This window comes from Drosophila busckii, chromosome 3L, assembly GCF_011750605.1.
Source record: "Drosophila busckii strain San Diego stock center, stock number 13000-0081.31 chromosome 3L, ASM1175060v1, whole genome shotgun sequence".
Taxonomy (NCBI): Eukaryota; Metazoa; Arthropoda; class Insecta; order Diptera; family Drosophilidae; genus Drosophila; species Drosophila busckii.
Window position 1 is genome coordinate 11429943 of NC_046606.1, and position 101491 is coordinate 11531433.

Consider the following 101491-nt stretch of genomic DNA (forward strand, 5'->3'; position numbering starts at 1 on the left):
GATTTGCTTTATTCAAATTTGACTTTTACATTAAAAATTAATTTAGTTTTTTAGTATAATCAATCAAATGAAAAATGATTCCAAAAAATACATATCAATTATTTATTCTACTTTTTCTGTCTGAGTTACATCTTATGAAGCTTAAAATAATAGCTACGCTCTTGATTGAATTCAATTCGGTTTTCTTAGAGCAACTGAATTGCCCTAGGATTTGCTTTTCTTTCAGCATTGTGGGGTGTAATAAAGAAATCAATTGGTCAAAGCAAAATGCACGCACTTTTGATCTTTTGCTTCTTTGCTGGCCAACGCCTAATTGAATTGTAGAAAATAAAAAAATGCCATTGTGGAAAAAGGACACTTAAAGTTCTATGAGAAAGTAAGACTGCAATAAAAGTTGCTGTAGCTGTAGCTGGAGTTGGAGTATAACAACAATGATGCTTTTGTATGAGCCACAAGACGGAAGTTACATTATGTGACTCTCTTTCTCTGTCTGCTTGTTTAAATGAAAAGGAAGCAATAAAATAATTTTTTTAGAACTGCAAGCAGAATATTTGTAGCGCTTCCGGAGCCAAATTGGAGAGAAAGCAAACGGACTAAAATAAATGCCTGAGCCCGTAGACTGTGCTGCCATCTTCAGCGACAACAACAAGAGCACTGCATGTCCACCTACAACGGCCAGAGTCCTGGGCCATTACAAAGGCAGGCAGCGACAACACAGGCAACATTAAAACAAACTATAAAATGCAATCGATCTAAATGGTATAAACCGGAAAAGAGGAATGTGCCATTGTATAATGGAAATGGTTTTTTCTATTCACTTATTTCTTAGCTGCCCCCGCCCCTACACTCTTCAAGAAAATTGCATAGAGCAGCAGCAGCAGAGAAATAAAGGCAAAGTAATTCGTTTTGCAGGACGACGAAATGAAAAACTGTGATATTGATAAATGCGATATTAATGGCAAAACGCTGAGGGAATTTAAAAGTTTAAGCTCGCTTTGTTGCTGCTCCCAGCCACATCAGCTCGCTTGGCTTAGCGTGAAAAAAATGACTTTGATTTATACGCGGTTTAAAGCTTCATTAATCATAGCAGCTTGCGAATTTGTTAGCTCAAGCACACAAAACATATTGAGCTAAGAATATATCAAATGCTTGCTAGATAATTACCAAGTGGGTATACAAAGTGGGCATGCCAAACAATAATGTTCAGATATAGCTTGAGTAATTGTGCTTTATTACATAAATTTAAAAGTTTTTAGCCATGGCGCTAGCTTAACTACAATCTAAAATAAACTATATTTTCTTTGCTTATGATGTTGCATTCTTGTTATGCTCTATACTTTAATATAAACTTTATAAGCGCAATTCACATAAAAAAAACTAAAGCGCTTTCAACTTTTGCTATGCTTATCTCTATTGGCCCCTATATCTACGCAAAACTCATATCCGTTGGTCGCATTAAGCGAGCAAATCTCTTTGACATAGCTCGTATGTTAACAAAACTTGGGGCCAGCCACTCCCACTGCTTACGCCCCGGCAATTTTGTTTACGCCAGCAAGCCAACAAGTCTGTGAAGTTGCCCAATTTACCACAAAAGGTCACACAGCAGCAACAACAGCAGCAGCAGCAGCAGGCAAAAGGCAAAGAAAAAAGAAAGTCACAGTCGACTTAGTAAATCTAAGAGTTTGCCAACAATAATCTGACATAATGTTTCAATTATGCGTCGTTTAGCATTATGGACGACGCTATATATGAATTGGCCCCAAACCAACCGCAAAACGAGCAGCAAGCAACATTAGCAGAATGTAGGCGCAACCGTAGCCACCACCCCCACGCAATCAGCCCTTGGAGCATTAGAGCAGACGCAACATTTGAAGAGCTAAGCAAATCTTACTAAAATAAACATTTTAGCATTAAATTTACATAGGGCGGTTGGGCGGCGCTACTTACGCGACATTTTCATAAACAGTCAACTTCATATAAATATGTAAACAAGACTGTGCGCATATAACTCTACAAGTAAATATGTCTGTATATAGCACTTGATGTGTTTTCATGTATTTGCATAAACATTAGCAAAACAAATTTACACCCCCACCAACTCAAGTTTTTAAGGCACTACCCCTACAAAAAAGCTTCAATTGCGCCACCAACATATGCAAACAAACCACAACAACAACAATAAAAAAAATTTAGCAAAAAGTATATGCAAAATAAAAAGAGAGATTTTTTTGAAACCAAAAGCAGCAGCGTATGAGCGTAAAGATACCCTATAATAATTTGTAGTTGAGTTTGATATGCTTAAGTTGCTTTGAGTGCTTATAAATTTATACATTTTATGCATTCATTTTAATGATTTTTTGAGCTGCCTATATACCCTATAGAGCTGATTTTGCTGTCAATGCTAAAGAAATAAATGCAGGCAGCAGCGTAAGTAAATGAAGTTAGAGCCAGCGCTGGCAGCGGAAGTCTTTAGGCCAACGTCAAACCCAAAAGACGGAAGCGGAAGTGCGTGCCAAGCGAAGTGCGAATGAGAAACAGCTAACAGCACTGGCAAAAAAAGTTTCTATATATATATGCTAAATCAGCCAAAAATGCTTATAATCATTTCTACATAGATGATGATGATGATGATGAGCTTTATGATAATACTGATGCTGATGTAGTGCATAATGTAGAACGAGAAATAAAATTGTTCAACTTGTCTGTCTGCCGTCTGTTTGTCTCTCTGTCTGTTTGTTTGCTTGCTTCCTTGCTGTGTTATTCTTTGCAAGTTTAGCGCTACTTCGTGCAACATTTTTGTGGCACTTTGGCGCCCAAAACTTGGAGCCAAATGACAGCAAATATGCGTTTTATTGAATTTTATGTGCTCGACGCGCTCGTAGCAGGCAAAAGCCTTGGCTAAGCATAACATTCTGTTTCCTTTTCGTCTTTGGGGGCAATGGCATATAAATTTGTTGGCCTTCGCCTTAGACTTGGCCTTAAGCTTGTTGGCTGCCAAGTGAGCGTGAAATATGCAACGCCAGCTGCTTGAATTGGGCCAGAGACTTTACTATTGAACTTGAAGTCGCCGCAACTCAACCAAAGTGTCAAGCAATTTGTTCTTGAAATTAAGTTGACACGAGAATTAGAAACTAATAAATGCCACACAAAACCACAAAAACCAATTTGCAATGTCTCAAAATTCCATGTACATAAATTAATCAGGCAGCCAAGATAATTGCAAATCCTTTTTGCACTAACAACAACATCATAACAATAATAGTAATAAAATTCAGCAAGCAACGGAAGCGTAAACAACAAAATGTTGAAGCTGCTGCTGCTGTGAAAATTGAGAAAATCAAAAAGCTGAGGCAAAATTTAATTGGCGTTTAACCTTTAATGAAATTTTGAACAAACGCCTAACGAAATAAATTGCTAAGGGATTTCAGATTCAATCAACGTCCAGGCTACTTGAGGCAACAAGCAACACAACAACAACAAATCGAAAGGGCTTGGCTCATGTTTATCTTAATATACATAGATAGATATTTTTTGCACATGCTGCTGTGTATTTGGGCCAAAGGATAACAAAAAGTATTTGTGCGCCAAAGGCCACGAAAAATAAACAAAAACATGCTTAGTGCCTTTATACCTTCAAGGATAGTTCCCATGCCCAGCAAGGAAAACAAAAAAGGCTTAGACAAGTCTCTGTTGTGGCTGCAATCATTTTTGATTGTAGCATTGATTTCAGTTTCAGTTTGGCTTGCCCAAACTCCCCCAAGGATATTGTGCTGCTAACTGAAACGTGCTTAGCTGCATATTTTGATTTTCAAATTGCTTTTGCTACACTCTCGAGTATACACTTTATATAAAGTAGTATATATTTTAGCCGCTTAGATATAATTTACACACACTTTGACTAATCGCAGCAGCCACAACGAACTTTGATGCCTGCACATAAATCAAACAACAATTTGCTAGACACACACAAGAGGGTTAAGGATTTTATGGCATAGAGCAAATTAGCTGCCCTATCAACAGGTGTCTAACCCTAACAGCTGTGCCCATGACCAGCCTCAATTCTTAGCCATATTTTTTAATGTAGGCAGCGGACACACACATTAAACCAAACTTTATATCTTTTAGTTTTTTTATGGCGACGCTGATGCTTATCGCAGTTGAGAACCTTTTGCTGGAAATATTTTTGGTCGTATAACTAATTTTAATAATAAAACCGCGCGTCTGTCAAAATCTAATGGATTTTGTTTTCTTCTTCGGTATGCTGCGATAGAAATCTTTGGGAATGACAACTTGTGGGTAGTTTATGAAGGGTTGCTCTACGGTTTTAAAAGGAAACCAAGCCTTAGATCAGCTGTGAGTCATAACCGAAATTCAAAGAACTGTTGGCAGGTGAGAAATATGTTTTATTCAAAATATATATATGACAAAGATTTGCATCAGCTACAGCTTTGTATTGCTGCATATTTATTCAACAAATTTGCACGTGTTTTGTTTCGTTTTGCTGCGTTAGTAAACCAATTAAATTGAATTTAATTCAATTCAACTAAAATTCCCAGTTGGGTCTTTACTTATTCTTTTGTGCGCCATCGTTCGCTTAGTGTGCGATTATTTAATTTCAGCTATTAATGCTGTGAACTCCCCAGTTAATAACAGAACACACAGCTCTGGCTTCGGCTTCGGCTTCATGGGCGATGCCAGTTAGTCAATGCTTATTGATGTTTAGTTGCTGTCGTTGTTGCCATTCGAGCTCTCAGGCATTATTTCACTTGCGTTTTTCCGCTTTTAGCTTTTGTTTACTTTTACGCTTGCCGCACACAAAAGCCCCAAAGCCCCCAACACCCAACAGCAGCAAAGGAAAGAGCAAAACACAAAAAAAAAAACACTCAGCCACAGAGACGTACCGCAGATCCAACCCCCACCCCAAATACTTCAAACCCCTATATACCGTTAACATTGAATAAGCCGCACTATGTTTGCGTATTTGTATTGCTGTTTATATGCTGTATTTGAACTGTATAGCATACCCTAGAATTGTATATGAAATTCAATTTTAAACAACAAATTAACTAAAACTTTATAAATTTAAATTTCTTTTGCATGCTTTTGCTTAAATATTTATTCAAGTTCGCTCTGCAGTTTCAACTGCTTGCTAATTTATTACATTTCTATTTACAGGGTATTCTAGAGACTTTGTTTAGTTACGCACTAAAGCTTGTCTAGCTTGTTTTTGGTGTTTGTATTTGGTGTTTTTCTTGTCTTTTACTTTATTTTGTGCCACTCTCTTTATATATTTTTTTTTACTTTGTGCGGCTCCTCCTGCGAATCCCTTGACAATGCAATAAATTGCGCAAAAATTGGAAAAATAGAATTTTAGCCGCACCAACGACAACAATAACAGCCAACGAGTCCTCTGGCTTTATGGATGGGCGGTATGGGTAATATGGAGGGGATCTGGGGCATGCGGCATGTCGCACGCAATTCCGAGCACTGCGTGCTCCATTCCGCTGGCCCCCTTGGGCGGTATACCCGAATAGCAAAAACAACAACAAGAGAAGCAGCAGCAATAGCAACGGAAATCAAGTGCTAAGCTTCCCACAACGCAATCAATTGATTTCTATTGTTTTGTTAAAATGTCGTGTTGTTCAACCGCCCCCACCCCCCACTCTCCACGCTCCACCCTCCTTACTAAACTGTTGTTGTTTTCATTTGCCGTCTCCCTTGCTAACTATGCTCCTCTCGCTCTTTCATTGTAGTTATTTCACTTTGTGGCATTTTTATAAATTGCTTTGTTGTGGTCTTTATTGAAATTTTTGAGGTTACTTTTGTGATTGTTGCTTTTTGGCCAGCTACCAAACTGTCCCAATATACAAAACACACACACACACACACATACATACATACACTACCTACCAATATAAGTGTACATTATTTTTGTTGATTTGTTGCTGCTGTTTTTGCTACTACTGTAGATCAACGTCTGTCGTCCATTTGCGTATTCTGTTTTTATGGTCTTTAGTTATTTGCTGAAATATTCATGAGCTTTTCTTTTTGCTTTGTTTGTGTAGCAAATGTTATGCATTCTTTCAAATTTATTGTCCAGTTGTCCAGCTGACCGCCACTTTGAATACTTGATAATTTATAGTTTCGTCCTTTTCCGGTGCTGTACATGCAATATTTTTTATTTGCCATACTTTCAAACATTTTTGCCCATTGAACTTGCATATTTGTTTATATTTAAATATGCTTGTTGCAAATAGTTTTATGTTCACAGATTTACAGCTTGTAAATGTTTGCCACTTACTTGAAATTAAATTCAATAAATTAGAAATGAATGATTTGATATTGTAAAAATTATATGCGCATTCTATATGGGAAATTGCTTAATGTTTTTTAATAAATTCATAACTAATTAATGCATTTAGCGAAGGTCTCAATGTGATAATTGTTAATAATCTCATAACAGTTTAACAAACACCATGTCAAAGGTTATTTACTGGAACCAAAGCTTGTTTGCTTTTTGCTAGAAATCTCACAGGATTTACTAAATAAAGTTGAAGGATACCTGAACAATTTAGAAGCAAATGGTTAGATACACAGGTTAAGGTAAATAGTTGTCTCAATAAATTGTCCAAATGCCGCTTACGAAGGTTTAAGGCTTTTCTAAATAATCCAACATAATATCCTACTATAAACATTAAACTCATTAACTAAAATAAGTTTAGAGAAATTCACATTCACAAAAATATATCATAGCAGCTTATAAATATAGAAAAATACTCTGAGTTATATAGAACTTTGTGCTTTAAAAATATTTACATCACACCTAATAAAAGTTTACTTATAAATATACAAACTAAACGATTTTAATGCTTACAAAAAACGTTTTAACTAAAGTAAGTATTTCGCCTGAAGAATGCAACAAGTCAAGTCATAATAGTACCCAACTTATATTCTATATATTTATTTGTATGCCGATCAGCAGACAATACCACAAATTGCTGACTCAATCAAGAATTCAACACGCTACCCCGCTGAATAGATCGCATAAAGACGCAACATTACAACGATTATCTGTTAAAGAAGAAATCGTCTCAGACATAAAGCATAGCCAAGTTCTATAGAAAATCAAAGACAATTGGCACAGGAGACAGCAGCGAAGGTGAACAGAGAACGTCATGATTATGGCAAATTTTTGGGAATCCTTTGTGGGCAGTTTAGACGCACGCTGGACAGACAACAATGTCAATTGTTTTGGAAACGTATTGAAAATCAACGACTGCAAAATCCTTAATGTCACGGCAAGCGGGGAGTTTGCTCTTTTTACGAGCTGCCTGCTGTCCAGGGGGTTTCAAAACTGTAGGCAAGTTTCACAAATTAGAGAGAGAGTGGAAACAATGAAGCGATTTCGCCGAGGGCGGTCCAGAGTTTTAGGCTCTTGGGTTTTTATCTCTCTCTCTCTGCTGGTTTTTCACTTTTATATGTGACGCGCGCAACTTGCAGTGCCTTGTTGTATCCTTGTTGTTGTCCTGTCGCCGCGATAACTGGCAGCTGTATGTTTGATATTTGTCCAGCGACTCCTTGGGCGCTGATGTCTTATTTGGCTGCCGTCTGGCAGCTTCCCTGGTAGCATTTCCTAATAAAATTGAGTAAAGAAAAGAAGATGAAAACCTTTTGCGCAATGTTTGTTTGTCTAGGCTGCCGTTGCCGTTGCTGTTGCCTTTGCTGTAGGTGGTTACTAATTGGGTTATTGTCAATATTTGATAAGATTAGTTCTACCCAATTTGCAGCTGCTGCTTTGGCCGTACCCAACTCTAAACTAATCCAACAGGCAACAACATTTATTTAAGTCTACAGTAGTAGTAGTGGCTTGTTATCCTGGCTGCATTATTTAAATTCGTTAAGTAGACGCATTAAATCCGAATATCTATGCATGCGCTTGAGGCCCACCTACAGTCAAAGAGCCAGAGCGCTCTGGCGCCAGCAAGCCGCGCTCTGGTCGTTGTCATAATTTAAATCGCGCCACGCGTAAGCCTCATGCTCCCGGATAAATATGGTAAACTATGCCCCGACCCATCCCGGCCGCACTTTGTTGCCAGCCATAATTTTCCGCTTTATGCATGAGAATGAGCATTAGACAAAAGGCGAAAAACACTAAAAACACAAAAAACGAATCGAATGGGGCTTACTCACCCGTTTTAACGATTATGCAACCTGCTCTCGCACCTTGCATACAAAATCGAAATTTTACCTGTTGATAAACTCAGGCGCTCAGGCTCAGGACTTGCTGCTGTGAGCGGAAGGCTGCGACAATGTTATACGCTAATTGAGCACAAAAACATTTTTCTCCAACAATAGTTTTATGTTAATGACATTACACTGCACAACAAGTAACGCTTACATTTGAGTGCAGCATAAATATATTTTAAAGTAAAAGGCAGACAGCTTCAATTTTATTTGTATAGCATTTTGTCTATAACTTGTAGTTTAGTGTATTGGCGCTTACACACACGTGTCGCGTTTATAACAAAAAAAAACTCAGTCCTTCCATATTGTGCGCTTCTCTCATTTTCAGCGCCTTTTGACAGTTTTATGTGCTTCTACCCCGCGCTCTGCTAGTTTGGTTTAAATGCCTTTAGAAATTATAATTATGCATAATTATAATTTTGATGTTTTTTAATAATATGCATTTTCCGCATGGCATTTTACAGGCTCGAAATTCTTGGAAGCCGCGCCAACGGAAATCGCTGGCGACAAGCCGACACTCTATTCCAGCCCTTGGCCCCATGTGATGCTCGGTGGTTCGTCTGTGTTGCATGCTTGTCATTTTATAACAATTTATGCATTCCTGTTTTTAGTGGTAATTTGATTTTGATTTGGGAATTTTAATTAACAAACATGTTGTTGGACGCTCGAGCGCATTGCATTTTTGATGAAATATTATTATAGACGTGGGGGCTACTAGGGGAGCCCACAAAGCGACTTCAATTCGTCATGGGACTTGAATATAAAATAAAATATTAAACATTATGATTTTATGGCATTTGGCATTTGTAATTGAGCTAAAAGAGTGAAAGATTTGTTGATTGCAATGCAAACTCAAGCTTATAATTATAGATGGTTCATATATTGATCGTTAATGCGTTAATGATTGACTTTTAGCTATAGGATTTGAGTGCAGATCGATTACAAATACCAATTGACATTTAATAATAATGCCATGTATTAAGAAATTGAGGTACAAACTAGTTTATGATATAAGACATAATAAGAAGAAAGTTATCATTAAAGCTTGTCGAATGTAGCCAGCGCTCCAAATTCACAATATCAATAGCTAAGATAAGCTACATCAACTATAATAACTATTATAACAACTCTCTTAAAAACCTTTTTAGGAATATCGGTTGGTTACATGAATGATTGAACTTATGCTAAGATTATGATTTATTTAATTTAAAGAAGCAAGTTTAAAGATGCATACACATTATTTAAGTCCGCACAATGAGCTCTGCGCTTAGCAAAAAGATTTCATTTTCCATATTCAATAGTTATTTTCAGCACAATAGTCTGAGTACTTGCTGTGCGGACAGCGGAACTCACGGCTTACATTACAGGAATTTCCAAAGAGAGAAACAGATATGAAAAACTCAATTAAGATGCGCTCGAGAGCCACTGAATGAGGCCAGAAGCCGACAACTGGCGGAAATTTGCAAAAAAGATCAATTTTCTGGGAAGGGGCATTGTGAAAGCCAAGCGCACATTTTAACAGGATAAGATGCGTTTAAGCAAATGAACACACAAGTAAGCCGAGCAGAGAAAGAGCCGATGCAGAGTCACAGTGAGAGTGAGAGAGCGAACAAAGCAAAAGGAGCAACTACAAACTGCATTGATGTGCCGGCAGTGCATTGAAGTGGGACAAAGCACACAAAAGGCACAAGGGTCCAAAGAAACTGACAAAGCACTTGGCCAGCGGCGAAATGGTCAACTGGCCAAGGTACCACAAAGGCAAACGGCAAACGGCAAAACCAAAGCAGCTGGCTGCTAAAAAGATGCTCAGCGAGAGATTAATAGAAATTGGTGGGCACAGAGCAGCAACAACAGTAACAATGGGATGAACACCAACCGAGCCCGAGCCAAAAATATGTAATCTCTATGCCTGAAATTTAAAAACGGAAGCTGCTTCTTAGCCAAACGGTTAAATTTTTAATTCCATTTGCTTTATACATTTTATTTGCAGACCCTACCACGAAATGCGCAGCAAATGCAATAAATGTGACGCACAGCTGATGCTGGCTGGAGGCCAATATCCTAGCATCCTGCCGGCACTTTTTCAACTTTTGGCAAAGTATTTAGTGCGCCATTTCATGCTGGCATAAAACAAAAAAGTAAACTATTTACAACTTGCTTTCAGTCGGTCGCTCAAACAGAACTGTTGACACTTTCAGCTGTCTGGTCCTGGCCTGTCCACCACCCATTGTCCTGCTGATGTCCTGGTGCTAATATGTTAAACAGCAGGTTGTCCAGCGCAGTTGTCATTGTCGGCGCACTTTAACAGTTTTTCACACATTGCGATTGCAACTCAATTTGCAATCCAGCAGCGCTTAGCCAGAAAAAATGCGGCACATTGCAAGTATGTGGGAAAGTTTTAAACTCAAAACATAAATCCTCTAAGGTACCCCAAGCACTTGACCCACATCCTGCATTATCAGGCAGTAATCTAAACAAATTCTTAGCTCAATCAAAATGCTGTCATCTGTAATCGATATCTTGAGGATCAATGAGGCATCCTTCAACATAAACAAACAATTTTACGCTAGATTGAATATTGTAAAGAAGAAATTATACAAGACGCAGCTGTCTTAACAGATGTGGGCTCCATTCAGCTGCACTTCTATTATAGTTTCAATATCAAATTGCGTAGCCAGTATACAATATTAAAATTCCTTGCTGGAATTATAATGACAAAATGTCATAATAGTAGTTATTAAGTTATTATTGATGAAAAGTTAACTTATTTATGAACATCAGATAGCCAAACAAAATTTGGAGCAAGTGTTGGTCAAGTCTTTATTTGTTTACATTTTGTACTCCCAAACTTCATTGCAAAACAGTCCGTTTTTAGCTCCTCAGTTATTCATGCAATTTAAACATTACATGCATTGAATACATCGAACTGCATACTAGGATATCCAGGATTGCACAAAAATTGGATTTTCATTATTGTCTGCAATGATTTTGTACAGGGCTGTCTCTCTGTCAGGTTGCTGTCTCTGCTAATTGTTCATCTTGAAAGCATGCAACATTTTTATGCAATAATACTGTTGCATATCACCAAGGGCTGCCAAGCACTGGCAATCCTCTATAGAAGAGTGGCTGTAGCTCGGCTGCATCAGGATCATTTGCAATATTTTTGGTTTCCGGCACTCACAAGACGAGACTCTATCGGTTACCATCAAAAAAGTATGGGGTTATTACAATATCCATTAACGTTAAGATATTCAGCCTCGGCGAGCGAACAAGGTGGCCAAAACTACAAAATGTGCCTTTTCTCCAGATCTACAAGGACGATCTGGATGTCCTTTTGCAGAAAGATATTCCCTTTAAAGAGGAATCATTTGACACTAGCTTCATCCTGCTCCTGGCAAGGACTTCGGAACTATGGCCTATTTTCTGTATACGATAAAAACTGTTTTCCTCGGCTCCTGTAAGGATATTCGTCCGTTAAGTAGTATATCCTGAATACTATCAATGAGCACTACTTATACACCAAAGTACATCCTTGTGATCCTTATAGTTTCCGAGAAATGGAGCACTTTGTGTTTTTGGGCCAATTTTTGCGACTAACCCCCCTTAAATTTTTTTCAAATTATTATTTTTTTCTGCAATCATGGAATATCCTGGTATGCAATTAAACATATTCGATGCCCTGGATCACAAAAATGCATGTCCTGTTGCAATAGGAAAGCATAACAGATAAGCAGGAGCTAAAAAAGGACATATATGTATAATATATGTAAATAAAAAGACTTAAACAACGAACTTGCTAAGTGTACCTCAAGTCTGTCATAGCCTTGTGTTTAAAATCAGCAGTTCCAGTCCACTTGAATTTATTAGCCTGTAGACGTTGGCCAATCTGAAAAGTATTCTAATTAATATTTGTGAAATGGGTCGCCGTAAGTCAAAACGCAAGACGCAAAACGCAAGCGTAAACTTATACAAAACCTGGAAAAGCATTTCAAATCTCCATTTTGTAATCATGAACGTTCTTGCAATGTTGTTCAAACCATTATCTCCTTATCAGAACCCATAGATGTTTATAATGATTGGATTAACATAGTTCTTTGTTGCTGCTCAGTTATACTCTGTCTACACTGTAATAAAATATATATTTATAAATTAGTGAACATTTTATAATATATTATTCATATATTATTTATATTTTACCTGCGTCCACTGTTTTTTTCCCGCAGGTCCTAAAAGTAAACAAACCACTATCGGATATCGAAGCTCCGCCACACTCATTCGATATTTACACTTATAATCGACGACGTTGCCAATGTGTCGTAGAATTTCCAAATTAAATGCCACTCAAAGCTTACTCAATTATCGAATTTTTCCGCACAAATTCAAACATCTAGGACAAAACAAGCATTATTAATATATAAATATATATATTGTATACAGTAAAAAATACAAGTAATGTTTAATCATTACAAAAAATACAATTATGTATAATAATAATAATAGTAACAAATATTATTTGGATTTGTACAAAATCTATAATAATATAATGGTTATGATATTAATATAAACTAATATAATAGTAACAAACGATATTTGGCAGTAAAAACTATGTATAATTATATAAACATAAGCAAATTGTATAATTATATAATAATAATAATGTTTGTTTGTGGTTTTAAATGAACAGCTGTGCAATATAAATTTAATTTGATGACTTTAAGAATTTAGTGTAAAAGAAATGTTTATCCAATGCTTATTGGCAATCAATCAAAAAATAAATGATTGTAAATACAAATAACTAAAGATAATTTCAGAGTCCTTTGTAACAAAAGAGCTATCATTGTTATGGGCTGATGATGCTTAGTCCAGATGTATTCTGTGACTCTCAAGAATGTTGTCCACGTGCAGCGCAAGCACAATCTGCTGTAAATTAAAATAGAAAAATAATTATGATTTTTGATAAGAAAAAAGATGTAGATGTAGATTAATAGCTCTGTTGTACAACAAAAGATTGTGGTGTACATTAACACCAACAACAAAAGGTTTTATTGATGTATAAAATTTCAATTAGAATAACAACAATAAGAAATTCAAAGATTGTTATTGTTTTATTGAATAAGAATAAAGCGGCAGCATTGATTTTCGTACCATAACTATATTTGGACTCTCGCGAGCTTATTAAGCTATAAAGCACTTAAGTCTGATTATTTGTGGCTAAGCTACAGCTTTTCAAAGTTTGAAATTAATTGAACAAAGCACTGAATTGAATAACTTGATTGATTTGCAATAATATAAACACAAGTATTTGCTTAATTGTAAATTTAAAATGCATGCTAATTTAGCATTTTACTTTGCATTCAATGAAGCTGGCAATAATTTACGCAAACGTAATTTAAATTATGTTTGCCTCAAAGCACGCAGCATGAATGAATTTTGCTACAGCGAGCTTCCCACACACACACATACATACATTAAATAGATGGCATTGCCGGCGTCATCGTTGGCTTTTGTTTTTGTTTGTTGTTGTTGTTTTTTTAAGCTAACACGTTACACAAATGCCTACCAAGCACTTACTGGCGGACAGACAGAGGGAGAGCGGGCGTGAGGTAGACAAAGGGCCTTGACAAACATTTGAGGCATGCAACAGGTGGCATGCGAATAGCGCTAAGAGTAAGAGCACGAGAGATTGCAAATTTTGATGCGCAGTCGCAGTGAGTAATATTTAAATGCGAATGCCACACCACACAGTGTGGCACGTTTAGAGGCGTCGCGTCGCACAATGCAGCTGTTGTCACACTATCTTTTTGGTCACAGCGTGAATGTGTGAAATGCTCTCACTCTCACTCTCTTTCGCTCTCTGTTGCTCTACCTGTCTATGTTGCTCTCTTACCCGCTGCGCTGTTTGAATCTGAGTGAGCCATGCTGACGACATAGCGCACGGCTTGCAAAATATTTTTGTTATTGTTCGTTTGTCAGCGTCTGCAGCAGGACACGCGCGTAGCCAAAGCTTCCGCGCTAGTGAGTGTGTGTATGTGTAAGCGTGGCATGCCACAGCTTTAAAATAATCAAAGTAATTGTGTAGCATACAAAGCGGAAATTGCACATACGGCAATCAATAAAACGAATGCCAAAAGGCGCTACAAGAAAATGAATACAAGTGAGTGCAGAGGTCCTTAAAATAGCAAACGCAAGCCTTGCGAAAAAGTTCTCTACACTTGTGTGAGTGTGTACATGTGCTTGCAAGTGTGTATGTGTGTGTGTGTATCTGTGAGTACTCGTTAGTATCTATTGTGTGGCAATGTTTTCAAATTTTTACGCTGACACTGCAGCCAAGCTAAAAGATACAAAAAGTGAGACCCTTAACTGTGTGTGTGTGTGTAGTCTTCAATGAACATTTGTGTGTGTGTGTGTATTTACTACGTCAGCTTTTCCCACATACATATTTATTTACAATAAACGCCCATAAAGCTTTAAAAATTATCAAAAATCGAACCAAGTTATTGATACCAGAAAGATAAGAAATTCGATTTTATTTATAGTTGCCAGCCACTCCTTTTTTATTTGTTTATCTATGCATGGATTCTAAGACCCAAAACTAACAAACATATGACGCTAAACACACAAGTAGTAAAAGCTTTGTTCATGTTATAGAATGTACTATAATTAGTCTGATTAAAGTGGGAATGCAATATGTTGCAACAGTTTTAATTCAAATTGCATGTCAAATGTGGGTGTGGGTGTTTAATATAAGCCATAGCTTTAAGCTAACATGCAATGTTTTGGCTTTGGCGTAGGTCATAATTAAAAGCACGAACTTGTATTGTATTTCAAGCAATTAAAAACCCATCTGCTGTATCTATTATAAGCACATTTGCTGCCAAAAAAAATTTGAATAAAAATAAAACTAAATGCAAAAACGGCGACCTCGAGTCTAAGTTATCTTTTGTGCATAATTTGTTAATCTTAAATCAGCGAAGCAGCAAACAAAATCTTTGGCTAAGCAATTTTCATGAGCAGTTGTTCATGCTATAAATATTTTGAGGAAAAGTCTTAAATTGTATATAAATATAAACAAATGCTAAGGTATTTTGATTAGCGCAAATAAATCATAAATATATAAATAGCTAAAATTTAAGCTGTAAACGGTTATGCATAATTATTTTTAACATTATCCATTGATTAACGTCAAAACAAATTGCTTTTTTTATTAAGTTTTCTGCCTTGGGCTTAGCGCGTCAAAATTTATTGAGTCAGAGCTAAAGTCGTGATTTATACAAAAGCTGCAGTGCATAGCCATTGGATAATCAATCTTTGTTGTAGCAATTTGACGAAAACAATAATGCAAACAACAATTAGGCAGGCTAAGCTTAATCAAGGCTATAAAATACTCTTTAAAATGTAATTTTAGAAATGCTATAAAACATTATTTTTAAACATATACATAGTACACAACTGTTTTTAACAATATACCCGCTAAAAATTGTAACCCAGGGTATTTGTATATGATCATAAAAAAATATGCTGATGCCAGCGACGGCAATGAAGTTGCAATATTCGAATGCAAATCAATATACATTGTCTCAGCACCTTTTGGAGGTAGCAAATGCAATCATACCCGGCACACAACCTTTCCGTCACTGCTGAATCCCACCACGTTGCGATAGCCCCAGCGTGATTAGCTTGATGAGCGTGTCCATCGCTAGGCGCTCTGCCTCTCTCTGTCTCTCGTGTTGGCTATTTATTTTCCATTCGGTTTGGCAAGCAACCGTATACCCCCATAATATTTGTATTTCTGTATCTTAGCGTAGCGCTTACGGTTCGGATCGGATCGGTCGCTCGCGCTGTTTTTTTCGTTAGTCGCTGCGATCTATTTCAATTTATGTCAATTTTCATTAGTGTGCTAAATTAATATAATAAACAAACTGAATTTAAGTTGTCGCTAATCATAATGTATTTTTTTAGTTTTTTATCGTATGTGCATGTAAATTTAATTTGTCGCAGCGCCAAAACGTTTAGTTCTTTAGGTCAATAAATAGATAGGTATATAAATTTATATATAAATGATTTTGTGTGTTTAGTTTAAAGTGAAATTTCAAAAGACTTTCGTTTCGAATTTATTAAGCCGCAACATTACGTACTGAATATACAAATATATTATTTTTAAACACAACGGTTATTGCGTGTACTCCAAATGCCCTCTGTTTATAATATAAACATATGACATTTGCTCACCAATTTTAATTGCAACTAAATATATACTTGCACGCTAATTAAATGCTAATTATAAAAACTATAAATAAACCAAAAGTTTACTGCTAAACTTAATTTGAATTTGTTAGTGCTGTAAAGGATTTGACACAATAAATACTAAGCACAAAAAATACTATAATTAGGATCTGCAAATAGTGTTGCTAAACGTTGCATTGACGACAGCTGACATGCGGGCCAAAATTCAAGTTCAAGTTCAACCTAATGAAATTCACTTTCGATTTCATTTCGCAGCTAAATTAATGTGCAAGTGAGTTGATTTATTTAAAATCAACAAACACGATCTGCAGTCATGGCCGACAAGCGTCCGCTGTTGTTGCAGCTGAGCGACAACGAAAACGATGCGGACGACAAGGAATCGGAGGCTGCGATGGCAACGAACTTCAAATTGAAACCACATGTTACTCCCACACTGATCAGCTGTTACTTCAGGCAGCTGCTGCTGCGGCGCAAACTTTGGCTGTGCCTGCTTATGATGTCCATATGCTTTTACTTTCTACTAGGACCCGCAGATATTCTGGAACTACAATATGATAATGCTATTGTGGCCGTACATCATCAGTCCAATGCGCTGGATATGGAAGGTGAGCTTGAAAGGCGATTAGTAGAATTTTCTACGTATATGAGCTTAGTAAGCAAAATTCTTTGGAATTTGTTTGTGCTATAAACTGTTTATTTGTGGTAAATAAACAATTGATTTCTTTAGTTTACTGGGAACTTATGCAGCTGCATGGCATGCAAGTAGATATAGATATGTATAGTCCGAATGCCATCATAACTTATCTTATCTCCTATGCTAAGCGTTGAATTTATTATATTTATGTGATTAATGTCAATTATAAGCTGCCAACGAAAACAAAAAAAAGTACAAAATTTTGTGTTATCTCTGTTTCCACATGTAAATTGAGAACATGCCAATGAGTTTAATTATTTTAATGTTATTACTAATATATATCAGGGCCAGCGTAATTGTTTGTTATCAATATGCATGTCTAAAATTAGTCTGTATACATATGTATATTTCCTATTTTGCATGAATTTAATATAAAAGTCAAGTGTGTGCTATCAAATTCTTGTATTATTAAGCTTCTCTAACAAATAATTATTTTTAAACTTCCTTTGTGCGTTTTTAATGTTAGATATGAAATTGAAGCTTGATAACAAATCTATTAGGTTTTGATTTTTTGGCAACTTTGTGACTTGATAAGAGCACAAAGCGGAAAATAACTTAACAACGCTTTCATATCTTTTCATTTTAATAAAAAAACATGAAAACAACAGATTTCCGGTACTAAATATAAAATTTTCTTAGTTTGTTACAAACTAAGGAAGTAGATAAGTAAATCTCACATCTCACTCCTTGCTATTAGTATTTTTTCTATTTATTCTTTAACTTTTGCATGCTCGTTTTGTCTATTTTGTTTTTCTTTCTTGTTTTTCTTGTTCTTACACTGCTCTGCAGCGCTATTCTCAACCATGCATGCTATGGCTGTTTGGCGCTGAAGGATCTGCATGCACCAAGGACCATGGCAAGCATTGACAAGCAAACATCACACACCAAACCCACACGCCTACAACTGCTCAGCTTGTTTAACCAAACATTAGTCTCTTCCAATCGCAGTTATTCGTCTATACGCAATCACTGCAATCGTCGATTTGATCCTTAAATAGCGTGACGAGTCATGTCCATTTCAAAGCGCGAAAGTACTAAGCCTGCAGAAGTATTCAGTTGAGAAGCTACGCTAAGCGCTGAAAAGTCCAGCGTATGCTGCTTGGCCATGACCCAAGCGGCCAGCTATAAGTGGGCACTTGATTGACTGTTGCTACATGGGCATACAGCGTGTGAGCGAGAACAATGTCAGCTACACATCCTGCGAGCGTTTGAAGAGCAGCGTACAGCTGTCCAACAGCACGGACAACATCATAGTCAAGTGCCTGAATGAGGAGGAGCAGATCTATGTGAATGGCTATGCTACTATACCGGAGCGCTGGCAGCTACGCGAACGCCTAAGTCAGTGGAGCAAAATGGATGCGCCACAGCAGCGTGTGCCCAGCGTGCTGCTCATTGGCATCGATAGCATATCCAGAGTGAATCTAATACGCGCTATGCCCAAAACGGCGCAGTATCTATATGACAATGATTGGTTTGAGCTGGCGGGCTACAATAAGGTGAGTTGCTAGCTAACAAAGTTAAGATTTGCTCAACTATTTTGCTTGCAGATCGATGACAATACGTTTCCCAATATTATGGCGCTAATGACGGGCTACAATCTGAGCAGCGCCATGCAGCACTGCAGTCCCTATCGCGTCGATGGCCTGGACAACTGCTCGTTTCTATGGAAGCAGTATCAGCAGCATGGCTATGCCACTGCCTATGGCGAGGATGCAGTTAAAATCAACACATTTAATTACTTGAAAAAGGGCTTCAAGCAGCCACCAGTGGATTACTATTTGCGTCCGTATTTGACGGCAGCAGAGAAGCTGCTGGGCGGCAATGTGCTGCTGGGCCTGCCACATTGCGTTGGCTTTGAAACGGAGGCGGAGCATGTGTACAACTATGCGCTGGAGTTTGCGCGCAGATATCGCAATGACAGCTACTTTGGCTTCTTCTGGACGAATACGCACAGCCACAGCGACATTTCGCAAAGCAGCTCCATGGACGACTATCTGAAGGAGTATTTGGGCAAGCTGGTCGCGCAGGGCACCATGGAGCACAGCATAGTGGTGTTCTTTAGCGATCATGGACTGCGCTTTGGACCCACACGCAACACCTGGTCGGGGCATTATGAGGAGCGCTTGCCTTTTCTATTCATTTGGCTGCCCAAGTATTTGCGTCAAAGCCATCCGGAATTTGTAGACGCCTTGCAACTGAATCGTAATCGCTTGACCACGCCCTATGATCTGCATTTGACGCTCAAGCACTTTCTGGCGCTATCCGGACGCGCTGGCAGTCTGGCAGACATGGGCCCAGCGCAGGATTGTCCGCAATGTCAGTCGCTGTTGTTGCCTGTGCCGTTGTCACGCAGCTGCCGGGATGTTGCCATTTCGGATCATTGGTGCACCTGCTGGAGCTATGATCATGTCTACAAAAACTCCAAGACTGTGCGCCAGCTGGCCAAGTATGTTGTGCACTATCTGAACGACTATGTGACCAGCTTTCGCAATGGCAGCTTTGCACATTTTTGCATGCCGCTGAGCCTGCAAAGCATGAGCAGCGCTTATAAAGCGCATGCCAATCCCATGGATCCTGCGCACATTAAAGTCTATCGCCTCATATTTTATACCAGTCCTAATAAGGCGCTCTACGAGGCTACAGTGCGTCACAATGAGAAACTGCCGGGTGAGCAGGGCATGCAGGTCACAGGCTCTGTCAGTCGACTCAATATGTATAATGGCGAGGCGAACTGCCTGGGAGACTTTTCGATTAGAAAGTATTGCTTTTGTCGTCAGCAGAAATAGTAGCTATAGTTCTCTCTCGCACACACACTCTCTTTGTGTCTCTCTCTTGCTCTTTCTCCCCTCAAGTGCCGTTATATAGATATAGTAGTTGTTATACTCGTACTTAGTGTTTTAGTAGCTTTAACATTGCCAGCAGCAATAACGTGATAATCTTTACTTACATACATATTAAATATATATATATATCTAGTATATATCTAGTATTTTATATAGCTTGTATACATAAATAGTATAAACAAACATATGGAAATACTTTACTTTAACTACTCACGCAGTTACTTTAAGCTCGCGTTTAGGCTTTTGTATTACTTCAACTTCAATATATATAAATTTATATAGCATAACTCTGACAATTATCAATGCCAAGTCCTAACTTAATCTTAACTCAAGCTAACATATTATGTGTCATTGCTAAGTCTGAGCTAAATTTGTTTTGTTATTAAGATTGTTTAGAGTCTAAACATATCGCAAATAATAAATTCATTTTGTTATATTTCAAACACAACATTTGTTTTAAATTCAGGGAATAGCTTAAATTTAAAGTATTTACGAATCCTTTACAGATTCCAGGTTCCAACAAAGATTGTTCCTTTTTCAAAATGTGCAATTGTGTAATTTTTACTTATGCTGTAGTAGCTAAAAAGAAAAGAATTAAATTTGTTTCAAAAATAAATTGAACTAAAAAAAAGTTTGAATTGGTTAATGTTGGAATGACAAAGGTAAGTATACAACGGATAGTTATTTTGGAATATTAGACATTTATTCATATGCATTTTTCCTAAATCTATTTTAATGGATGGTTGTTAGTTTGGATTATTTAAAATAATTCATGATTACCTGTATGTTTCTACTGCAGGTCGTGTGTAGACATTAAGATAATTGCTTCAATTCAGAATTTTAAACATTATAATTTAATAGTTATGTTGTTAAAAAAAATTGTTTATCTATACTTTTTATAATTATTTACATGAATAGTTGGCTGGATGAATTATTTTTGTGTTGGCTTAACGGAAATTTAAATCAACATGCAGGCGAATATTTTAAAATGGGATCTTATCTCAATTTAGTTTGTGTTCACTTTTCGCACGAGTCTGCGCACATTTAGTCGTTTACAAGGTAATCGCTCATACTGCCAGCTCACAACCTTCTCTCTGAAGTCAAAGAGCGACAACATATTCTTGAGTGATTTGAAAAATTTGGTTAATTGACTTAGACGCTGCAGACCTACAGGATCATCTGGTAATGGCTGGATCTCAAGACGCACCTCCTTATAGTCGGCACGATCAACAATGAAGGAGAAATGACCCTTCAGATCACACATATAGGTCGGCTTATCTGCGCGTGTTGTGAGGTATTCTTTAGTTTCCTGCAGCTGTTGTGTAAAAAACTTTAGCTGCGGATTGCGTTTAAATTTGCGTTCACTCCAGGTGTTCACAGAGGCGGTAATAAGCCAGGTATAATGGCGTGACTTGCAATCGTGCTTCAGCGGCTGTTCCTTATCAACGCGTTTCATTTTTATGCCATATATGTCACCAACGATATCCTTGATAGCAGAAAAATAGCACTCAGTCCAAAAATAAGTCAGTGGCAGCTTTCTAGCGTCGGGAAAATGCGTTAAGAATTCTTCATTCAATATGCTAACTTCCTTATTAGAGGGTCTGAGAGTGTGTGCAAGCTTGCTCATCGCTTGTAGATCTAAGTGGCCAGAACCAACTTCCGAAGATGTTGATTCGCTTGCGCTAGCTGAAGCATCTGTGGTTGGTGGGCACTCTGCAGTTGCATTTGCATTTGCATCTACATTTACATTTGGTGTATTGGACATTTTTTTGCGCTTGGCTTGATCTTGACGCTTGTCCTGTAATATTTGCTCCGGCAAGCCAAATAACAAATATTCATAGAGATCCACGTTCTCTCCCAGCTCGCCACATTCATTCTTGCAAGCCGAGGTAGCCAGGTCTACGCAGTATTTAAAGTACGTCAAATTTGTGGGTGCTATCGACTGGGCCACATTGTACTGCAGCTCAAAGGGATCCTGCACGCAGATATCACGCTTATATTTAATAGGATCTGGCGTCACGCCTGTAGCCACCTTGATCTGCTGCATCTGCGCTTCATACTCAGGAAAGCCGCCAACCGTCTCAATAGCCTCGGGCAGTTTCAATTCTTGCGCAATGTAAGGACTCAACAACTTGTCGGTAAAATCCATGTCACTGTAAAACGCAAAGAAAGCCGCTATAAGATCATAGGCAGTGAGTTTCTTAGGCAAGCCTGGAATGCGTTTTAAATCGTAGACAAAATTGACACCATCCACTTGATGTGCAGCACAATTCACTTGCAGCTTCTTGATGGCAGGCAGATATCCTTGCTTTTGCAGTGCATAGATAATGAGTACTATTAGACAATAGCTAGTCATGCTGCCTGAGCCCACAATTCGTAATTTCTTTGTCCAAATCTTTAGAAACAGGCAGAGCTGGCGTATGCGCACATCGAAATTCATTAATGCGGCTACAAATCGTGAATTATAGGTGCTGTTTGGGCTGCATACGTTGATATCTATAGTGATCCAAGAAGCAACATGCCGGAAACGTATAATAGGTACGCGTGCATTTCGAATGGCAAAAACATTTGTAAAATGGCTCGGGGTTCGACGCACATATGCCAGAATCGCGTTATAAAAGCCACGATTTCCAAGTGGCGGAGACAAGTCATCGGGCATAAGCTCCAGATATAGATCGATGTCGCTGTCTGCAAAGCAAATATGTTAATATTATAAACAATTAGAGACAGTTGGCACATACTTTTTAACGCCAATCCGGTAACCAGTGAGCCAAAAGGATAGACCTTAACACGTCCCGCAAGGCGACGCTCCAGCATGTCGCGCACTTCATAATATACATCGGCCAGTTTATTGCAATCCATGGAGTAATACTTTAGTATTTCATACAGCTCCTGACCTTCCTTTGCCTTTTGAAGTACTTTATTTAGCTCGCGCCGTTGATTATGCATATTTTCGCTGGCAAAGTGTCGGGAGATGGCATTGAAGCAAACGCGTTCTTTTTTAGGAGCTTTGCCCATATGCATGAGCAACTCGTGCGCCAGGCACTCCTGCAGATTTTCAAATGCTGCCCCGCACACAGCGCAGGGCACCCAGTCCGCTCGATCATTTTCCAAATTGTCACCCATATCTGTAAAAAGTAAATTTTTAAGAATAATTAACACACATAACACACGCGTACGTAAAACAATTTATTGGCAGTTTACACAAATACTACATTATCAGGAGCGAAGCTAAGATAAGCATTTGCCACTGCGTTTGTCATAAACATTTTTAAAATATTTTGAGCTAATAACTCCATTGAGGCCTTCACATAAAATGACATTATTGCTGGAGCGATAGAGCGGTATGTTGTCTGCCAGCAGCTGCGGCACATTCAAATAAATCAACAGTTGACAATTGCTGCGAAAGCCACTCAACACTTTGGCACCATCATTCGGCAACAGAGCAAAGTGAATATGGTTTCTAGTCATGCGCTTTAGTCCCTCCTTTTGTATAGCCCCCCAGTGTTTATAATAGGTGCCATGCACTACTGCAACGCCTGCAAGCTCATTCATGCTCTCAATGCGCGCCAAACAAGCCTCGGTCTTCACCACTTCCATCGAATGGCCTTGATTGGCTCGGATTTCAAGCTCATTTGTTGCTGGATTGCAACGAAGAGTATAACGCTGCTTGGCATCTTTTTCTACCAATTCACTCAACTTTGCGACATTATATTTTCCAGCAAATCGTGGATGCTGTAAAATATCTGCTACACAAACAAACCCATCTGCTTGTATGCGAAATCCTTCGCTTTGCGCTCCGTGACGCAAAAGCCACAACAGCTGCTTTGACAGCTGTAAATCGTTGCTATTTTGATACATTAACACAAATTGCAAATGTCACTCACTTGTTGGTAATTTGTTGTTTTGTTTTTTGGTGGCGCAAAGAAATTTTTAATGCATAGTTGTGAAATTGTAGTCAAAATTCGTAGCTCAGATGCTGCAGAAGTATCGAAACAATAATAATCGTATCGATGGCTAACCAAATTAATCGAAGCTTTCGATGCCCCGCTTATTTTAACTTTTACAGTCACTTAATGCTTAGCGTTTGCCATTTTCTTATCCCTAGGGGACTTAACTTCTATAGTAAAGAGTATTAGCACACAAATCCTCATTCTAAATTTAATTTTTAAATGTCAGCGCTACCCGCTAAATTTCGATACTTTTGTAGCACAAGCACACTGTCATCCACGCGTACATAAGCCACATTAGGTTTGCAAATTGTTTTCTATTATTAAAAATTATGCGTTTACTTGTACTTTATGGCAGTCAAACTGGAACAGCTCAGGATGTGGCGGAGCAAATATGGCGAGAATCGCGTCAGTGGGGCTGCCAGGGACCCGTGCTGTCATTCGAGGATTATAACATACAACAGCTGATCGAGGAGCGACTGGTGGTTTTTGTGGTGGCCACCACCGGTGATGGCGTGGAGACCGACAACATGAAACAAGCTTGGCGTTTTCTGCTGAAACGTAGCCTGCCAAGCAACTCATTGCAGGGTCTGCAATTTGCCTGTCTAGGCCTGGGCGACTCCAGTTACCCAAAGTTCAACTATGCAGCTAAGAAGTTGCATAAGCGGCTGCTTAATCTAGGAGCCACATCTATAACTCCGCTAGGATTATGTGATGATCAGCATGACTATGGACATTTGGGCACATCGCTGTCCTGGACAAAGGAGTTGTGGCAAACACTGAGCGGTAGCTTGGGCCTAAGACAACAGGAGCGGTCTGTGGAGGTAAATCGCTGGGAGTTGCAGGTGCTTGAGAATGATGAGTTAAAAGTACTAGAGCAGCGTCTGCTGTGGACACAAAAGCAGCCAGCACATGTTTTGAAATTAAACAAAAATATAAGAACAACAGCTGAAGAGCATTTTCAAGATGTGCGTCTACTGCAGCTAAGTTTTGATAAAGACGTGAATTGGCAACCAGGCGAAGTGCTAGACGTGCAGCCACAGAACAGTAAAGAGCGTGTGGAAGAATTCTTTAATTTGTTTAAGGAGCATCATCTAGGGTACAATGACAGCACTTTGGTAAAAGTGAAAAGCGCTCATGAGGATTTGCCGCTGCCTGAGGCATACGCATCACCATTAACACTACAACAGGCAGCCACATACGTATGGGACCTGAGCGCCAAGCCGCGTCAAAGATTCCTCGAAGTACTTGCTAAGAACTGTAATGATGAGATGGAGAGCGAGAAGTTGTTAGAGCTCTGCACAGCTGAGGGACTGGATGATTTGATAGCTTACATAAATAGACCACGTCGCACTTTGCTAGAACTGCTGCAAGACTTTCCACATGCCACTTCCAAGCTGACGCTGCAACAGCTTTTTGAAATGATGCCGTTAATACAAGCGCGTAGCTTCTCCATAGCCTCCTGCTGCTCCAGTGGTACCTTGGATTTGCTTGTAGCTGTAGTAAATTATAAAACAATTATGCAAGCACCGCGTCTGGGCTTGTGCTCCAATTGGCTGAAGCATTTGCAACATGGCACAGAAGTTCATGGACTTATCAAGCCTGGTACGATGAGTTGGCCGAAAAACCCGGAGACTCCACTTATAATGATTGGTCCAGGCACTGGCATTGCACCTTTCCGCAGCATTATCCAAGAGCGCCGACAACAGCGTGAAGCTGGCGAAAAAATTGGACCACTTGTAGTGTTCTTTGGCTGTCGCAGCAGACATAAGGATTATCACTTTGAACAGGACTTTAAGGCTTGGCAGTCAGAGCGTATTATTGAACTGAATGTAGCTTTCTCCAGAGATCAGGATAGTAAAGTCTACGTGCAGCATTTAATACAAGGGCAGGCAACGCGTCTAGCACAGTTGATAAAGGAGCAGCAGGCTTATGTTTATGTGGCAGGCAGCTCCAATGATATGCCCAAGGCGGTGAGAGAAGCTTTTATTGAAGCTTTAGCTGGCGATGCCTTATACTTGGAGCAGATGATTAAAGAGCGACGCTATCAGGAGGAAACTTGGGCATAAAAGAGGCTACAATATTTTTGATTGGACGGATGTTTTTTACATTAAATTAAATTTAGGTGAACAATAGCTTTTTGTATAAATTAATAAAATACTTGTTTTGTACATAAAAAGTTACTAAAAATAACTGCACTTTATATTAAAAGTCCTCCAGGAGTTTATCCGAAGAAGTGCGGCAGAAAGGACAGTAACCCTTCTGCAGGACTTGCAGCTCAAAGTCCTCGGCATAAAATAGCTACAAAGTTCAATATAAATATAAAACATATATTTCAATTTTAATAATCTTACCAGCAAACATTCCGAGCAGTATGTCACTTGCAAATCGGGCAATATATTTCTATAATAAATATTGCGTATATGCTTATTCTGTCGCTTGAGTATGAGCACATGATTGGGATCAATAGCACGCAGAGCATTGCGATCTAAGCTTAAAGGCAGTGCGCTGGCTACATCCTCATTGAAAGGATCCGCTTCGGCAGCATTTTTGGCGGGCGCCAATAACAAACGCTCTGCCTCCGCATCAGCTATGTCCACCTCGGGATAGAATTGTACTAAAGGCAAAATTTCTAAAAGACAAAAGTATTTTTAATCAAAATCAACTATTGCCTAGCTGTTCTACATACCAAAAGAAACAAAGGAAAATATGTAATCCTGTCTGCATGTCGGACAGCAGTTGTTATTCAAATGTTGACTATAGTTGGAGCACTTGTAGCAAAGCGGCAGCAGCTCCTCGGGATCATTAAAGCCGCTTTTGCAGGCCTTGCTGCTTAAAAAATTGAGCTGTAAATGAAAAAAAATACTAAAAATGTATAACAAACATTTTGCAGCAAAACAAACTTACATCAATTTGTTCCTGCACACCAGCTGGTGGTTTGAGTGACTGTAGTCGCTTATTAACCAGCAGACAAAGCTTGTTGGCCTGTAGCAGCTTGGCCTGTTTGGCCAATGTGAATAGCACAGCACTAGGATTAACAAAATATAAGTTTAATATAAACTAGACTAGATTAGGTTAACCTACAACATGCTGACGCCTTTGGGCGCGCCCTTATTTTCCACTTCATTGAAGATAAAACGACTGACATTGAAGAGACTGACGGGCGAGTGCGTGGTAAAGGGCTCCTTCATATAATTGTAGATAACGCTATAAGCATAGTAGACCTTAGCTATACGCAAATGATTTTTGTACTCGTGTAAATGATGATCAATAGGATTTTGTTCACTGTTAAGCAAGATAATGAATTATTAATAAAATTGATTTATGAAACAAACATAAACCTACGACTTTTCATGATAGATATCCAAATATTGCTTGGCCAGCAGCCAGTAAAAGTAGCTGGCGTCCAAATAACGCTCCTCAGCTATGGCAGCATTGCTTAGCTGTTTTAACAGACGATTGGCATCCTTAGTGCGACCCGCTTTTAGATAAGCTGGAGAGCAAAAGGAGAGATATTCAGCTGCATATTAAGGAAATGTTCTGGCTTACCCTGATGCGCTTCAATAAACTTATCCGTTTCGGCCAGCCACTGGGCATGCTGATAGTGCACAGACGGCAGCAATTCCGGCAAAGCCTCTGCCAAACGAAACGCCTCCGGCCAGTCGCGCACTTCCACATGCAGCTGCACCACCTGCGCTTCATCGCCCAGCTTCTTGAACATCCCTGCTGCCAGCGGCAAGGCTTTCAACGTTTTTAGATTTTGCGCCACCGATACCAAAGCATCGCGCTCGCTGAGACTCAAACGTCGGCCAATATCGTACAAGCTGCAATAGAAATTAGACAATTAATATTTGCATATAATTATTTACGCTGTTAGCTTACACATCCGCCCAGCCCTGCTCGGCTACAATATCAATGGCCTTTTGATGCTCGCCGGCGGATAGTAGCAGCTCAGCCGCTGCGCGTGGCTCCTTGACAGAGTAAGCCCACTCGGCACGCTTGCGCACCAGTTCACGCTTATCCTGTTCACTGCCATCTTTGAGATACTCTTGCGCCAAATCAAACATGCGCAGATCCGTATACATTTCCAACGCTTTTTGTGTCTGCGCACCTTTGAGAAAGAGACGCGCTGCTTCCTTGAAGTTGCCAGCAAAGGCGCAAGTCTCTCCCAGCAGCACCTCCTTGGGCGCAGCGCTGCGTTGCTGCTGCTCGCGCAGTTCACTGATGAGCTGCAGCCAAGGCAAATTGCGCACCTTGACATAAGCATCGCGGGCAATGTTGATGTGCATTGCCTCCAAGGCAGATTGGGCTAGACCTTCCCAGTCGCTGCTGGTGACGCCCAGACAGGCTACCTGATACGCTTCCCTAAAGCATAAGTTAAAGCAATTAAATTAAATTATTTATATATACTTATTTTATACATACTCAAACAGTCCTGCCTCGATGAACTGCCACATGGTAGCGCCCAAGGCCAAGGGCGTGTTGTGCATTATATTGCCGCGCAGACAAAAGGCAGTTGCGCCACAGAGACCCACCACTACGCCATGCATGTTCTGTGGTGATCTGGGTGGTAGGTTGCCCACGCGCACGCTCAAGCCGCCCGTGGTGTGCGTATAACAAAGCATGCTATCCAAATGTGTGTTCCAGGTAACGCTGTTAACGCCCGTATCTTGATAGAGTATGTTGTCGTTGAATAGATCACGCACCACCAGACGCCCAACATCATCCACTACTGCAATCTTGCTGCGATTGGCATTGATATCCAGGCAACGCACCGCTGACACCGCTGTGGTTATAAGCAGCGGCAAGGCATTGTGCAGAAATATGCGAAACACCTGGCCATTCTTTAGGCCCACCATAAGACCTTCGCGTCCTGGCGGACCGCCTGTTACTTTGATATAACGAATAAATGAATCCATTAGCCACTCGCGCTGCAGTTCACCAGCAAAGTCCAAGCACTGCAAGCGCTTCTCCTGGCAGAGCACTATATTCAAGCCGCAGACCACAAGCAGACTGCAGTCAAACTTTTGTTGTATCTTCTCCTTGACTTTATAGTGCATGGGCTGATCCTCTGTCGAGCTTAGCTCATATAGCACCACGCGCTCCGGCAGCTGCACAGCCAGTCTGTTTCTATAGATGGCAATCTTTTGCACCAGATCGCGACACTTAATACGCACCTTTTGTCCCGTCATCAAATGCTGTATTATGACATCGCACATGTTCTCGCGAAAGGCATAACGTTCCCGATACAGAGCGTGCACTGTGCTGGACGCTATATTAAAGCATACTAGTGTGCCATCCTGGCAGCCCAATGCATATGATTGCCCACTCGGATGCAGCGCCACTGACCAAATCCAGGAGTCGAAGGTATCGCCTAGCGTGCCCAAGCGCACGCCTTCACGCGTGAAAAACTGCAACTGGCCCGTGCAGCCGCCAACAACAAGGAATTCGCCATTGGGAAAATACTGCATGCAAAGCGGATCGAACCCCAGTGCACGCTCCTTGCCTATCATCTGTCCGCTGAGCGTGTGAAACGACAAGGTCTGACCCCAATCCGCTACTGCTATGGTATCCAGAGCGCCTGCGCCAGTCGCTGGACAGCACTGCACACTAAACACAGAGCAGCTGGCACCTCCAGGACGATCAATGCGACTCTTCTCCTCGCCTAGCTTATTGCGTATGGATATAGCACCATTGGCCAGACCCAACACTAAATATTGCCCATCATTTGTCCAGGCGCAGCCATTTACACGTGAGCCTATTTTATACTTTTGCACTGCCTTCTGATCCGCCGACCAAAAGGCAAAATCCGAACTGGAGCAGCTGGCCAAATGATGCGATACAGGATTAAAGCTCATGCATTGTATAGAATCGCCGTGTCTATTCAAATAGATTAATTAATAATTGCTAGGCTATAGTTTGTCTCTTTACTTACGAATACTTAAGCAACCCCTCTAGCTGTGGTGACCATACTATTACCATTTTATCGGCTGCGCCGCTGGCGAAACGTTTGCCATCCTTGGCATAGGCCACTGCATTTACTATATCCTTGTGCGCCTTCAGCGTATTCAGCAGTGATCCATCGTGTGGATTATAAATAAGCAATCTGTCACCTGCTGCCACCACCAATTGGCTGCCATCAGGTGAGTAGCAAAGACTATGCACACTGTAAATAACGCCGAGAATGCCAATTGTAATGCAACAGGTGTCTGCAAATTATTAACTTGATACTGCACCTGGTACTCTCATCTTTGGCATTTTGAAAATCAATGCGCTCCAACCATTTGAGCACGCCACGCATTTTTCAACTTTTAAATGCTCTGCATAGTCGGCTAATTTTCGTTTATTATTAACAATTTGTTTGGACCAAAACAATAAGCGTCGCCATGGCAACAGGCGGAAAGTATCGACAACAGCATGGCAACAGGCTTGTTATCGATATACCAAGCATAACATACAAAAGCTCGTAGCTATACACATATTTTGTTCTTTCTTTAAATAAGAATATATTTAAGTTTTTTCAGCAATATTTGTAGTGTTAATTTTTCACATAGGCTCCTGCAGGCGATAACAATCCGATGCTATCTTCCATTTGTCATTCTCGGCTGTAACAACGAAATTTTGTTGAAAGTTCCGTACTGGCTGGTCAAGGAATTTCACAGTGCCTCCAGTCATAATGAGATATGTTGTCTGAGAGCCCACAGCGCCGTCTAAAATAGGCTGTGCATCCAATGTAGTCATCTGATGCTGCGATTGCGGCAACTCAAGAAAGAATCGCTCTATGATTTCGCGTCCTTTCGCGCCATTTCCATTCCAGCTTAATGTAGCGCTGTCTATGTATAAGCGACCCAATTGATGCCGGCGATTGTCCAGAGAGGCGTAGTACAGGCGCGTAAACTCCTCCGCCGTGCGGCAAGCAGATTCTACCTTAGTCTTTAGTTCGGAGTTCATTAGACTTGTATGAAATCGCCCAGCACCACGACAATAAAAATGTTGCTTGTTGCAAGTATGGCAGCTCCATGCATAAACAGCTGTTTTCTTATTGGTGTTTAAAGTATGGCAACTCCACGCATTTATTGATTTTTATTAAAAGCCAGACGATGAATAATTTAGATAGTTCGCTGCAAGCGCACAACAAATTAGAAAAAGAAACTACAAATTTGGTGCTACTCAAAGATCGCGTAGATAAGTATCATGATTTATCAACACAAATGTCCAGCATACTCACCATATTCGAGAAGCGCTTGGGCAACTTGGAACAAACCATACTGCCCGTGTATCAGGAAACAGAACAACTGCAAAAGCGACAACAGAGTAAGTAAATAGAAATAGATAGTAAGCATTATACAGCTTACTAAACGCCCACTTCAACACAGATCTGGAAGCCACGCTTAATTGTCTGGAGAGCGTGCTCTCGCATTATGATGTGTCACAGGAGGTGTGTCAGCTGATTCATCAGGGACCCGTTGAGGGTAACATTGCTGTATTCCTAGATGCGCTGGCCAAGCTGCGCGCTGCTATGGATTACTTTCTGCACAACAACTCCCAAAGCGTTGAGCTAGAGAATGTCACTAGCTTATTCAATACCGGCTGTGAGGGTCTCAATCAACACTACAGCATGCTGCTGAAGAAGCATAGCGCGCCTTTAAAACCCGTGGAGCTGCTGGACTTGATTTATATTGAAGACGATTCGTCAAGTGATGAGTTTACCTCGTTTCGGCAGCTGTCGCAGAGCACCAGAGAAGAATTATTTACAATATCACATTGGCTGGAACAGAATTTAAGAGAATACACACACATCTATGCTACGGAGCGTGGAGAAGTTGTTTTACGCTCGCTGCAGCTGCTAAAAGATCATCAAAAGAGCAGCAGCTGGGGCACTGAAGCGCTGGTGAGTAGACAATTTACATATATCCTTAATTTAATTAGTAGAGTTGCTCAACGCGCTGCAATCGCATCATAGTCCAAAAGCAACTCTGCTCATATATAACGGAGCTTTTCCCACACCCAAAAACAAACTGTAATTGTCGCCATAGTTTTCTATAAAGAAAAAGAGCGTCTTGTAATTGTAACACGTTTGTTCGTTCGTCAAAAGTTAAAGAAAAAAAAGTTTATAAAATGGAATTTACAACTCCAAAAAAGTTGCCTTACCAGTCTCCCTTTGGCTGTAAGCGCACACCTACAAAGAATTTGTGTATTAGCCCCATAAATGTTCGCTGCTCGACCCCTATAAGCGACCTGCGCTCCCCAAATATGTCGCCCATCAAGAATGATCGTAAGATGAACAATATCACGTCATTGACGTTCAAGAAGCCCAATAACTTCAGGGATAAAAAGAAACAGGAAAAAAAGCAAACACCAATCGTTAAGATCAACGATTGTGATGCTCAACTTGAGTTGAGTGACATAAGCATGGATATGACTGATGCCAACGACAGCTTGGACAGTTCGCAGTGCAGAGAGTTGCGTCGCCGCTCGATAGCGCAAACCAATCACAGCTATTTGATTAATCATGCTAGCACTGTCGAGGAAGTGCTGCTGCGTTTGGGTCTGGAGCGCTACCGTGATGTGTTTAAAAGGGCGCAAGTTGATTTCGTTGACATTGTGTGCATGGATTCGGAGGATCTGCTGCGTTTGGGCTTGTGCAAGATGGATTGCAAGCGTATCATGGATGCCTTTAATGACATTTAAATTTTTTCTTGTAACCTAAGGCGCGCAGCAGGCTGGCGCTTTGTCTAATTATTTTAACAATTTATAACAATTTCAAAAGAATTTTATTATTTGTAGTAACTATGTTTTATGTTTAATAAATTGTATGCCTAACTTTGAATTATTTTTTTTATTTTAGTTAGTTTTTTAATTTTAATTTGAATTTTATAGCGACCAAGACACAGTGGACGACAAAATGAGCCCAAGAAAAACACCTCAGCGCGCCTACAACAAATGTAATAGTGTTTAAAATAAAACAAAAAATGAAATATTAATTTTTATAAACTATTGCAGCTTTGAAAAGAAGGCAAATAAATTATATTTACGCGCTACACAGACCATAGAGCAGTCCACTGGTTTTTCTATTAAGAAAGCCTCTTCGCACTCGGATCACTTGACCTCTGAGGATTTGCTTGATGGCGATCAGGAGCTGGACAAGTATTTGGTTATGCTGTTGGGTCTGCAGCGTCTGCTCAACTGGGAGCGCGCCATTATGCGCGATATTATACCACCGTCCAAGCATAATGAAGTTTTTGCCAGACTGGCCTACAATGCCATAGAGCTGGTGGTCAAGGATGCAGAGTCCATAACGCAACGCATACTGCGCTGCATTTCACGCAAGGAGTGGACCTCTGCATTGGGCATTTTCTCTGCGCTGAAGCGCGTCATATTGCTACAGCCCGACATGGAGCGCACCTATGATACGGCACAGCGGGAACAGCTGACGAAAGTGCTCAACAAATTGCAGCAAACAGGCGCTAAGGCGCTGGAACATTTTCTGGATGTGGTCAAGGGTGAATCGAGCACAAATATTGTAGGCCAAAGCAATGTGCCCAAGGATGCGACCGTGCATGAGCTTACGTCCAATACAATTTGGTTTATCGAGCATTTATATGAGCACTTTGATGTCATTGGCGCCATCTTGGCGCAGGATGTGCTCTACTCCACACAACTAGACACTATACTGATGAAAAAGGCGCTGCCTGGCGAGGAGCGCAACAAGGCGCTGCTAGCTATTTACATAAGTAAGCTGCTCAAAGAATTAAACCAATATTATTTTCTATTAATTGCTTGACATTGCAGAGAAAGCCTTGGCGGAGCTGAATCTTTCGATTATGAACAAATGCGAGCAGTATAACGATCAGGCAACGAAGCATCTATTTCGTCTTAATAACATACACTATATACTCAAGTCGCTGCAGCGTTCAACGCTCATTGATTTAGTCACCTTGGCTGAGCCAGAGTGCGAGCATAGCTATTTGGAAATGATACGAGAGCTGAAGACAAGCTATCAGAAGACCTGGTCCAAAATGCTAGCAGGCATTTACTCGCTGGACGAGCTGCCGAAGCCTGTGGCAGGCAAGGTTAAGGATAAGGATCGCAGTGTGCTCAAGGAGCGCTTCTCGGTGCGTGCATTAAGTACTATATAGTATTACTATAATTTCTAGTTCTTAATTCCCACACAGAATTTCAACAAGGACTTTGAGGAAGCCTGCAAGATCCAACGTGGCATTAGCATACCCGATGTTATATTGCGTGAGGGCATCAAACGCGACAATGCGGAGCACATACTGCCCGCTTACACTCGTTTCTATGAAATGTAATTATTCGATGCTACAACTAACCATTTTTTTAATAACACACATTTATTTTACTGTGCAGATACGCTTCGGTGCAGTTCAGCAAGAATCCGGACAAGTATGTCAAGTATAGGCCGCATGAGATAAATGCCATGCTGAGTAAATTGTTTGATGATTCCGCTTAGAGTTCAGCCCTAGTTATAGTTATTTAATAAATCAAAATGCAAATTGCGGCAGGATAAGGATGGCAGTGTGCTCAAAGAGCGTTACACGGTGTGTGCATTAAGTACTATATAGTATTACTATAATTTCTAGTTCTTAATTCCCACACAGAATTTCAACAAAGACTTTGAGGAAGCCTGCAAGATGGAAAACATTATTCATAGCATAAACCAGCCTAGTTATAGTTTTATAATAAATACCGAAATGTATAAAATGCAAATTGCGGCAGGATAAGGATAGTAGTGTACTCAAGTAGCGCTTCTAGGTGTGTGCATTAAGTACTATATAGTTAACTATAATTTCTAGTTCTTAATTCCCACACAGAATTTCAACAAGGACTTTGAGGAAGCCTGCAAGATCATCAAACGCAACAATGTGGAGCACATACAATCGTATGTAATTATTCAATGCTACAATTAAGCATTTTTTTTAATAAATGTACTAATATTTCTTTGCAGAACAAGTATACGCCGCATAAGCTGAGTAAATTGTTTGGCGATTCCGATTAAAGTTCAATGCGCTCGGCTTTTTAATTCCAACACAATAAATATGGGAAACATTATTCATAGCATAAACTAGCCTAGTTATAGTTATATAATAAATGCCAAAATGTAAAAAAATGCAAATTGCGGCACACATTTCCATACTTAATTAATAGAGATAGTTGGTCGATGGCGTCTCCGGTTTGCGGCCACAGGCGCCGTAGTGTTGCACAATCACTGTGCTATTGGTGCGACAATTCTCAATGTCCAGGAAGCAGTCGTTCAAATAGGTCTTGTGATCGCTGCCGCAGACAGGCTCAAACTCACGCGGACAGATGCGTGCACAGCCCTTGAACTGGAAGGCGGCAAGGCAACGCTTCAGCGGCACGACAAACACATGCTTGCCACAATTCTCCTTGCGCATATGACACTCCGACTTGTAGAACTTGTTATCCGAGCCGCAGACAAAGCTCGGCGGCTGTCCATCGCAATCCGATTCACAGTCCAGCGGTGAGCGCGCAATTCTTCAAGGAAACGGGCACCACACGCAGATTGCAAGTGCGTCGCTTGAACTCACACATGGAAGCAAAGGTGTTGCCATCCGAGCCACAAACGGGCTGCTGCTCCAGATCAGCGCGTGTGCAGGCATCGCCGCAATCCTTGACAGGCGTATTCAGATCTGTGCAAGGACCAATATGCGCCAGATTCACACCGCGTCTAGTGATAAGCAAAAGTATTAAGTTTCATATTCAATTTGTATGCTGCAAATACTTACAGACAAGTGGCATGCGCCAGCTCGCATTCATTGTTATAGGTCTTGGCATCGGTGCCGCAGAGCTTATCCTTGCGTCGCGAACTGAAGATGGAGCCAAACAAATTGTTAAAGTCCTTGCAGGGCGGCAGCTGCTTGCAGCGACTCAAGCGATTCTTGCACTTGTCCATGCTTAACTTCTGTATGGACTTGCGTTGTGGCCTGGAAGCAAAAGCAATAAATTGTTTAACTTTCCCATTTGATTTATTTACAACATTAAGCGAAGTTAGGCTCATCTTAGATAGCTTGTAAATTCAGTTTCATTTGCTAGAGACTTTCACATGAAATTAGCAGCCATAAATTTAAGCAAAACTTTTAATTTCATTGCCGAAATTAAAAATGTGTGAAAATTATAAAAAAAAAAAATGAAAGGTTATAGCCTTAAATGGACTAAAGAAAGTGTTTTGCTAAATTGCTTGGCCATAAACAGTGAGAGGAAGTTAGAGCTTAAAGATGGACAATAGGTTTATTGTTATTAATTTAATAGTTTACAAATATGCAAACATATGCCTGCAATTTATTTGATTTAATATTTTTTATAGAATCTGCGAACTTTACTCACCCACAGTTGAGCATCTTGAGCTCACAGAGCGAGGAGTAAATGTTGCCATCGCTGCCGCAAACATATTGTGAGCTGGCGTCTGCCTCCGTTTTGGGGCACTCGGTGGGGCAGGTTTCGGTCGTCTGGCTGCCATGACGCTCTTGGGTTATGCAGAAGGACAGCGGCACCTCGAACACGTGCTTGCCACAATTGGTGGAGCGCATTTTGCAGGGACTGGCGTAGAGGCGACCATCTGAGCCGCATGTGGGTCTTGCCACACGCCAGCAGGACTCGCGGCACATGCGCGTCGACTGGCAGTGCTTGCGACTGGTCTTGACCACGCCCTGGCCGCAGGTGTGCAGCTTCATTTCGCACGTGGAGTTGTAGACATTGCCATCGGAGGCACAAATGGGTCCATCCTTGGGCGCGCTGTTACAGTCCACGGGACAGGATTCACGCTGTGCGCTGGTATTGCTGCAAGGACCCACATGCGAGAGCTTAACAGCGGTCAGACCCACGCGGCACGATTGCACGCGCAGCATGCAGCGATTCAGATACGTGCGTCCATCCGTGCCACAAACCGGATCCTTCTCCGTGCTGCAGCGATGCTTGCAGTCCGAGCCCTTGGAACGCTCGCAGCCATCGCGCACATCCTTAACCAAAGAGACGCCATTGCGTGCACAAGTTTTCTTGCGCAGCTCACAGAGATTGGCATAGATCAAACCATCCTGCGGCACACCAGGCTCAGCGCCCACTGTTACGCTGGGTGGACAGGAGCGTGGACAGCTGTTGCTGCTGCCAGCAGCGGCGCTGGCACTAGCGCGATGCTGACGTCCTACACCCAATGCCAGCTGCTGCTCCGCCTCCTCATGCAGCAGATTCTCCAGCGCTGCAGTTGCTGCTGCTGGCGCTTGATACAACGTGGCCGATAGCTCTGGCTGCGCATCCTGGCGATAGTTAATGACCAGTGAATCTGGCGCTGCATCCGCATTGCGATAACGTATGACCGCCGGCTGTGCTGGCAGCTTAATAATCTTTATGGGCGAGTCTGTTACGGCGCCTGCAAACGAACAGAGAGAGAGTGAGAAAAATTTGAGTGCGAACTGAGTTCAGCTGGGAGCGAGATTCTAGCTGAGATCAATGTGTGCTCTTATGCGGAAGACTCGCCGCTAGGCATTGAGTTTAGGGATTAGTAGACGAGCAAGCGTGTGGAGCATTTTGCGCAGTTTGTTGCTGCTTCATCTACTCCCTTCCTCTCTGAGAGTAGCAACTGTTGGTCACATATTTCAGCTTTTATATTTAAAGCTGTCAGTCATTAAAAAATAAGCTAAGAAAAATCATTATAACTATTTGAAAATGTTAAAATTTAAAAATATATAAAATAATTTGACATTTTTTCAAGAACTTGCCTTAATATAAAATAAGTTTCAACATTATTTAGTTGCTCAAAAGTCTAAACAATTTAAATTATTAAATCTATGATCTTTGGAATTTTGTTGTTTCTCTTCAGCTTTACTTGATTATACTCTGGGCTATATATGTATAAACGATTCCCAAATGTTAACAACATTTAATAAATACCCCTGTTAATTTAAACTTTTATATATTTGGCATAGAACTAACTACAAATGTCCATAATCTAAATGCATTCTTTATTAAACTTAATGGAACCTGCTCTAAAAGCTTTAATTGCAGCTCATCAAATATAAACCACTCACAATCTTTAATGGCGCTCTGACACTGGCTCAACCCACACCACACACAGACATATACAATTAATATACTGTAACTATCAGCGACCTCCATCTATAATTGCTCCAGCTAATCCTCAAGACTGAAAACGAAAAAACTGCAAGTGAAATTTTCATACTAATTGTCTAGCAAGACGCAGAGTCTCAGTCTCAAGCCGAAAATTTGTGCCTTGTGTCGTTTTGTTTGCAAAGAAAGCTGCTGCATAGTTAAAGTGTAAAGTAGGAGGGGGAGGGGGTATATAGCCAAGAAGGGGGACTCGTTGTTGTTGATGTAGAAAATCTATTAGCGCGCTTGAAGCTGCTGCGATTGTTTGCCTGCGATTATTTAAACCCACGTTCATTATTTCAATTTGTGTGTGCGCAGCGTAAAAAAAAAAAACAAAAATCAACTAAGAGAGAGATAAATGCCAAGTCCGCCACTTGCAGTTGGTTCATACAGTAGATTTAATGGTCACAAGTAGAGAAAATTAAGCGGCGTTAGAAATTAATACAGACATCAGGCCCAGCCAGGCAGCCAGCACTTAGTTCATAAGACCCTCGCCAAAAGTCATAGCCATAGTCTAGCTCCCCTCTCCTCCACTCTCTTATGCGCAGTGAATTGTTGCTGCACATTCCACAGCAGTAGAGCAACCATGACACTGCTCCTGCCTATCGGATGCCATCAATTGCAAAATAAAAAAAAGAAAAATAACAAAATAAAAGTGCATAACGTATAATTTTGAAAAGTGGAAAAAAGCAAAAGCAACAACACAATGCTGGGCCGGCTTAGGCCGCCTCTGTGCGGCTGCCAGACATGATATGTGTCTATGTGTGTGTGTGTGCCCCCACATGAAATGTTACTGCACAGTGGGCTTAAAGTGGCTAATAAATTAAAGGATGGCAATGGCAGCGCTAAAAGATTTAGGATGCTGTAAAAAAGAAAGCGAGAGTCACAAGCTTATAAAATTAACATTTGAAAGATGACACTAAAAGAATTATATTTGACAAATAAAATAGCAGAGAGAGTACATTAACAACAACAATAAAAAGTCTGCTAGACTAGCTAAAACATTTGAAAATTATGAACTTTTTTATATAGAATTTCAGATAGTAGATCATATCTGCTAGTCTTGAGCACTTTAGTATCTGATGTAAGCAGATTTCTTAGATAAGGAAAAACATTTTTAAGCTTTTTTCAGCTAAGTGCATAATAAATAATTTTAGCAGATTTATTAAAGCTCAGAAACAAAGTTATACCTGAATTTTGCAATCTGAAAATCAAGCAGTCATTAGCGACTTCACGCCATTATAAAGTCTTTTTTATATAGATTCATATCTCTGAACAATTAACAGTGAAAACGTTTGGTCATGTCCAAGAATTACTCATAAATTAAACAATGTCATGATCTTTAAATCGACTACAAAGCAGCAGCTGCTGCTAAGGAATGTTCAATTTCAATTAAGTAACAATCGATGTCGAAGCAACAAATAAATCTTATGATATTTTCACAGTTTATGGTTTTTTTTTTACGGGTCAAGTATTTTAATGATGCGACCTCATAAAGCAATCAACCAAATCATTTGCTGCTCTCTTTTTCGCTGGCGTGCATTCCTTTAATTTGTAGCCATACCCACTGACTACCATGACACTGTAAATCTCCTGACTACACAGATACACACACACACACACACACATACACAACTACGAGAGCAAGTTTAATGAATTTATTTGAATGTTGGACAAATTGTGCACGACGCACAAATTTACGAGCTTGTTGTGCCAGCCCCGCCGCTGAAAGGGGGCGACCAGTTGCTCCATGGGAAGAGTAGGAGTTTTAACATGGGCACATGCCACAAGAGAGCTACAGCTTAAAAAAAACATAAGAGAGAGACAAACTGCTGGCGGGGGGTCATCAGAGTAGCACTGATGTGTGTCAGTTTAACATTCACTTTAGACTTTATATGCGAAGTACCTTAGGAATTAATTACAACCGCCTCTGTTGGCCTTTCTAGCGCCGCACAGCTGTTGGTCTTTGATCTTAAATGCTAGAGATGGTAACATGGCTAAGACTAGTCAAAAAATATATATATAAAAATGTATTATAAAGTTTTGATAAATACACTCGAAATTATTTAGAAATTCAGCGATATATTAACATTTGAATTAGTGAACAGCAAATCTCAATGGGTCAAGTTTCTATGCTAAGAGTTATAAAGATTTAATAGCTTTGAATAACTCTATAAAAATTGAATGCTTAAACCCGTATATAGAAAAAATTATTGTAAAACTATTAATGTTAAATTAACAAAAGGCAAAAATAATTGACATTTGATTAAACCAAGGCAAATCAACTTATAGTTACTTTATTTATTTATCGTGCATCTAACCACAAAGCAAAAATAAATGTCATTTGGTTAAACCATATTAAAAAGTAAATGTCTGTTCACACTTAACTTTATTTAAATGAGCACTCTAGCTATAAATAAAACCGATTTAGAAAACATTTTTTAATTTTTATGTAAGCTTTTAATAGCTTAAGGTATGCTTGATTCAATACATATTAAAATTAATGTAAATGACAAATCAATTTAAAGTTTATACCATTTATGTGCAGCCAATTTGTCTAGCTAACTGGTAGCACAAAACAGCTAACAACTGTTAATAATTTGGGCTAACAAGCTTGGCTCTTTCTTTTATTGCGCTCGCTCTATTATATGCAAGTTGAATGTAGTTTTTTTTTTATTATTGTAGTACAATTAGTCACACTGCCATCTCTATTAGCCGTACTTAAAGCATTGTCTAGCAGCTGGCACGCATGGTTAGTTAACTTGGCCCGCTTTGGGGGGGTACATGGGGCTAGTAGCTAAGACTTACCATTAGTAAGCGTTGCCGTTAGCATAAATGCCAGCAATGAGCTTGTGAACAGCTGGCGCTGTAGCTTCAGGCTTAGGCCATAGATGGGATATAACAACAGCAACATCATTTTCACTGGCGGCCCAAACTGCAGCACTTTCCTGCCTAGACAAAAGTACTTTGTGTACGTGTGTGTGTGTGCGTGACGCTTTCGCTCGTTAACAATTGAAATAGTAGCAGTTGCTGTTGCTGTTGTTGGCGCTTCTCAAGTTCAGATCAGAGCGAGACTTCACGACTTGAACTTGGAAGAAAGTTAATTTTTCGTAGTATTTTTTTTGCTTTTAGCCTAAAACGCTGATTGCTTAGAATTAGTGCAGTGCGTTAAAGCTCGCATTAACTAACGGTTGCTGCGGTTAACGCGCATTTGCAACGCTTTTTATATTTTTTATTTTGGTGCGCGGTAATTAAGATTTGGTTCGCTTTTGGTAGCGCAATTAAGCAAAGTTCCTACTCTGACGGCTGTTTGACCTCTCTCTTTGCACAATATAAAGCATAATTTCTTTTTTATCGCTCGCTTCCTTTTATGTACTTTTTTGCACGTTACTTTAATTCAATTTCAATTACGGATTGCTGCTGGCTTTTGAAGTTGTTGCTGTTGCTGCTTCTTTACCACGATTACCGTTTGTTCTGCGGTTATCTTTTGCACACAAGCAGTCGCTTTTATGGGGCGGTCACTTTAGTTCTTTTTTTGTTGCTTAGTTCGTTACTCCGGCCACCGTTTTGAATTTGTTATTCTTATTTTATTTTATTTTAGTTTTTTTTTATATGATGCGCGCTCGTTGAGTTTCGCATGCGAAGTGATCGTGGGGCACACTGCTGATGTTTGACGTTGACGCTTACTGCGACTGCATTATTTATTGTATGTGCTATTGTTGTTGCTGCTGCTGCGGCTGCTGTGTGCTGATGAATGAATCGCACTCACACACTCACACTTATGCGCGCGCGCTTTGATTTTTCTACACATTCATAAAAAATTATACGCTTTTGATTGTTATTGTTGCACACGGCTGCAGCAGTTGTGTTTTTTTTTATTTTTTATTCTTCACTTCAGCTTCCAGCTTCAATTTCTGTGTTGCGACGACGCTACTGCGACTCCGACTCCGACCGAGAGAAAGGTTTGAATGACACTCACACTCGAATTTGCAATGCCATTTATATATGAGTGAAAGGCAGTCGCAGCGCAGTTGCGGCGCTGCTTGCGTCTCGCGGGCGCCGCACAGTGGTCAAGCTTGAAGTGGACAATAATTATGCTAATGTTGTGCTGCAAATAAATTGAGCTAGCAAAATAAAATAATGCAGCATTATAATAATAAATATACTAAAAATACAATTAAGCTTCAACAGTTAATAAAAATATGACTAATAAAAAACACGATTTAAACAACTTTTTTATTTGCTTATAATTTTAAAGGAAATAATTTTTTCAGCGCTTTTCTTGCATTTCTCGTTTCTCGTTCTCATCCCACAGTGCATTGGAGGCATTGTGGTTGCGCTTAGGCCATTGATTAAATGGAGTTGTCGGTATTTAAAATAACAACTTGGTCATGTTGTCTGCAACCTAATCGGTTTTGCGTACAAATTTAATTTGCCAAAAGTGGCAGCAAAATGCAGCTAAAAAGGCGAAAACGCATTTGAAATTATAACACACACAACGCACACAGAGCATAAAGGCAAAACCAGAGGAGACCGTCGATGGTTTGGCTAAGCTAAGCTAGGCTAGGCCATGGCACGATCCGATTCCGTTGCTGTTGCTGTAGCTGCTGCCGCTACCGATGCCGTAGAAAGTCGTAGTCGATACCCCAAAGCCGCAGACGCTTTGACTAGGCTGGAAGCTGTTGTGTTTATAGACTTGTCGACTTTTAAGCCATAAATTTTACGCCTGAGTGGCGTTGCGAATAAGGGTCACACACATACACACACGTGCATCCATAGATGAGCTAGTGAAGCTTCCATGCATGAGCTTTTGGCGGACGCTCGCGTGCATAAAGAAAATTGAGTAGTCCGCTCTGTTGCTCTCTCTCTCTTCCGATCTTCCGCTTTTCCACTCTCGCCGCTGCAGCAGCAGCTGCCTCCTCCTCCTCCCCCCCTGGGCAGCTTAAAAAGAGGTCAGTAAGTGAATGTTTACAGTTAGTTTTTGGGCATGTTGGCTGCAAAATGCATTTGACAGCCATGACACAGCCGTTCAGCATTAGTTCTGGGCGGCCGCTGCTTGGGAAAATTAATTAAAAGAAAGCCAGCGTCTAAGCCAAAAAAAAAAACCTTTGGCAAATGGCCGCCATGCGCAATTTCTTTTTGGCCAAAACCAAGATTTGATGTCGCTGCGGCTGCCAATAAAAATGGAAAGTGAAAATTGTAGCTGCCTACTGCCAAATGCATATTAAAAACACTACCAGCAACCGCGGCAGGCAACAGCAACAACAGCAATAAAATGATAGAAGCTGGCAACATACATGGCAATAACCAGCGCACCTGTTCTGCAAGTCGTGCGAGTTTTCTAATCACAGCCTTGGCCGCCACTAAGAAAATAGCATAAGTATTATATAAAAGTGATCATAGAGTACTGCTGTAGCAGTAGTACTACCTACTGTTCCAAGCGGAAATTATATGGCGCGAATGAAAATCAAAAGTGGCTGTTATGGCTGGCATTTGTGAAAAGTCCATGAAATACCAATTTACAAATTGATGAGCAAAAGCTGATAGGCTATTTGCGCATATGTGGTTATTTGCTGCTTTTCACCATTTGCAGCGGTAGCATTGTTATGCTAATTTAAGCATCACTATTGTAGGCACAACTTCTTATCACATTTCAAAATGTAACAGTCGTGCCAAGAAAGTTTATCAATACTGTCAGCCAGCACAACATTTTACAGCACTAATCAAATGTATGCTGGCACTTCGATAGTTGTTGCTTACAAAAACGATTATTATTTTATAATTCACTTTAAGTTAAACAAGCCGTTATTATATTTACTAACTTATATTTACAAAGAAAATAAATTGTATTTATATTGTAAAAAATACCAAGTATCGATACTCTTATCAGCATGCCTCCGCTTATTAACAGGATGTGAAATATTTTATAATATTTTGTATTTAAATACAGTACCGGCAACATAATTACATTAAAATAATATTATTTTTAATTAAAACCTTTGAGTTCTTGCAAAATAGTCACAAAAACACAAAGTAAACACATTTAAAGTAACGACAATAAGTCGTTGAGCACATTGTAACTGCTACAACAACGTGATTTTGGAATACTTTCGAGTAAATATCGTTACACCACTAAAACGCACACACACAGCCACACACTCATTGAAAAAGTCGGAGAATTGTGTGGAAAATTTAATTCGTCTATAAATCAAATGCGAAACGCGTAAATACTGCAAATGCAGACGTCTAAAGTGAAAACCAAAGTGTAAGCCTGCATTTTGAAACGCGCGCAGGCAGTTTTCGCAGGGCTAGAAGTACATGTTGTCGTTGTCGCTGCCCCTGCCCCGTTGTCGTTGTCGTCGTTGTGTGTGTGTGTGTGCGTGTGAAGAGTGAAACCTACAGCTTTACTCCCCAAACCAAGAGCAACAACAACAGCAGCACCAGCAGCAGCAGCAATAATAGCAGTTGCAGCAGCCGCCGCAACAATATCAGGCAACAGTGTTGAGACTAAAGATGGCGACAAGTCGCACCAGTCGCATACAACAACCAAAAATTTTCCCATCAATATTTTCCAAACTGCACGGTGCCATCTCGGAGGCATGCGTCTCACAGCGTCTGTCCACGGACAAGAAAACGCTCGAGAAAACATGGAAGCTGATGGACAAGGTGGTCAAGCTGTGCCAACAGCCCAAAATGAATCTAAAGAACAGTCCACCCTTCATACTGGACATACTGCCGGATACGTATCAGCGTTTGCGTCTTATCTACTCCAAGAACGAAGATCAAATGCATCTGCTGCACGCCAACGAGCACTTCAATGTGTTTATCAACAATCTAATGCGAAAATGCAAGCAGGCCATTAAACTTTTCAAGGAAGGCAAAGAGAAGATGTTTGATGAGAACTCACACTATCGTCGAAATTTAACCAAACTCAGTTTGGTCTTCTCACACATGCTCAGCGAACTGAAGGCAATATTTCCAAATGGTGTGTTCGCTGGCGATCAATTTCGAATTACCAAAGCGGATGCGGCTGATTTTTGGAAAAGCAATTTTGGCAACAGGTAACTGGGGTAGAGTTGAGGTTTCTGGTTTAATTAATTAAACAGCAGTTACACTTATATAGAATTGTTGAAACATTACTTAACTGGTGTATTTGATTTGTAAATTTGCAGCACATTGGTGCCTTGGAAGATCTTTCGTCAGGAGCTCAATAAAGTGCATCCCATTTCATCCGGTCTGGAGGCAATGGCACTAAAGACCACCATCGATTTAACATGCAACGATTATATATCAAATTTTGAATTTGATGTATTTACGCGTCTCTTCCAGCCTTGGGTGACACTGCTACGCAATTGGCAGATACTAGCAGTAACCCATCCTGGTTATGTTGCCTTTCTAACTTACGATGAGGTCAAAGCGCGTTTACAACGTTATATACACAAAGCTGGCAGCTATGTGTTTCGCTTAAGCTGCACGCGTCTGGGGCAGTGGGCCATAGGCTATGTGACGGCAGATGGAGAGATTCTGCAGACGATACCACAAAACAAATCGTTATGCCAGGCGCTGCTCGATGGGCATCGGTGAGTGGCCACAAACTTTATACTATAACTAACTATATTTAACGTTTGTTTACTTTATGCAACAGCGAGGGGTTTTACCTATATCCCGATGGTCAGGCGTATAATCCAGATCTATCATCGGCAGTGCAAAGCCCCACCGAGGATCACATTACTGTTACACAAGAGCAATACGAGCTGTACTGTGAAATGGGTCAGTTGGTTTGAACTTAAGCTGCATGAACTTCAATTAATCGCTGGATTTGGCTTTACTTTTTATAGGCAGCACCTTTCAGCTTTGCAAAATCTGCGCTGAGAACGATAAGGACATACGCATAGAGCCCTGCGGTCATTTATTATGCACGCCCTGTCTGACATCCTGGCAGGTGGACTCGGAGGGAGTGGTAAGTGTCGTCAATGATTTATAACAATTACACATGGCTTATGCACTTTAATTTAACGCAGGGCTGTCCCTTTTGTCGCGCCGAAATCAAAGGCACCGAGCAAATTGTTGTGGATGCATTCGATCCACGCAAGCAACACAATCGCAATGCAACTAATGGACGGCAACTGCAGCAGGATGATGATGATACTGAGGTATAGTTATTGAGCAGACAAAATAATAAAGCCTTGTTAAGACGCCTGCCCTGCGCGGCCTACGCGTCGAACAAAAACAATTTTTCTCCATGATATTGACAGTACCATCTTATATCATCATGACCTATATATTAATGACTAAGAAATGTAGTATATATAGAATATAAAACTCTACGAGCCACGGGATAAGTAATGAGCCCATATGAGAGAGTTATTTCCCTGGCCTTTGTTTTATAAGTTTAAAAAGCGCATTTTACAATAATGTTTTTATATTTACCGCGACACAGTATATTTAAATATATCTAAGTAGAGCAAAAATAACAAATACGTACAACAATACTACTAAGCACTACATGACGACACACACAAATAAGATAGCATACGGTCAAGCTGAAGCTTTGACAGACGGAAAGAAGCTCAAAAAGCTATGCGCCACAACACAATCAACGGTTATATTTGTTATTTGACGCATATCACGTATAGACACAGTGTCACAGGCTCACATTATGAGTATACGATCTACTCCTATATACAGTGCTGCGTGCGGATGTGGTCAGTGTTTTGGTGTGTTCGTGTGGCATTGTCCAATTAGATCAGATGCCTGCGAGATGTGCTTGTCGCGCTTCAGCTACATTTGAGACACACGCTCATATCGAGGCTTTGCGTAGCATACAACATAGCTGCTCATTTAGAATCACTTTAATCAATATAATATTATATTATACTTCAAAAGTAAAATATAGTAAAGTCTCATATATAAAGTTAGCTAATGTATTAGAAAATGTCAATTAGACTGAAGTCATGATAAATTTATTGGAGAGAGAGTATTACTATATATATATATTAATCACACCAGTATAATGCAGACTTTTAATTAAACTAAATAGCCAAAACTTAAATATATTGAGTTTATATTATAGTGCTAATAGTTAGACTAAGCAACTTAGTAATAATTTTGTTCTATATATTAGAGATGTAATACTATTTGTGTTGTATACACATCGACTCTCTAATTATACGCTCTTGACTCAACAAGCAACAAAAACGCAAAAAAAAATGAGGCATAACACATTCATATTTATGTGATGTTTAATCTGAAACTTGATCTCTCTTAGTCTCTAAGTTAATAACTAAACTAACTTGGAACTGTGCATAAAATTACATCTTAATTATAAGCAAGTATTGCAACGACTGTGCCGGATGTGGTGAAGAGAGCGCACTTTTTTAGTACTTATAATATTTATAGAGTCATTTAGTTTTATGTTTGTAAAAAAAAAAAATCATGAAATTATAAGAAATGAAAATCAAATTGTCTGAGCCTACTCAACTGTATTTCCCACCCACGCAAACTCCCACTACCCACACGCCCAACTTATCCCGCGCCACGTTGAAAACCTTTTAGTTTATGTTTATTTTGATATTTCCAAAGATATATTTAGTTGATTGTGCGTGTTTTTTTAGTTTTTTGTATTTTTTTTAGTTATTTTTTTATAATTTGTTTACGGTTCGATTTTCAAACAATTTGCTGCCTTAAGACTGTAATTTATTAATATAAAAACGTAATTTAGCTGTATGTTTTAGCTATAAACAATAGTTAGTTGTCACAAGCCTAGGCCAGAATTTATATAGCATTACCTGAAAAGAAAAAAAACAAACATTTTGATTATAATTTTTGTGTGCGTATGTGTTTTGTTTATTAAATGTTTGCGTGTGTTAATATATATTTCCTTAATAAGCATAAATGCAGCATATATATAATATATTTTATATGTATTATTTACAAAAAAACAAAACAAAATATTAGCAATTAGTTAAAACACTTTTTTGATTTAACGAAAAATATATATTATATATATGTATAAATCTTTTTATAAATATTGTTTTTTTTATTATTTGTTTCTTTGCTGCTGTGGCGCGCTCACACATACACATTTATTTATGTTTTTCTTTGCTGTGCTGTTAATATAACTTTTATATTTTAGTTGCTGTTGTGCATGTCCAACAATACGGCATGAATTTGCAAATTTAAATGTTTTCTCTTTTCGCTGAAACACTGACTCTGAATTCTGCAGGACATGGGCGACTTCAACATAGCGACCAGCTCGCTGCATGCGCTCAGCAGCAGCTGCAGCGCTGCGACAGAGAAGCACAGTCCGCACACATCGCCGCGTCTGGGCAGGCGCAGCACCACGCCCAGCCTGATGGCGGTGCAGAATGATCTCTATGCTGGCACCGGGACCACCGCTAAGCTTACCCAGCAGCAGCAGCATAGGCAGCACAACACAGCAGCAGCCAACAGCGCCGCCTGCTGCCAGCGTGCTAAGCAATGGCTGCAGCAGCAACAACAACAGCAGCAGCAGTAGCAGCAGCAGCAGCAACAGCAACGCTACACAGAAGAGCAGCAATCGCATGAGTGCGCCGCTTATGGGCGCCGCCAGCTATGTGCAGAAGCTGCCGCAGAAAATTGATGGCAGCAGCGTGGGCTCTGCCAGCGTCGACAGCAGCAGCAGCGTCAGCAGCTATGCCATACTTCAAAATCTGCAGGAAGTTGCAACGCCCAGTCAAGCAGCAGCAGCTGCAGCAGCGCCGCCGCTGCCGCCACGCAAATCACCTGGAGTGGATACGCCGCTTAAGCCCAGCGCTAGCAAAAGCATAGACAACATACAGTGCAGCCTGGATAATGTGCCACCGCTTACAACAGCGCCGCCTATACCGCCGCATGTGAGCAGCAGCGTTGATACTTTAGCCGAGGATCTGATGCGACAGCAGCGCATTGCCAGCAGCAATAATTCACCTGTGCTATCGCTGCTGGATGAGCTGCAAGTCGAAGTGGGTCCAGCTGAAACTATAAGCGGTGTCATCGATACACGCCCATTGGAGGCGCGCCTGCCCAAAGTTACACAAGATGCCGCCAGCTCGCATTATACGCAGCTCTGCACTACAACGACAAGCGCTGCAGCTTTGCAGCAGCTCGCCAATGGCAAAAGGCCAACAGCCACGCCCACAGTTACGCCACTAGCAACGCCCACAGCAGCAACCACACACCAGCAGCAGCAGCAGCAACATCAACCCTTGCTCTATGCCAACGTAACGATCAATCAAAAAGACTGCGGCTCTGTGCCCTATGAGAATATCAATCTGGAGTATATAGCCAGACTTATGAATGCTGGCTATTCCAAGGAGAATGCTATAACTGCTCTGGGCATATCACGCAACAACATCGAAATGGCTGGCGATATATTGCGCGAGTTTGTCTCCAAGAATAGCGCCTAAGTGCCACGCCTGCCCCGCCCCCCAAAAAGCCCCTAACCCGCCATGTGTGATCCCTTGTTAAAAAGTAAAAAATACGATAAAGCTAAGGCAACTTATAAACATTTAGTAAAAGCTGTTGTCGATACCAAAACAAACAAACAAAAACCAAAAAATAACAAAAAGTCAAAAACTTCAATTTCATTAAGCGCTCTCTTTCTCTCTCTCTCTCCCACATACACTCGCTCGATTTATATAGCAAAGTGCTGCAAAGCGAATTGTAACTAGTTCGGTAACTAGTTCGTTGCTTTGCAGCGCTTTTATATATTAACTATATATATATACATATATACTTTCGTATTTCGCTTTAAGAGCACTAATACTTCATCTAGAGTTACGCTAAATTAGCCTGCCCCAAATCCACATTAATCTTCTTACACTTGGCGTAGCCAGAGCACAAGCAATTAGGCATTAAAAATTAAATTTAAATTTTTAAAAATTCAATCGGTTCTAACTACGTATATATATTTATATATAGCAGCAAAAAACAAACGTTTATATAAATTTCTCGCTCTTATTATATATAAAGTAAAAAATACAAAAAAAAAAAAATTATGCACAAACCCATTGATAACAGTTTATAGCCTCTACATAGTTTAAGAACTACTAATTCTTCCTAAAAAAAAATTAAAAATTTTAAATATTAACAACAACAATTTTCCCACCCACTCCCCCCAAAAATGAATTATACAATAGTTACAAGCATATTTCACAATTCATAAAAGACATATAACATATATAACAAGCTCATCTATATAGCAGCAGCAGCGGTGCATCGGCTCAATATATAAGCTCACAATATATAGTATACATATATATTTTATATTTAACTACAATAAAAACAAAGCATTGTATTGTTGCCTTTAAAGCTCAACTTCCGAGTTATTTATACCGTTCAATAAACCAGAACAAAACACCAAATAAGCAATTGCGATACTAACATCTAATCCGATGCACTATCAAAAGTTTACCTCGATTTTTTATACAAAACTCAGTGTTTTTTGTAATAGTATATTTGTAAGTTTATGCAAGAGATCAGACAAATATATTATATTAAAATCAATTTGTATTAGTATTAAAAAAAAAACATACACACACATATTGGTAACAACCCTTTCTACTGAATTTATATAAAAAGCAAATAATCGGTTTTTAAAATTCAAAGCAAACACAACAGACAAAATGTTCTTTAAGCTCCCCCTACACGCAATTTTTTCGACATATAAGCGATATATACGATACGATATAATATATTATAGACGATATAATCAACAACGTAACAGAAGCAAAAGCTACAATACCAGAAGGAAATGAACTTACAAATCAATAAAACCAAAAAACAAATTCAAAGCAAGCGTAAACTTTTAAGTATCTTATGATTAGCACAGTACATAACCTCACAAAAACAAAAAAACAAAATCAACTAAATATTTATGAAATATTTATACATCTTAAGCAACAACAAAAACATCAGCGCTTAATCATACGATATAGCTATAGTTAGTTATCATAGAAGCGCAAAGTCAATAAGCAAACAAATCAAGCAGTCGATTTTTATAAGGACGATTCGATTGATTGAGAGCGTAGTGTGGCAAGCAGTTGAAATATATAGAAGCATATATACTATATATATATGATACCATACCGTAGTCAGTCATGTCATGTAACCCGAAACAATTCTAAGCAGATATAAATTATTCTTATAAATAAAATAAAAAACAAAAAAGAAACCAAAAAAAAAATAAGTGTTTGAAATTTACTATAAAACAAAATTAATATAATTCCTTATTAACGCCGAAAATATACTAACATAATATTATAATTATATAGCTCACCTGACTTTGCTGTAACTTTCAAACCTTTTCATTAAAATCACCAAATTTTTTTGCTTTATTGAAATATGTATTTATTTTTTATTATTTGACTTATATAGTTTGCGTTTTTCTTGATTTTTTTTGTTGTTTTCTTTCCTTTTTTGTATTCAAGCACATATGTATGTATTTTTTTTAGGTTTTGTGTAATTTTTTTTTTTGTTGCATTTTTTGTATTTTTACGATTTTTTTTTGTAATGTTTTATATTTTATAAATAAGGATTAGTTGTTGCTGTTTCTGTTCTGTGTGTATGTGTGTGTGTGTCTGTGTGCAAGCAGCTAAACTAGCTCAATTCAGCCCAAGACGAACTATATCGTATATGTTATGTGTATATAGTCGTACAATATCGTTATACATTAAGTTTAAGTTACTATTATGTTTGCTCTTTGTTGTTGTTGTGTTGCTTAGTGTGTTGTTGTTGTTGTTGTTGTTTTTGTATAACATGGCTATAGTTAGGACGTACTGATCCCAAATGTTTTTTTCATATTATGTTTTTCTCTTAGTAATTGAAATTCATAAATTTGTTTTCACAATATTTGCTCTTTGTTATCGACACGCTCTCTTAAGATTGTTTTTAATATATTTTGTTTTTTTTGTTGCCTATAATATATATATCTTTATATATATATATATATATATAATTTAATATTTAAAAATACATGTTTAAAAATTTGAAGATTCTCTCTCTGTTAATCAGCATCAATATATTTCCTAATGGGCAACCTTCTTAATTAGATTTTTAAAACTCCAATTGTTATTACATTGTTTTTGTTGTTTATAAATTTTGTGTGTTAGTTACAAAAGTTTAATGTTGTGTGTGTGTGTTTATAAATAAATATGCTTGTGTGGGTGTGTGTGTGTGTATGCCTATATAATACATATAAGTTAATGCAACCCACGTTTGAATGCAGCAAACTAAAAAATTCGTGAAAACTAAACAACAACATATATCAATAGTTTATATAATATACAGTTATATATAGTAGCTATATATACTCGTAGAGTCTGTTTTGGTGTTTTAAAACAAAAAATTCAAGACTTTTGTTTTGTTTTATAAATACTTTCCATTCATATTTTGTTAGCGAATTTTTAAAAAGAACAATTGCAAGTATATAGAAGCATATAGAATTCGGTATGTATAATTAGTTGAAGTATATATATATATATAGAATTTCGTTGCCATTGCTTCATATATATATAATTTATATATAGTATTTAGTAGCGTAAACTAAAGTTTTGAAGAAAAATATATAGTATAGTATACGTATACGAAATTTGGTTTTTTGCAGTGTTCTTTGAAATAATTTATGCAGCATGCTAAGTACATAATATAGTTTTATATACTCTGCTTCACACTCAGTTAATATTTAGCTAGTATTTTAGTCTTCACACACTACTGTACGCTGCAGTTTAGTTGAAAAGTTTTGGGAAATTTCAATACCAATGCGGTTTTAATCTCGCACAGCAAAAAGTAATATTTGTTTTGTTTAATAACTATATATATAAACTTTATCGTTTTTTTTTTGTTGTTAGTAGGAGGGCGTTGGTAATTTGTTTATCAGACACATAGAAATTGTTGTTTTTTTTGCCTTTAAATATTATGCATAATAATTATTTAATATGTGGTATGGTATGTGTTATTATTATTATCATTTTCCAATAGTTCAATTTTTTGTTTTGTTTAGTACTTAATAAATGTATTTATATATATAATTGTTTTTGCGATAATATGTAATTGTTTAAAGTTGTGTGTGTGTGTGTGTGTGTTTTGTAGTTTTGCCTCTGCCGTTTGATTGGTAATTGCTAAGCCTTGCGTACAAGCATATATATATATATATATATATATATATGCATATATGTTAGCTATAGTATGCATTGTGCATTGTCTTTGTTTACTTGTATGGGCATCACTCCATCAAATTGCCTGCAAAATATAACAATAAGTTGAATTGTTTAAAACAAAATTGTTGCTAGCCGCTTGCCTGGAATGCGTGGATGGCGCGCCAGCACGGAGAAGCCTTTGCCTTGCGGTCCCTTGGGCGCACGCATGAGTATTAAACGCGGTACTCCATCATCGCCATTGAGCTTGAGGCGCGAGATCAGACGATCGGGTCGATCGTTTATTTTTAAAACATTACAAGCCGAAGATTTGCCATTGCGCTGCAGCAACGAAAAACCAAAAGTTAATAAATAAAAATGCATATCAAACGTTTGTGCTTACCTGATTGGTAACCACAGAGAACTCCACTGTATCGCCTGGATGCAGCGCCACGGTGCTGCCTTGCACTTCAGACATATGGAAGAACAACTTTTTGCCATCTTCGACTTCGAAATTGAGAAAACCAAACTGCCCTTTGATCGAATCCACTGTAGCGCGTTTCTTTAGACGCACAGCATTCACCTCGGCCGCACGTCCGCTCTCATCAATGCGAAATCTAACCAAGTCGCCCTTTTGCAACAAATCGCGTTTGTTCACCAAGCTGGTAATGCCAAACTCATGCTGCGATATGCAGGTAGTGCGCAGCTCATCTTGTATTTCAATTAGTCCTGCATACTCCTGCTGCTCCGGGTTGATGCAGCGCAGCGGACGCGCTACAACGCCGTTGTGCACATTCTCCAGCAGCGCTGGCTGCGGTATTGAATTCTTGGGCAGCGTGCGCACATTTTCCGCAGGCAAGCAATTGCCTGACACAGAAGTATTGCCATTGGGTGCCAGCGTATATTCCACCTCCTGGCCCAGCTCCAGCCAGTTGGGATTGCCTTGATAGTTGCTAAAGTGAAAGAACACTTCTTCGTCGTGCGAAATGGTTTCAATAAAACCAAAGTTCTCTTTGATAACCGCTATAAAGCCGCGATACAGTTGACCTGTTGGCTCGGCGCTTGCATGATTATTATTCTCCAGCTTAAAGTCATCCAGATGTGAGATTTGTTGAGAGTTGCTGGTGCTGCTGTTGCTGCTGCTGCCGCCGCTGGGACTGCCATGCATTATGTAGCCATTTTGCAATGGGCTGCTGGCTATGCCATTCGAGAGTAAAACTTGTGCATCGTTTGAGTTGAGATTGAGGCCTGCTACTTGTGCTTGTTGCGTTGCGTTTTGTTGATTCAACAGCTGCTGCTGCTGCTGCTGTTGTTGTTGTTGCTGTTGTTGCTGCAGCGACACTTGCTGCACATTGACGGCTATAAATTCCTTATTACGTTTGACCTGCAATAGCAAATGTGCTATTATCGTTGCTTATAAGTTTGCTATGCTATCTGCTTACCATATAAATATCGAAGCGCACACGCTCGCCAATTCTTGGTGGTTTTTCGCAGTCTTTAAGAAAATACATAATAGTCTTTTTAGCATCGCCATGCTCATAGGTGATGACGCCACCCTCAACACGATCCTGAGATTTAATGGGACTCTTGGGCGCCTCGCGTGTTACGCAGCCTGCAAAACAAAAGTTACAAAAGTTATGGGCACTCGTCATACACTCCACTCACCTTCAATTGCGCTAGCCATGAGCGTTTCAAATTGGACTGAATTTGCTGGCAAATGTTGTATGCGTATGGCCTGCAAACGTGAATTATTATACGCCAGTCCAGGCTCCTGTATAACCGTAAACTCCACCTCATCGTTTACCTCGATTTCGCGGCTCTGAAAATGCAGCTTAAATTAGTTTACATTTACATGAGTGCAAACTGCAAACTCACCGTATCAAGCACCTCGGTGAAATGAAAAAATAATCTCGCCTGACGCTCAACGCAGCGCAGAAAGCCAAAACCTTCTTTAAGCGATGCGATGGTGCCCTGTTCACGCTTCTCGCCCGACACTTTGAAGGTTTCATCCAGCAGCGCTATGGAAGTCGCACGCTGCAGCTGATCGCGCCTATCGGTGGCCAGCAGAAACTGCACCCAATCGCCATGACGCAGCGTAAAGTCACCCTTCTGATCCTTATCGCCAAAGGGCACCTCCACTTCCGAATAATCCGCAGCACGATAGCGTATGCGTCCCGGCAACGGATCATTATTCTGACGCACAGCATTGTTGCGGTCCAGCGACTTGAGCACTTGTCCCTTGTAAATGGTGCTGTCCACATCTTCGAATATAACCGAACCAGGTGGCAAGCGTGTTATATTGCAGGCATATTCACGTCCCTGCGGCGGCACAGACGTGGACGAGCGTGTTTGTATAGTAAACTCAACATCATCGCCAGGACGCAGCTCTACGTTGCCTTCGGCTTCGGAGAAATGAAAGAAGATTTCCTTTACAACATCGGCGCGCTCTATAAAGCCAAACGATTCCTTCATGGAGCATACCACGCCACGATATTTAACAGGCTGCGCTGGATTCTCCAGACGTATGTGGCAAGCGCCCAGGTTGCCTCTGTTAGGTTAGAAAAACAAATTTAATGTTGCTGTTCAGCTTTCTCTTTTGCTGTTGCTGTGCGCTCACCTTTGGTTCGTTGCAATTTGAAAGCTAACCTTGTCGCCAGCACGCAAATTAACATTGCCCTCGACATCATCTTTGGTATAGGGTAAGAAGAAGCATTCACCGCGATTCTCATAGCTAATGCGTCCCGTAGTTTCGCTTGAGCTTAGCACATTGTTGGCGCTATCGGTGCGCAGCTCGGTGGTCACGGTGCCTGTGACGCGCTCCTCGGAGAGCACAACCTCTGGTGCTATCTTGGATACTTGACTGGCAATCGGTTTGCCAGTGCGACGATCATAGGTCATTTCGAATTCAACTGGATCGCCAATCTTCAAATGATCAATGTTGCCGCTAAATTGCGAGAAATGAAAGAAGAGACGCGCCTGACGCTCGCAGCACTGAATAAAGCCATAAGAATGCTTAAAGGGAAAATTAATTAGAAATTAGCATATGCGTGCAAGTGGCGTGTGTGTGTGTGTGTGGCACGCACCAGTAGCTTTTCAATAATGCCCGTTTCACGTGTAGTCTGACTAGGATCAGCTGAGGCTGCGGCCGAAGAGTTGCTCGACTGTGAGCCATAAATGGATGAGCTGCCGACGCTATTGTTGAGCACGCTGTTGGATTGAAAGACACCAATTTGTGGCGGATTTTGTATAATATCATTGACCTCATTGGCATCAAACATGCCAATGCTTTGATGATGATGTTGCTGCTGTTGTTGTTGCTGCTGCTGCTGCTGTTGTTGTTGTTGCTGCTGATGATGTAGCTGTTGTTGCTGCTGCTGCTGTTGTTGTTGATGATGATGTTGCTGCTGCTGTTGTTGCTGCTGCTGCTGTTGTTGCATATGTTGCTGCTGCTGCTGCTGTTGATGATGAAGCGAATGCTGCTGCTGCTGCTGCGCTGCATCGGCATTTGCAACGTTGGCGTCAGCGGCGGTTGCAGGCCCAACGTGGCGGAGTCCAGCGTGAATGTGCCAATGGTTGGAAAGGTTGTCGGTATGTTCAAGTTGCGTATGGCAGTCATATCAAAGCACGTCATGTCGTAGATTTCTGCAATTTCATAAGCTAAACATTAAAAAAGAAAATACAATTGATTGGTTAGTTCAAGCAATCTAATTACAGTTACTAATTGGGCCTAAATTGTTTTAAAAAATTAAAATACAACATAAATTTGTGTATAGGTTTGTGTTGAAACAAAAATAAATTGCTAAATAATTTGGAACTAATAAAAGTGCAGTTTATAAATATAAAATGCATGCATTGGATTTAACTGTCAAACTTACAATTACATAAAATTTGTTAATTTAATTGTGCATTGATTATTATGTCAACACTAATGTGTCCTAAATAGTTTTTTAAAATGTCTTGATTAAAATACAACTAAAATTTGTAAGCTATTGTTTTGTATGAAATAATATAAAACTAATAAAAGGTATAGACTACAATTTCTAAATGGTCAAACTCAACTGTTTTTGATTAGTATGTCAAAATTATTTTTAAACATTATGCATATTTAATTTAATATATTTTTTTTTAATATTTTTTTATAAGAGGTTGTTGCTTACCTTCGCCAGTGCGATATCCTTTGGATTGCGTATTCATGTTGCTTTTTTAGTTTAATTCACTTGCTTTGCTTGGAGTTGTTGTTGTAATTAAGGTTTTTGTTTTAGTGAAGAGTATAAGAAATGCTTTTAGTAGCGACTAGCACAAGAAGACTGGTACTTGTTGTTGTTGTTGTTATTGGTTCGGTATAATTTCTATTGATGATCAAGAGAGCGCGTCGCGTATTCCAGAACAAAGAAGAACAATTGGAACTACTACAAGAGTTTAGTTGAATTTATTTTTTTACTGGCGAATTATATATTTTTTTTTCGTTTTTTATGTTTTATATCAAAGAGAAAAAACTAAGCATAAATACGTATTTATTTTTTTTTTTTGTTTTTAGTTTTTTGTGTATATATATTTTGGCTAACACTGGCACAAGAGGCACTGAAATTCCTTGTCTTCGAAGTTGTTGTTTTTTTTTTGTTAATTTAAAAATAAGTTCAAAATGATAAAACCACAAACTTGATTTTGTTTTTTTTATTGCTGCACTTTATTGTTTTTTGTTTTTGGTGAGTGTTTGTGTAAAAATGCCGACAATTATATTGCTGTTTGTTTAACGTTTATTGTTATGTTTTTTTTTTGTAAGTTGAGAAAAATGCATTCACTGCAGCCGTTGTTGTTGCTTAAATTGTTTGTTTGTTTGTTTTTTTTTTTTAATTTTTTTTGTTTAGTTTTACTAGAAAAATACACTGGGCGCTTTTTACGAAATACTTTTCAATTGTTGTATTATATTTGTTATTAAGTTTGAGGATTTTTTGTAGGAGTAGAGGGCGTGTTTAATATGTTTGTTTGCTTTTGGTTTGCTATAATATACATTTATTTTAATAGATATATATATATATAGAGATATATATATTTGTAGGCAATCGTTGTGGTTTTTAGGAAGTATTAGTGATTTATTTATAAGTTTAATAAGTTGATTTACTTTATTTGTTTGCTTTTGGGCAGCCAGACACACCGTAAGCTCAGCTCGCTCCCTCTCTCTTCGCTTCTCTTTTGCTATCGCTCTCAGTGGCTGTTTGAAGCGCAGCTTTAAAGCCAGGGCCGCCTTTTGGGCTAATTCGCTGTATGTTGTTGTTGTTGTTGCTGTTTGTTGCTATTACTTTTCGTTTACACGTTTTGTATATTTATTATTGCTGCTTCGTTTACTATGAACTATGCACATAATATGAGTTATTTTGTTTATATAATATATAGATACTCTTTAATTGTTTTTCTTTTGCATTTTTACTATGTTGAACTTTAAGCCTAAGGTTTTTTTTTTTGTTTTTTTTTTCTTTTTACTTTTCAATATATAATATATATTTTGAATGCGCTTGTTGTTTTTGTTTAAAGTCTTTTTTTAACCTACGGTTGGTTTTATTTTGTTGTTTTTGTATTGTTACTTATGGGTTTTCATTATTTTTTGTTTAACTTACTTAAAGTTTATAATAATAATATATAATATACTATAGTATATATGTATCGAAGTCCTTTAAGATATCACGAATTTGTTTCAATGTTTTTATCTTTTAATTTGCATTTGCTCTTATATATAGTATAAAGTTGTTGTTGTTGTTTAAGATGTTCGTTTGTTTTTTTTACTATTGTTAAAAATTACAGTGTTTTTGTTTTTTATTTATACTTTAGAGATTTTTTTTCGCTTTTTTGTTGTTTTTTAATTATTTAAATTTATAAATTTACAGTAATTATCACAGAGTTGTTAAATCTTTCTTTGAATTTGTTTTTTTTTTTGTTTTGTTTTTTTTTCTACTTTCTTTTGTTGCAGTTGCTTTTAAACGTTATTCGCATTTAGACTTTTAACATTTCTCACTAGGTACACTTATAAAAAATTAAAATAAACTAAAGTTTATTATTAAAAATATAAAAAAATTGGTTTGTGTTGGGCACAAGCCCACAAGTTTTTGCTTTTATTTATTTATAATTGTATTTTTTAATTTTTATTGCGTGGTTCTTGTTAATTTCATTTATTTACAATTGTCTTTTTATTGGCTAAGTTTTATTTTATTTCTCGTTCGCTTTGTGTTTTCTCAGTTGCGTTTGTTGCTAGTTTTTGTTTTGTTTTATTTGTTGTTGTAAAAGTGACTTAAGACTAATAGAATTCTTGTAGATTTTTGGTTTTAAATGTTTTTCTTTATTGTTACCGTTATTAGTTGCTCGTTTCTTTTTTTATTTTATATTTTTAGTACATTTTTTTTGTGTGGTTTTGTTTATTAAATGTTTCTTTTGCGGCACAATTGTTGCTTTATCGTTTTACTACAGTGTACTGTCTCTCTCTCCTCTCTTCTTGTTTTCTCGGTTGTATGATCACGCTGCGTTTGCTACTCTCTCCTTTGCAGTTACCGTTACTGCTCAGCTTTTGCACAGTGAGCACAAACGCTGCAAACGGGCTGTTGAAAAATGTTTTAGTGTTTTTGTTTTTATTGTTTATGCTTTTCTTATAATCTAGAGTGTTGTTGTTGTATTTGCTTAGGTAAATAATTTAAATTGATGTTGCGTTTAAATTAAATATTTATTTTTGTAATATGTTTAAATTATGTTGTTTGCTTTTGTTTTTACTCCCGGTTATTTGTACTTTAAAACTTTAATTCAGTTGTTTTTGTTTGTTTGTTGGTTGTTGTTGCTGTTGCTTTTGTTGTTTATGTGTTGTTTTTTGTTTGCTCCTTTGTTCCAGTTGTAGAGGCGGTGTTTATTTTTGTTTGTCTTAATTACAAAAAATATATAATTTGTTTATATTTTGTTGTTAGCAAATTTCATTCACTTTGACTTAACAAAAATTCGTAAATAAATTAAAGCTTTCAGGAAAACAAAAATGAGGAATTTTGGGATTGCTGTATTTGTATTTATTTTTTATTTGTTGCTGTTCTTTTGCTTTTGTTTGATTTAATTTAATAATTATTTAAGCTATTCGAGCTCTCGACTTGACGTCAACGCCAAAGTGCTGCCGCACGGTTAACAGTTGCTGTTAAGTTAACAGCGTGTGTGCAAGTTGTGTTGTTGTTGTTTCTGCAATTTCTTTTGTAACTTTTTAGTAAAACTTTTAACTCCGTTTTTTACTTGACGATGTTGTTTTATTTTTTTCTTTTTGCTTTTTATTTGTTTGTTGTTGCTTTTGTTGTTGTGTTGTTGAGTATTGACGAGTTAATTTCACAGCGTTAAATTTTTGTTTGGTTTGTTGTTGGTTTTGAAAGTCTTCGTTTCAAGCTTGGCTTGTTTTTGTTGTTTCTATATGCACAGTCGCGACTCTCTCTCTCTTTCTTTCTTTCTAGCTCGCTTACACCCACTCCTAACACAGACACAGCGGTCACCGTTGACGGCGGTGCCGACTTTTGTTTGTTGTTACTTATTGTGGTTGTCTTTGCGGTCTTTTTACAAATTCTCGTTGCGGTTTTGTAGCTTAAGCTGCTGCAGCACATACAGTTATTATTAAAGAGAGAGTTTTGCACAACAAAAACAAAGAAAAAGAGTTGAAAACTAAGTTTTTTTTATGGCAGGCTGCGCCTCTGGATCTTACGCCTCGTAGACTTTTTTGAGCTTTGTTGTAGTTGTTGTTGGTTTTGTATTTGTTGTTGGTATGTAACTTTGTTTAATTAGATTTATTATTATTTGTTTTTTGATTCGTTTTCGATGGTGTTTTGTTTTGTTGGTTTTTTTTTTGTATTTTTTGTATTATTATTATTTTTTATTCAGATTATGATGAAAGTGATGTCAAAACGGAGTTTTAGTTACAAAAGCTGCAAAGAGAAAACAAATTATTCATCAGTATGTTTATATTTACTTACAATTGTTATATTTATAGAAATTAATTCTAATAAGCACACAGCTGCTGGTGTAATCTACACCAAAAAGTCGGCATTGTTGTTGTTGCTGCAATTTTATTGATTTTTTCAGTGTTGCAAACCGGAGACTCTGCCGACAGTGACACGCACACACATTCAACTGCATTCAGTTTTCTACCGGAAAAAATTGCACACCCACACACGCACACAGCCCATACTAGCATATACGCAGTCACACAGACTCTCTTGCCATTGTAAACTATTTTTACACATTTTTGTTGTGGTTTTTTAGCAGCAATATCTACTAATTTTTCGCCAACAATATAGTTAGCAAGCATTTTGTCACCTGGCCAACTGTACACACACACACACATACACAAGCACAAATAAGCAAGAGTGCCAAGTAGCAAAAGTTTTTTTTCAGCTTTTTTTCGGCCTGCAAATTGGTACACCTTACAGACGGTTTGCGAAAAACACAATAAAACATATTATTTGGCACTTTGGGGGCGAAACTCGATATTTAATTACAAGTATAATTACTAGCGCACATTTTGTGCATATTTTCAATGCGAATTTTAGTTAAATTATTGCTTAATTTAAACAAAAGAAAAATTTTCACGTCTGCAATACGTACCACACTTAACAGCACAACGCCATGTTCATGTTACTTAACATTATATGTAGTGTTGTGACAGTGCCATTTTGAGTCAGCAGTAGTATCGAGTATAACAGAGCGGTTTTTATTTATAAATAAATAACATTATAAATTGGCATGAAACTTATAGCTAAGGCTATAATTTTTTTATTTCGGCTTGTGTTTTAACGAAATTATAAATTGGCACAGACAGTAAGGAGCAGGTGTCAGTAGTAGCCGGCAAAGGGAGAAGTATCGATACTTAATTAATTAGCCTTTAACTTATATCACCTCATCTTACAAAATTAAAGGAATAAAAATAAAAGAAATTATGAGCAAAAAACATTTTTAGACACTGTCAGTTAATATTCCATCTTATTTGATTTTCTATCGATAGCTGCGTAAGCGATAAAGTAACTATAAGATACCGCGATAATTTCCCAGCTGAGAATCGAAATTTCACAATAGTGCACCGTATTAACTAAGAAACGATTTTGTTTAAAAACTTTTCTAATAATAAATTGACATAACATTGTTATATGAGGCTGCAACTTTTGGTCAACGACTGGCAAAACATAGTTTCAACAAAATTGACGTAGTTCTGTGAGTAGAAAATAAGAAATTTTGCCCGCCGCTCACTTTGCACTCTCAGACTCATTGTTATTTAACCTAAAGAGACAGCAAACGATACCGCACCGCCTGCCCCGCAAAGAAAGCATAACCATGGCGTTCCGGCTACTTAGCACTGCTAAGGCAATGAGCAGCGTAATGAAGCGCAGTTATATGAAAGGACCGGTGACAGAGCAGGTAAGAGCATGACATAATCCTCTAGAGAAATTTTCATGCTTCATATATTTTTTGCAGCTGCAACGCAGCAGCACCATAGAACTGACGCCGTTGCTGCGTTACATAGTGGAACAGTTTCAACTATTTTGCAAAAAGCCACCCAAGGGTTTTGAGAAGTACTTCGAAGCAGGCGGCAAGTCCACACAGCCCAAAGGCGACAGTGCGAAAGCGCCAAAAGCAGCAGCAGCGGCTGGCAAAAGCGGCGGCGCAGCCAAACCTCCAATAAGCAAGCCTGCAGAATCAAAATCCGATTGGAACTTTGGCATGTTTAGCAATAGCACACGTGGTCCAGCTGGACGCGGCAATCAACCAGGCGGGCGACCCTTGAGCGAGGGCGGCGGCGATCGTGAGCGTTGGATACTGTTGGGCGCCATAGGTGCTGTGGTGTTAATAGGCTCGTTTGCCTTCTTCGAAATGGGCTACAAGGAAATCAGCTGGAAGGAGTTTGTCAACAGGTTTTTAAACAAAAATAACGTTATATAACTCATGTGTACCAACGTTTGCTTTATATCCACAGCTACCTCAACAAAGGCCTTGTAGAGAAGTTGGAGGTGGTCAATAAGAAGTGGGTGCGTGTGCGTCTGCAGCAGAGCAGCGGGCAGAGCGGCGTGCTTTGGTTTAACATTGGCAGCGTTGACTCTTTCGAGCGCAATCTGGAAACAGCACAGACAGAAACAGGTGTCGAGTCTATAAACTTTGTGCCTGTCATTTATCGCAACGAGGTGGAGGCTTCCAGTTTGACTGGCTTGCTGCCCACTTTGCTCATCATTGGCTTTTTGGTTTATATGATGCGCAAATCGGCGGATATGATGGGCGGACGTGGGGGTCGCAAGGGTGGTGGCCTATTCGGCGGCGTCATGCAGTCCACAGCGAAACTCATCAATCCCACTGAGATTGGTGTGGGCTTCAAGTAAGTGCTCAACAAGCAAAACAATTTTCTCATTCATAATTTTGTCTATTACAGAGACGTTGCTGGTTGCGAGGAGGCCAAGATTGAAATCATGGAGTTTGTCAACTTCCTAAAGAATCCACAGCAGTATATTGATTTGGGCGCCAAGATACCAAAAGGTGCAATGCTAACGGGACCACCTGGCACGGGCAAAACGCTGCTGGCCAAGGCTACCGCAGGCGAGGCTAATGTGCCTTTTATTACCGTCTCCGGCTCCGAGTTTCTAGAGATGTTTGTGGGCGTGGGACCATCGAGAGTGCGCGACATGTTTGCCATGGCACGCAAGCATGCGCCTTGCATACTCTTCATAGATGAAATCGATGCCGTGGGCAGAAAGCGTGGCGGCAAAACCTTTGGCGGCCACTCAGAGCAGGAGAACACACTCAATCAGCTGCTGGTGGAGATGGACGGCTTTAATACCACCACAAATGTGGTAGTGCTGGCAGCTACCAATCGTGTAGACATTTTGGACAAGGCGCTTGATGCGTCCCGGACGCTTTGATCGACAGATTTATGTGCCGGCGCCAGATATCAAGGGACGTGCCAGCATATTCAAAGTGCATCTGGGTGCGCTGAAGACGGATCTGGATAAGAATGAGTTGTCCAGAAAGATGGCAGCGCTAACGCCAGGATTCACTGGCGCAGACATAGCAAACGTTTGTAATGAGGCAGCTTTGATAGCGGCGAGAGATTCCAAGGATGCGATTGTGCTGAAGCACTTCGAGCAAGCCATCGAGCGTGTCATTGCGGGCATGGAGAAGAAAACCAATGTGCTGGCGCCGGAGGAGAAGCGCACGGTGGCGCATCACGAGGCTGGACATGCAGTGGCCGGTTGGTTCCTAGAGCATGCCGATCCATTGCTGAAGGTTTCCATTATACCACGCGGCAAGGGCTTGGGCTATGCACAGTATTTGCCCAAGGACCATTATCTTCTGTCCAAGGAGCAACTCTTTGATCGCATGTGCATGACTTTGGGTGGACGCGTTGCTGAGGAGCTGTTCTTCAATCGCATCACCACTGGCGCGCAGGATGATCTTAAGAAAATCACAGACATTGCTTACTCCCAGGTTGTGCGCTTTGGCATGAACGAGAAGGTCGGTCAGGTTAGCTTTGACGTTGGCCAGAGCGGTGATCCGGTGTTCAGCAAGCCCTACTCCGAGGATACGGCAATGCTTATCGACGGTGAGGTGCGCTCCATTATTAAGTGTGCCCATGAGGCTACCACAGAGCTGCTGAACACACATAAGGAGGATGTGCGTCGCGTTGCCGAGCGCCTGCTGGCGAATGAAGTCCTGAGCCGTGATGATATGATTGAGCTGCTTGGACCACGTCCCTTCAAGGAGAAGTCTACCTATGAGGAGTTCGTCGAAGGCACTGGCTCCTTCGAGGAGGACACTACACTGCCGGAGGGCCTCAAGAGCTGGAACAAGGAGAAGGAAACGCACACACCTACCGATGTGACAGACTCAACGCCGCCGCCCACAAAGCCTGTGACGGCATAGAGTTAAATCCTATCTAGCCTTAGTTCTGGCCTTGTTTTTGTTGTAGTCCTAGTCGCAGCGTTAGTCAATGTTTTTGGACTCCAGCTAGAGTCACTAAAATTTACGGTGTGCTTATAAAAAAGATCAATAAAAAAAAAACACTTTTCGAAACCAAAAACAAAAAATTTCTTAGCAGTTTTCTTCAGTTTTCAACCTTAGCATTAAATACTATACTGAAAATGCAATAAATCTTTATACTATATAAAAGAGTTTGTAATAAATATAAAATCAAAATAAAAAATATGTTAAACTTATTATTGTATGTTAGTTAGCTTTATGTAAACGTTCAGTAGTTTAGCTTCAGTCTGTTAAACGACGCGCTCTTCGCAGTTTAACTGTAAACTCTTTTGCTGTTAGCACGCTCTTTAGTTTGCGCACTCACAAATACATACATTCATATGTATGTCTGTATGTACAGCACCCACGCAGTGCTTTTTGCTGTTCTCGCTCTCTGCTTTGCTTATCAGTTATCAGCTGTGCCTGCAGCCGGCAAGCTCCAAATGCACTGTGCTCTCTCTCTCACACTCTCTCGCGCTCAACTACAAATTGCAGCGGCGCCACAGTGGTACCGCTTGACAAAGTTTTGTGAAATTTGTAAAGTGCTGCAAAATAATAAGCATTTGTGCAACATAAAAATATAAAAGCAGTTTGTATAATTATATAGCATGTTCTTTTTGAAACTTCAACTTGCAAGCATAACATTTATTTTCAGTGTAAGCTTTTCACTAAACTTATGCTACACATATTTGTGATTATTGCAAATTTGCATCCGCATACAATCGGTTTCGGACTCACTGTGTTAGCGCGCGTGTAACTTGTGTAACTGTAATTGTGACCCGTTTGCTTTTGCCTTTGCCTTTGCTTTGCTGTTTGCTCTCAGTGTCGTCTTGTTCGTTGTCGCGCGCGCACTAAAAAATTTGTATTCACCAGAAAATCATATTTTTGCAGTTGCAAGTGGAAAGTGCGTGCTAGTGCAAGTCCGTAGGCTCAATAATAAATAAGAATAGTAATAACAAATGCAATAGCAACAATAAGAAATAAATCAACTGGCTGCACATTGTGTTTAAATGCAAAAAATTGACGATTATATAAAAGTGCGCGCGGCATTCAATTCTAATTACAAACAACAGCAAACAAAGTGCAATTTGACAGTGTGGGCAAGTGTGTGTGTGTGTGTGTGTGTGCCTGCAAGTGCGTGCATGTGTGTGTGTGAAGGTGGCAAAGTGATTTGTTTTTTAGGCCAAGTGTTTGTTTTAGCGCCGTTAGTGTTAGAGAGTAGCGGAAATAAATACATGAATGCAAGCGACAGGCGAGTACAGGCTCAGGCAATAATATACTACTACGCAGTAAACTAGGACGCCGCCGCCGCCGCCCTCACAGCTCGTGCATAGCAGGCAGCTTTTGTCGATCGTACAAAATGGCGGCCGGCCGGCAAAATAATAGTTACAAGCCCAGGGCCAGGCCAGGCCAGGCAGGCAGACGAGAACTCTGTACACTGTTGCGTATTACATTTTGTCGATCAGTTTTGGTGCCTTTGGTCAATTGTCATAATTGTTGGGTCACGTGTTTGTTGCACGCCGCCAGTTAACTTCTGTTCTCGTTGTAACGGTGCATGTACAAAATATTTGCTTATGCCTGTCTGTCTTTCTCGGTCTGTTCGTCTGTCAGTTGCATGCTGTGCTTTATTACTGCGCGCCCTTTATACTCGCTGTTGTTGTTGTTTTACTTGTGGGAGTTGCGCTTGCTGTTTTCCCATTGTTTATGGCCAGCCTGATGGTCATGTGTGTGTGTGTGTGAGTGTGCGTGTGGGAAAGATCAAGGCGTGTTTTTTCAAACAATGGCAATAACAAACAACAACAATACAGTTTTTTTGCTTTTATTTTGTTAAATTTGTTGGTCATAGTTCATTGGAATATTTAAACAGTGCTGCTGATTAGAATTTATGAAAAATGCATGTGGTTAAGTGCACAAAGTGCTATAAGTGCAAATGTTTTTGTACAAATTTATGTTTATGACAGTCGGATTCAAAAAGTTGTTGTTTATATATAATTAAAATGTCGGTCGTGCACACACAACAGCTAAATTGTTTGCTATCTCGCTTGCACACACAGCATTCAAATTTTAAGGCTCTCAGGGTCAAAGCATAGAGAGCGAGAGCTAAGCAAATGCTATCTCTTTCTGGCTGCATTGGTGCTGCAGATCTTCAAACTCCAAAAAAAAAACTCGCTCTCGCTTTTGCTCTGCTTTGCATTTGCTTTTTGCCTTTGCCGTAGGTAAGCTCAGATTTTATAGCCAATGCTAAAATGTCGCTCTCTCTCTTATTTGCTCTTTTGCTTTCAAGTCTTTGCAATTCAATTTATTAGCTTTATTCTTTGTTGTTGTTGTGCATCTTGCACTTGATTTGCATTTGATTTCATTTCACAAACACCCACAAACAAAACTCTGCAACTTTTTTTTGTTGCTCTGTAGGTGAGAGAATTTTTACGATTGTACGTTGCACATCGCTGTTTGGGAATTTATGAGGCAGCGCAGGCAGCAGCAGCTGCTTTTCAATTACAATTTGTTTGTTGTTTCTTTGGGTTTTAATTAATTTTCGTTTACATACTCTTCCGCAGTAATATGTTGCCTTTCAATTTTGTTAAACGAAAGCAAACACAAAAAGAAACAACAATACAAAAAAAGAAATAAGAAAGAAAACGCGAAGTAATTAACCAAAAGTTGCCTGCAAAACCAGAAATGTGATTCCAAAGAATTTTCTTTACTCTCGATTAACAACAACCAAATAAAATAGTTACAAATAATATAAAAACGCCAATACAAATGGAACTCAAAACAGCGTCGAGCAGGTCAAGTAGTGCATTAGCTGCCATTGTCAATGATTAAAATACCGTTAGTTTGATAACTCCGCCGTAAAGTCATCGTCGAGTCGGAGTCCACCACACAGTCGTCGTAGTTAGCGCTCTTCCCCGTTCAAAAAATCTCCCCGTCAATGCCCGCACAACAACAACAACAACAACAACAAAAGCAACTTCAGTTACAGTCAACAGTTACATCAACAATTTAAGCACACAAACAAACACATACAGCTAAACAACAAACGGAGTTCCAGGCTAGTGGGCGTGGTATATCAAGCCGAAACAACATGGACATCAAGATTGAGCAACAACAACAGCAGCAGCAGCAACAACAACAACAAGTGGAGCTGGGACCCGTTTCACCCTCAGAGGTGCCCAATGATCCTGGGTAAGTGCAGAGACGTGCATGTGGCATTAATTGCTTTAGTTTTAAGTTGTCATTATTATACACTATACACTGATTAGGGGTTAGTTAATGCTGCAGGACGAATGGAATACTTAGATATGAAAATTCCCTAGTGCACATTTCTTTGTTTCTACAGTTTTCCAAATCCTAAACTTTATTAATTATATGGCTCATAAAGAGTATCAATGTTACGGCGTGTTTTTAAAGTTTGTGGACGCTTTTTATTTGTTTTACTTTTCAGTTGTCATTATTGAAGTTAAGCGTGTGCCCAGGCACAAGTTTAAGTCTGCCCTGTCCTTGCCCAGGGCCTAGTCAGTAGGAGTTGCTGTTGACAGAAAGTTTTTCTGTGTCAACTACCCACTGTCCAGACACATGTCCGTCCTGCCGTCTAGTGCTGCAGCGACTCAAACCACTGTGCCTCATTGCTGAGCTCCTATTACAATTTTTAGTGCAGTGCTGAAACTAATTAGAAAACAATTTGCTAAGGACATCAAAATTCAATTAAAGCCATTGAGTTTAGTGCTTTAGTGCAATGCCAGCCGCATCATGAACACGCCCACCCCCACGCACACGCCCCTTTTTGCTAGCATTTGCAACAGTTTATTATTCTGCGGCTCTCTCTCTCTCTCTGCTGTGTGTGTGCGTCTGTAACTAAAATGGGTTAAGTTGTGATTGCGGTGTCATATGCAGCAGATTAATTGCAAGCTGCATTGCTGATAATTTGCAAAGCTCTGTGACCAAAGCTGTCAAGAAGTCAGAGAATTCTATGATTGGCACTCAAGGGCTGCTGTCGGTGTCTGTGTCTGTGTCTCAAGATTTTGAGCAGGTGCTGCCTGCTCTGACAGCTGAGAGGCATTTATTAGGCGTTTATGAGAAGCGCATAGAGCGGCGCGCCGCTATTGTTACTACAACCAAAAATAAATACCACACACATTGCGAGTACCAATTAAGATTGAAATTAACTTGACAAGCGACAACACGCATTTAAATATATATGTTTATATATATAAACAATGACAAAATGGCAACATAAAAAGAAATTCTTAGCTAAATGTGCGCAAATAGTTTTTACACAGCTGATTTAATTTTCTTAAAAGTTGTTTGAGGGCATACAAAATTCAAATGGAAATTGAACAAAGCAAAGTGCTTTAAATGCAAAAAAGTCTTAAGCAATTTATTAAGTAATTGCATTGAATTTTAAGGCTTTTCTTAGTATTTTGGTAAGTTATTTATTTAATTTATAAAGGCAAGCCTAAAATATTTTAAAACAATATGCAGTGCACAAATAAATATTTCTTTTAAATACTAAATAATATGTTGAGAGCCAAAATTAATAAGCACAAAATATTAAAAAAAAATGCTGTGAACATAGAAAATGAATCTGAAAATTTACAAACACAAATTTAATCCCTAAAGTTCTTAAGCAATTTAATAAATAATTGCATTGCACTTTAGTCTTTTTTTTTATTACTTTAGGCAAGTTATTTATTTAATTTGGAAACGCAGGCCTGAAATGTTTTAGCTTATTATTAGATTCATTGCAAAAAATAAAATAAAAATTGTCCTGACAGCCAAGATTATGAAGAACAAAATATTAAAAAAATGTTGTGAGCATAGAAAATTAATGTGAAAATGCAAAAGTTGTTAAGCAATTTAATAACTAATTGGGTACGATACTTATTTAATGTGTGAAAAGAGTATAAAAATATTTAAAAATTATATTTTATAATGCAAAGCTTTAACATATATTATGTTAGTCCATATTAAATATTAATAACATAGATCATGTTTGTTTGCAATTTCAAATGAAGCGGTGAAAGTCTTTGTCTTGTCTTTTAATAAATATCAGGCAAAGTTCACTAGAGCGAATTGTTGAAATCACTTGAATTACAGTTTGCAACCAGTAATCAGCATATGAATCTTTAAAACTTTCCATGGCACATACCTCTCCTATAGCTAGTAGAGCTCTCTATGCCTCTCTATGGTGACTCTATGGCCATATGGCCTCGTCATCGTCTTGGTTTCTTCTCTGCTGCATCTTCGTTGCAATCCATTGAACACGCAAGGCCTATAAATTATGCAGTCCATACATAGTAGTATTTATATAGATATATGCCACAATCTTTTACATATATATGCATATATATATATCTATTATCGAAGCGCTGCAAATTGTATAATCCCAAGAAAGGGGTTGGGGCAGCGTCTTCTCATCTTGTCTAGCTGCATTAGTTGGCAAAGAGACAGGAAAAGGCACAAAAATAGGCGACTACCGGATAAAAGAAATGGATCACCTGCCTGCTCCACAGCCAGAAGCAGCAGCAGCAGCGGCAGCAGGTGCAACAGCAGCAACAACTTGCAACAGTTGCTTGCCACAGTAGCGTTTGGGGCAATGTCTGGGGGAATCTGGCGGCACAAATGGCAAATGCAGCACCTAACGAATGTTGAATGCATAAATCTTGAATTAATGTAAAATACCTTTTGATGACGCTCTAGCGATACGCACACACATAGATACACACACTCACACACACACACACACTTGTAGTTTGTTTTTTTCCGCCACAGGTCTCTGTATCTTTCGCCGTTGTGCAATTCGCTGAATACAATTCCATTCACAGTTTTTATTTTTCAGCTACTTTGCACACGATCGTTGCTGCTACGGCTCAGTAAATTTTCTGCGGCCTGTCCCACTGTGCCACCCCCACTCCCCACTCCCCACTGCCCACTCCTAGCTAGCCGGCTAGTTTATAAATCTTTTGAAGGGCCTACAAAAGTATTTTGTTGTTTTCTTTTTTTTTTTTTTTATGTGTGCGCTGTGCATTTTGCAAAATGGCAAAGTAAATAAACACACAAGATGCGAATAAACGCGCGCAAAGAAATTCGAAATGAATAAAACAACATAGCAAAAACGCCAAATAACTAAATAAATGCCCAGCTATTAATACAATTCACTTTGCCCAAATGTATTTTTAGTGCCACACTAAAATCAACAGCAATAACTAAGTGAGAGTAAAATGCACTTGAGCTTCAAAGAAACCTTTGACGCGACTAAATACTCTAGAAAAAGCGAGCAAAGCAAATTTAGAAATTTTAGAAGCAATTAGAAATTAGGAAAAAAATGCTAGCAAATTAAAGAATATAGTAATAATAATATTATAGGCAATAGGTCAAAAGAGCAAAAACTATTAAACAAATTTTTAGGCAAGCAGCATGTGTATCAAAATCTAAATTGCAATTGAACTTAACAAAAATATTTATATTTTTTAGCTAAAATATAAATTAAAATTATTTACAAAGCAATATACGTTTTATAAATATATTTTATATTTAATTAAATATGTTTTCAAGCATATAAAAGCTTAGAAAATATTAAAAAGCATTTAAAATAATTACAAACTGTTTGCATGGGAAGTAGCTAGACAAATAATATTTATTTGCTTATTTTTATTATAATTTAGCAATTAATTTTTAATTTTTTAATTTAATTAATTTATATAATTTAACAAGATCGTTAGTAGCAATTAATGAATACAATGAATAGGTTTTGAAACAAATACTAAACTCTTTAGAGTATTTTAAGCAATTACAAACTCAATTTTGATTATAATTTAGCAAGATTTAGCAACTATTAAATATATTTAGCAGCAATTAAAATTATATTTATTATTTGATTTGTATTATAAGTAAGCAGATTAGTTTGGTAATATTTTGAAAATTTTCTATTAGTTCACACTGCCCCATTGGGGCGCTGTTTTCTAGAGTATTTCGAAAATGAGCTACAACTAGTGGCATGCGAGAGTTCGACAATTATCCATTAGAACTGACACACGTATGCAGCTCCAACAAAAAACAACAACAACAACCAACGACTCTTTGCATTGTCGTCGTCGTCGTCTGTCTGTCGCCCCAGCGCCGGCTCAGGTGGCTCTGGTGCTGCTGCTGCTGCTGCTGCTTTTTGCCGTGTTAAGATTATCCTTAAGGTTGATTTAAAAAAGAAAGAAGCAAACTATGCACAACTGTCAAATGTGCAACTTGCTGCAATTGCAATGCACTTTCGCTGGCTGCCCCACTGCCTACCTCTTTGTTTTTTTTTTCTTCTTTTTTTTCTGTGTTTTATCCATAATTGTCGTTTTGTTCTTGTGCTCTCTATGCTTTGCTTGTAATTGTGGCTTTGTTACGTTTCGTAAATTGATTCATTGTACATGGTCAGCGACCGTGCATCGTGCCCCTGCCTCTTGCCTTTGGCGTTGCATTCCCTGCGCCGCTGTGTGTGTGTGTGTTGCCCCCACCGATCAGCCGCTGTAATTGCTTTCAAATGATTTTGTGTCGCTGTGTGCGCAATTCCATATTGTCGTCGTCATTTTAGCTTCGCAATTGTTGCTGCTGCTGCTGCTGCTGCTGTGCAATGTTGTTGTCTGTCCCGGGCCAATAAGCCTACAATTTGTATGCATAATGAGACCTGCGCGCAATTTGCTAAAATCCAAACTGCGTCATTAGAGTCCTGGTTAGTGGCTTGGGCGTTTACCAACACTGAATTAGTAGTGCTTTGTGTTTGAGAACAGCAACAGTTGTGGGTAATAAGAGTAAATGTTGCCTAAGTTAGATTTGATTGATGAAAATTAAATATATTTTTGACTAGCACTGCTTAAAGAGAATTTTCGAGCATTGCTAAATGCTCCGACTATGTTAGTTACTTAAGTCGATGAAAATTGATGAAAATTCAAAGCTATTAAATGAATTATGCTACAAGAATAATTGCTATGATTGCGATGAATGTTCAAAGTAAATTCAAAGTAAATCTCACATAAAGCATTTCGATTATTTATTTACAAGATTAATTATTATACAAACTAATATAATAACTAAATATGGTGAGTGCTAGCTGCTTGAATTGTAAATAAGATTTCAATAATATAGCGTTTAGCAACACTAAAATGAAAAATCGAAGAGCTGTTTAATAACATCAGTGCATTTAGAAACAGTTGTGCACACTTTATTGACATGTTAAAGCATTTTGCAACACTAATTTAATGCTAGCCAATAAAACTTTCAATAATATAGCGTTTACCAACACCAAAATGAAAAATCGAAGAGCTGTTTAATAACATCAGTGCATTTAGAAACAGTTGTAATCTATTGTTTATTTGCACACAAGTTTACCAACACCAAAATGAAAAATCTTATCTTATCAATTATAAAAAATTCTAAGTGTAACCCCTTTAATTTACATTTTTAATCATTTCCCAACACTAGTTTTCATAAGCTATTAAAAGCTTCAACTTATTGTCAACATTACTGCCAAAATGCTCAACATATTTATCAATGAAAGCAGCAACAGTTGTCAGTTGAAGTCGCTGCTGTTGCCCTCGCAACTCATAAATTCTCTCACTCGGTAGCAGCAGCAGCAGCGAAACTTATTTTCAGCTTTATGCATTTTCTATTTTTGTGAACACGACAAAGTGTACACTTGTCTACATTATTATTTTTTATGAGCACAAATGTTTTGCTAAATTGTTTTATTAGTCATTAAAATGTGGAGTGCATAAATTACTTACAAAATTATCAAATGCCAACTAAATAGTTTATGACTAAGACAGCAGCAGCTGCTGCGGATTTAATTCGCATAAAAAAAAAGGCGCTTAGAATTTTAAATTTGTTGCTTAACTTTTGTGCAGCTTGCCACAACCGCAAAAAAGAGAAGCTTGCAACTTCATTTACTACAATTGACATTATCAAAATTCAATTTACAATCTCTTTTGCTGCATTGGTGGGTGGGTGTTTGGCGGGGGGTGGGCGCTGAAACTTTCCATTTGCTACAGTTGCACTTTTAAGTAAACAGTTCGATTAAAATGGCGCAACTTGACAGCCAAAAGCGCTTAAATGCAATACGAGAGGGAGCAGGGGGCGGGCAACGCTTGAATGACGCGCTATAATACTTAGCCTATGGTATATATATATAAAGCTCGGCTAGATAACTGCTGTGTGCTCAAATCAATGCAAACTAAATGCAAGCGGCAGGCTGGGCTTGGGTTGGAAAAAACTTTTGCCTTTTGCTAAATGCAGTCATAACTTTTGGCAGCAGCAGCAGCAGCAGCCGAGACTAAAAGAAAAATAAAAAAATATATATATCTCGATATATGGCGGCATATATGCTATTTGGGAACTTAGGAAGTGCAAGAGCTGCCATTAGAAAATGAAGCGTGCAGCATAGTGGGTGGATTGGGTGTATTGCAAGGGCAAGGGTAACGTTTTATTGGTCGCCGTAGCGTCGCGGGTGCTGTAGCGTAGCCGTACGCATTGAATAGAAAAACTTTGTGCAAAAAAAAATAAATAAATATATTTGTATATGCTAAACTTTTAGTGCTAAGAAAATTTGTATTTGTATTGCTTTCAACCGCAAAGTGCAATCGTATATAGCCCAGTAACCTCTAACCCTTGAACCGTTAGACGCGCTATTCATTATACATAAATTGCTTGCACTAAAAGAATTTCTGCTGCTTTTCTATGCAATTTAGGCCGCTACAGACGCCAGTCGGCAACGACCCTAACCTAACTCTTAACTCTATTTGCAGTACGTGTATTTAGCTTTCCGCACGATTAAATCGATGCAACTGCAACAGCAGAAAAAAGTTCGCTCGCCTTACTATTCACATATATATATATATATATATTTTCTATTACGCAGTCAGCCGCCCATATGTATAAAAGGGTTTGAGCTGTAAGCGCTTTGTCTGGCACCTACGCTGCCGCTCTTTGCGCTTCTCATATTTGTTATTTGCCTGTGTGTGTTGTGTGTGTGTGTCTGGGCTATCCTTGAATGTGTCTCCGAGACGACGACGCAGAAGACAATTGTTGGACAAACATATTTATGCCATAGCCTTAGCTTCTATTTCTACCCTCACTCTCTCTCAGTTGCATTTGAGTTTTTAGTTGTCTGTGTGTCCGTCCGTCCATGTTGCAATGTGTTTCACACACACAAAAACGTTGTAACCACGAAGCAATTGCAGCAACTCTTCATCATCATCCTCAGCTCCCAGCTCTCCTATTTCTACAATTCCATTTCCATTTGTAGCTGCTGCTGCTGTTGCTGTTGCTGCCACTGTTGCTGCTGCATTTTGATGATGTTGTTGATAGCCGCACATGATAGTCATCGAGAGCGCTTTGGCTTTACCGGCAAAGTCAAATTGTGCGCAGAGCTTTGTGGCAGAGCAAAAACGAGAATATGTAAACCTATTGAAATCATAACAATGGCCAAGATAAAAACGTTGTGCGAATACTCTAGTGGTTAGCAGCAGAGTAGAATATGCCAAGCTATATGCACTAAGCTAAAATGCTGCAAATTTTTTGCATTAAATTAAGCGCTTAGTTACTTGCTGAGCATTAAATTAATTCAAAATTAAATTAAATTTTTGTTTGTTTGAATAGAATTTGTTAGCAGAATTTATTTAACATATTTATTGAGTATCAAATTATTTTAAATGATTTTATTTTCATTTTCATTTGTTTTAATAGTTGAGCTTTTATTTTAATGTTATGCATGATTTTCTTAGTCTTATTCTATTAGATTTGCAAACTGTTTTTGAATTAATTCAAAAAAAAGTGCCTAAAATTTTTATTAAATCAAGTTGAGACTTTAGTTAAATTAATTCAAATTTATTATTTTTATGTACATTTAATTACATTGTTGTTTGTTTGAATATTTGTAATTTCTGAGAATCATTTGTGACGCTTAAGTTATATATTATTTCGACATATTTAATTGTGAGCTATTCAGATTGTATCATTGGATTATTTGTACTTCATTTTTAATGCTTCAGGTCTTAGTTGTAACGATTAAAAAAGGTGTTCAATTTTTATATTTATGTAATATTTGGAAATTATAAAATGGAATTAACTATAAAAAAAAGTAAATGTTTGTATTCCTAATATTTTCATTATCATTTAATTGGCAATTTTAATGAATCATAACGCATTTTAGTTTTAGTTTTTTATTTTGGAAAAATTATTTCAATTAATTAAGAATTATTTTACATATTTATTGAGTATCAAATTATTTACAATTTATTATTTTACTTACATTTTTAATTGTTTCGATTGTTGAGCATTTAATTTAATTTAAGCTATGAGTAGCATAATTTTTTTTTTAATTTTTTGTATTTTATATTTAGTCAAGTGCTAATTAACAAATTATTTTAAATTTATTATTTTCATTACATTTATTTGGATATTATCAATGAGCTCTTTAGGCTAGACAAACTTCATTTGAATTCGCTTCTATCCACTTTTTAGTTAGAGCATTACGTTTTTATTGTATTTGCTAAAGATTGTGCATTGGTTTTGTGGCCTGACGCTTCCCGCATGTGCTTGGAAAAATCCTTTTATAATTTGTTTAAGGGCCAGCAGCCATTAGATGGCGGCAACAGCAACAATAACAACAAATTGTGTGTGTGTTGTGTGTTGTGTTTGTTGCTCCATTTTAGAATATGCATATATATTATGGAATCGATCATGTTCATAGCATTTTCAACACATCATTTTGTTAAACTGTGGGTTGGGCTCGTTGCGTACGTGTGTGCTGCAACTCCCGCCCTTTCACCCATCACGTCACACACCGGGTGTCCAAATGTAATGTCTCTATGTGTGTGTAAGTCGTCGTGGTTGTAGAACTTAATTGTTGGTGTTTTAGTGTTAGGCTATTTAAATATAACTAATTGTGCGTGTTGTGTGTTTGTGTAGAGGTCGCGTGGCTATTGTTGAGTAATGCGTTGTGTGACAAATTTGTTTTGTCTAAGACTGTGTTGATGTTTTTTTAATTGGTTCCGCAGGAGTAAACGCTATGCTTTAAAATCTGTTGTTAACTAGCAAATAAATTTACAGCAACGGACGTTTGCACTTTTAAAATTCTAGTTGTAACACTTTTGTCAATTTTAATATAATAAATAATTGTTAAGGGGCTGTTCTAGGTAGCTGCTCAGTTGTGGTATCATTAATTTAGTGTCCCGCAATCTCAATCTTTTTTTGTTTTTTGGTTTTTTTTTTGATATACTGTTGATTTTATGACAATCTGTCTATCTGAGACATAAGCAAATTTTGTAACAATAACATTTACAGTAATAGAAAGCTTTCAATAAAGCTTACTATTCTATTACATAATATTTAAAGTTTTACAAATACTGGAGATCAAGAACATGTTTTCTTTTAAGCCTTCTAATTTCTAAGCTGTTATCTGCAAGATTAATTGCTAGAGTACTTTCATGGTTTTGTAATTTGTTTACGTATGCTATACTGTATTTTCTAATTTCATCTTTCACAAATGGGATTTTCAAGTCATTATGGATATTTGCATTTGTCACATAAAAAGGAGCGTTAACAATTCTTCTTAACATGTTAGATTGGAAGCGCTGGAGGATGTCTATGTTTGAGTTGCTGGCTGTCCCCCATAGTTGTATACCATACGTCCAGACAGGCTTGAGAATCGCTTTATATAGCAGTATTTTGTTTTCTAAGCTGACTTGAGAATTTCGACCCAGTAACCAGGTCATTTTGTTAGCTTTTATAGTTAGTTGTTGTCTCTTTGCCTTTATGTGGTTCTTCCATATAAGCCTGCGATCAAAGTGCATGCCAAGATATTTAACTGTGTCACTTTGCGGAATAGGTGAGTTATTGAATCTCACTTCTGGGCAGTTTCCAGCTCTTAATGTAAATGTTACCTGTACAGACTTAAGTGGATTTACTTTTATTTTCCATCGCTGAAACCACTCTTCAAGAAGGTCGAGCTCGTGTTGTAGATATTCAGATGCTTCTTCCCTTAGAGAGCTATTTGCTATGATGGCTGTGTCGTCTGCGTAGGTTGCAACTCTTTCATTATTTGCAATCGGCATGTCAGCAGTAAATAGCGTATATAAAACAGGACCTAGGACGCTACCTTGTGGGACGCCAGCATTTATGTTTACTATTGAAGAAGACTCCTCTTTTTGATGAACGTAGAAGCAGCGTTTATCGAGATACGATTTTAGCAGCAAATAGTATGGTGCAGGCAGCCATTTTTTTATTTTATATAGTAAGCCTATATGCCATACTCTATCAAACGCTTGCTGAACATCAAGAAATGCAGCAGTGCAGTATTCTTTACACTCAAATGCTGTTATAATTTCATGTATCACTCTATGGCACTGCTCTGGGGTTCCATGTCCTCTCCTGAAACCAAACTGGTATTCGGGAATGATGGTGAGTTCGTCCAAAATAGGCAACATTCTCTTCAAGAGTATTTTTTCAAATACCTTAGAAAATGTTGACAGTAAGCTTATGGGACGGTACGACGATAACTCAGTTTCAGGTTTCTTTGGCTTTAAAATCATCACCACCTCAGCATATTTCCATTGAGTAGGAAAATGGTCTAGTCTCATGATCGCATTAAATATAAGAGTTAGTAAACGAATGCATTTTGGTGGTAAGTTTTTTATAGTTAGTCCATCAATTTTGTCCGGGCCGGGCGCTTTTTTGTTTTTTAAGTTCTTAATTTCCATTAAAACTTCCTTCGTTTGTATACGACGAATTGGTAAGCTCATTTGGCACGGAGAAACTAAAAATCTCTCTATATCTCTCTCGACAGTTTCGTTTACAATATTATTTGGCTGAAATACAGAGTGCAAGTGGTGCGCAAAAGCTTCAGCAATCTTGTCATCCGATCTACACCACTCTCCGTTATTGTTCTTAACAACTGTGCTTCTCTTAGCCGGTCTTTTGAGATATTTTGTTGCTCTCCACAGAATATGTTCATAGTTTGATGATTGAGGATCTAGACTTTTAAGAAAAGAGGTAAGAGATTCATTCTTTAAGTCTGATAACATTTTTTTAAGATCTGATGTTGCCTTGTTATACAGTCTCTTGTCAGCGGGATATCTGCTTTCCTGCCATCGTTTTCGCAAATTCCGTTTATTCTGTATCATTGACCGGATTTCAGTTGCTATAAATGGTGGTCTAATTTGTTGGCAGTAAGTTGCAGGAGCAGAGGATATATAACTCGCTGTATGTATTGCGGCTGTTAAATACTCTACTGCAGAATCTATTTCGTCTCCTGTTTTTAAAGACAAGTTGGAACTTACATTTGATTCAAGATGGTTTCTAAACGTATTGATGTTTGTTGTTGATGAGATTATTTTATATGGTTTTTTATGCATACAAGCTACAGCGCAATATGTGGCTATTATAGGAGAATGATCAGAGCTTAAGTCAAAATTTTCGATAACATTCATGTGTGATTGTGGAATTCCAGAAAAAACTATAAAATCCATCAAGTCAGGAATTTTGCGGCTATCGGTGGGCCAGTATGTTGGTTTTCCTGTTGAAAGGCTTATAAATTTATTGGCTCGTATGCATTTATAAAGCTCGCTTCCTTTAGGGTTAGTTAGTCTGGAGCCCCACCATGGATGTTTGGCGTTAAAATCACCTCCTACAATGAATCTCGGCCCAAGTCTCTGAAAAAAGTTATTGAAATCCGCTTCTTTGAGTGAATATCGAGGAGGCAGATAGATAGCAGATACTATCACATCTGCATGCACACATTTTATCTCTATAACAGCTGCTTGTATGGAGTCTTCCCTGACACTGTCCATAATTGAAAATTTTATTCCATTTTTAACGAGAATGGCAGAGCCTCCATGAGCTCTGTTCGCAGGGTGGTCGGCTCTTATTAAATCATATCCGATTATCCGACAGTAAGATTTGGTGGTAAAATGAGTTTCAGATATGAGCATGACGTGTATTTCATTTGTTTTTAAAAACATAGATATTTCGTTTACATGGTTGGAAAGCCCATTGGCATTCCATATTCCGATATTAAGGTTTATTTGCATAATTTGTTTACAAGTAACATAATCATATTAAGCAAATTATTCGTAAGTTCAAACTGTTTCTCTAATAGGTGTTCTATTCTTACTAATGGATTGTCATTAGTATTATCTGATGTCACTTCAGCATATGTTTGGTATTCGTTAGATTTTTTGAACGGCGCTGCATTCGGTGGAGCATAATTGTTGGTTGTTATAGTTTTATTGTCTGCGTTCATATTTTGTTTGCGACCTGTTGTCTTTTTGGACATGACTTCCTGGTAAATACGGCACCCTTTGTAACTTGCAGCATGATTTTCATCGCAGTTTGCACATTTCGCTGGAGAATCTTTATCTTTCGGGCAGCAGATGCTTGGATGTTCAAGAGAGCATTTAACGCACTTGTAGTTTTTTGAGCAGTAAGCTTTAGTATGTCCATATTGTTGGCAGCGATAACATTGCACTATATCTTTAACTTTGCGAGCTGGCTCGATGTTAACTATAGCATTTTCAATATGTTTCAGATCATATATGTCCTCGTTGTTTTTGTCTGGCTCAATGTCAAGAAAGAATAGATTTAATGGCTCCTTTGTGACTCGGCTTTTGATGTTACTTATATTTCTGACCTTGTGTCCCTTAGATTCGACTTCGTTTTTAATCAGTCCAGTATCTGTTGTAAAGTGAAGATTTTTAATAACTACTCTAAAGGCTCTCTCTTGTTTAAGTTGATAGGTATGGAACTTAACTAGATCATTACTTAGAGTTTTAATTAGTTTTCTATACTCTTCCACAGTTTTAACCATTACTCGAACATGTCCATCGCGTTGACTTTTGTAGTAAAAGTGTTGCTTTTCAATTTTTTTACCGAGATATGACAGCATTTGAGTTATATTAGCAACATCAGATAGGAATATTGGCGGTGGTTTGTCCGAATCGTTGCTTGCAGTTTCCATTTCTTGTGTTTCGTTTTCGTTGTTTTTTCCATGATCAGCTGGCTTATCAGTGCTTAGGAGATGAAACTTATTTGAGCTGGTGCTTGGTCCAACATCCAATGCAGTTACTTTCCTAGCAACAGGTGGGGAATATGGATTCGGTCGTTTATTTTGCTTCGGTTTTACCTTCTGCCAGTCCCAAACCGATACGTCTTCGTTGGTGTCGTTCATGTTGATAGGGTATCAACACTATGTGACTCCAACGTTCGATGATTGTTGTTGTATAGATGATGCTGATAAGCTCCAACGGTACTCAGAATGAGAATAAATGAAAGAAGCGTGGGCTTCGCACAGTAATTAGGCACGTCTATACTCAATGAGTGTTCGATCGCGACTGAGTTAAGTAATTGAAAATCCATTTCAACTTGCAGACAGACTGACCAGACCAAGCCACCCACCCACCAAGTAAATGCATTCACTTTTGGTTTACCACTTGCATAATGTTGCCCCATTTGCCAGCACTCCTCACCCCTCACCCCAGCCCCTTCATGCCGCTTGCTCTTTACAAAACTTGCTGCTTTGCTCGCCTTTTGTTGGGCCTCTGCTCTGTATGCGACGCTCACATAATTTGTCATGTGAAAAATTACTAAAGTTACAAGATCTGCACTTTTACAACAAGAGCAGAGCATGTGTTTCCATGTGTGTGTGTGTGTGTAAAGTCCACGCAACTCGGCATGCGTGTGCCCTTAGGAAAAGAGAGAGAGAGAGCGACTGGTGGAGAGTGGGAGGCAGGGGCGTCTGCTTAGGCGCTGCTGTTGCGTTTGCTATTTTCTTTTTATTTTTTTGCAACTTTTTTTCGTTACTATTTTGCACATTTTTCTATTCAACAATGAAGCCACAATAGAAAAACGTCAACTAGTGCAGGCTAACAGCATGAGTGTGTAAAGAGCTACAAGGGGCTGGTGGGTGGGGCAGGTGCAAGCGAGAGAGCAACAATTTCAATGTGCACACAAAAGTCTGAACGGATTTTGAATGGCAAACAAGCGGGCAAAAGTAGCAAACGGCGAGTAACAACGAATATATAATAGAAAGCAGAGCAAGCAGGGGGCGCAGGGGCGTGGCGCAGGCGTGGGCGTAGCTGCGGCGTTAGTACAAAGCGCTAGAACTAGAGAAACTCAAGCTCTAGCTAAAGCCAAAGTCAAAGCGCTGCACTTGAGCAGTATAAGCGAAATATAAATTAAAAAATTATTAAAAATATAACAAAATAAATTTTAAATTTTAATTAATTGTTTTGTATTTAATTGTAGCTAGTTGTTTTTTTTTTTTTGCAGTGTAGCGGCTTGAGAGTAGCAGCAGGGTCGTGAATGGGCAACGACTTGCGCATGAATGGCCCAAGTGTGGTGTATGTTTGAATAGGGAGGGGGGTGGTGCGGGGTTGGGGCTTATATGTGTGGGGGAGAACTGGGGCTTCGGCCTATAGAAAAGTGACGTGCGCGCTTTACAATTATTTCGTAATGCAAAGCAAATGTGACCGAGCCATCGAGAGCCCAAGAGTCGTCCCCATAGTCAGACAGCATCAGGCGGCGGCACTGGCGCTGACAGCGCAGAGAGCGAGCGAGCGAGAGAGTAAGAGAGTGAAAGAGCGAGCGACGGCAGTGACAAATGTCAGTCGGTGGTTGCACTACTAATCGGACATGTTGCGTTGACTTGTTTATGACTGCCAGCTTAGCACGCATCTAAACATTCACACACACACACACACACTTGAGACAGAGACAGCGACAGCGACAGTTATGTGTGTTGGTAATGTCTACGGACTTGTGGGAAATCTGTAAATAGCTGCTAAAACTGCAAGCCATCGACTTTGCCCCAGAGACAAAGCAGCAACATGCGCCCGCCCGTCATCAAAGTTGTAGCTCTGTCTTGCTCTTTCACTGTTTTGCTACACGCGCGGGACTGTCAGCCAGACAAGCCAAGACACGCGGCGTATGCGTAATCTGCTGAATTATCTTTGCCTTAAATTGCTCGTTTGCTTGTTTTTTTTTTTGTTTTTCGAGGCTAACTAAATGTCGAACTAGCGCATAAAACTTTGTTATCAAAACTGTCAAGTTGTGTGCGAAACTTTGATTTACAAAATGTATTTTTAAGCTGCAATTAAAGTGTAAAAAGAGTAGTAGAAATAGCAGTAAAAAGTGTAGCGTATTTAGCTTTCGTGTTTAGGCAGATTTAATAGTTAATTTCGCTTTCGTTTTATTGACTCTTTAGATGCGTAGATAGTGTAGTAGAAAGAGTGGTAGTAAAAGAGTAGTAGAAAGAGTAGTGTATAAAGTAGTGCAAAGAGTTGTGTAATTTAATTTATTATTAATTTCATTACGATTTTTCGGAGTGAATTGTAGAAAGACGTGTTATAAAAGAGTGCAACAAAGGAGAGAAAATAGTAGTAGAAAGAACAGCGTATTTAGCTTTCGTGTTTAGGCAGATTTTGACTAATTTCGCTTTTTGTTTTATTTACTCTTTAGATGCGTAGATAGTGTAGTAGAAAGAGTGGTAGTAAAAGAGTAGTAGAAAGAGTAGTGTATAAAGTAGTGCAAAGAGTTGTGTAATTTAATTTATTAATTCATTTCATTACGATTTATCGAGTTGAGATTTGTAGAAAGAGTAGTATAAAGAGTGCAACAAAGCGTAGTAGAAAAAGTAGTAGAAAGAACACCGTATGTAGCTTTCGTTCTTAGGCACATTTTATAGTTAATTTCGCTTTCGTTTTATTGACTCTTTAGATGCGTAGAAAGTGTAGTAGAAAGAGTGGTAGAAAAAGAGTAGTAGAAAGAGTAGTGTATAAAGTAGTGCAAAGAGTTGTGTAATTTAATAATTAATTTCTTTACGATTTTTCGAGTTGAGATTTGTAGAAAGAGTAGTATAAAGAGTGCAACAAAGGGTAGTAGAAAAGCAGTAGTAGTAGTAGCAGCGTATTTAGCTTTCGTTCTTAGGCAGATTTCATAGTTAATTTCGCTTTCGTTTTATTGACTCTTTAGATGCGTAGAAAGTGTAGTAGAAAGAGTGGTAGTAAAAGAGTAGTAGAAAGAGTAGTGTATAAAGTAGTGCAAAGAGTTGTGTAATTTAATTTTATTAATTAATTTCATTACGATTTATCGAGTTGAGATTTGTAGAAAGAGTGTTATAAAGAGTGCAACAAAGCGTAGTAGAAAAAGTAGTAGAAAGAACAGCGTATTTAGCTTTCGTTCTTAGGCACATTTTATAGTTAATTTCGCTTTCGTTTTATTGACTCTTTAGATGCGTAGAAAGTGTAGTAGAAAGAGTGGTAGAAAAAGAGTAGTAGAAAGAGTAGTGGAAAGAGTTGTGTAATTTAATTTAATAATTAATTTCTTTACGATTTTTCGAGTTGAGATTTGTAGAAAGAGTAGTATAAAGAGTGCAACAAAGGTAGCAAGAAAAAGTAGTATAGTAGTAGCAGCGTATTTAGCTTTCGTGCAAAGAGTTGTGTAATTTAATTTATTAATTCATTTCATTACGATTTATCGAGTTGAGATTTGTAGAAAGAGTAGTATAAAGAGTGCAACAAAGCGTAGTAGAAAAAGTAGTAGAAAGAACAGCGTATTTAGCTTTCGTGCTTAGGCAGATTTAATAGTTAATTTCTTTTCGTTTTAATTGACTTTTTAGATTTGTGTCTCAAGTTTGTTGTAGCAAATGTTTTGTGCTCTGCTTTTTTTTTTTGTGTGCGGCAATTACGCGTCACCAGCTGGACGCACAGTCAGTTACACGCACACACACACACACACACACAAGCGAGCACACAGCAATTGCCAGTGTAGGACAAGGTCGCATTTATTTGGTGCAGCCACAGCAGCCAATTGGCCAGCGAGCAAAACGTACATTGAATGTATCCAGGGGCAGGGAAAAGGGAAAAGCGTAGCAAGTGTCGCATGCTGCGAGAGTGAAGGTTACCTGCAACAACGCCCACGCAGCCAAACGCCACGCACAGCAGCAGCAGCAAAGCTGAAAAATTATGAAATGAATACAAATATTTGCGGATCAGTGCGGACTACGACGACGGCGTTGCAAGAAGAGAGTCATTGCTTTTGAATGTGGCGCATGGTTCTGGGGGACTGAGGGCAAATCAAATGTGATGGATGATCTCAATGCTAAGTGTCTGTCGCATTGGCGAACCGAGGCATGGAAATAACCAATAAAAATAGAATTGTGTCAGCTTATAGCTAAACTATTTGCAGGTGGGTGCTGCTTGTTGGGTGGGTGGCTGGGTGGATTGGTGGTCAGCAAACATATTCAGCTTACATTGTAAACAGCGTCTGCTTGATATGCAAACTTTTATGGCAGCTTGAAACTTTAGAGCAAAACTAAGAAATTTGCAGTTACTCATTCCTAGAATTCAAGTTTTTTAAATGTAAAAATTTAATACAGAGTTCTGATTAATTAGGTTGTGTCCTTTTAATAAATTTTAAGTGCAGCTAGAGCTTTGTTAAAAAATTCAACGAATCAGTGCTGTGCTAATTAGAGCCATTTGTAATTGTTTTTCTATGGAATAAAACATTTATAGTTCTTCGAATATGAAAAATCTTGCACATAAAGTGGTGGCTTAAGCTTTTTTTTGCTTTTGCCATTTATAATTTATATTGAATGTCCAAGTCACGCAGTTTTGAATGCCTTTAAATTATATTTTTTATAAATTGAATTTTGTAAAATAGTAAAACGTCAATCGCTCTTGAGAGTCTTTTACAGCTCTCAATAAATTTCATTATTATCTGAATAGCTTCGCATTATTTTCATTTCAGGTATTTTCGAATTTTGCTATTCAAAGTTTCCTTTTGACCACTTGCATGAAACTTAGATATTCTAATCTCTGTAGACAAACACCAAAATATTTATGTATTTAACTGTTTTTGCTGGCATAATTTTGATTTGGTGCCTCTAAAATTTCCCAGCATACCTAATCAAATTTAATGAAATTGGCACTTAACGTTTAATATAATAAGCTATTTTTTAAATTGTTAACAAGCTGCTTGGGCTAAGCTATTTTGTCTTGGTTTAAGCCACAGCCAAATACATACATAATAATTTTAAAAATTCCAATTGTGCCCACAATTGATTGCTGCCAATTTTGCAAAGTCTTTTCATATATCATTTGATTAATGACTAAAGCTGCATGTGGCATATTAGCAGCAGCAATGCCACTGGCCACTCAGTCAAGCCAACGAAATAGGCCTAGAAAAAAGTGCCCACCCCAAAACTTGTTGTTGACGCTTCTTCCGTTTGCTGGTTTAGTTTTTCTTGCCTGGCTTGCGTTTTGTTGTTTGTCTCTTGATTGTTGTTGTTGTTGCACATTTTATTAACATTTTCATTTAGTTGGGCGCACGCTCTGTCTCTCTCGCTCTCGCTCTCGCTCTTGTTGCTGCTGCTGTTGCATTGCAATTTGTGTTTCTATGCATTTTTGTGTGTGTTTTACATTCGTTTTCGTGTCGTGTCACCCAACTTCCACCCACCCACTTTACTATGTTGCGCTCTTTTGCAGTTTGTTGAAGTTTTTCATAATCATTGTCGCCGTCGTTGTCGTTGCAGTTGCAGTTGCCTAGCCTTTTGTTTTTGTTTTTTGCACTTCTTTTTTCTCTTTTTAAGCCGCCGCGCAGCGTCGCGTCGCGCTGCTTCGAGAGATTTTTGCCAGCTTGAAAACAATGCCGGGAAAGCGGCTTATTTTCTATGATTTAAATAATGACGAAGACAACAGTCAGCCACCTTCAACCGCCGGGTCTGCCAGCCAGTCAGTCAGCCAGTCAGCCAGCCAGGGCTCTGACTGATGATAATTCGCAGCCCTGCTGACGACAATAGGCAACCAACGTCACAGACGTCATTGATATAAGATAACGCAGACGCTTTATACTCCCTTTTTATTTATTTTTATGCCTTTTTAGTTCGGGCGCATTAACATTTCTCTCTTTACATATATTAGTCTGCTCTATAAAATATTTGCTAATGCCACATTTATCTCATTGTATTTTGTTCTCTCTCTCTCTCTCTCTCTTTACTCTATCGCTGCAGCAAAATGTTCATTGGCGGCCTCAGCTGGCAAACAAGTCCAGGTAAGTGTCTATTGTTCAACCAAAAAATTAGTCAATAAGCGCTAAAAATTTACAAATGCTGCAAGTGCAATTAGCATTTAGATTTGTGGGCTTTACACTACTTTGCTAAACGAGTCGAACGCCCACTCAGCTCACCCAGTTGTCCAGTTCATAAGCGGATTGAGGTAAACCAAAAACATTGCGGGATTTTCCAAGAAGCAAAAGCTTCAAAAAAATTGTTCAGCCTAAATTTCCACGAATTGTGCATTTGAGTGAAAATACTTTTGATTAACTGAATGCAGTTTTTGTTTAATTCAATTTTTGAAATTGAACTTTGGTACAAGCCACAAAAGTTTGGTTTCTATTTAAAGCCTTTAAAGTTCAAGAGCAAAAAATTAGAAACAGAATTTAAAAAATTGGCTACCAAATTTCTAAACACTGTTAGCCATAGTATAAATTCGTTTTAAATTTTTAATTAGCCATCTAGAATTTTTGGAAACAAGGTTGAAATATATTTATATTTTGCTGAAAAATTATTAACTTACTTTTGTATTTAGCTCTTGCTATATTAAGTTACTTGCATTATTTATAGACAAGCAGAACTGTGACATATTTTCAATATATTGTAGCTATATAATTTATTTAATTTTCGACGCACAATTTTGTAGCCTTTTCACACTCTCATAGCTTTTCTACATATTTTAAATTGAATTATTGAAATTCTAGTTTAACAACTTCCCCCACTATATTCAAGAAAAAAGTTCTTGCTACTGCTTTGCGTTCAATTTCTCAATATATATGTCTCAATTCGAATTGATCAGCCTACGTTTTGAGTTGTTTATTTGTATATTTCGATATGTGTCGAAAACAATGAACGACAAGCGAGCGCCTGTTTTGTTTTTGTTGCTTAAATTGAAATTGTAATTGATGAAATGCTTGAGATTTTGCTGCACGACAACAAGACGTTGAAACTCATGACGAATTACAACAGCAGCAACAACAATTACGTATACGTAACGTAACGTATATATAATAAATGAAAGCAACAGAGAGCGAGCGGCGTCGTAATTTGACGTCAATTGACGACACAGATGTGAAAATATGTTTTGCACTTTTTTTTTTGTAGCTGTAGCTGCAACTGTTTTGCCGCATAGTACTCATTAGGCTAATCAAAAGGCGGCTTGTGCACAAGTATTAACCAAATTTGATGATGCACAAAGCACAAAGCGGTAGCCAAAAAAAGAAAAAAAATTCAAAAGGGCCAAAAACTGCAATTGCGGCTTGTTGCCAAGATGTTGAAGCCTGGAGTGTGTTTCGCTGCAGTCGCTGCCGCCAACATATACGCCGACGTATACACTCGAGATAGTACACTAGAGAGATGGCTACATCTAGTTGCAGATACAAAACGCTCTATAGCCGCATTGAGTTTTTTTTTTTTTTTTTTTGTCGTACGTTTGTGTTTTTGTTTAGCGAAATTGTTGGCTCCGCCCATCATCAGCATGGCACTCGGCATTACGCTAACATATTATAACCTATAGCGCATATCTAGACACACACACACACACATACTCAGCTATATGGATGAGACATGCTGTGGCCAGTCAAAGACATAAAAAGAACATAGTGCAGGCTGTTGTGGGTCTGCAGCGCAGATGAGAGTGCCAAGTTTCACACACACACACACACATTTATATGTAGCTATATACTCGTATATATTTATTTTTTTGTTGCTTGTTGCACGTTTTTTGTACCTGTGCCAAAAAAAATTTACAAATTTTCAAATGGCTTCTTCAATACGTCGTGTGGCCCCAACTTGAAATTTGGCGAATGTGTTTTTGCCTCTGCTCTGCTTTTGTTATCTTTTGCCATTTGGTTGTGTCCCCAAACTATATGTATAAGTGTGTGTGTGTGTGTCTTCCAATCTTTTTTAATTTTTATTGCAAAGTTTTTGGCATTCGCTGGTTGGTTGGCTTGGTAAATTAGCCAAAGGCTGAAATATCTTGTGTGAAATTAAAGACCTGACCAAAATGTTAATTTATCTTGAATGTGCTTGGGTGAATATGTTGTTAAAAAGATTTCGATTAAATTAATAATTAGTGATGCGGTTGCGAAGCGCTTAACAGAGCTGCGAAAGGCAAATAAATGTAAATAATAAAATGAATTTGAGTTATCTATAGAGCATTTTGAGTAGGATTTTGTTATTGAATTTGGTTAAAAAATAATGCTGGTGCAATTTTGAGTAAACTTAATAATTAGTGAAGCGGTTGCGAAGCGGGTTAACAGAGCTGCGGTACGCAAAAGCAGTAACAAGTTATAGATTTAATTTTAATTTGTTGTTATCTATAGAGCATTTTTAGTAAGATTTTGTTATAGGATATAATAAATGTTGTTAAAAAATAATGCTGGGCAATTTTGATTAAAAATTATTGAAGCGTATAACGGTAACAGAGTCTCGCGTACGCAAAAAAAACAAGGTTATATAATTTTAATTTTTATCTATTTAGGCATTTTTAAGTAAAAATTTGGTTATCCTTGATTTCGTCTGTGGCTATTTGCTTAAATTAATTTAAAATCATTTTCGATAATGCAATAATTAGTAAATGCGGTTGCGAAGCGGTTTAACAGAGCTGCAGACCAAAAGCAGTAAATGTTATAATTTATTTTAATTTGAGTTATCTATATAGCATTTTTAGTAAGGATTGTTATGTTGAATTTTGTCATTGTGGTTTAAATATGTCGTTAAAAAATAATGCTGTGCAATTTTGAATAAATTTATAATAATTGAAACGGTTGCGAAACGGTTAACAGAGCTGCGGAACGCAAAGAAAATAAATGTTAAGTAATAAAATGAATTTGTTGTTATCTATAAGAGTATTTTTAGCAAGATTTTGATCTTGAATTTGGTCTGTGGCTAATTTTCTAAATTAATTCTAGTCACTTTTGTTTACATTAATAATTACTGAAGCGGTTATGATGCGGTTAACAGAGCTGCGCGACTCAAACCAGTGAATGTTATAATAAATTTATAATAAATTTAAACTTTTAGTTATTTATAGAACGTTTTTAGCAAAATTTTGATTTTGAATTTGAATAATTTGATAATAACTGAAGCGGTTAACAGAACTACGCACTAAATGTTGCACTTTATTTTAATTTTTTGCAATCTATAGCGCATTTGCTCAACGGCTATGCAACAATTAACTGTTGTAACTGCCTTTAAGGACTTTAAACTGTGTCACTTGACAACTGAAAATAGCTTGAGCAAAGTGCTCTGATCATGCAAACGAATTCGTGCCTATCTAGAGTCTTAGACTTCCTTTGAGTTCTACACTGCGCTAGCCGTGGCAACTGTGTTTAGTTGAACTAAGTCTCTTGTCCGCCGGAACAAGCAGCCAGGCAGCCAGGCAGGCAGGCAGGCAAGTTGTCTACTGCGGGCGCAGCTCAGCAGAGAATCCTTACTCAAGTGGCCTAGCTAGCACTCGCGCCAAAGCTTATGCTTTTGGATTTCATGCGCCAGCTATCGCCACTCGAGCACACACACACACACACACAGAGAGAGAGAGAGTGAGAGAGAGGGAAGCAGCGCATACATACACTCGAAAAAAAATGCTGACAAAGACCTAATCTAGGGCGTCTATAAACATGCGACGACGGCTGCTCTCTAACGTCTAACTGCATAGTTAGCGCTGCCTTAGACAGGTCGACGCTGACGTACGTGTTGATAACTGTAAAGATGTGCAGGAATCAGCTTGAAAGAGAGAGAGAGAGGGGAGTGTGGGTGGCGGGCATCCGCATTGCAGTACGCGTGGGTGTTGAGTACTCGAAAGCGTTTTGGGGCAACAGATTTTTAATGATTGGCACGATTGTCTTAGCTACTTAATGATGTGCCCAAGTGTGACTAACCTAAGCGCCACGCCCCCTTCCCTACACACACACACACACAGACACACTCACTCGCTCGTCTGCTGCCAGCGACTTGTCTTTTGTGACATTTTCGTGTCAACTACCAAGGCATAGACGCATACATATAACTTAATGAACTTTTCAGCGCCTTGGCCTGGCTGCTTCTCTCACTCTCTGCCAGCTCGAGCTACGTAATTTAATTTTAATTTCGCAAGCAGTTTGCTGGAAGTAATTGTATGCATTGAGAATGTATTTGCTGCTATCGCTGAAAAACACTCGACAACAGTTTCAGCAGCTCAACAGCAGCAGCAAGTTCGTCGCTGTTCAGTCTGTCAGTCAGTCAGTCATTCATTCATGCAGTCGCAGCTTATTCAATGCATACGCAACACACATTATAAAGCGCCATAGTGAACTGTGTTCACTAGTCGCACCTCTTTATGCAGCTTTGTGACAAATTTTATAAAAAAACAAACAAGCATAAATTAAAATTGTGCGTTGACAACGTTTTGATACACTTTTTTTTATATTAAAGCGCAGCAAAGATATTTAAATTGCAGCTGTGAAAACAAATGAAATTTTTGAGCGGCTATACATAGAGCTAGAGCTAGAGCTAAGTTGCATACAGAAGTAGCTAAATACCAAATTTCGTAGCTCTAGCTCTTATAGTCCTTGAGTTCTTGTTGTTCATACAGACAAACATAGCTCAATACACTTAATTCGTTTCGCTGCTCAATATATCAAACACTTATTCATACAATTGTTAGCTCTTCTTCTTCTTCTTAATATTTCAATTATTTGCCCAACTTGCTGATACCTTTTGCATAACTTAATGCAATTCTATGCTGCTTCTTCTTTACTAAAGTGGAAATAACCAAATTCAGTCTTAGAACTTATGGTATTTTCTGCCTTGAAATAATTTTTCAAAATTATTTGCATAAATATAATTGAATAGACTTAAATTTTTATTTCAAAAGTATCAAGATTGCTATGGAATCAAATTTGAAGACTTTACTTTAGTGTAATTACACAGAAAAAAATGTAAGCTAAATAGCTCGAATTGAATACGAAACAACATCAGAATATGCTTTTTCCCTAACTTATGCAATTCTATGCTGCTCGTTTCTTTGCTTACTTTTGAAATTCCACAAATTCTTTACTTAGTGTATTACATTATTTATACAATTATCAGCTCTTCTTCTGCATGTTTCATACATTTGTCCAACTTGCTAATACGCTTTTTGCATAACTTATGCAATTCTATGCTGCTCGTTGCTTTGCTTACTTTTAAAATTCCACAAATGCTTTACTTAGTGTATTCCAGTTTCAGTTTCAAGCTTCAATTTTTTTCTTCTGTTATTTGAAATCCAATACTTGGGAGCTTGTCTCCGCTGTAAAGGGCTTGCCGCCTTTTGCTATTTTGGCTGTGCGTTCAACTGAAATACTATTTATATATGCGTTCAGTTTTCAGATACAAAGATACATTTGCATCTGGCGGGCACCAAACAGACGCCCAATGCTAGCAGTAAAACAAAAACAACAGCAAACACACAAAATCTATTCACATATCGCTCACAATTCGATGCCGTTTAGCGATAAAGTCATGGAACTAGACTCTCCACAGATACTTTGTGCAAATAAATATGCATTTTCTCAATTTACCAGCTACACGCCCAAAAATAAAAAACACACTCGCATGCTCCACGTTTTGATTGTTTGTTTGTTTGCTTGTGTTGCTTATGCGCTTTTTTTTTTTGTTTCATTACATTTCGCTTTGTGTCAAATGCAAATGAAAATTGAGATAGCTGAACAAAACGGTTGCTCTATTTGTCTTTGGCATTAGCCTTTGCTTCTTTTTTTTTGACTGTCATTAACTTGCAAAATGTCTAGGTGGGGATTACGTATAAAACTTAAAACTTGTTGCATGCTGCGAAACATTAACGAAACGCTTACGTTTTATATAAAAGAATTTTAGTTTTTTAATTGCCATAAAGCTTCAGTTGCAAGCCATGCCCAGCTGCAAATCACGTATACGCCCATAATTTTAATTAAAAGCTTGCCAAAGGGAATTAAAGCTATTTAGATTTTTTTTTTGGGGGGCTCTTTCTATTGCATTTGATTCGTGTGTGGTGTGGGTGAGTTTGAAAAGTGGCAATCGTTCGATTGGAATTCAATCAGGAAACGAAGCAATGATGAAAATATTTGCGCGTGACTTTGAAAAATTTCTAGTGCTATGCGTCTAAAAAAAAATTATTGAAATATTTGAACGACTTGACAACTTCAGGATGCAGACAGGTGGCAAAATATACAGCAGGAACAGCTACAAAAGAAGCCAAAGGTAAAAACACAACACTGATGAGTGGTGGGCGTGGGTGGGCGGTGGGTGTTGCTGCCGTCGTTTCGATTTCCTGATTAATTTATGCAGTCGACAGCAAAACGTTGGCAGCCCAGTTAACAACAATTTGCCGCAAGGTTCGTTAAAATTGAAAAGCACTGTAAAAAAAAAATGGAAAATATAAAGATTGTCAATAAAATAAGGAAACGACTGGACGGCAGTTTGTCTGTCACTCAGTCAGGCTGTCAGTCAGTGGCTTACAGTGCGTCAATCAGCTGCTCTATGTGTGTTTTTTTTTACATGCAACACACATTTCCTGTTTCCTGGCCTCGCCAACCAACGCGCGCGCAATCTTTGCTCATGTTTTTGCAGCTCGCTTCAGTTTCCTTTGAATGTGATTATCCTAAGGCTGTGGGCAAGTCGCATCTTCACTTTGATAGATGGTCGGTCGCCTCGCTGGCTGGCTGGCTTGCTGACTGCCACGCCTACAGGCAGTAGCCTCCGCTCTCTCTCTTGCTATTTTTGTACGCCTTGGCTGTCTGTCTTTGCACACTTTTGCATTTAATGTCCTGCACTTGTCCAAGTGGCTACCAACTGTTGGCTCCTTGTTCGCTGTTTTGTTGACTTTGGCACGAGTTTGGTTAAAAAGTTCACACACACATGACACACCCCCTAACACGTCTAGAATAGACGCTGCTCGTATTTCATATGCGTCCTTTATGCAGCCATGCATGTGTCTCTCTCTCTCTCTCTATGTGTGTGTGTGTGTGTCTCCTGTTCATATTGTTGCGCCTTTGGCGTTAGCATCGTTGTTGTTTTTATAGCGCGGTACGCTTTAAATTGCTATAAACGCTTGAAACTGCCGGTTCTCATAACAGTAGTTCGTATTTTCATAAACAACATTGCATTGTACTGAAATTTCAGTTATATTTATATAACTAATTAAATAGCTTTTGGTTTTAAAACTAATTCTGTAGCAAATAATATGCATTTGATCGATTGATTTAATAATGCTTTAATATTTAAAATATAAAAAAACAAATAAAAATGTTATCGATTAAATTTAAAAATTGTCTTGGTTCTGGATTGTTTTCATTATTGTGTTTATCGCTCACTAATGATCGCTCAGCAGCTGTTTTGATTAGTTTTAAAGAACATTTAATAAAGCTTTGATTTAAAAAATGCATATAGGTGATTTTAAGAGCATTTAATAATGTTTTAATATTTAAAATATAAAAAAAAAAACAAATGAAAATGTTAGCAATAGCATAGACTAAACTGAAAAATTCTCTTGGTAGTGGATTGTTTTGAATATTGTGCTTATCGCTCACCAATGATCGCTTAGCAGCTCTTTTGATTCATTTTAAAGCACATTTAATAAAGCTTTGTTTTAAAAATTGTATGCAGGCAAAATAAAAATGTTATCGATAGTATTGAATAAGGCTAAGCTTTGTAACTTTTGACTATTGTTTTTAACAATTAAGTTATTGATTGCTTTGCGGATTGTTGATTGGTTTGATTAATATATTATATGATTTAAAGCGTAGCAGCAGCAAGTGATCGATAGTATCGATAAGTTTTTAAAATTGAGCAGCGCATTTCATAGTCGAACTCAACTTACTTTAGTGTAAAAAGTTGTTAAGCTATTTTATTTTTTACAAGTCTTCAGCCATGCTATGTTGGTTGGTAACTTTTTGTGGAAGGCGTAGCGCTTTTGGTGTGGTCTTTGAATATTTACAAAAGTGTCACTGCACACAGATACAAACATACACACACATATGTGAGCTGGTCTGGGTGCTGGGCAACAATTAATTAACTTGTACCGAGTATCAAACGTCGTGCTGCTCGTTGTCGTTGCTAACGCTTTGTTGTTGTTGTTAAGCCGTTTTGCCTTTGGGCTGCATGTCAGGCAGCCTAAATGCAAGCAACATAAATTTTAAATTAATAAGCAAAAGCGCCTGCATTTATGTATATAAGGTAGCTCTATCGCTCTCTCGCTCTCTCGCTCTTGGAACGCTCTTGATTGCGGCCGCATGTGGCGCTTGTCATAAGCCATTATCAGCGCACGTTCATGCTGCCCGAACTAATAGACAATTTTTTGGCAAGCCCCTAAAATGGACTCGTCTAACAGCTATGTTGTGTGTGTGTCTGTGTTTGTGTTTCTGAGCTCGTTGCCAAGGCTGCTAAGAGTCTCTCGTGTCTCGGGTACGTGTCGTGTCGTGTGCAACGGAAGCATTTAAATTAAGGACGACACATTAAAATTATGCAATAACAACAGCTATTATTATGTGAAAAGATAGTCTAGCAGTCGACTGTAGTAGACCAAATTGTAGTTAAACTTTAAGCAGCAGCAGCAGCAGCCCAAAAACTTGCACAAAAACTAAAAAGTTTCAGGACGACGACATCAAGCAGGCAGTTTAATGAGCGCCTGTGAATGTCAACACCCAAACGAGTCCAATATAACAAAAAACCTGAATAGCAAGTGGGAGTTGTGGGCGGCAGTGGGTGGGTGGTGGGTGGCTGGCAAGTCATAAGTCGCAGGCTAAAAACTAAAATAGGCAGAAGCAGACGAGCAAATATGCAGGAGCAGCGACAAGCGGCGCAGGCACAGTTACCACATACAAAAGGCAAGAGCACACACACACACATACACATATATATATGCTTGGGTGTGTGTGTGTGTGTGCAGTGGGAATTTTGAGTTTGTTAGCCGTTGGCACCCAACCGGGTTATCGACTTTATGTGTTTGTTGTTTTCATGCGCTCGCCTTGTCTTTTGGGTTTTATACGCTGCCGCTTTGGGGCCCACAGCACACACCCACACACCCACACCCCACACCCCACTGCTACACCTCTTTTCAATTGCAGACGCGCTGGCTGCGTTTTGCTGTCTTGATATTGGATTTTGTAGGTGCTGCCAAACGTCTTTAGCACAGTCTGAATTGATTTGCTACACGCTGCTCACTGCGTATACTTAATGCGCGTACTTTAAAGCAACACGCCTGCTACATTTTATTTAACATTGCTGTTATAATTTAATATGTTATTTAGCTACTTTTAATCGCACAACTAAATGTGTCACTCGACATGCTTAAGAGTTGAGAAATTTATAACCATCAAGTTGCAACTACAAGTGGCTTTTACGGTTGCTCGATTATACGGCTGCATTGGTCGTTCAGCTGGCTTTGTGTGCAGAGAGTTTTATGTGTGTGTGTCAGCTTTTGTGGCATATTCGTTTGTTGCAGTTGCACTTGAGAGTGGCTCTCGGCTACTTACTTATATAGTTGTTGGCTGTTTGGCTTATCAGCGCGCGACTCTGCCGAACGAACGAACTTCGGGGCGAACAACTTAGCGCGTTCATTGCTTCCACTTCGTTGGCTGTGGCTTGTGCTGCTTGTGGCAACTCGTCTCGAACAGGCGACATTTTCCCCAACATTGTCAACAGGAACACACACACAGAGCCCAGTCGAAGACACTAAGACGGCGCGACAGAGCGACAGCCAAATAGACCTTTTGCCTCCGTTGCGCTTCCGCTTTATAGTGAGTCAAATATATTGCCAACTTCCTGGCTGCTAGTTAAAGCTAGCAACGGTGCTGCCAGTGAGGAATGCAACACAGCCACCTAGTTGATGGCACTGTCATTCCTTTTTCTGCTTTTTTGGGTTCCTTTTTTTTTTTTTTTTGTTGGTCGCTGACAACCAACATAACTACCAAAAATACTCGTAGCATACAAGTAATCAGAAAATAAATAAATTTAGCTGTTAGGCAAAGGCACAAACAGCATGAAATTTGAGCTGAGAACGATCGATGCAATTCAACTTTGATAGGGCAACATATTTTGCAATTGTCATGACAGTTCAAGTCGCTGCTTCAATCTTAACTTATAAATTGGCCTGGCACTTGCCTAAAAAGCGACAAATAAGTATAAGCTGATATACTTATTTATTATTATTGAAATATTATATACAATTATACAAAAATAAGCATATTAACACTTACGATATTCACTTCAACATTATAAATTAAATTATGAAATTCAGTTTTACGATATTGGCATTTACGATATAAAGTTTAACGAAGCCAAATAAGTGCAAGCTTATCTTGAATTCTACTTTGTTTTACTTTTTGATATTATTTTGTATTTTATTTATTCAAAACTAAGCATACGATATTCAACATATATTATTTATAAAGAGACAAAGTTTATTACCTGATATACAACATTATTAAATTAAATTATGAAATTCAGCTTTACGATATTGGCTTTTACGATATTCGAATTCACGACATAAAATTTTACGATATTTGCAGCAGTAGCTTAGCTTAATTTCTACATTGGTTTGCTTGCTAATAATATTTTGTATTTTATTTATTTAAAACTAAGCATACGATATTCAACATTTATGATTTATACAGAGAGAAAGTTTAGTTGGTATTCAACATTATTAAATTAAGTTATAAAATTCAGTTTTACGATATTGATTTTTACGATATGCACATTTACGCCATACATTTTTACGATATTCGGAGCAGCACATGCAGCTATTAAATCAAAGAGTGTTGATGCTTTCGTTTTTTAGCTTGGTGATCAACTTATGCATTTAAGTAAGTTTGAGTTTGGGATTGGCTATAATTCTAACTATTAATTTTAACTTATGCACAATTGGATGCCTTTATTTTTGTTATCTGCCTTGTTGGGACTAATAAAAATGCAAGAGGGTATAACAAATATACTAAAAATTCTAGACCCGGCTCTTGACATCGATTAAGTTATTACGAAATTGTGCGCTACGTGCAGCGTCTTTGTCTGCACACAGACACAGCCAAACACACACACACACATAAGCCTATCTCTGTGTGTGTGTGTGCGCGTGTACGAGCTGCAGTCTGAGCCTGTGCAACCCCAAATAAAAAAAAAAAAACATCGCCTACCTCACATCAACCCACGCACACGTTGAAAATTTTGTGCCTTAGCCTTAAACTGGGTCACAATTTTTCGTATGCGCTTTGGCTTTGGCTTTTGCCTTTGCATAACCAAATAATTTCGTGTTGTGTATTGTGTTGCAGACGAAAAATTGTTGTTTACCTGCCCTGCAACTCACACTCGGCGATTGTTGTTGTCTGGGTTTGTTATTATGTCAGCTGGTCCTGCTGATTGACACACGTGCATTTGTATTTGTAGCAATTGTGTCTGTGATTAGTGTGTTTCTCAGTGCTGTGTCTGTCTCGCTCTCTGTAGGGGGCTGGGGGGGATAAGAGGTCAAGTCAAAGCGTGTCACAACATGTCTGCTTCCGGCGTTAGTAAGAGAGAGTGAGAGCGAGCGCGAGCGAGAGAGCAACAGCGCACCTCAGACAGACACGAGCCTCGGCTTACGTTCTTGTTTACATATTAAAGTTGCATGACCCGCCAACAATTGTTACAACAACAACAACAACAGCAGCAGCAACTTCACAGCTGTTAAACAAAATTGCAGCGCACTGTTAACACTTAACAGTTGCCGGCTGCGCTCTTAAGTTCGCACAGTCGCGCTCTCTTTAGCTCACACTCTAACACGCCCACTCTCTCTCTCTCGCGTGCGCTCTACGCTCTTTGGCGAGCTTTTCACTGCGCGCTTTTCATTCATAAAAATGGCTGTCAAGCTTTTTTGCTGTTGCTCACAAGCGCCGCCAGCTGGCGCCACTGTGGCGCTGCAACCCAGAAAAAAAAAACAAAAACGAACACAAACTTTGAACTATAGTCAACTGCAATGTGTCTCTAGCCATGTCCTTTCGGGATATTTCATGTCCGCCCCTAATGTCAGCGCTTGTTTTGATGCTAGCTCACGCGCCGTAAACAACTTATTATCATTGCCTTTTGGGGCGGCACTTTTTTTCATCTCTCTGTCTGTCTATTGGGGGCGGGCGGGTTTGTCATGCGGCGTGCAGCTTGCGTCAAGGCAAATGTTCGCCAAATTTGTTGGCTGACTTTCAACTTGCGCCGCTGCCGCTGCCGCTGCCACAAGAGAAAAACTTTAGCGGAAACGCAACGCAGACATTTGTAACGTTTTTTATGCTATGCTATGTATAATTTAGAAAAATAAAATTCAACTAAAGGGTATTATATTAGTAAATAAATAGTTTTTAGCTTAATATAAAATTTTTAGAATTTATAGTTCAGTTACAAAAAATAAGTACTTTAAATTTAAAATAATATTTTTTTATGCCAAAAATTTCAATATCTGTAGGTTAACTCATTCCATTAAAAAAGTTTTGATGTATTTTAAAATTATTGCTGTAGCCGCTTTTAAAAATTTATTATTGTTGAGCTCACAGCAAATTAAAAATATCTAAAGCCTAACTAATGATTCCAAAACAAAAATGTAGAATTATTTTAATATTGACTACATGTTTAATTAAAAATATTTAAAAGTTGACTCATTTCATTAACAAAGTTTAGTTGTATTTTAAAGATATGACTTTGAAATAAAAAAAATATAAAGCCTAACTTAATTATTCCAATAGTCGGTTGGGAGTCTCAGTGTTGCTGTCTGAGTACCGCCATACGCTTTACGGAGCGATACTATGCACGATCTCGACGCCCCCACTTCCCCAAACTGCGTGATGAGGGCCTCTAGCAGTTCCTCCTCTGTGGTGACCTCGTCGATGTCCTTAACCTCAATGGCTGTGGTCTCTGTAAGCGCGATTACTTCGACTTTAGAGCCTAGAAAGTTTTGGACAGCCTCGTGTACGTCCCTCGTGTTTGGGTCTGCTGATTTTGATAGCTCAAAAAGCAACTCACCCTTTGCTGTCTTCCTTATGCCCTTAACATGGCTAGCAAGCATTTTTAGTTTTGGCTCGGCCTTAACGGATCGCAGAATATCCGCATAGGATGTATCCTTCGAACCTCTAACTATAATGGCGTCCGGCTTGGCTGTCTTGGCTCTCTTCGGTCGCTTGGATACTGTTCTCCATTTCTCGCTGCTTCCGTCTGACGGGTTGGTCTGCGTCTGTGCCTGTGCTGATACCGGTATCTTGGCTTTGTTGACCGGACCTCTTGATTTCTTAGGAGTGGGCGGTGGTGACACCGGGTCTCCTCTCTCTTCCCTGGTTCTCTTCCCTTCCGCCGCCTTTGGCTTCGGTGCTGGTTCCTCTACTCTCTCCTCATCCGCTGCCGTGTACAGTTCCATGATACTATCAACCAGATTTCTCATGGGTTGGTGTATCGTTCTCCGTCCTTCGAGCATTTTGCTCAGGGCTCTAATTTTTTCCCCCAGTGCTTCAAAGCTCCGTGGTTTCTCGGCAGCCGAGGGTTGTGACTACGCGTTCGACCACGTTGACGGGGTCACCTGATTAGCTACTCGGCGTTGACTTTTTTGTTTGTTACCTTGCGCCTCGACAATCTTTGCTGCCTGATCAGCTGAATTGCTCTTCGGTTGCGACAAACGCGGGTGGGGGGGCAAGCGGACCGCTTAAGTGGCCCCGTGTTGGCTCCTGAGCAAACAAGCGCAAAGGAAGAAAAAAAAATCCATCAAGCCGCGTGCCAAGTTTCAAATTTCACAACTTGCACATTGCAAAGTACATTGTAGTAGATTGAACAGTGGGAAGTGCGCTGCTGCCATTTCAAATGATGCTTACACGCCTGCAAAAAAAAAGAGAAATATATATCTATGTATATATAAAATAAACTGGCAAACTTTTATCTGTTTGTTTGCTTGGGTAAAAATGTTTTATTCGCTGCTGCATGGCATTTTTATACTCCCCCCACTGCTCTCGTATAAATCATAAATACACTCACATTTCATTTGAAATAATTTGTGGCATATTGGCAATTATTCATTTCTTCTTTTTTTTTTGCCCTACATTCTTTACAAGCAGCTTTATCGTATGTTATGTCGTAGCCTATAAGCTTAAGTGCGACGAATTTTTTCGTGTGATATGGATTTTCAAACT

General features: G+C 38.7%; 12 protein-coding genes and 1 long non-coding RNA gene across 14 annotated transcripts; 6 read left to right on the forward strand and 7 right to left on the reverse strand.

The window, feature by feature from the left end:
- Positions 1-11316: 11316 nt before the first annotated feature.
- LOC108599272 lies at positions 11317-12529 on the reverse strand. Of its 2 annotated transcripts, none has more exons than XR_001915127.2 (4): positions 12442-12529; positions 12220-12368; positions 12051-12130; positions 11317-11981 (listed from the first exon to the last, which is right to left on the reverse strand). It is a non-coding gene; the product is annotated as an uncharacterized LOC108599272 (long non-coding RNA). The 2 variants fall into 2 exon arrangements; XR_001915126.2 differs by having other exon boundaries at positions 12038-12130.
- Positions 12530-16200: 3671 nt separating this feature from the next.
- Positions 16201-20129, forward strand: LOC108599963. Its single transcript, XM_033293517.1, has 4 exons — positions 16201-16281; positions 16744-17140; positions 18298-18678; positions 18730-20129. The coding sequence occupies exons 2-4, from the start codon at positions 16802-16804 to the stop codon at positions 19966-19968; spliced, it is 1959 nt and encodes a 652-aa protein (XP_033149408.1). The 5' UTR covers positions 16201-16281; positions 16744-16801; the 3' UTR covers positions 19969-20129.
- A 767-nt stretch (positions 20130-20896) lies between these two features.
- LOC108599964 (terminal uridylyltransferase cid1) lies at positions 20897-23217 on the reverse strand. The gene is made up of 2 exons (XM_017987217.2): positions 22767-23217; positions 20897-22713 (listed from the first exon to the last, which is right to left on the reverse strand). Exons 1-2 carry the CDS (start codon positions 23149-23151, stop codon positions 21032-21034), a joined length of 2067 nt encoding a protein of 688 aa, XP_017842706.1. The 5' UTR covers positions 23152-23217; the 3' UTR covers positions 20897-21031.
- LOC108599966 (tRNA 2'-phosphotransferase 1) lies at positions 23189-23901 on the reverse strand. The gene has a single exon (XM_017987219.2). The coding sequence runs from the start codon at positions 23884-23886 to the stop codon at positions 23257-23259; it is 630 nt and encodes a 209-aa protein (XP_017842708.1). The 5' UTR covers positions 23887-23901; the 3' UTR covers positions 23189-23256.
- Positions 23902-24236: 335 nt separating this feature from the next.
- On the forward strand, positions 24237-26127 carry LOC108599965 (NADPH-dependent diflavin oxidoreductase 1). The gene has a single exon (XM_017987218.2). It carries the CDS (start codon positions 24308-24310, stop codon positions 26042-26044), a length of 1737 nt encoding a protein of 578 aa, XP_017842707.2. The 5' UTR covers positions 24237-24307; the 3' UTR covers positions 26045-26127.
- LOC108600076 (intraflagellar transport protein 122 homolog) lies at positions 26116-30341 on the reverse strand. The gene is made up of 11 exons (XM_017987433.2): positions 30212-30341; positions 29911-30141; positions 28401-29855; positions 27858-28340; positions 27525-27799; positions 27321-27468; positions 27060-27260; positions 26883-27003; positions 26665-26821; positions 26330-26607; positions 26116-26276 (listed from the first exon to the last, which is right to left on the reverse strand). The coding sequence occupies exons 1-11, from the start codon at positions 30274-30276 to the stop codon at positions 26181-26183; spliced, it is 3510 nt and encodes a 1169-aa protein (XP_017842922.2). The 5' UTR covers positions 30277-30341; the 3' UTR covers positions 26116-26180.
- A 126-nt stretch (positions 30342-30467) lies between these two features.
- On the reverse strand, positions 30468-30948 carry LOC108600646 (NTF2-related export protein). The gene has a single exon (XM_017988343.1). The coding sequence runs from the start codon at positions 30924-30926 to the stop codon at positions 30522-30524; it is 405 nt and encodes a 134-aa protein (XP_017843832.1). The 5' UTR covers positions 30927-30948; the 3' UTR covers positions 30468-30521.
- Positions 30949-30976: 28 nt separating this feature from the next.
- On the forward strand, positions 30977-35035 carry LOC108600644 (exocyst complex component 7). Its single transcript, XM_033293490.1, has 10 exons — positions 30977-31289; positions 31352-31866; positions 32856-32920; positions 32979-33709; positions 33768-34090; positions 34151-34284; positions 34347-34537; positions 34598-34751; positions 34811-34878; positions 34945-35035. The coding sequence occupies exons 1-7, from the start codon at positions 30995-30997 to the stop codon at positions 34447-34449; spliced, it is 2166 nt and encodes a 721-aa protein (XP_033149381.1). The 5' UTR covers positions 30977-30994; the 3' UTR covers positions 34450-34537; positions 34598-34751; positions 34811-34878; positions 34945-35035.
- LOC108600648 (protein matrimony) lies at positions 31877-32695 on the forward strand. The gene has a single exon (XM_017988342.2). The coding sequence runs from the start codon at positions 32094-32096 to the stop codon at positions 32664-32666; it is 573 nt and encodes a 190-aa protein (XP_017843831.2). The 5' UTR covers positions 31877-32093; the 3' UTR covers positions 32667-32695.
- A 77-nt stretch (positions 35036-35112) lies between the features above and the next one.
- LOC108600645 (agrin) lies at positions 35113-42072 on the reverse strand. The gene is given in 5 exon segments (XM_017988341.2): positions 35113-35470; positions 35472-35685; positions 35744-35941; positions 36342-37380; positions 40926-42072. Coding segments are annotated over 5 exon segments (1893 nt in total). The 5' UTR covers positions 41035-42072; the 3' UTR covers positions 35113-35137.
- Positions 42073-44244: 2172 nt separating this feature from the next.
- Positions 44245-50051, forward strand: LOC108600924 (E3 ubiquitin-protein ligase CBL-B-B). The gene is given in 7 exon segments (XM_017988756.2): positions 44245-45178; positions 45290-45697; positions 45763-45887; positions 45956-46077; positions 46139-46270; positions 48343-48501; positions 48503-50051. Coding segments are annotated over 7 exon segments (2535 nt in total). The 5' UTR covers positions 44245-44630; the 3' UTR covers positions 49544-50051.
- A 3109-nt stretch (positions 50052-53160) lies between these two features.
- LOC108600765 (cold shock domain-containing protein E1) lies at positions 53161-57751 on the reverse strand. Its single transcript, XM_017988527.2, is given in 10 exon segments — positions 53161-53375; positions 53434-53611; positions 53673-54653; positions 54712-54881; positions 54935-55088; positions 55145-55817; positions 55887-56281; positions 56353-56778; positions 56781-56911; positions 57427-57751. Coding segments are annotated over 10 exon segments (3162 nt in total). The 5' UTR covers positions 57464-57751; the 3' UTR covers positions 53161-53358.
- Positions 57752-62332: 4581 nt separating this feature from the next.
- Positions 62333-65300, forward strand: LOC108601019 (AFG3-like protein 2). The gene is given in 6 exon segments (XM_017988893.2): positions 62333-62482; positions 62555-62686; positions 62744-63180; positions 63243-63635; positions 63690-64152; positions 64154-65300. Coding segments are annotated over 5 exon segments (2400 nt in total). The 5' UTR covers positions 62333-62482; positions 62555-62602; the 3' UTR covers positions 65177-65300.
- The last annotated feature ends 36191 nt before the right edge of the window (positions 65301-101491 follow it).

What these genes read in the sequence shown, in the direction of transcription:
- LOC108599966 (XM_017987219.2), bottom strand. Translation starts at nt 23,886, where the DNA reads ATGTATCAAAATAGCAACGATTTACAGCTGTCAAAGCAGCTGTTGTGG.
- LOC108599964 (XM_017987217.2), bottom strand. Translation starts at nt 23,151, where the DNA reads ATGGGTGACAATTTGGAAAATGATCGAGCGGACTGGGTGCCCTGCGCT. An exon ending in TACCGGATTGGCGTTAAAAA is followed by an intron (nt 22,714 to 22,766) that starts GTATGTGCCAAC and finishes TTTGCTTTGCAG; the next exon opens with ACAGCGACATCGATCTATAT.
- LOC108599965 (XM_017987218.2), top strand. Translation starts at nt 24,308, where the DNA reads ATGCGTTTACTTGTACTTTATGGCAGTCAAACTGGAACAGCTCAGGAT.
- LOC108599963 (XM_033293517.1), top strand. Translation starts at nt 16,802, where the DNA reads ATGGCCGACAAGCGTCCGCTGTTGTTGCAGCTGAGCGACAACGAAAAC. An exon ending in TTTCTACGTATATGAGCTTA is followed by an intron (nt 17,141 to 18,297) that starts GTAAGCAAAATT and finishes CCATGACCCAAG; the next exon opens with CGGCCAGCTATAAGTGGGCA. An exon ending in AGCTGGCGGGCTACAATAAG is followed by an intron (nt 18,679 to 18,729) that starts GTGAGTTGCTAG and finishes TTTTGCTTGCAG; the next exon opens with ATCGATGACAATACGTTTCC.
- LOC108600646 (XM_017988343.1), bottom strand. Translation starts at nt 30,926, where the DNA reads ATGAACTCCGAACTAAAGACTAAGGTAGAATCTGCTTGCCGCACGGCG.
- LOC108600648 (XM_017988342.2), top strand. Translation starts at nt 32,094, where the DNA reads ATGGAATTTACAACTCCAAAAAAGTTGCCTTACCAGTCTCCCTTTGGC.
- LOC108600076 (XM_017987433.2), bottom strand. Translation starts at nt 30,276, where the DNA reads ATGCGTGGCGTGCTCAAATGGTTGGAGCGCATTGATTTTCAAAATGCC. An exon ending in GAGGGGTTGCTTAAGTATTC is followed by an intron (nt 29,856 to 29,910) that starts GTAAGTAAAGAG and finishes CTATTTGAATAG; the next exon opens with ACACGGCGATTCTATACAAT. An exon ending in GAGCAGGGCTGGGCGGATGT is followed by an intron (nt 27,800 to 27,857) that starts GTAAGCTAACAG and finishes TTTCTATTGCAG; the next exon opens with CTTGTACGATATTGGCCGAC.
- LOC108600644 (XM_033293490.1), top strand. Translation starts at nt 30,995, where the DNA reads ATGCATAAACAGCTGTTTTCTTATTGGTGTTTAAAGTATGGCAACTCC. An exon ending in ACTGCAAAAGCGACAACAGA is followed by an intron (nt 31,290 to 31,351) that starts GTAAGTAAATAG and finishes ACTTCAACACAG; the next exon opens with ATCTGGAAGCCACGCTTAAT. An exon ending in TGCTCAAGGAGCGCTTCTCG is followed by an intron (nt 34,091 to 34,150) that starts GTGCGTGCATTA and finishes ATTCCCACACAG; the next exon opens with AATTTCAACAAGGACTTTGA.